The 128061-nt window shown below is 37.5% G+C and overlaps 5 protein-coding genes and 1 long non-coding RNA gene across 18 annotated transcripts; 3 read left to right on the forward strand and 3 right to left on the reverse strand.

Annotated features, from left to right (window-relative positions):
• Positions 1-26730: 26730 nt before the first annotated feature.
• Positions 26731-60842, reverse strand: LONRF2 (LON peptidase N-terminal domain and ring finger 2). Of its 2 annotated transcripts, none has more exons than XM_026666791.2 (12): positions 59825-60842; positions 42617-42735; positions 41980-42102; positions 41143-41304; positions 40162-40381; positions 39461-39560; positions 38361-38475; positions 37436-37557; positions 35406-35564; positions 34700-34862; positions 31566-31715; positions 26731-29610 (listed from the first exon to the last, which is right to left on the reverse strand). In XM_026666791.2, exons 1-12 carry the CDS (start codon positions 60594-60596, stop codon positions 29452-29454), a joined length of 2364 nt encoding a protein of 787 aa, XP_026522576.2. In that variant the 5' UTR covers positions 60597-60842; the 3' UTR covers positions 26731-29451. The 2 variants fall into 2 exon arrangements, with proteins under 2 accessions (XP_026522576.2, XP_087823288.1); XM_087967162.1 differs by lacking the exon at positions 59825-60842 and adding an exon at positions 43435-43456.
• Positions 60833-92666, forward strand: LOC148130551 (uncharacterized). Of its 3 annotated transcripts, XR_015749877.1 has the most exons (3): positions 60963-61102; positions 80369-80466; positions 92554-92666. It is a non-coding gene; the product is annotated as an uncharacterized LOC148130551 (long non-coding RNA). The 3 variants fall into 3 exon arrangements; XR_015749878.1 differs by lacking the exons at positions 80369-80466; positions 92554-92666 and adding an exon at positions 61333-62763 and having other exon boundaries at positions 60833-61102; XR_015749879.1 differs by lacking the exons at positions 80369-80466; positions 92554-92666 and adding an exon at positions 61333-62763 and having other exon boundaries at positions 60872-61183.
• Positions 74941-90615, reverse strand: CHST10 (carbohydrate sulfotransferase 10). Of its 4 annotated transcripts, XM_087967164.1 has the most exons (7): positions 89991-90615; positions 85777-85839; positions 84160-84359; positions 83613-83710; positions 82162-82396; positions 80353-80458; positions 74941-78092 (listed from the first exon to the last, which is right to left on the reverse strand). In XM_087967164.1, exons 3-7 carry the CDS (start codon positions 84257-84259, stop codon positions 77555-77557), a joined length of 1077 nt encoding a protein of 358 aa, XP_087823290.1. In that variant the 5' UTR covers positions 84260-84359; positions 85777-85839; positions 89991-90615; the 3' UTR covers positions 74941-77554. The 4 variants fall into 4 exon arrangements, with proteins under 4 accessions (XP_087823290.1, XP_026522577.1, XP_026522580.1 ...); XM_026666792.2 differs by lacking the exon at positions 85777-85839 and having other exon boundaries at positions 84160-84295; XM_026666795.2 differs by lacking the exon at positions 85777-85839 and having other exon boundaries at positions 84160-84298.
• Positions 92667-93541: 875 nt separating the features above from the next.
• Positions 93542-102177, forward strand: NMS (neuromedin S). Of its 6 annotated transcripts, none has more exons than XM_087967166.1 (11): positions 93548-93738; positions 94662-94717; positions 94996-95046; positions 96042-96101; positions 96193-96219; positions 96308-96361; positions 97314-97388; positions 98181-98216; positions 99690-99753; positions 100951-101000; positions 102041-102177. In XM_087967166.1, the coding sequence occupies exons 1-10, from the start codon at positions 93663-93665 to the stop codon at positions 100953-100955; spliced, it is 504 nt and encodes a 167-aa protein (XP_087823292.1). In that variant the 5' UTR covers positions 93548-93662; the 3' UTR covers positions 100956-101000; positions 102041-102177. The 6 variants fall into 6 exon arrangements, with proteins under 6 accessions (XP_087823295.1, XP_087823296.1, XP_087823294.1 ...); XM_087967165.1 differs by having other exon boundaries at positions 93552-93738; positions 99690-99731; XM_087967169.1 differs by lacking the exon at positions 97314-97388 and having other exon boundaries at positions 93542-93738.
• A 3160-nt stretch (positions 102178-105337) lies between these two features.
• LOC113411581 (histone H2A type 1-like) lies at positions 105338-108466 on the reverse strand. 2 transcript variants are annotated; one of them, XM_087967171.1, is made up of 2 exons: positions 108414-108466; positions 105338-106438 (listed from the first exon to the last, which is right to left on the reverse strand). In XM_087967171.1, exon 2 carries the CDS (start codon positions 106429-106431, stop codon positions 106018-106020), a length of 414 nt encoding a protein of 137 aa, XP_087823297.1. In that variant the 5' UTR covers positions 106432-106438; positions 108414-108466; the 3' UTR covers positions 105338-106017. The 2 variants fall into 2 exon arrangements, with proteins under 2 accessions (XP_087823297.1, XP_026522500.1); XM_026666715.2 differs by lacking the exon at positions 108414-108466 and adding an exon at positions 107280-107404 and having other exon boundaries at positions 105911-106438.
• A 24-nt stretch (positions 108467-108490) lies between these two features.
• PDCL3 (phosducin like 3) lies at positions 108491-123279 on the forward strand. The gene is made up of 6 exons (XM_026666790.2): positions 108491-108657; positions 113588-113720; positions 116701-116791; positions 119494-119637; positions 120320-120528; positions 122044-123279. Exons 1-6 carry the CDS (start codon positions 108652-108654, stop codon positions 122187-122189), a joined length of 729 nt encoding a protein of 242 aa, XP_026522575.2. The 5' UTR covers positions 108491-108651; the 3' UTR covers positions 122190-123279.
• The last annotated feature ends 4782 nt before the right edge of the window (positions 123280-128061 follow it).

The following is a 128061-nucleotide window of genomic DNA, read 5'->3' on the forward strand; positions in this document are numbered from 1 at the left end:
TAACAGTTGACACAATAATCAATCAATCAATCAAAACGAACAACTTTATTACTGAAAACGGGAAGTGGCGTGTATTTAGTTTTATAGCCATATATAGTAAAATGTGTTATTAATTATATTCTTCTTTTTGGTGACTTACTTAATGGATTATTACAGTACTCTGAAATTATTAGTATTAGCTGAATTTCACATACATCTAGTGCATAAACAAACAGACCGTATTCTTGGTCATCTTTGTTTTCTCTACATTTCATATATTCACAATATGGAAATATATAAATTGATGTTTGATGTGTTGGAAGAAATATCCTTCTAGGTTCAGTTCCAAGTGGGGAAAAAGACACTGGAAACATGGAGGCTGTTTGGAAAGATGGTTTAATGGTGGACAGGGCCACATGGCTTGGAGCTCCAAAGTGAAAAGGACGACCACATGCTTCAAGATGTTGGGTGAAGCAAAAGAAGGGACAAGAAGATGAGAGACCCTTAGTTTTAAGGCTCCACCTTAGTGTTTCCTGTTCCTGTGTAAGAAATGTGTGCCATTGGCTGTCAGACTCCCAGGGATGGGGGTCCTACTAACTAAAATATACAGAGAAGAGCAAACAGGATGGTTAGGGGACTGGAAGCTAAAACATACAATGAACGGTTGCAGGAACTGGGCTTGGCTAGTCTAGTGAAGAGAAGGACCAGGGGAGACATGATAGCGGTCTTCCAATATTTGAGGGGCTGCCACAGGGAGTAAGGGGTCAATCTATTTTCTAAAGCTCCTATAGGCCAGACAAGAAATAATGGATGGAAACTGAACAAGGAGAGATTTAACCTGGAAATAAGGAGAAACTTTCTGACAGTGAGAACAATCAACCAATGGAACAGCTTGCCCTTGGAAGTTGTGGAAGCACCATCACTTGAGACTTTCAAGAAGAGATTGAACTCCCATTTGTCAGAAATGGTGTAGGGTCTCCCACTTGGGTGGGATAGATTAGTGGACCTATAAGGTCCCTTCCAACTCTGTTATCTGTTAACTTTGTAGACTTTGTCTGGACCACATGGCTTCACCTGAGTGCTGGCTGATGCAATTTTCCCAGGCCATGTCGTGAGATGAGTGGAGAGCTTTGTTATGTAGAATACTCTGGCCCTGGCCTTAGCCCACCCATTAACAAGGTGGGGGTGAGCTTCAGCTTCTGAGGTGAGTTTCTACTTCTCTTTTTAGGGGAAATATTCTGCCTTTTTAGTATATCCTAAAATATTTCATTTTCCTAGGAGTGGGATGGATTTTAACTTCCAACAGATGTAATATAACCTACCCCATTTTACATTTTCCTGGAAAAGCATAAATACACTGCTCAAAAAAATAAAGGGAACACAAAAATAAGACATCCTAGATCTGAATGAATGAAATATTCTTATTAAATACTTTGTTCATTGCACAGTTGAATGTGCTGACAACACAATCACACCAAAATTATCAATGGAAATCAAATTTAGCAACCCATGGAGGTCTGGATTTGGAGTTACACTCAAAATTAAAGTGGAAAAAAACACTACAGGCTGATGCAACTTTGATGTAATGTCCTTAAAACAAGTCAAAATGAGGCTCAGTAGTGTGTGTGGCCTCCACGTGCCTGTATGACCTCCCTACAATGCCTGGGCATGCTTCTGATGGGGTGGCGGATGGTCTCCTGAGGGATCTCCTCCCACACCTGGACTAAAGCATCCACCAACTCCTGGACAGTCTGTGGTGCAATGTGGCGTTGGTGGATGGAGCGAGACATGATCTCCCAGATATGCTCAATTGGATTCAGGTCTGGGGAACGGGCGGGCCAGTCCATAGCACCAATGCCTTCGTCTTGCAGGAATTGCTGACACACTCAAGCCACATGAGGTCTAGCATTGTCTTGCATTAGGAGGAACCGAGGGCCAACCTCACCAGCATATGGTGTCACAAGGGATCTCATCTTGGTACCTAATGGCAGTCAGGCTACCTCTGGCAAGCACATGGAGGGCTGTGCGGCCCCCTAAAGAAATGCCACCCCACACCATTACTGACGCACTGCCAAACCAGTCATGCTGGAGGATGTTGCAGGCAGCAGAATGTTCTCCATGGTGTCTCCAGACCCTGTCACGTCTGTCACATGTGCTCAGTGTGAACTTGCTTTCATCTGTGAAGAGCACAGGGCGCCAGTGGTGAATTTGCCAAACTTGGTGTTCTCTGGCAAATGCCAAACGTCCTGCACGGTGTTGGGCTGTAAGCACAACCCCCACCTGTGGACATCGGGCCCTCATACCACCCTCATGGAGTCTGTTTCTGACCGTTTGAGCAGCCACATGCACATTTGCGGCCTGCTGGAGGTCATTTTTCAGGGCTCTGGCCGTGCTCCTCCTGTCCCTCCTTGCACAAAGGTGGAGGTAGTGGTCCTGATGCTGGGTTGTTGCCCTCCTATGGCTTCCTCCACATCTCCTGATGTACTGGCCTGTCTCCTGGTAGCGCCTCCATGCTCTGGACACTACGCTGACAGACACAGCAAACCTTGCCACAGCTCACATTGATGTGCCATCCTGGATGAGCTGCACTACCTGAGCCACTTGTGTGGGTTGTAGACTCCGTCTCATGCTACCACTAGAGTGAAAGCACCGCCAGCATTCAAAAGTGACCAAACCATCAGCCAGAAAGCATAGGAAATGAGAAGTGGTCTGTGGTCACCACCTGCAGAACTACTCCTTTATTGGGGATGTCTTGCTAACTGCCTATGCTTTCTACCTGTTGTCTATTCCATTTGCACAACAGCATGTGAAATTGATTGTCAATCAGTGTTGCTACCTAAGTGGACAGTTTGATTTCACAGAAGTGTGATTGACTTGGAGTTACATTGTGTTGTTTAAGTGTTCCCTTTATTTTTTCAAGCAGTGTAGTATACAATAGCAAGAAATTTGCTACAATTCTGTAAATGTTATGTGTATCTGAAATAAATATATTTTCATGTTTGTTTTCCTCCAGTGGCTTATTGTTTAAAATAAATTGCTTAACTGCACTGAATTTACCTTTAAAAAAACAAAGTAGATGGGTAGCATATTGTTAGAGAATTATATATAACTTTCCTGTTATCTTAGATATTGCTTTCAGTTGCAGAGCACAATGTGGTTTATTAGGACCCTTTATACATATGCATTTTCTCAGAGATAGCCAGCTGTGCCACTGCCATGCCTTGTAAATCCTTTTAATTAAAATGTCTTCTTTCACAAAGGTCATAATTTGGGGGCTGGGGGAGGCGCAAGAGGAGAAATAGCTTACTTGGTCATGTTTTTATATGCAAGCTTTCTCCTGGCAAGTTTAAAACACCCTAAGAGCTTTTGTAGACAAATCATTAGAAAACAGATGAGACTCCAAATAAAAGTAATTGTGTTTTTTTAAAAAAAGGATTCTTTCTTGATTGGTCTTCAATTAAATATTCTGCTGTAGTTTAAATTCCAATTAAACTATTGCTAGTGATTACAGTGACCTCTTGTGGAGATTTTAAAACAGTGTTATTTTTACCTTTTGCTGGGAAGGGGGCTTCAAAATGAAAGCCAGTGTTTTTCAATTTGTTTTACACCTGGGCAAGGGAGTACTTTATTTTATACAGGTTATTTTTCAATCTTTACAAGTGAATTATGAATATATATGCATTTTTACTTCTAAATAACCCTGAAGTAGGGTTAACTGGCCTCATACAAATTAGATTAAAACACATACATACAATTCAAAAGCATGACTGTAAGAGACCTTGCAGCAAAATAGCGAAGTCCCATTAACCACTAATATATCACGGTTTCTAAAATATCTAAGAAAATAACAAAGTCTGTCCTTAGCACCTAATGGAATATAATATTAGCTTCCTTGTTAAGCTATTATTAAACACTCATTGCTGCTGAAAAATTTCTGTTCCATGTGGCTGTAAAGGAATTTGGAGCTGAAAGAATCACAGCCTTGATTTTGTTTAGCATAATATGGGACAAAAAAAACCCCACCTGGATAGGTTTTCAACCCTAAATTAGTAATTGTGATGACTGGGGCATTGCAGAAAAATAACAAAGTCACCAAAGTAGATAAATTCCCTTTAATGCCTCCAACATGATCCCCAATGTCCAGTTATCCTCGGCTGGAGATCAAACTCTTCCAAAAACAGTCTACAAAGGAAAGAAATGAGTCCAAACCCAAAGTAAAGATAATTAGAAATAAAAAAAAAACAACACAAACCAAGCTGAAGTAATTAACACGACAGGCCAGGATGATAAATTTCAGACTTCCAAAAGATAACACAGCACCCATAGTTGGGAGGATGCCAAAACCCAGATAAGCCTCGACAAAGATAACTCTTTGCTTCCAGAAACTTTGCCATGCGCAGTTTGCCCTTTTAAACAATCTTCCCAGCTGCAGCCCATGAAGGGGATCAGGGCCTTTTCCTCTCCCGTAAGCCACATTGCTCCCTTCTCCATTCCTTCCTGCATGCCTTAGGATGAAGAGGGGATGGCCCTGGGTCTTCCCTGAATGCCCAGCCAGACTGTGCCCTTCCCCCATTTCTTCCACAGCCACTGGCTCCACACTCCCACTCCCTGTCAGCTGGTCAATCTCCCCCTCAGAATCGGACTCCAACAAGGGAATGACAGTAATGGTACCAGATTTGTCTGTCTGTTTGTTTAAGTATAAAGGCCCCCTGAACCCAAATTACTCTGGTCAGCTTCTAGTTTAAAAAGCAGGGAATGAAACACAAAACCGAGAAAAAAGAATCATAAAATCCAGAACAAACATACAATATGACAAAAAAAACTGACATCTTTATTTATTTATTTTATTTATTTTTATTTATTTGTTTGATTTGCCAATTGTTTACAAGATAATAAGTATAAATGTATACATAGTTGTGAATACATGAAATGGTTACATATAAGAAAAATAAAAGAATAAGAGAAACAATAGGACAGGGACGGTAGGCACGTTGGTGCGCTTATGCACGCCCCCTACAGACCTCTTAGGAAAGGGGTGAGGTCAATAGTAGACAGTCTAAGGTTAAAGTTTTTGGGGTTTGGGAAGAAACTACAGAGTCGGGTAGAGTATTCCAGACATTGACCACTCTATTGCTGAAGTCGTATTTCCTGCAATCAAGTTTGGTGCGGTTTACTTTGAGTTTGTATCTATTGTGTGCTCTTGTGTTGTTATGGTTGAAGCTGAAGTATTCATTGACAGGTAGGACATTGCAATGTATGATTTTGTATACCATGCTTAAGTCAGACCGAAGACGGCGTAATTCAAGGTTTTCTAGTTCTAGAATTTCAAGTCTGGTGGCATAAGGTATTCTACAGCGAGTAGAGGAGTGGAGAACTCTTCTTGTGAAATATTTCTGGACTTTCTCAATTGTGCTAATATCAGATACGTAGTGTGGGTTCCAGACTGATGAACTGTATTCGAGTATTGGTCTAGCAAATGTTTTGTATGCTCTGGTTAGTAGTGTGATATTACCAGAGAAAAAGCTACGTAGGATTAGGTTAACAACTCTTAATGCCTTTTTGGCTATGTAGTTGCAGTGTGCTCTAGCACTTAGATCATTAGAGGTGAGTATTCCAAGGTCCTTTACAGAGCTTGGGTCATCAACAAGATCTTGACTATTCAGCTTGTATTTTATTTTCTGATTTTTTTGCCAATATGTAAGACAGAGCATTTATTTGTTGAGATTTGAAGTTGCCATTTGTTTGACCATTCGGATACATAGTCAAGATTTTTTGTAGGGTAGCAGTATTGTCTGTGGTATTGAACAGCTTTACATCATCAGCGAAGAGAACGCAATTGCTCTTAATATGATCACAGAGGTCGTTTATGTAGAGTATGAAGAGAGTTGGTCCTAGAACACTGCCTTGGGGAACACCACTATTGACAGGTACTGGATTTGATAGGACGCTCCCGATTTTGACCATTTGTTGTCTGTTTGACAGGAATGCTTCTATCCAGTTATTCAGTTGTCCAGAGATACCATAGGATTTTATTTTTAGGAGTAGTTTGTCGTGTACCACTGAATCAAAGGCTTTACAGAAGTCTATGTAGATTGCATCTATTGCTTTGCCCTGGTCGAGTTGTGTCGCCCATATGTTTTTGCAGTGTAAGAGTTGCAGATTACAGGATAGTTTTTTTCTGAAACCAAATTGTTTATTGGAGAGTAGGTTATTTGTCTCTAAGTGAAGGATGATGGATTGGTTAATAATTGATTCCATGACTTTACAGGTGACGCAGCATAAGGAGATTGGCCTGTAATTTTCAACTAGGCTTGGGTCTCCCTTTTTGAAGATGGGGATGGGCTTAATCCCCACCCTAGCCCCAAGCTTAAGAGAACAATCAGGTCTTCAAAGACTTTGAGAAATTCATCAAGGTGGGAGCCATATGGATCTCAGGGAGGCAGGTGGAGGCAGGTACTATATCAGAGAAAGCATGTTTTCTAGATCCTGATAGGTGAGCCTATTTAATCAAAGTGCACCGTACTCACTCTACATGATCTTGCTGAATAATTAGAAACTATTGAAGGTAAACAGTCCCTCAAATACCTGGATCTTATGGTATGAAGAGCTTTAAAAGTAATCTTGAAATACAGCCAGAAGCAAATTGGTAACAATGCAGCTTGCAGGATGGCAGGGACATATGGGCATACGACAGCATGCTCATCACTATTTGCACTGACAGATTGTGAACCAATAGTTCAATAGTTCTCAAGGACAGTCCCATGCAGAGTCCATTGCAGTAGTCCATTTGCAAGGTGACTAGGGCAAGAATGATTGTCTAGGCCTCCCAATTGAGGAATAGGCGTAACTGGTGCACCAGATAGGCACACCTGGTGCAGAGGCCTTCCTGGCCACAACAGCTACCCCTTTCTCAAGCAAGAGATGTGAATCCAGGATGATTCTCATGTACCCCATTCTCCAATGCAGAACTAAGACTAATGAAATCCAAAACTAAAGATGGAAAATATACGAGGCCGAATATCCACAGCCACTTGGTCTTGTCAAGATTGAGCCTGAACTTATTCTCCCCCTTTAGACTGAAATATTCTCCAGTTAATGAGAACGAAGATTAACAACACCTTGGGGTTGATGTGTACAACTGGGTGGCATCTGTATATTGATTATATCAGATTCTAAACCAATCAATGACTTCACTCAATGGTTTCATGTATCTATTGAACAGGAAATCAATATGAATAACACCACCAGTTTCTCAGAAAACCAGAACCTACAATATGCAAAGTCTAAATTCTGAATATCAATTGAAGTGAAGCTCTGTGATAATATCCATTGACTGAAACTCATTTCTTTTCATAATTATAAACTTATGTTTCATCATTGTTACAATACTCAATACTCTGAAGAAATTCCTTGCTTGCATTCTTGTAACATGACAAGAATAGCCAGCAATTTCAACACTTGAAGCTTTTATATCTATTGCCATCATGTGAAAAACCCATCTTGCACTAATCCCAAAATTGAAGAATATCAACAATATGTCCTGCACATTCCTATAAAATGACAAACTTGACAGCAATTCAAAGTAAAATCATGTTCTGCAGCCTACAGTAATACTTGGGGTAGCCAAGTTCTCTATAATAGCCACAGTGGCCTCATGTTCCAATTTTGCAACTTCTAGGTCGTTACTGAAACCCAGCTGCCAGATTTCAGTAATATGATATTTATTTATTATATTTATAAAAACTAAATCATGTTAACACACTTGAACCACAGACCCATATATTTCAAAAACAAAAAGCTTGGCTGAAAATTTTAGCACAGTTCCATCTGGTGACCTATTCATTAATTTATATTTACACAAACAATTTTAGCAACTTCCTCTTACACATTTAACCTTCCTGTTGACTTTAGATCCAGCACAGATCTATCTGGCATTAACCATGATAGATCTATGCAAATACAGCAGAAAACTCAACAATCTTTTTCAAATAAATACAAACTCATTTTCAAAGGTCCCAGAAACTGATTGAGAGCATGGCCTCTCATATGGCTTCTTGGAGGGTCCAGAGGTGATGTGAGACAAACCCCAATCTCACACATTTCTGCAGCAGTGGTGGGATTAAAAAAAAATTTACTACCAGTTCTGTGGGCATGGCTTGATGCGTGTGGCTTGGTGGGCGTGGCAGGGGAAGGATACTGCAAAATCCCCATTCCCTCCCCACTTCACTAACCTGTTTCCAGCTCCATTCTTCTGTGCAGGGCAACAAAGGAAGACTCAGCCAATCAGATGAGACTCGGGAGACAAGAGAATAGATAGGGGCGGGGCCAGTCAGAGGTGGTATTTGCCAGTTCTCTGAACTACTCAAAATTTCTGCTACTGGTCCTCCATAACTGGTCAGAACCTGCTGAATGTGCAGCCTCCAAAAATATCATGAAAATGAGGCAGGCTGATGAGAATTAGGTCTTGATAAACTCTAGCATGTCACCCAAAATGTTGTTGCATGTCACCTTTGACATGCATAGCATAATTCACTGTCACTGCTCTAGATCCATCTTCTTCAGACATGTGCCTTCTGACCTGTAAAGTCTGTAATCCTCCATTAATAGCTGGTTTAAACTCACAGGATTGTATCCATTTACATCTGGAGGAAACTGAAAGACTCTCCTAGACAATCATTAAAGAAGAATTGTCTGACTATCACCTATTGAAGCTTCTTATCCAAGAAAGAAATATTTGCAGATAGCCACTAATTGCTGTTATCCATTGCACAAAGTGTCATATTGTGACACCAAGACTTAGCCAGCCAATAGTTTGGCTTAAAATTCTCGGTCACGAAGGCAAAGGTCAGTGAGAAATTTGGTTTGCTAACAGGTAGATACCTAACATCCAGGTTGTATAACTCAGAAGATAAATCATGACTTGCTATGCATTAAGTGTAAGGAATGAATAAGAACGTGTGGGAACTTTCCTAATACAGTATGCCAAACCTGAGGTATAAATGTGTCATTATTTAGAAAAGATCCTTATTAGACAAACATTTATTGAAACACATACAAAATTTATTACGAAATATTTTATAGGCCTTGACAGAGCAGAAGAGAAATTGCCATTAAAGGCTGACAGGGAGTGTAAATCACATTTAAGTCTGATTTAATAAATATAAATCACAAAGATGGCAGGAAAAAGAGAGCAAGACAAGGCTACTAATAGTCGAGAATGTAATTAGGATCTAAGCTTTTGTAATAGGAGCACAGAAACAAGGCTAGAGAAAGGAAGAAGAAAACAAGAGGTTCAGGAAATAAAATATTGAGAAAATATCATATAAAAAAGGAAGAACTGGAGATAATAAATGGAAGAGAAGGAAGTAGATCAGAGCAAGGAATGGAGTCATATAAAAGATGCTTGTACAGAAATTTGGAGGAAGATAAAATAATATGCTATTGGTATGAAGCAATTAGGCAAGCAAACACACTTTGAAGAAAGAAGAACTGAGTAACCCAAGTATACCATGAAGTAGATTTTTCCTACAATTTTATTTATTTATTTGTTTGTCAAACATGTACAAGATAACAAGTATAGGTATGAACATGAACAAAGGAACTAAATACACATAAATGGGGACAGTGAGACAGGGACGGTAAGCACGCTGGTGTGCTTATGCACTCCCCCTTTAAGGACCTCTTAAGAATGGGGTGAGGTCCATGGTAGACAGTTTGAGATTGAAGCTGTGAGGGTTTGAGGCTGTAACAATGGAATCGGGTTATTTATTTTCCACAGGAAATAAAACTGTGGCTCACCAATATTGGTAAACTACAACTCCTAGTACCCCTAAACATTGCCTATGCTGGCTTGAAATATATTATCATGCATTGTACTAGAAACATAGTCCATTTTATAATACAAGCTTATGGAACCTCTGGATAGCAGATACCAGCCATGTTTGGAGTTCTGGTGATTACCGACTCCATTTCAGCTTCAGACAGTTTTAACTTTAATATTATTACTTGTTAATATTAATATTATGTCACTGCTTTAAAGAGGGAAGAAAAAACAAAGAGATTGTATTGTGTAGCTGTTTTCATCATTTGTGATTTTGCAGTTCTAATTATTTGTTGCCATTTGTCCACTGGCATTACTGAGATTTTAAAAAACATTTTTGTTATTTTTCCATAAGAATATATGTAAAAACTGTTTGGAAGACCTGAAAGGTCATGTTAAGGACAGATCTGTAGGGAGAAAATCTGTGTGGTCACTAAAAATTGATGGCATATATTTTTTTTAAAAAGGGGGGGTAAAAAGGCCTTGCACTGCAGGATGGTGATGTGGCAATATTGAGTCATTTGAGAGAGATGGGAAGCTCTATAAAACATACATAAATAAAATATATTTGAAAGGAGATCCTAAATAAGCCTTTCTCCAAATTGATGGTATATTGGGGACCACAAACCCCATTGCACACCCCACATGAAGCCTGAAGATACTTGAAGCCCAATATTACTAAACAGAATTACAAAATCCCGTAAGACACCAAATTCTGCAATTTTCTGCTGCCATCTAATGGTTCTTTGAGAGAACCAGTTTGATGCAGTGGTTTAAGGCATCAGGCTAGAAATAGGATACTATGAATTATAGTCCTGGCTTAGGTACAAATCCAGCTGGTAACCTTGGACTAGTCATTTTCTCTCAGCCCTAGGAAAGAGGCCATGGCAAACCCCATCTGAAAAACCTTGCCAAGAGTAGTGCAGGAATTTGTCCAGGCAGTGACTGAGAAACAGACAATATAGAACTGAAGAAAAGAAAAAGGTTCTTCAGAGTTTTGCAGTCTATACCTGGCAATCCAGAGTGCGAAAAAGGATGCACACCAATATGAAGAACGCCAAGTCACCGTCTCATGTCTCCAAGGAAAAATTTGGTATCTCTGCTTAAGATACACTCATTTTACTATGTTCTACCTTGAACACACATTGGGATAGGCCAGGGTTTCTCAACCTTAGCAACTTTAAGACGTGAGAAATTCCTCCCAGAATTTCGCAGCCAGCAGAGCATTCTGGAATTGGACTTCACACTTAAAGTGGCTGAGATTGGGAACACTGGCATAAATTCATAAGTGAACAGTAACAATATTTTTCTTTATATTTAAAAACATCCTGGTTATTTACATGCCAATTTTTTTTACAGCACTAAAACAAAGAGCTGTAATTTATTTGCGCTCTCACCTCAAAATCCCCTCCTAGTATTTTTGAAAACTGGACAACACGATATAGAAATTTGGTGGAACTCTTGAACTGCCATATGTTGAATGTTTTAATTCCTCAACACGAGTGCTCCTCATGTTGAACAGATTAGATATTTATGATATATTTTATCCACAGCACATCTAAAAACTGCAGCTATTCACTTGTGGCTTCCAGCTCCCACTTTAATTATCGTGCACCTTTTTTTCTGCAAAGCCTCCAACTGGATCTACTGCCTCTGTAACCTACTGATGCTGAGGGCGCCCCAATTCCAGATTGAGACGGTGGAATTTTAGTGGATACTAGGAAAGGTTGAAGAGAAGCATGGAGAAAGTAAATAGATTTAAAAAAAAAAAACCCACACAAAAGTCTCTCTTCCCGAGGCAAGAGTGAAGCAACAAGACGTCCTTAGCTAACCCCCAGGAGAAAGTCCGAGGCGCCTTCCTGCATTTGAGGGCTCCCAAGGTGTCTTTGTTGTGCTCCTTAATGCGGGCGGGCTCGCTCGCTGCGCGTCAGACGTGAGCGGGGAGCTCGTGTTCTAGGAACCTCTCCAGCCTCCCTACGTGAGAGAAAACAGGCGGCCTCGCGAGCAGGGACAGATGACTCATGCTCCAAGTCAGCGAGGCCTCCTTAACTCTTTCCCGCCAGCAGGAATGACAGTGCCGCTCAGGCGGGAGACAAAGTGCGGAGGCCGAGGGAGGACGCCACCACCGCCGCCGCAAGACGGGGGTGGGTGGGAATCTCTCTCTTGCGCCCTTCCTGGCCTCTAAGTTTGGTTTGGAAAAACGCTCCCGGCGAGCTGCCAACGAGGCACCTGTCGCGGTAACATGAGTCGCTAGGCTAGAGCACAATAGCCCGCTCGCAGGTCCTGCTGTTAAGAGGCGGGAGATAACAAGGGCAACTCTTTGCTGGTTGTGATTAATGGTTCTTGGGACTGAATTGCCAAGCAGAGGAAAAGGCGCCCTTGGAGTTTTCGGCCTCAGGGCTTGAGGCCCTTTGTTGGAGGGAGAGAGTTTCTCCTACGCTGCGCTGGGGATAAAACGCGTTCTTGCGAGTTCTGGGGTAAGCCTGTTCAGAAGCAGCGCGTCGGTTTGTGAGGTAGACTCCGCTAAAGTTTTCTCACAAAGGACGATGGGAGTTGCAAGTCAGCAAAGAGGGCGGGTTTCACATCCTTGTTGGAACGATAAAGGTTGTGTCAAAATTGAGTCACTATACAATGAGATGTCCCCTCTTTTCCTTATTTTCATGGTCACAATACAAATGTGCAGCAAACACCATCACGTAAGCGAAGCATTTATTTCTCATCGGCTTCCCCAGTCTGCTGGTTTAGAAAGATGTATGTGCCTTTGGGACAGTTTTTGAATCCTGGCGGGACTAGATCCTGCCTGGTCTTTTGGCAAGTTTTTCGAAGTGGTTTACCGTTGCCTCTTGCTAAGGCTGAGAGAGAGCGTGACTGGCCCAAAGTTACCCAGCTGGCTTTGATCCTAAGACAATCACAATGTCCCATTTCTAACCTGATATCTTATCCTCCACACCGAATTAGCCCTCCTTGAGATACGTGGGAATATAAATTTCCACAATTTAATGCAACTGGAGGTCTTGACACTGAGAGGCTGCCATTAAAAATATTTTTTATTCCTTGCAACACATATTGGAAATAAATTTTGGGAATATCCACAGATGGGCAACACAGGTAATACATATGCATGCATCCTGATCAGACCTTCATTATTACACTTAAATACACGAACATGTACATAGACACCCTTTTCCCTGGGAAGAAAGTATAAATTCCCAGAAATGGAACATGTTTGTTACACACTGTTGATAAAGAGGATTGGGAGAATTCCAGAAGGAATGTTTTGCATGCTTTCCTTTATAGTACCCAGTTCTACATCTATTGTTTGATAGCAATCTGGTGTTTATAGATTAAAATATGTCAATGAATATGTTGGGGTATTGTTAAAGGAATTGATTTATTGGTACATGACAATTTGTGAACTTCAACTTGCAGACTCAATTTTCTTTCAGGTTTATGATAACAAGTGAAACCTATTTCTATCTCCTGATCTCACAATACATGAGAACATTAAAAAAATAAACCCAATTATTTAAAATTTCTGTTTAAATATAAAGGTTATTTTAAATTCTTGGCTGTGCAAAATATGGATGTTAAACTAGTGATACCTTTTGGCAGGGGAAACATATGTTCTCAGCTATATAAAGGTTGGCAGAACTTTGTAGGTAATGTAGTTTGACCACCTACTATCCTGATCTAACCTTGGTTACTTGCACTGAAAATATATAAATATATAGCCATACTTAACTGAATTGAAAGTGGTTCTGATTTTAAAAGGAGCTAGTGTTCTTCTTTTAATTTTTCAGTCCAGAGAACAAGAGAAGAACCTTCTGATCAACATCCAATGTCGTAAATCCTTCTCTTAAATTAGCATAATTTTCTGATGCTTGTGAAAAGAGGACTGATTACCATTCCAAACCTACTTAATTCCAGAACATTATTACAATAGGTGGTTGTGCAATCATCCAGTGGCTACTTGGACATTAATTTATCTTTTGCAGATTAATGGTAGCCAAATAATTTTAATTTGATTGAAGACATATACAAACTTCATGATATGGTGCTGAAAAACACCATCACTATTCTGATTACTTGGGAATGACACCTACAGTATAATATTGTTGCCTATGGACTTACTCCATCTTCTTGGAATGTGTTAAAATTTCCCTACTCCTTTCTATCATGGATGTCGTCATGAAGAAAGTAAGGGAGACACACAAATGACAAAATGTGCTTTGCAATTCAATACCCTGTGACTTACATATGTCCTTATATACTTCAAGATAAAACATGAAAGGCTACGATTTGCATTAATAGGTCATGACTCATGTTTTGTCACTTTAATCACTGTGATTTGTATCAAATGCCTATATTCAGCATAGATACATTTTCATCATGGAGACATTTTGAGTTGCTATATTCTGATGGAACAAAACTCAAAATCATACGTGTGTTCCAAAACTAAAACTATTTTGTTCCCAACCCAGGAAACAATGCTATTGGAACAAGACTATGGTCTCTTTGTTTTCACCCCAAAGCCAAAGAGTAGTTGGATAGCAGTCCATGCTACTACTAGCCAGCTAAATTGAAGAAAAAAAAAAGAAATAGGTCAAAGGATTTTAAAAATGTAATAACATTAAAACAGATTCAGATTGGAAACAATGAGAATGCAGCTTTACTCCAATTTCTGGAAAATTATTTTAATAAATTATGTTGTTAGTTCCCTGTCTTTTCTCATTTTAATAGGGAAGTTTTTTTTCCATTTTTTAAATAGAGTTGCTGATTCAATAGAGTACCGTGCAAAAGAATTATTCTTTGTAATAATTCTATGATTTAACAATACCCCTGTTCTGACCATTAAAAATTCAGGCTTGAAGATAAGCAAGCCCAGACATGCAAATTTATTTCTACGAGGTTTTCCTTATGGCTTTATATTTATTAAGAATTTCAGAAAAAGACAAATCTACAGAAAAGGATAGATAAGAAAGAAAAAAGAAAAACTAAAGTTATAAAACTTCCAACCTTCTTTTCAATAGATAATTGCAATCTTATAATCTCTCTTGGGATATATGGGGTATCCAGAGAGGGATATATAACCTCTGGTGGAAGGGTCTGCAATGGTCTTCATAGGGCTGTTATTCATCTTTGATTCCCAGTGGCATTCAGTCTCATCTGTGGCACCAAGTAGCTGTAACATGCACAAGCAAACACATCCTGGTAAACTATCTCAGCAGATGGGTCACACCAAGTGATGGTAGCTGATAGATCTTTGACTCTTGGTGAAATGAAAATTTCACCATGTGAAGTTCTGGCCATGGCAGATTAAGCATAACAGCCTGATCAATAGTCAAGAAGAAATCCCCAGCATGTGTTGTAGTGTGCTAAGAACATCCTGGTTATCTACTGCAGCAGGAATGGTCACCTGTCATAATGATTTTCCATACCACTGGATTAAGTTCTCTTCTGCTGAAGGAATGGTTGTTCCACCTAAACTCCATCATGCACAGGTTTCTGTTGTGCAATTCATCTTTATCTACAACTCATCTGCAAATCATCTCAGTCTAAATCCAATTAGTTGAGTCCTGTAGTGATGGGGGAGTGGAAAAGCAATGGCGACTGGCAATTTTAGACACAAACCTGCACTTGGGTGGTCTTTGACCAATGGTCATTTGTCTCAGTGCCCAGGGTGTCCTGCAGAATCCTGAATAACTAGACAGCCCTTCTTGAACTCCAAAATCAGAAAGACCAATCAGGCACTGGAGGGGCTGAGTACTAGAGTAGTCAATAAATACAACATCTGTATCTCCACAAAACTGAAAAATCTACTGATCTGTGATTATCCCTTCTGGACTCTTATCAAAGGCACATCAGACAACTGGAGAAATTTTACATGTGGCCTCTGTGTTTCATACTCAGCATTCTTTGGGAAGACTGTCTCCAACCTGGAAGTCTTGGATTGTATGGAGTCCACCAACATTGAGTCCTTGATTATAAGAGCTGAGATCGAAATGTGTGGGATAAGTCACCAAAATGGATGACTGTCATATACCTCAAAAGTTACTCCATGAACTGGAATCTGTGTAGAGATCTTGAAGTCAATCATGAAATCATGTGAAATACTGAGAAGGAAATGCAATGCCATTGTGACATCCAGCCAAGGCAACCAGAAGCTGCAGCTGCTGACAGAACCCACTGGTGAGTCCTATGCTATAAGGCCTCCCCAGCTTTGAAGAGCAGTGCTCCAAATATTGATAGAAAACCATGAACCGTGTCATAGTATAACACTACAATTACCACAACAATGGATTTTCAGTTCCCCCATTGAGCTAGACTCTGCACTTCCAGAATGGAACTGCAGAGCCACTACAAGTCTGCAAATGAACTACACAACAGTGTGTCTTCTTCAAACCTGAAGAAGTTTGAAGAAGACATATAATTCTCACTGCTTCTTAGATGTTATACAAATCCCTTCAACCCTTAATTTAGTCCACATTTTTTATCATCAGACCTATAAAATGTCTTATCTTTTTTTCTTTCAGCAAAAAGTCCATATAATGTTTCTAGTCTTAGAGAAAAGTTTTTCCCTCTGATCAAATAGTCTGTGAGTTCTAACATTTTCATAATTCAATCCTCCAAAGTGCGAATGTCATGAGTCTTTTTTCATTGAGCATACAATAGTCATGCTGCAGTTACAATATAGAAAATTAATCAGTCACAAGTCTTTTCTAGTTCATTGCTCATAAGACCCAATTTAAAAAGTTCTAGTTTCTTCATGGTATTTATATTTAAATCCTAAAGGTTCCTATGAGGTTTCCTTTATGTTTTTAAAAAATCCTACCATTCTGCTTACTCAACAAAATTAAGCAACTATATTGGTTTTTCCTGTGTTGATTTTGGTTGTAGTTTTTTTTTTTATTCAGAGAGGTGGCTGTTGCCTGCAAAAAAGGAAAGATATTACCCATACACAAAAGCTCAATAAACCAGTCAAACTATTATACTTGTCTGCATTTTCAAATGAGCCTTCTAAAGCGCATCATCAACAGGAAAGAAGACCATGCACTGAATGCAAACACACATCAGAACTGAAATAACAAATAACATTGTACAAATATATTTGCATTTGTAAAACTTCAACAGTATTGACAATATTAATGTGTAAAACACAGTAGGTTACAGCTATTTGCTTTCAAAATAAAATGCACTTGTCAACCTACATGGTTATTCAACTTGAACTGTAACCTACTTATCCATTACAATTCTGATTAATGTTGGATACTTGACTGTGTGTATATTAGATGAACACATACCAAACAACTTTTAATGATTGAGTAGTATTTAAATTCTTGATATTTTCATATCCCCAAAGAGAGATACTCTGTTGTTATTTGTGTTGCACTCCATACACTGTCATCTGTCAAAAATGCACATGAGATCCTTCTCTGAATGTTCAAATTCACATTTGAATGGTACTAACCTTGATATGTTAGCCATATCACTGAAGCCTTCCAAACACAATATCCATTTTAATTGTTATTTTAATATTTTGCCAATAAATATGCTTTGATATGACTTTTGACAAAGGAAGTAGCCTAAAATCAGTTAAATGATTTCAGGTTCTCTGCGTTGAGAATCTTATTGGTTAAGGAACCTTGTGCGATGTAGAATCAATGACTTGGAGGATACTAGGTTAGAGAAGGCTAGGCTGCTTTTAATTTCTCTATATTTCATAAAACGCATCTACCATAAAACACATATTCCCTCTTGCTTTTACAGTTATGTACATGGATTTGTTTATTAATTAAATGTATATAGCTATCCATCTAACCATAAAACAAACAAACAAGAAACAAAAGTAAAACTAATACACAAAGGCCGTGACGGCGAACCTATGGCACACATGCCAGAAGTGGCACACAGACCCACTTCTGTCGGCATGCAAGAGATCGCCCAGAAGAGCCCCACTGCGCATGTGTGTGTGCTCCCCACCCAACAGCTGATTATCGGATATCTGGTGTGCATGCGCTGGGGGCAGGGGTGCGCGGGAGATGTGCGCGCATGCGCAAAGATGCATGGTGCATGTGGGGAGCATCGTACGCAAATTGGGTCTTAGTTCCTTTTATGCATCTGATAGGTAATAATTGAATTGTGAAAAACAAAAACACTGAGTTTGAGAGGAAAGACCTGAAACACATTGGCCTTTTGATTAAAGAAGTGACAAAGGATTGTAATTTCTATTTCTAAGGGTGCTCAGGACACAGTACATAATGTCTCTAATTTAAAACCAGAATTTTTTTAAAAACCTGTACTAATTTTAATAATACTAAGTCAAATTATATTGAGAGAAGAAAGTAATCATTTAAAATATAATGTAGCTCTTAGAAAGATTATACATGACCAGCCTTCAGCTTTATCTCTTCAGAAAAAAATAGATACTATTAAATCTATGAAAGCATGAAAAACTGGTTCTGAGGGTTATCCTATTGAGTGGCATGAGTCACACACTGACTTTTTTTTTTTAACTCCTATGTTGTTTGTCACTTGTAATAATGCTTAAAAATGTTTTGCTAACTTACTTTATGGAGTGTTATATAATGTGATTTTGAAGGCTTATAGAAGAATTTGATTTTGTAAGCTGTATTCTAATTTTCTCAATATTAAAAGATTGATAACCCTGGCATGGACCCTACATATGACATTACCTTTGATTATCCATCCATGTAGTTTGGCTGCATGAAAAGCCTTAAATATTGATTAATATTTTTATATAAAGTCAGAGAAACTGGAATAGTAGCAGCTTCATTAAACATAGGAGAGGTATTTGATACAGTGCGGTTGATATTTTTAGAGTCATCTTCATGACTCTATGATGATGATTTTTGTTCCTTTTGTATAACTGGATTACAATGTGGTGTTCTAACATGTATTTATATTCTAAGTCATAATTATTTATAGGTTGACCCAATGTATCACAATTCTGGACAGCTTACAAAAATAAGTAGAAATATAGTTAATAGATATCATGAAGGTAGCGCCCAATAAAAATAAACACAATTAAAAAGTAAAACACCACACAAAAGGCCATCACCCTTTCTAAATCAATGCCTAGAGGATCAGTCAGGTCTTCACAAATCACTTAAATAAGGCCACAGTGGGGCCATACAAATCTCTGGTGTATGTTGTTCCAGAGTGCAGGTGCCATGATAGTGAAGGCCTGCTTGCAGGTGTCATTACTTAATCAATGGGACCTGGAGCATGACAACTCTCTTACAATTTATGAGACAATCAAAAACTACAGGAGACAGCAGTACTTCAAATGATCAGGTCATACATAGATGAAGGGCTTTATAGATGATACCCAGAATCTTCCAATTGCTCCCAAAAGCCTATGAGTAACCAGTGCAAGTCATGAATCAGAGGTGTCACATGAGAATCCACAACATGGTCATAATGGCCTATGCAACATTCAGAACCAGCAGTGTCTTCTAGGGCAACCCTGTACAGAGAATTGCAATAATCAAGATTGAATATCTCCAGGATTATTACAAATTATTTCTTATTAAAATCCTATCAAAATATCTCATGGAACTTCACAAGATGTCCTTTTATCTCTTTAATATTGAAATCTGTCCCGTCTTATGAGACAATTAAGACATTCTAGCATAAACCCCGCTGGAATTTGAAATCAATTTAACAAATGATTATTTGACATGTCAATGATCTAATGAAGATTATGAATGCACTGCACCAAAGTTGATATAGTTCAGCAGTTTGGAAAACTACAGGTAGTCTTCAACTTACAACAGTTCGATTATGGACTGTTCAAAGTTAGAATGGAACCGAGAAAAGTGACTTATGACTGTTTTTCACACGACTGTTATAGCATTCCCATGGTCACGTGATTAAATTTCAGATGCTTGAAACTAACTTGTATTTATGATTGCAGTATCCCATGGTCATGTGATTATCTTTTGGGACCTTCTGACAAGCAAAGTTAATGGGAAAGCCAGATTCACATAACTGTGTTATTAACATCTGCAGTGATTCACAACAATTGTGGCAAGAAAGCTCATAAAATGGGTCACAACTCACTTAACTCCTGTCTTGCTTAGCAACAGATATTTTGGGCTCAGTTGTGGTCATAAGTCAAGAACTACCTGTATTCGCTTACTCAGTTGCAGTAAATCTCATATATATTCTTTACTGCAATGAAAGTAAAAGTACAAATTTGAACTTTATTTTTTTTAAAAAATTGACTTTAAAATAACACACTGGAAAAATAATGTCAGGAACATTCTTCATTTGTAGTGATAAATATTTCAACACCAGGCCGGTGGTGATATAATTATCCTGGAACCTGGTTGGGATGACCACCAGGCAGCGGGAATTGCTGGAAATTATATTTCGATTGCATAATTTGTTCCAAACCCATTAACAACATATAAAACTCCTAAATGACCCATCAGCATTTAAATTCAGTTTGGATGATGATTCAGCATTCTGTGACATATTGTATGAAAGTATACTATGATAAAAAAGAATCCACTAATGAAAATTAACATGCTTTAAAGTGCTTTATATAAAATTGTATAAAACCTATACATACTGTAGCTTAAAAATTAAGTTCCAGTTAAGAAAAATAATAAGTATCAATAGATTGTGCTATGAAATGCTGCCTAATATATTCATCCAACAATGTTAAAATTACAGGTGTTCCTTGAGTTATGACCAGAAGTTATGACAGACCACCCCAAAAGTTACTTTCAACCCAGTTTTGTAGTTCCAATGGCTGCCCCCAATGGACATTTGATTACATTTCGGGCAATTGGCCGGCATTTATGGCCATTCACTGCATTCTGAGATCATGAGGCTATGGTTAACAATGTGTTTGCTAAAATGTGGCATTTACTTCGTTTCTGGCAAAAGTGCTTCATCCTGAACAATGTGTTCACTAATACTATGTTGTTTCCTTAACGAACGCTGCAAATAAAGGTCATAAAATTCTGTCAGTCACGTGATGACTGGCTCTTATTCCTTTTCATTGAAAATGAACTGCAGCATGAATCAAAGAGCAGAAATCTGCTGATTATCAGCTTATCGGAACCCCAAACAGCACAACTTATTGGCAGGCTCAATCATGGTCAAAAACTACAGAACCACCTGTAGTTTTGGTTAGACTTGTGTGGAGATAAAATGTGACAGACTATTAAAATATGTGTAACTAGTAGCAAATAAATTCTTTAGAGATTAGACAGCAGGAAGTATTTTAGGCTGAAAATACTTCTACTTTTTTAAAAATGTGAAACAGCAAAAAGTAGTGAAAAGAAAGGCTTGTTAACATTTTCTCCTCCTCCTGGAAGGCAAGAAAAGAGTTGGGAAGAGGTAGTGCAATTCTGAAGAGAAAATGCCTGGAAATCAGATACATAAGAAGCTATTCCTATTGTTACTAATCTCAGATAATGCCTTCTACATTAATATACATGTGCAAACAGCATTCAACCAATGAAGAAAATAATAGACTAATATTGGATGTAGCTAAATTTCAATGACTTGAAAAAATAAGGCTATACAGGTGAAACTCAAAAAATTAGAATATCGTGCAAAAGTTCATTTATTTCAGAAATGCAACTTAAAAGGTGAAACTAATATATGAGATAGACATTACATGCAAAGCAAGATAGTTCAAACCTTGATGTGTCATAATTGAGATGATTATTTATTTGTTGTTTATTTTCATTTATTTATTTGTCAATTGCTTACAAGATAATAGGTATAAGTAAAAACATAGTTATGAATACATGGATACATATAAGAAAAATAAAAAAAAATAAAAGAAACAATAGGACAGGGATGGTAGGCATGTTGGTGCGCTTATGCACACCCCCTACAGAATTCTTAGGAAAGGGGTGAGGTCAATAGTAGACAGTCTAAGGTTAAAGTTTTTGGGGTTTGGGGAAGAAACCCGAGTCAGGTAGAGTATTCCAGACATTGACCATTCTGTTGCTGAAGTCGTATTTCCTACAATCAAGTTTGGTGTGATTAACCTTGAGTTTGTATCTATTGTTTGCTCTTGTGTTGTTATGGTTGAAGCTGAAGTATTCATTGACAGGTAGGACATTGCAATGCATGATTTTATATACTATACTTAGATCGGACCAAAGGCGGCGTAGTTCTAGGTTTTCTAGGTCTAGAATTTCAAGTCTGGTGGCATAAGGTATTGTGCTATGAGTAGAGGAGTGGAGAACTCTTCTTGTGAAATATTTCTGGACTTTCTCAACTGTGTTAATATCAGATACATAATGTGGGTTCCAGACTGATGAGCTGTATTCGAGTATTGGTCTAGAAAATATTTTGTATGCTCTAGTTATTAGTGTAATATTACCAGAGAAAAAGCTATGTAAGATTAGGTTAACAACTCTTAATGCCTTTTTGGCTATGTAGTTACAGTGGGCTCTAGCACTTAGATCATTAGAGATGAGTACTCCAAGATCCTTGACAGAGTTTGGATCAACAAGGTCTTGACTATTCAGCCTGTATTTTATTTTCTGATTTTTTTTGCCAATATGGACAGAGCATTTATTTGTTGAGATTTGAAGTTGCCATTTGTTTGACCATTCTGATACATAGTCAAAGTCTTTTTGAAGGGTAGCAGTATTGTCTGTGGTGTTGAATAGCTGTACATCATCAGCGAAGAGAACGCAGTTGCTCTTAATATGATCACAGAGGTCATTTATGTAGAGTTTGAAAAGAGTTGGTCCTAGAACACTGCCTTGGGGGACACCACTGTTGACAGGTACAGAATTTGATAGGACGTTCCCAATTTTGACCATTTGTTGTCTGTTTGACAGGAATACTTCTATCCAGTTATGCAGGTGTCCACAGATACCATAAGATTTTAGTTTTAGGAGCAGTTTGTCGTGTACCACTGAATCAAAGGCTTTACAGAAGTCTATGTAGATTGCATCTATTGCTTTGCTCTGATCGAGTTGTGTAGTCCATATGTTTTTGCAGTGTAAGAGTTGCAGATTACATGACAGTTTTTTCCTGAAACCAAATTGTTTATTAGAGAGTAGGTTGTTTGTTTCTAAGTGGAGGATGATGGATTGGTTAATAATTGATTCCATGACTTTACAGGTGATGCAGCATAAAGAGATTGGCCTGTAATTTTCAACTAGGCTGGGGTCTCCTTTTTGAAGATAGGGATGACCGTGGCTTGTGACCATAGTTTGGGCAAGGAACTGGTCCTGAAAGATTTTTCAAAGATTATGCTTAGAGGTTCTGCTATGGCAGTGGATAGCTTTTTTAAGAAGTAGGCACATATTCCGTCCGGTCCAATAGATAGAGATGGTTTTAGATTGCATAGTGCTTTTCAACATTGTCTTCTGTAAAATCGATATGTATTAGATCATTGTAGTTGTCTATGGTTCAACTAGGAAATACTGGGCATGATCCGTTGCTGTTTACAAATACTGAGCCAAAGAATGTGTTAAAGAGGTTGGCTTTAATAGTGTCGTCGTTGCAGTCTTTACCATTAGGTCCTTACAGGGGTGGGATGGACCTTGAGTCTTTTAGTTTGTTGTTTACAAAATTGTAGAAAGCGCAGGTGGAATTGGTGTGTAGGTTTTCTTCTTGTTTAATGTGATAATTGGTGCATTCAGTCTTTATCTGGTGGCATAAATTTTTGTATCGGCTTTTGAAGTTGGCAACGTTACCAGATTTGTTTTTCCGCCAAAGTGATTTCTTTTTGGATTGAAGCTTCCTTATTGTTATGGGTAATTTGTTTTTTCTGGTTTTGGGAGTTGTTATTGGTACATATAGTTTGATGACTCTTTTGACTTCAAGTAAAAATATGTTGTAATGGTCTTCTACAGTATTGCATCCAGTGAATAGAAATTGCCAATCAAGGGATGAGAGATCGTTGTTTATAAGATCATAGTTGCCTTTTTTGAAGTTATAATTGGGGATTCCATCATTGTGATGATTTTTGTGTGGACGTATGTTGAGACAAAAGTCAATCATGTTGTGGTCACTGTTGGAAAAGGGTTCTTTAATTTGTACTCCATAAATTGAATTCAAACTATTGCAAAAGATGAGATCGAGGCAGTTGTTAAGTCTAGTGTTGTTGGTTACTGGTTGTTCTAGTCCCAGATTTGTTACTGCATTGTAGAAGGTTGCATGTGTGGGTTCAGTTGTACATTCGTTAAGGGTCCAGTTAATATGAGGTAGATTGAAGTCACCAAGAAAGATAAAAGTGTGTGGGTAGGATGCTGCCCATGTTAGTAGTGTATTTAGCTTGTTTGCATGTTCGATGTCATAATCAGGGGCTCTGTAACATAGTAAGAACTGAAATGTGATATTTAAGGACAGTTCACAGACGATGGTCTCAGAAATAGCAAGCTCCTGGGTAACTTGGATGTTTTTTAGATGTAGGGACTTTTTATAGAAGATAGCAACACCACCTCCTCTACGGATTTCATGATCTGATTGGTAAACATGATAGTCTATTACTGTGGTAATGGAGTCAGGGAGAGATGCGTTGAGCCATGTTTCACAGACAAATATAATGTATTTAGTATTTAGTAAGAGGAGAAATTCAGGTATTTTATTTACAAGGCTTCTTGCATTGAGTAGCTTGCATTTAAGGCCAGTTGTGGTTGGAATAGAGGTAGTTAGGGGTGTGCGTGCCTAGTTTTGAGTGATGTTGGATTGGATGGGGTGGGGTTGGATGGGATTATGGCTTACAGCTCATGAAAACCCCAAATCCACAATCTCAGAAAATTAGAATATTACATGCAATCAATAAAACAAGGATTGTACATAGAACAATATCGGACATCTGAAAAGTATAAGCATGCATATGTACTCAGTAGTTGGTTTGGGCCCCTTTTGCAGCAATGACTGCCTCAATGTGGCGTGGCATGGAAGCTATCAGCCTGTGGCACTGCTGAGGTGTTATGGAAGACCAGGATGCTTCAATAGCGGCCTTCAGCTCTTCTGCATTGTTCAGTCTCATGTCTCTCATCTTTCTCTTGGCACTGCCCCATAGATTCTCTATGGGGTTCAGGTCAGGCGAGTTTGCTGGCCAATCAAGCACAGTAATCCCATGGTCATTGAACCAGGTTTTGGTGCTTTTGGCAGTGTGGGCAGGTGCCAAGTCCTGCTGGAAAATGAAGTCAGCATCCCCATAAAGCTCGTCTGCGGAAGGAAGCATGAAGTGCTCAAAAAATCTCCTGGTAGATGGCTGTGTTGACCCTGGACTTAATGAAGCACAGTGGACCAACACCAGATGACATGGCTCCCCAAATCAATACAGACTGTGGAAACTTCACACTGGACTTCAAGCATCTCGCCTCTCCATTCTTCCTCCAGACTCTGGGTCGTTGGTTTCCAAATGAGATGCAAAAGTTGCTCCCAGCAGAAAAGAGGACCATTGAGCAACAGACCAGTTCTTTTTTTCTTTAGCCCAAGTAAGACGCTTCTGACGTTGTTTGTTGTTCAGGAGCGGCTTGACAAGAGGAATACGACATTTGAAGCCCATGTCCAGGATCCGTCTGTATGTAGTGGCTCTTGATGCACTGACTCCAGCCTCAGTCCACTCCTTGTGAACGTCCCCAACATTTTTGAATGGCCTTTTCCTGACAATCCTCTCCAGGCTGCGGTCATCCCTGCTGCTTGTGCACCTTTTTCTTCCACACTTTTCCCTTCCACATAACTTTCTATTAATGTGCTTTGATTCAGCACTTTGGGAACATCCAACTTCTTTTGCAATTACCTTTTGAGGCTTTCCCTCCTTATGGAGGGTATTAATGATGGTTTTCTGTACAACTGTCAGGTCAGCAGTCTTTCCCATGATTGTGCTTCCTACTGAACCAGACTGAGAGACCATTTAAAGGCTCAGGAACCCTTTGCAGGTGTTATGGCTTAATTAGCTGATTAGAGTGGGACACTTTGAGCTTAGAATATTGAACCTTTTCACAATATTCTAATTTTCAGAGATTGTGGATTTGGGGGTTTCATGAGCTGTAAGCCATAATCATCTCAATTATGACACATCACGGCTTGAACTATCTTGCTTTGTATGTAATGAGTCTATCTCATATATTAGGTTCACCTTTTAAGTTGCATTACTGAAATAAATGAACTTTTGTACGATATTCTAATTTTTCCAAGTTTCACCTGTAGTTTTTTTCAAGAGATGTATGCAATATTTGATTTGGATAAAACTGCTCATGGTTTATAGTTAGAAAAACTAAATACGACAATGGCAAACAGAAATTATTTATTTGAAATGTCACTTAAATACATTTTCCCATGGATATTCCAAATATACACAAAAAAAACATTGCAGCAATTTTTTTAAAAAAAATTTGGTTTTATGCAACGAAGTGCCAAACATAGCTGTAACACATACCTGACTTTTGTTTTACTAAGTATAAAAAGTAAGGAATAATATTTACACATGTACAATGATCTACACTTATCCACATACACACTTCAACTAGTTTCAAAACATGAATATATTTGTTTCAAGTTTTATCTACATTAAATATTTTTAAAAAACTGGTCATGAGTGCCAGATTTTGTTTTTATGGTGCTTTGTTAGTACAATCATTCTAGTGCTGCAAAATTAAGGCGCTACCCAATACCAGACAAGGCACTGTATGACTAGTGCATACAGTTTTCTGAACAAATCTTATTCCTTTTCATTGAAAATGAACTGCAGCATGAATCAAAGAGCAGAAAACTGCTGATCATCAGCTTATCGGAATCCCAAAGCACCCTTAGCAACTGAAAGGAAAAAAGGATATTTGAAAACAGCAGATAAAGGCCACTGTAGCAAATATTTCATGAATGGTGAAATAATTTAAAATGGTTTAAGCTTCACCTATTGTTTAGAAGCAGACCTATTATGGATTTCAGGTTTGTGTGTGTGTGTGTGCTTTACAGGAGTGGCTGGGGTGCCTTTGCAGCCCTATTATACTCAATAAAATGATGTTCTGAATATTAATCTGCAAAGCATTTGGACGATGAGGACACTGCAATCCTCAGTCCTCTGTCAATTGCCAGATTGATCAGCCTAAGAGAAGGAACATAAAAGTTTTGGCTTTTACCGTATACATATGTCAATATTCCAGCCGAGGTGACCAAGTTCTGATGGCTGAAAGGCTCATCAGTCTGGCTTTTGATTTTAAAGCGCAAAAGTACCATGCTGAAGACTCTCATAAAATTCCTCATCCAAAAGATTCAGAGGGGAATCTCAGGGATAGTATATAGGATTCTGCCTCAAAAATGGGAAGTGCCAAAACAGTATCTTAGGAACAGAAACTAGAAAAGGGAAAGAGAAAACCAAGAGGTGAACCCAAATCTTGCCAGAGACAGTCCAAGCAATCACAGCTAAAACTACTGTGAAAAATAATGAAAGAGGTCCAAGTTCCCTGCATAAAAATACTGAAGTTTCTTTTGAAAAACCTTTCTTGATAAAACTTGGAAGCTTTTAGTCTAGTGAATGAACAGGAAGACAGCTGTGTTGAAGGAAAGTGTGATAGCACCCAGGGAATGGACAGAAAGAGAACGGAGTGAGAACCTCCTTCTCTCGCTTTAATGTTGAAACAGGTAATCACGCTTGACTGATGACCACCTGGAGAAATTCATGTGGTATTCCTGGCATGATACTGAAGTGGCTTGCCATGGTCTCCTTCTGGCATGCTTTTTTTAAAAAAAATTTCCTGGTCTCACATACAGCTTTAGAGATGCCAGATGATTTCCCATCCAAGTAGTAATGAGAACTGACTTTGTTTAGTATTCAAGATTAACCAAGGTCAGCCAGGACCAGGTGCATACTTTTAAAAAATACTTGAAAGAGAATCTACAAACTCTGGTAAAGAAATTAGAACTTGCAGGAAGGCTATGGCAGAAATTATTAGAGCTTCATTTGCAAGTTGCAGAGTTAACAATTGAAAGAGCAGTCACAGGTCAATACTTAACTACAAAAGGTGAATTCCAAGAAGAAGCAAGTACAGTACATTCAAGCTGTGTTGATCAGTCTTAGGAAACTGCTATCTGGTCAAGATTTTTTAGACAATCTTCTAATCCCACATAATTATAGCACTTAGTAAAATCAGTCTTTTTAATGATTAGACTTTTTGTATATGAAATTTCTGCTTTTTTCAAAAGAGCACATGCTGTTCCTAATTCATAAAGGAGGCACTTTTGAAATATTTTGGTATGTCATTATTTTCTTGCCAGATTAATTTTTTTTTTACAACCGGTATTTTTAGCCTGCTGTGTCTTTGCACTATGTTCTAAAACCAGAACTAATATTATTTTCATGTCCTGTTCGTTTGTTTCTGGAAATTCAGAGATCCCAGCAGTTTGAATTAGCAATACTGATTTGCTGTTTCATGTTTACAACTGAACTGCTAAACTATTTCCAATAATTTGACAATTTAAAAAAAGTTAACCACATACACGAAGACATCAAAATAAACATATATTTACATCTGATTTAAACTTGCATTGAAATTTGCAGTACAGGATTCCATTTGTGTCTCCTTTCATGTCAGCAAGAACTTCAAGCACGAACAGTATTCGGTACATAACAAGTAATATTAAGGTTTTGGTTTTCAAAAGTATATGTAATTATGTTTTCTTAGAAGAACCTATTAGGCTGGTATGGCAGTTGTGAGTAAAGATGGTTTTTACTTAAGTGTTACTTCCAGACAAAACTAGAAGGATAAAATTGAAATGGTGATTCGATTTTTCAACAGCCTTTAGTAAGATAATCGCTGAAGAGCTTGAAATTAACAGTGTAGATATACACTAAATATGCTGGCCATGATCCAGCCACGGAGCTTCGCAGTCTCAAGTATTTAATGGCAGAAGAAGCTTTCCCTAAGACAAAAATAAGTCCATTATGAGGCTATTAGTTCCATGTCCCAACTACAAGGCTTTCCACAGATAACTCCTCACTGTAGAATCCTGATGTCATTCTGAAGGGAGGAGGGTTTGGGAAGGAAGAATGACTCAATCTTCTTAGATATATTATTAAACAGTTTTCTCAATACATACAGCATGCAAATTACAAACACAAGGAATTGGCCTATAACCAGCCACAAAGCTGTTCATCAGATACTCTTTTGGACAATATTGTTTGGAAGTGGAACTTTTTTCCTACCAATCCTATTTACTCCTGATATTTCTGTCCACATGTTGCAGATAAAAAGTTGCTTTTGATGTTTTTTTCCGGAGGAACGTTTGAGAATTTCTTTTTAACTGGCTATCACAAGGACAATTCTGACAATATATAATCTCAGTTTCTAATCCACTATTTCAAGTCTATTTCTACAAAGAAATAAAAATGTCAATTGGGGATTTGTAGACATTTTAGTACTTCTGACTTCGTTGTCTCATTATGAGTAGATGGCAATTATGTACTCAGTTGATGCCTGCAACTTCTGTACGCTCTGTTGTGGCATAACTTCCAAGAGGCTCAGATTATTCCAGGACAAGAGGCACAGAATACTTAATTAACTATTGGGTCCAGCAAGTGCAAAGAAGAATGAATGCTTAAATGAGCAGAGGGAAGAACTGTTCAGTTACCAACTGTTTTCTTAGCATTAGAAACTAGTTGTTTTCAATGTATCTTCATAAATAAGACTATGTCATCTAGGTCTTTTGCGGGTCACAAATATTAATACGCGGCGAATGGCAATGAGGCGGTCTTTAAGTGAAGTCATGGCAAGAATGGCCAATTGGGCTCTGTTCTCTAGTGGTAATACTGCCAACAGCCACCAGTACCAAGCTGGACCACTGGGATTACTCTGTAAAGAAAATATTAATAAATTAACTGTTTTTAGTAACATAACTCAAGCAGATAGAACACCATTTGATAGCTGTAAGAAAATCTAAGAAGACAACATTCTGTGCCATTCACAGAATGCAGAAACTGAAAATAGTTCTTGGTCACCCACAATGTAGTGAACCTACAGCTCTCCAGATACTGCTGATCTATTGCTTTCAGCCAGGGGAATGCAGAAAATTGCAGTCCAGCAAGATCTAGAGTCATAGGTTTCCTTCCTATTTTATGTAGTAAGACTGTCCTCCAACATTATTGTCATTATCTTGATATTTCGCAATTACAGAAAAATACCAGCCTAAAAACAATAGAATAAAGACAGATGACAACCAAACTCTAAACTGCTTTTTCTGGCTCCCACATAGTCCAGTGAATGATGTGTGCCAAAATTCAATGGCAAACCATCAAGCATTATGAACATAATTTCCTGCAGATTTGCAGTATGAAAACTTGAGGTTTCAGAAACATTAATCAACCTTGAAGTGACTAAATCCCCCATGGAATTAAAAACCCTGAAACACAATCACCCTGTTTATCTGAAAGCACATAATTGTTCTCCTCCTGGAACTCTTGGGCAAAAAAATAGGCAGCCCCTACCTCAAAAGCAATTTTTTACCCATGATTTTGGGCATGATGAAAATTTCAAAAGGGATTTAAAGGGCACAGAAATACAACAAATTTACAGAAACAAATGAGGAAGAAACACAACATTAAAGCAAGTTCTATATTACTATTTTTGCAGAATTGCCTTATTGGTTTTAAGGGAGTAATTATATTATGTACTGTAACATAAGCATATGACTCATAGTCTAAGAAAAGGTAAATGCAACCAAGGAAACAATCTAAAATGTTAATATATAATTTGTCTACATGCTGCTGTAAAAACAAGTCTATGTGAGCAAAATGAAATGGAACTGTGGTTCCAGTAGGGAATACAGGGCATCTTACAGTAGCCCAAAATACAATCTTAAAAACAAAAATGTAATTGGATTAATGCAACTGGGATCAAATTTTTTAAATTTAAAAGTAAACGAGAACAGGGCATTTTTTAAATAGCCACCAAAATATTTTCAGGAGTTGCGTGTGTTTGAAAACCAAATTATGGATTCCTACCAGCAGAGTTTTACAATAATTGTTTTTTTTTAATTATCATACTCTCATTATTGGATTTTGACCTGTAAAGGGGTTAAACTCTTGAGATTTATTCATGGTGCCCACTTGAGGTAACTCCGCAAACTGCTTGCTAGTGGCTGTCTTTAATTACCTATATAATTTTATTAACAGTTTGAAAAACTATATTAAATATAATTTTATATATTTAATATATTTAAATTAATATAGACCATGGAAGAAAAAAAGAAAGAAATCACAGCTAAAAGTGTAAGATAGAAAAAGTAAATGAAAAATAGAAGAGAAAGAAAATAGGTAAGAAGAAGTGATTTCTGATCTTCTTTATAGCAGTTTTAAGTACAATTATAAACATACCTATATTTCCACACACACACACACACAAAATCAGAGCAGAGAAGAGAGGAAAGGAGGGAAGGCAAGGCACTGGGAGAATGGAGGTAAATGAACAGGCTGATAGAATAAGGCATATTGGAATGTCAGGGAAGAGACTGGAGATACAGGTGGGCGCAGGGGTACAGGTGAACTACTAGCTTATGCCACAATGAAGTGTTAACAGAAGTGAACAAATGGTAGGGAAGGAGACGAAAGACAGGGACAAATCAGATATTCAGAGTTGCATTTTTCAACTTCATATCCTCTGTATTTTCACACAATTTATGAACATTTTAGCTTCACAGATTTTAACTTAAGCACTTACTTTATGTGAATTGTTTGCATATATTATTCACTGTGGTTATTTATTGTTGTACCCCATTCATTTTTAGCACTGATATACCATTGCGTATTTACCTGCGGCTCACGTTCTTTCCCTGGCATTGGTCCAAAATGGTTTAAAATTTGTGCTTTCATATTGTCTTTAAGACAAGTAAACCAGGACACAGCTTGATCGTAAACGGAATCGTGAATGCGGACCAGCTCTTCATACTCTGCTCCTTCAGCCTAATTTGAGTTATGAAAATGGGTTTAAATAAATGCATGTTATGAACAGGATAACAAAATCAAATACCATTTTAAAAAGTTTAGTTACTTTTAAATATCCTAAACAGGCAACTTTTTAAAAATCACCTGTCTTTTGAATCAGCCCAAAATTCCAAGACAGCATCACAGATAACTTCGAGTGTTCAGTATTCAATAGGATAATCGTGAAAATTGGGTTACTAGCTGATTACTAGGGCTGTTTGCCAATTCATCACTTAGTGGATTGTTTTCTGTTCACAATCAATGATGAAGATTGATGTGGAAAAGTACAGAACATGGGAACTGATATTTTTTAGTACAGATATAAAAACTATTTGCAGATTTTTTAATACATATGAATTATTTGAATATTTGAATCACATTTGTGAAATGGCAGTAAAATGCTAATTCTAGATTGTACCATTGTTCATCTAAAATGCCAATCCATTTAACTTCAACTTTCATGAGTAAGGGAGAGCCAGTTCATTATGTATTTCTCTTTAGAGCTGCTTTACATTACACTCTTAGAGAAACCAATCATACAAATAGGATTAAAAGCCACTGACCAAAGCATGCTTAAGAAACATGTGATCTGATAGAGCTTGCTAATACCTTTGCATCAGTTTAAAGAAGAGAATTGGTGCTACACATTAGAAGATCTGCTATAATTTGCAAGCAGATTAGAAAATGGCATTCCTAACATTTTCTGCTAAAAATCTCCCATCTGTGTAAAAATATATACACTGTTCAAAAAAATAAAAACACTTAAACAACACAATGTAACTCCAAGTCAATCACACTTCTGTGAAATCAAACTGTCCACTTAGGTAGCAACACTGACTGACAATCAATTTCACATGCTGTTGTGCAAATGGAGTAGACAACAGGTGGAAAGCATAGGCAGATAGCAAGACATCCCCAATAAAGGAGTGATTCTGCAGGTGGTGACCACAGACCACTTCTCAGTTCCTATGCTTTCTGGTTGATGGTTTGGTCACTTTTGAATGCTGGCGGTGCTTTCACTCTAGTGGTAGCATGAGACAGAGTCTGCAACCCACACAAGTGGCTCAGGTAGTGCAGCTCATCCAGGATGACACATCAATGTGAGCTGTGGCAAGGTTTGCTGTGTCTGTCAGTGTAGTGTCCAGAGCATGGAGGCGCTACCAGGAGACAGGCCAGTACATCAGGAGACGTGGAGGAGGCCGTAGGAGGGCAACAACCCAGCATCAGGACCGCTACCTCCGCCTTTGTGCAAGGAGGGACAGGCGGAACACTGCCAGAGCCCTGCAAAATGACCTCCAGCGGGCCACAAATGTGCATGTGGCTGCTCAAACGGTCAGAAAAAGACTCCATGAGGGTGGTATGAGGGCCCGACGTCCACATTTTGGGGTTGTGCTTACAGCCCAACACCATGCAGGACGTTTGGCACTTGCCAGAGAACACCAAGATTGGCAAATTCGCCACTGGCACCCTGTGCTCTTCACAGATGAAAGCAGGTTCACACTGAGCACATGTGACAAATGTGACAGGTTTGGAGACGCCGTGGGGAATGTTCTGCTGCCTGCAACATCCTCCAGCATGACCGGTTTGGCAGTGGGTCAGTAATGGTGTGGGATGGCATTTCTTTAGGGGGCCGCACAGCCCTCCATGTGCTTGCCAGAGGTAGCCTGACTGCCATTAGGTACCGAGATGAGATCCTCAGACCCCTCGTGAGACCATATGCTGGTGCGGTTGGCCCTGGGTTCCTCCTAATGCACGAAAATGCTAGAACTCATGTGGCTGGAGTGTGTCAGCAGTTCCTGCAAGATGAAGGCATTGATGCTATGGACTGGCCCACCCGTTCCCCAGACCTGAATCCAACTGAGCACATCTGGGACATCATATCTCACTCCATCCACCAATGCCACGTTGCACCACAGACTCTCCAGGGGTTGGGGGATGCTTTAGTCCAGGTGTGGGAGGAGATCCCTCAGACCATCCGCCACCTCATCAGGAGCATGCCCAGGCGTTGTAGGGAGGTCATACAGACACGTGGAGGCCACACACACTACTGGGCCTCATTTTGACTTGTTTTAAGGACATTACATCAAAGTTGGATCAGCCTGTAATGTTTTTTTCCACGTTAATTCTGAGTGTAACTCCAAATCCAGACCTCCATGGGTTGCTAAATTTGATTTTCATTTATAATTTTTGTGTGATTGTGTTGTCAGCACATTCAACTTCATGATTGGTTTCTCTAAGAGTGTAATGTAAAGCAGCTCTAAAGAGAAATACATAATGAACTGGCTCTCCCTTACTCATGAAAGTTGAAGTTAAATGGATTGGCATTTTAGATGAACAATGGTACAATCTAGAATTAGCATTTTACTGCCATTTCACAAATGTGATTCAAATATTCAAATAATTCATATGTATTAAAAAATCTGCAGATAGTTTTTATATATGTACTAAAAAATATCAGTTCCCATGTTCTGTACTTTTCCACATCAATCTTCATCATTGATTGTGAACAGAAAACAATCCACTAAGTGATGAATTGGCAAACAGCCCTAGTAATCAGCTAGTAACCCAATTTTCACGATTATGAACAAAGTATTTAATAAGAATATTTCATTCATTCAGATCTAGGATGTCTTATTTTTGTGTTCCCTTTATTTTTTTGAGCAGTGTATAAACAGAAAGTAATTTGGATGGAACACCTGTTTTTCATATTCCTATTTTCCTTTAGACCATGCTTCTGTAATGCCATTTCCTTATTTAAAACCCTACCCTGGAAAAGGGGGCAACTGAACAACTGCCCAGTAATCTTGTAAATCTCCTCAGGAATATACTGTATTTCGAAATACAGAATATACAAAAGCCAGCCATAAATTAGATTATGAGCTGTCCTGTAATTTAGAAGATGGCTCACAAAACTTTTTTTTCAATAGATGAGGTAACAAAAAATCACTACACTAAAAAGTTACCTTTTTGTCTTCCAAATATTCAATGTTTGCCGTATTATATCCATCTCGCTGACCATGGCTTAAGACCCTAAAACGTCGAACACCAACTGTATCAACAACTGAACGCCCATCAGGGAAAAACTTCACATCCCTGATCTCCAACATGCAGCCGTAATCTGCAAATCTGAAGGGACAAAGCCATGTTAAGGCTGTGATTCTAAATATATTTTAGGAAGCAGCCTTACAGATTCTCCGTAGCCTGTCTAAATATATTTGGAATGAAGTTGTAAAAAGGAATTACTAGGCCCAATGTTGTAAGAGGAGGTACAAAGGCTTCCAGGATTATTGCTTGTTCCAGTTCTGTAAAAAGCTATAGATTATCTGTCCCAATCTAATAACCCTCAAATGAGCTGGATTTCAATTCTGATTAAATCCCCACCAGAAGAACATGGGAAGCAAATGTCTACATAAATTGGGAAGCCTGTCTAGACGGTCAGATATTTTCCCTAAACACTATGCACTTCTCCCAAATAGAAAGTTTACGCTGAGATTGTTACTGATCAGCCAACTGCTAGATCTTGTATATTCCCCAACACTGGACAAGAAAAAACAGCCGCCATTTTCCTGATGAGACCAGTTTCCCATATCTGATGGACATAAGCCCTTCTACCATTTTTGCACACAGAAATGCAGTATTTTATAAAGGAGTTCTAAATCCTTAGCTTACCCTTTCAGTTCATCAGTTAAACACATGCCGAATTGTTTAGTGCCTGTTTCCATGCATCTTCTTATCATTAATCGATAACGGGGCTCAAAGACATGAAGAGGACAAGGAATGGTAGGGAAAGCCATGGTACATACAAAAATGGGAACATCTTTATTTAGACTGCAAGAAAAGGAAGATTTACTTTTATGGTTATGCAGGTCGAAATCTGTTAAAACAAATAATTGAAATCCATGTTTGAAACTACTTATCAAATAAGCTTCATTGAATTAGTGTTTTCACTCAGCTTTCCTGAATCTCTCGTTACTAACAAATACAAGACAAGACTATCTAAACATAGCAAAGACCATGCTCAGCTAAAATATTTCAAACTGTACATTACATGCTTAAGGCAAAAGGCTATCATATATGTGTGTGTGTGTGTGTGTTTGTGTGTGTGTTTTCTTAAGTTTTCGCGGGTACTTACATGTATGGTATTCAGCTTTGTTCAGGTATTTTCCCACGTCATTATAGTTGTGCTTTTAAAGTTGTAGCAACGTTTCAGCAGAATCTCATCTGCCATCATCAGGTGACGAACACCATACAGAAGCCTGATGATGGCAGATGAGATTCTGCCGAAACGTTGCTACAACTTTAAAAGCACAACTATAATGACGTGGGAAAATACCTGAACAAAGCTGAATACCATATATGTATGTATGTATGTATGTATGTATACACACACACACACACACACACACGAGAGAGAGAACTTGGCAAAATTTTGTGACTAGTGGGCAAATTGGAAACTTAGAACATGCTACAGTTCTCATAAAACTGGTATCATTGCTTGTGGGAAAATTGATGTTTCATTCTATAGCATGCCTGCTTGTTACATAATTATTTTTTCAAAAAACTACACAACTAAAATCAGGTGTAGCAAGAAACACATCTGACTGTATACATACAGGGGACAAAATGGGATTCTCAATAAAATGAACAACAATCTGGTCCTATAAGAACTCGGTTCTATCAATTTTATTCTTTTAAAAAGGCTTTCTTTGTACAAGATAACCAGCAGTTACATATAATCTTGCATATTTATCCTCCAAACCAGGGGTTCCCAATCCCCGGTTCAAAACCAGGCTGTACCAGTGATAGGCAAGCACGCATGAGAAGCTCCACTTGCACAAGCGGAGGGCACTTGAGTGGACAGTGTTTGTGCTTGCACAAGAAGCTCTACTCGTGTGAGTGGAGGGCACACACATGCAAAACTTCGTTTGTGCAAATGGAACTTTATGCACGAGCACTCTCCGCTTGTGCAACTGGAGCTTTGCGCACAAGTACAAACACTCTCTACTCAAGCACTCTCTGCTCATGCAAGTGGAGCTTTGGACACTCACACAAACGCTCTCTGCTCACATGCAAAGCTCCATTTGAGCAAAGAATGCGTGCATGCCTGCTACTTGCACCAGAGCTGTGCATGCACGCATGGGCCTGCCACTCACACTCCCTGCCTGCTCCAGCTGGGCCACCAAGGTGGAAAGGTTGTGGACTGTTTGTCCAAACAATAACTTTATCTGTTACAGAAACTTATTATGCGGTCCTCCAGTTTTTGGAGCAAATGTCAGAATATACTTATGGCATTTCTGTAAAAGTCTCATTCAGAGACTTTTGCTTCAACTTGATTATGTTCCAATTCATGTGCAGAGCACATATATCCATGATCCACACATGTATATTGATTATATAAAGGGGATTAAGACTGCTACCTTTTCATAAAGGCTAAGCAAAGTTTGTGCCAAACAAAAACTTGGTTTCCAAATGTTAATAAGGTGCTGGTTTCCTAATCAAACTTTCTATGAAAATGAAAAAGTAAGAACTGACACATTAATGTAAAAATGTCTTTTCACATATACCATACCAGCATGCTAAAATAAAATATTTTTTGTCTGAAGATCAGAGAATTATAAATATTATGAAAATATAAACAAATTATTTAATCAACCCACTTAATTTTACTAATATTCTCTTTGTAAATGAAGATAACTTACTTTGATAATTCCTTCATTTCTTCTTCATAAACCTTTTTCCTTTCAGATAATTCTTCTGGAAAGTAGCGAACTATTAATTCTTCAGTAAGGATAGTCTTTTTGTAAGTTCGACTTGCCAAAAACTATAAAGGGAATTCAAGACTCCACGTTATTCAGTTCTAGCTATTCTACTATTTAGTAATTAAAGTGGCCTGGAGAAGAGAATGGTAAAGTATATGTTTTTATGTTCTAACACCTTAGAATGGAATCAGGAATTTGCACAGAATACTACAGTCAGACACTTAAAACCACAACTACTAAATCACTACCTTAATTAGCAATTTCCTGGTTATGGTTTTAAGTGGCTATAATAAGAACTTAAGAGTGGCCATTTAATTATTCTACACTGCTTCTTCAGAAAATAACTCTGAAATATATTGCAGTATTTCCCATCCTTGGACACTTGAAGATATGTAGACTTCAACTCCTGGAATTCTCTAGCTGGCTAGGGAATTCTGGGAATTGGAAGTTCACACATCAAATGCCCAAGGTTGAGAAATACTGTTATATATTAAGGTGATGCAAAAGAAAGCTACTTTTTTCCTTCTTGTTTGGCAAGACAAGTCAAACATCACACATATTTAAATACTACCTATCTGTATTAGGGTGAGTCACATTTTTTCCTTCCCTCTTCATTTCAGGACATCAGAATTGGCAGGGTTGTAATTTTCATGTGGAACTTTTATTTTCAAGCATTAAATGGGGTAACTGAACTTTTGTACTGCACCCTTTAGGAAAAAAAAACACACCCTGAAGCCCTCTCCGAAAATCAGGTCAGTTCTCCCCTTTTTGGAGATGGTTTAAGGGGGTAAATGGGCCCTTAAAGGTTCAAGAAACACAAGCCTTTCATTTAAGCAGCTTCTGGAAATGGATGGGGAAGACTTACATCTGAGAGCTTTTCTTTACAAAGCGGACAGTGAGGATTATGATCCAAACAACGTTCAAGGCATTTGAGGCAGAACGTATGTCCACAAGGAGTAGTGACAGGCTCATAGAATAACCTGAACAAGACATGAAAATAACAATTTCATATATCCATTCATCTGCATATCTTGAACGAGTGTGTGAAATATTTTACATTGAAACTGTCGTGAATTCTAAATTCTGCACTGTTTATTATTATTATTTCAGCAATAATACTTGATTTAACTTGATTTAAAAGCATTTTGCACAAGAGCACAGATTTTGCATAATACCACATGTACATAATTGCTGTTGAAATATACAGTATGGTGTATTATCATGCATCCACCACACAATTAGCCCATTCTTTCTAAAGAAGAGCTTATTTCTGAAGTTATGACATAGAACTCTTTCATTCACTTTCAAAAACTGTTTCTGAGCACAATTATGGAGGAGAAATGATGAAATCTTACTATAAAATTAATGAGCTGAAAATATATTAATCATTTCTTATTTAATAAGTTAGCATACTGTGTATCTGTTCAGTACTTACAGCAGCTTCCATTACAATTTAACAGAATTATAAAATGTTCATCAAGCAAAAATTTTTAACATAATGCACCGAGAAATAATTATCAAAATCAAGTATCAATAACAATATCAAAAGCAACATAAAATATGAACAGCACAGAAGCTTATTTTGCTGTAATTTGATGGATTCACACACACACACAAACATGCACACACACGTATGTAATTTCCGTGCAAAATAATGGACATTTGCTTTTTCTGGAATGGAATTGTTTGGTTGTTTTCCATCTAAGTATTAAGCTAGATAAACAGTGCCTGTAAGAAAATTACAGTATCAAAATTATATGACTGTAATGTGTCGTCACATGGATACTGTGACTTATACACTTATGTCATGATGTCTGACATAAGAACATAAATCACGGCATTTGTGTGATGATAAATCCAGCTTCAGTCTACTTATGCTTCTAAGTTCACAGACGTAAGATACACGCAAGTGCTGCTGAAATTTAAATCCTATGGAATAAGACATTTTGTGCAGCTTGTTAATACCTCATACAAAGGGAACACTCAAAGTCAGATGCATCCATGAGATTTGTAGGAATCTCTTTTATGGGAAGAGAAGCTGAGTTTCCACAAGTAGCATCTCCATCTTAAAATAAAAAAGAACATTTGAAATAAATAAATATGATCCTTTTCTGAATGACCTCATTAGATAATTCAAAATATCAAAAAAGGAAGAGGAGAATGTACCAAAAACTAACAATTTCTAGTAAGTTCTAAAATTATCAGACAGGAACATAGGACTGAACACTGCATTTCTAAAGAATTAAAATGAGTACAAATTATCAATTCAACTTTTGTTCTGAAAAATTGAAAGAGAGATTCCAGACATGCAACTGGAAAGGTTCATCTTATTCTATGGTGAAAAAATACCACAACTATTCCCTTGTATAAGAAATCTGCTATTTAGAGCAAAGACAACCCGGACCACACCTTGTGTATTTTGTTCAATTTGATTAATATTTTTGCATTGCAAATTCCAGTTTTTTATATTCTAGTCTATCTAATCATTATAACTTGTTTTATTCTTTACAATTGCAAGTATAACTAATGTCACATTATATTCATTTTCATTTAATGTAAAGTTATAACATATTGTTATTACTGATTGTTGAAATGATTTTTTTTTTTATTTCCCAAAATACTGAGCAAATTAACTTATTCAGTTTAGTTAAGCGACTGCAACAGACCTTTTCTATGGATTTTGCTAGGGACATCCAGATTCTGTAAGTCTTCCCCATCAGTAGAAAATTTTCTTTTCAAGTTTGCACTGGGTAGGCTGGATAGGACTTTCCCTAATGTTTTCTTGTTCTCTTCAAAGTAGAAATCATGATGGGAAATTGAAGAATTAATACAGCGATAGACATCATTCTCTTGGGAAGGATTTCTTGTTAACCTCAACATGGTCTCCTAAAATAAATACATTTGTTTATATATAAATACATAAAGACAAAAATGTGTCTTCTATAGACATATCTTTGTTGATCATAGTCATGATTGAGAATTAACAGTTTGGCAACCTGTTATATGACTTCTGCTGGGACTGCTTCTGTCAACTCTATTATTTATATATAACAAATAATAATAAATAATATGGACTTGACTATATGGATATTTTAGAATCAGCTGCTCAGGTAAAGCTTTCTCTGCATACTTTACTTGAACACAAAAGGATGTATTGTATTTTAATACAGGTTTTTTAGAATTATCAACATAAAGCATAGTTACCAAGTATGTACTTAAATTAGGAGTTATGACGGCCGAGGAGGTACTCACTTCAAAACCCACCAAAACCTTAAATGTTGTCAAACATCCATGAGATTTCAGAAATGTATAATATAGGGAGAAGGCAGACTAGCTTCCATGGTTGCAACTAGAACCTACTGCCCATAGCTAATGTTTGCTTTTAAAAATAACTCTCCAAATATGCAAATTTTAACTTATATTGAATCATAATCATTTTTATATAATACATCCACTTTGGTAATTTTAATATTTTTAGTTTCCATTCCATTCTACTCCATTATTAATCAGTTTTCTTTGGGAAGCTATAATGTCCTTCCCAAACTAAACTAAAACCAAAATAAATAACTGTACATTTCTGAATATAATGCTGAATATAATGCCATATATAATACCCTGAATAAAGAACAGACTCATGTGTAAAGTACCTTTGAGCTCTCTGCTACTGGCCCATCTTCACTAGAAGACTGTGTATTTATGCTACTTAGAAATGCAGGTTTCAATCTTGTGTAAGAGGTCCGATTACAAAAAGGTGTTGTTAAACTATCAGGAACATTTTCAAATGCTGGAAAAAACATCTCACACATTATCTAGATTAAAAAAAATAGAAATATCATAAAATTCAGCTCATACAAATTATCTGTTTCCTATTTCATTTACTTGTCCAGAATTCTGCATTCATATGCAATCATGTGCCAAACTGTTATCTTCTCTTCTATCCCACTAAGAAAAATGAAAACAAGACCACTAAATGTAGGATCATTTCAAATGTCATGATACTTCCTAGTTGGAAGTTCATTCATGGTTGAATGATGTTGAAGCCTGACAGATGCAGATTATGAGTATCTAATTCACTGGCTACTTTATTTGCTTATTTATTTTTTATCATGCCTTTATTATTTTTATGAATCACTCATAAATGGGATGGGGTGAGTTGAGAAAAAGTGACTGACTCAAAGTCAACCAGCCACCAGTTAGAATAAATTATATTAATTATAATTTTCATGCTACTGTGTTAAATATTGTTTTGATATTTTAAGAAATCACCCTAATGTTTTGTTTACCCAATACCTTTGATTTTCATTTAGCCAATCACTGGCTTCCAGTGAGCAAAAAGCAGAATAAAAAAACTGAATAATCAAACAATTAATGCTTCACTTACAACTTCTATTTTACATGGGTCAGATTACATAGCAGTACAGGCTAAAAACTAAGTACATAAAAGCGTCATGCTTTGCTTATAGATTAAAAGTATAATATTATACCTTTTGGGCTTCCATCTTCATTGAGTTCCACTCAGGATTTAAGGCAACACAATAAAGAAATTCCTTCAATGCTTCTTCAATCCTTCCTAATCCAGAAAGAGCTTGTGCTTTGACATAATGACCCTGCATGCAGAGAAAGAAAGAAGGGAGGGAGGAGATAAGGAGTTTAAGCTTTGTGATTTCAAGAAATATTGGCTAAAGTGCCTTTACCTCTTTCGGGCAAGATGGTATTTCAAAACAGAACAGAAAACGAACATAAAAAACAAAAGTGCAAAGGGAAACAATGATGGGTGCACATTTTAATTCCACATGATACGTTTAAGTGTGGGAAATGCGTCTAAGTCAAACAACTAGGCCTTGCACACTTAAAAAAATAGAGAAGGGAATAACAAGTAATACTGCAATTATTTTGAATATTATTTCATGTCTCTTACATATATTTAGAGACGGTATGTATACCTAAAGAATTGAGAGCAGCTATTAAAAAGCCAGTATTGTGTAATGGTTAAGGCACCAAGCTAGAAACCCTCATTGAAGAGATTTAAATTATACATGAGAAACAATTCCAGGTTTCTTATATGCAAAGAGATATTTTGATTTTTTTTCTTAACTGCCAACTTACAAACAGATACTGTACCTTAGGCCAATGGGGTTTATTCTGACATAGTATTTCTGCGTCATTAAGAGCTTTTTGATAATTCTTCATAGCTGTACAAAGTTCTGCCCGTTGTGCTATTAACCAACATTTACAAGAAGCTGGAATACAAGAAGAAAATGTGTAAATGACGACTTTCTGAAATAGTAATTAACTAAATATTAGCCACTCATTCTTTTGTAACAAAAATTTCTTCAAATGAAGTAATATGAACAAATGTGCAATATGAAAAGTATGTTGCTAAAATTGTACTCGACTGAGGAAAAACAGCCCACAAAATTTAAATCCATAACACGTGTACGATAATATAAATATAACCAGTGCAATACAATCTGGTTATGTGGTGCTTTCGGTTTAAGGCCAAAAAGGAATGTTGGAGCACAGAACATGAATACATATTGACCTGCAATTTCTTAAACCAAATGACTTTTTTGTCGGGGTGCCATGGCGATTGTAGGAGGAAATAGCCACATAATCTAGGAAAATATGTGGCTATTTTATAAGTTGCACACAAATGCCACATTCAAATCCTTGTAGCTCCAAAGAGCTTTTTTTGCTTTCAAATATAAAGCAGTTTCTTGTTTTCTAGTATACTACATTTAAAAAAAATAACTAGTTCATTACTTCCCAACACATTCAGGCATACAGCAGTTTCCAGCATTATTCATAAGAGGTACTTCAAACTTGCAGGAATCAGCCTTTCCTTTTTTCAGTCTTTAAAAGCAACTGATCTAAAATGTTTAAAAAATAATGAACAATGAAGCTGGAAAAACAAATTATTAAGCCAAGGATGCTGTTACTGGGAATGCTGAAATAATGCCATATCCAGGAGTCTTAGTATGTTGTTCTTGAAATACAAGGAAAGCATGATCTACATCTAGGAAAGAGTTTTGTATCAGACGTCCCTGCTTTCAGCCTCTCCATTTCAGCTATGTTTTACCATCTTCCAATTCAGTAATGCCCTCATTTAAGAAGGACCCTCTGGGATCTTAACTAACCTGCAAAACAATGCAAATAATGGCCTACATATTATGACATCAATGACATCACAAGCCACTTAGAAAACTAAAAGAATGAGAACATCTTAAGCTGTTAGTAATACATCCATGATAGAAGTGATAAAAGCCTTCTCCAATTATAAATCATTTCCATTTCATTTAGTACAGGAAGTTAAGTCCAGAGTGTGACTTATTTCATGAGGCATTGAGTCCAGTTCTTGTTTATCAAAGAAATTCTGGATTTTTCAAAATAAATGTTGGCATCTTTTATCAAAATGAAAACAACTGGATCTATGCACTGTATGAATGATAGTTCTCAATCTTAACAGCTGATATAACTTCTGTCTGGTTATGAGTCAAGCAAACTCATGCCTATTCATGTATCATGTATCCACCCTTATTTATATATCCTTACTCATGAAGTCTTCTGTTGTAGTAGCATTCCATCAATTCTAGGTTCTCTAATCTTTTTATATATGGTTTGTTCCAGTAGCCCACTTGTTGTCAGATTGTCCTGCTTCCCCCAAATCTGACATGAACCTGTTAATCTGGGTGAAGTCCAAGCTGGCATGACTCTGCTAGTTCATGTCACTTTTACATTTGACATAGGCAAGTGAAACATTAGGGGAACTTTGTCCAAGGACTCTTACTGGTTAGATAAGTACCAGCCAGGATGTTAATCCTGGTTTTGCATATCAAAGGCAGTGCTTTAACCACTACAATATATATACCACACACACACAAAATCAAGTAGAAATTCTTCACCTGAAATATGTTCTTGTGGTTAAGCTACATTGGGAATTTATTAATCAGACAGGACACACACACACTTTTGTAATTTGAGAAAGTTTATCTACCAACCAACAGTTATGTTATGCTTCTTTCAAAGTTTATTCATCCTAGCCCATACCTGTGGGCATTATGTTAATTCTTTACTGAGATAAAAGATAAATGACTAATATAAAAATATAAAAAAATATAAAAAAGACAGGAATAATTTCATTATTTTCAACATTAATTTAAATGCTTGATATTTAAACAAATATTATGAGATCATGCTCTAGCAAAGTAGTTACAATCTCACTTATGCAACACAATCAGCAGGGTGGAGCTAAAACAAGCTGTCACATACAGGCAATTCTTGAGGTACAACCACAATTGAGACTAGAGTTTTGGTTACTAACCAAGATGGGTAAGTGAGTCACATCCAATTTTACAACCTATTTGTCATGATTGAATCATTGTAGTTAAGGGAATCATGTGGTTTTTAAATTATTATGGCTTCCCCCACTGACTTTGCTTGTTGGAAGTCAGCTGGGAAGATTGCAAATGGTGACCCCATGACTCCAGGAGGCTGCAACCATTGTAAATACGTGTTGATTGTCAGATACCCGAATTTTTATCATGGGGATACTGTGAAGGTTTTAAGTGAGAGGAACAGTTATAAGTCACTTTTTGAGTGTTGTAACTTCAAATGGTCACTAAACAAATGGTTATATAAGTGAAGGCCTACCTGCAATTGTAATGTTTTGTCGCACCAAATACCCCAATGCGGACCTTTCCCAAGATCTGACTACTTCCTATTAAACCATATGGGGAAATAATACTAATCTTGGATAGGAGACCACCAGGAACCCCAGAGTTATATCTGGACATTAAAAAATAATAATATAAAAATTATTGTGGATGAAAGCAACAGCAAACACCACCACCAAGAAAACTACTAAGCTTGTGCCTGAATTGACCAGGAGCTGATGATGACATAAATATCATATTATCTTTACTTTCAGCCTTTAATAGTTGAGGTCAATTTAAATTAGTCTTCCTCAACCTGCTAGCCTCTGGTTGGGCAGATTGAAGATGATGGTAATTGAACAGCATCAAATTGGGGAAAGTTGATTTAAAGCCTATGCCTAAAAGTTTGTTTAATAATACATACTGTTAATGCTAATGGAAATCAATAAAATATGCGTAGTGAACATTAATATTAAATTGTGTCAATAATGCAACCTCAGCTCAACCAATATGGTTAGAAATATTTATATCCTGGATTTCCATTAATGTTGACAATGGCTCAAAAAAATTTTTTTTTTAAAAGTCTAACTGACGAGAAGCAAAGTTCTCAACCATTCTTGCTGAATATTGAAAATATGAGCTGGATACTGTTAATTGTCTCAACTCTACATCTCTCAGAAACACTTTCGAGTCAGAGTTAAGAGATCATAAGTTTAGTTCAGTAAAGAAACCATCAAGAAAGAAGGAATTCTGAGGTAAAAGTACTGTGAAAGCACAGTTCCTATGCATAACTTATTTTAGTTTATATAAAGAACAGGACTTAACTGTACTGAGAAAATGAAATAGTGTGTGTAATACAGACAAAGTGAAGCTTTTTTGTGTAAAAGGGGTGCCCATTCTTCTTGAATGTCTATTAAATAAATTACAATATACCATCCCCACTGCTTTATGTAATTCATGTAATGATGTTTATGTAATTCTTGTACTATAATTATGTTTATGTAATTCATGCAATGATATTATATAATTCATGTAGTGATGATGAAAATTTGGACAATTTTTTTTCACAAAAATGAAAATTTACACAAAAGTTGCCATCAAGTCACTCACAAAACAATATATTGCAAATGAAAGAAATTGACACAAGTAAGGTACATCTAGTGGGATTATTAAATTGATTTTAAGATTTTAAATCTAGATTAAGATGTTCATTTCTGGGAGCGTGGATGTCCAGACAGTAATTTGTCTGTTGCCCGATAGATAGTTTTGCTATGTTACTATTAACATAATAACCCTCACTAGCATATTCTGTTGACCTAATTTGAGATTCCGATGATTGGGTTTAGTTCTTCTCTTCACTTGGATGTCCTCCCAGCCTTGATTCTTGTAAAATAATTATTTTTTGTACCTGGTTACTGTGAATAGAAATGCTGGAGAGCACTTCACAATTTAAAAAGGCAATCTTACGAGGTTCTATTCAGAGGCTCCCCAGAATCTAATGTGACTTGGAGCCACTTATCTTTCTCTGAAGGCTATACATAGACTTTTTGTTCATCCTTTTTTGACTGGCTGGTCTATGGAATCAGGAAATTAAAATCTGAGAGAATTATGATAGTGGTGGTAATGGAGGTAAAATCCTTGTAATATTGCTACCTTCCTTCCCACTGGTTCCTTCTTTCCAGTATGCCAATGGTAAATATTCCAATTACAATGTACTAAAAAGGTGGATACAGAGTCAGTGGCTCCCTTTTTCTAAAGCTCTGTGGTCAGAATACTGCATGCCTGGACATATAGAATTTGGGGGGGGGGGGACAAGTAGGGAACAGAAATATGGCTGTTCCCTCCCCCCATATTTCAGCACATCCCCATTAGCAATAACTCACAATGTAAGACCCTAATTAGGTATATTAAAATGATTGGAAATATATTAAAATGATTGGAAAAGGAGTCATCATAACAAAAAATTAAATTGCTTCACAAAATATGAGCTACTGACAGTCTCTAGGTAACTAGACACCCACTGCATGATACTTTCTACTGCATTTCTTCTAACTATAAAAACCAATTTCAGAGAAACAAATGTGATGCTTTTGGAAAGGAAAAGGATAATTGCTTCCTTTCTAAGTGATGCACCATTTCATTTCAAATATATTTCTTATGCCCCTGGTCATGGCCAGCTAGTTTAATTTTTAAACTCTGTTTGAAAAGAAGAACCAATAAATTCTAAACTGGCTGCTGTGGTTAAGTGAATTATTTGTACTAGGTGGACAAATAATATAGTCTTCCACAAATTAGCGCCATCCAGATGCATTAGGACTTGAGGCACGTCGGCTAAGAGCTGCGCACTGAATTTGCATATCTAGAAGGTATCAGGAAGGCTGAAACAGCTTATTAAATCTAACCCCAAAGTAAGATAAGACATATTTACTAGGCCAAAGGATGTGACTTGGAGTAAGGTAAGACATATTACTAGGTCAAAGGATACAACATTCCTATGTGGGACACCTTGTCAAAGCCTTACTAACACTATTTATATAGAGTGCATAAAAGCAAACAAAGGAAGAAAAACAAAATTATGTAAGTATAAACTTCCAGGTTGTATTTTAATCAAGTCTTTAGATTAAAAAGAAGGGGGGGGGAAAGAAGATGGAGCTGGCTTGGTCACAATTATGGAATTCAAACAACTCACTCTCTGGTCATGGTCTTTTTGTCCCTCTCCCAACAAAAAACACTGTTCATTCCATGGGGAAAGAGAGATTGTGGGGCTGCATTGCAAATCAATTGCCCTCCTACTTTGCTCATAACTGTGAGGCAGAAACTGGGTCCAGGTTTGCAAGAATGAACAGTAGAGTGAGATAAACAGACACACACACACAGCCGCCTCCATGACAAGGAGCAAAAGCTATTTCCTTTCTCATGGATACATTTTCAGCTCTGGGGTTTCAATCATGCTAAAAAATTAAGAAAAACTTAAAATTATGGTATCTCTGGACAACTGAATAACTGATAGAAGCATTCCTGGCAAACAGACAACAAATGTATCTGATATTAGCACAATTGAGAAAGTCCAGAAATATTTCACAAGAAGAGTTCTCCACTCCTCTACTCGTTGTAGAATACCTTATGCCACCAGACTTGAAATTCTAGAACTAGAAAACCTTGAATTACGCCGTCTTCGGTCTGATTTAAGCATGGTATATAAAATCATACATTGCAATGTCCTACCTGTCAGTGAATACTTCAGCTTCAACCATAACAACACAAGAGCACACAATAGATACAAACTCAAAGTTAACCGCACCAAACTTGATTGCAGGAAATACGACTTCAGCAATAGAGTGGTCAATGTCTGGAATACTCTACCCGACTCTGTAGTTTCTTCCCAAACCCCAAAAACTTTAACCTTAGACTGTCTACTATTGACCTCACCCCTTTCCTAAGAGGTCTGTAGGGGCGTGCATAAAGCGCACCAACGTGCCTACCGTCCCTGTCCTATTGTTTCTCTTATTCTTCTTTTATTTTTCTTATATGTACCCATTTCATGTATTCACAACTATGTATACACTTATACTTATTATCTTGTAAACAATTGGCAAATCAAATAAATAAAATAAAGATGCCAACAGTGTGGGCAATGATCATGGGGGGTGGGGGAAAGACTTGGGCTTACTCCTACGGGATCTGACAACTCAACACCTGAGCATCTCCCCTGCCATGGTAATCTTTGTAAAAAGTTCAGCCACAATTTATTGATGAAACTACTTTCTAGAAAAACAAGGAACCTTTTTGCTGGTATGATTTGAGAAAGAGAAAGATGAAAAGGTTTGCTAATTGTTGTTTTCTTGTTACTGTTGTTTCCTGGGCTTATTATGTCACTCTGCTTTGGGGCCAAAATGCTGTCTTCTTTCCTTTTTTAAGGGAATGGTTGTGCTTGTGTATTTATAATTTACAGGAGAGAATTGTGTCTGCATTATCTGTTTTTTTTTTAAGGGAAAGAATAATTCTTTTCTTAGATTAGATTTCTTAGATTTTCTTAGATTATCCCACATCTATGAGTACCTTTACCAAAGATTACTAATGGATAATTTTAAACTTACAGCTGATGGCAGAAAAATATAAACAAATAAACACATTTTATTGGTCATCCATCTTATTATAGGGTAACCTTGCGTGGCTTACAGTTAAAACAAAAAGTTAAAATCAGACTTTAAAACCAAGGACACATGGGGAGGGGTGACCTTATATGAACAACTCAAGAAGTTTATAGGTTATTGAGAGTATCAAAAGTCACAATGAAAGCTTATGTTTTATTTACTAGGCAATCCTATACATACCCCCTCAAAAATATTTCTAATAAATACAATGAGAAATATTCTCAGGGAAGTAGGTATCTTCTCTTTTCTCTACTTTGGTGTGATTCAACTATAACAGGAATACAATTCGCATAATTATTTCCTTATACTGACTGGGAAAGAGTTGGTTATAAATTTCAGCATTAATGCTCTTTTCAGATTTATAAGCCTTCATATACACAATGAAGTAGTTACCACAAAAAATTGGACACCTACTAAAAGATACTTCAGAGACTTGTCTTGAGAAAAAAGGGTAAAGCAAGGTGATTTATACTTAAGATAATTTAATTAAGTAACTGGAGTAGACAGAGATACCCCACTACTAAATCTCTATGCTTTGAAAGAGAGAAGAAAAAGCAGAAGTAATGTAGCCTTCTCAAAAGTGCCCCATTTAGCAGATTTTATGTCCAGTATGTCTAGACAGGTTTGACTCAGCTGATTTCAGCAGCTTTGGGAAAAATGAGGAAACTGCCTCCTTAGAGCCATGGAAGAATCAGGCCACTGAAATGGTAATTTCTGGATTCAGGAGAGCAGAAGGAAACATGGTACTGTAGCCTAAGAAGAAAATGGTACTGATACTATTGAAACAACATGGGATAAAGACCAGGAAATAAAGACCAGGAAATGCTAGGCTCTAGAGTAGTCAAAAAATTTCCTGGAAGAAGACAGTGGCAAGCCATTTCTCTACTAAAAAATAAAAAGTGGAAATCTAGAGGAAAAGATATTGGTTGGATTCAGAATTGAGACTTCTTTATGCTATTAGTACGCTAAGAGAATACAACCATACATACCTATTGTCCTGTCAGGACTTAAGAGAGCCATTTTATGTGAGGTATTGTCTGCTATACTCTACGTTGTTAATTGACTTTTGTTGTTTTTACCATTACAGGTAGTCCTCAACTTACAACAGTTCATTTAATAACCAAAGTTAAAATGGCACTGAAAAAAGTGACTTATGACAAATTTTCACACTTACAACCTTTGTAGATCCCCCATGATCATGTGATCAAAATTCAGATGCCTGGCAACTGGTTCATACTTATGACTGTTGCTGTGTCCCAAGGTCATATAAGGTTTTGACAAGCAAAATCAATGGTGAAGCCAGATTCACTTATCAACTGCAGTGATTCACTTAACAACTATGGCAAGAAAGGTTGTAAAATGGGGCAAATTTCACTTAACAAATGTATGACTTAACAACAGAAATTGTGGGCTCAACTGAGGTCATAAATTTAGGACTACCTATATATCACTAGCAAAATTGTTTCCGCGTAATGTCCTATAAGACAATGACTATATAGGGAGACTTCCCTGCACATGTTAACAGACTTAAAGAGCATTATCAGAAAGTTGTAAATAAACAAATGCTGAGAAAATCTATTATCTATTTTTACCACTTACCATTTTTACCACAATTTTAAAATAATGTTATGTACCTCTTGTATTGACCCTGGAAGGAAACTTATTATCTCTTAAAAACACAAACCTCTTACTAGTTTGTGATGATGAAATAAAAACTCACTAGCAATGCAGTTCCTAGCCAGAATTTATATACAGTATTATATTTCAAATATTCCTCAATTTTTAATTTTGTAATTCTGAAATATTAGCCCTAACAATACAGAAGATGAAAAATGTGGTTTCCCTCATAGTAAATACATTAGAGAAATAAAATCTGAATCAAGCACTTTCAATTCTACATGCTTAATCACTATTTTGCCACAACACAACTCTTGCACACAACTCAAAAACATGAATTCTTATTTGGAAAGAGAAAAAAGAAAAGCTAGTTTTGCTAATGATAGTTTTTAAACTATTTGACTATGTGACCCATGTATGTACCTATTTTTAAATATTTAAATATAGCAGTTCTCATATGGGAACTATACTTGATTTATTGAGTGTGGATTTCTCACATAGCAACCAATAAAATGGCATCCAAAATGAAAAAATATCTATATGCACAACAGCCGACAAAACCAAGCAAGATTTAGCTCAGTTTTCAAAATTTGGGGGAGGGGATGATTTGAAATTAATATTGAAAATTACCTAATCTTATTTTTAAATGATCAACAGATATTGATCAGACAATAAATAAAAAATAACTCATTCAAATACCTTCCCTGAAAGAATTCAAGATGAAAAGAATGCAATTTTCATTGTCCTCTACTCATTTTGATACTCTAGTATTGTTTTTAGTTTAATGTGAGTAACATAAAGGAAAGCTGTAGTAAATGTCAATCCCTAAGTAGCTCAGACATTGAGTCTCTTAAAGCAAACTGGGTAAAGAGGAGAAAACCTATGAGAAGAGCGTTACCGGTGTTTGCAACAGGAATGCCTGCTGGGAGACACAATCAAGGTCCAAATTACACAAAGCTGTTTAGGAATTCAATAGCTAGTAGGGGTCCTATTTATAGCAATGTGGGTAGAAAAACATCTTTAAAAAGTACTCAGCTACTTCTTTAGTGCTATCAGACAATCCCATCCATTCACACAATTTCTGAAAGGCATGCCAGTTACAACAGCAGGAATGTCCTAGTAGAACAGAGATTCTCTTATTGTACAGATAACTTACAACCATTCATTAAACAACTATTTGAAATTACAACCGTACTGTAGGGACTTACAACCCCTGCCTAAAATTTTAATCCTTGCAGCACCCTGTGGTCATGTGATCAAAGTTTGGGTGATTAACAATGTGCCCACCCTTACAACTACAGGAGTGTTGCAATCCCCACTCCCCCACTTGGGCCAAGAGACCTTTGCTGGCAAGTTTTACTGGTATATGGAAACTTGCTGTGGACCATAAAGCGTCGGCTGGCGGGCTTCCTACCTCCATTCCCAAGACCCTTCTCCTTCCCACCACAGATGGAAGACCTCAGCTGACTAGGCCCAGTGGCATGCAGACCTTCTCCCTCCCTACCTCCTCCCCCTCCCACACTACCAAGAGGCCTGGCCTTCTTTTTGCCTCACCTTGCCAAATCCATTTTGCCTTTCCCTTTGCCTGCTGCTGCTGACAGGTGTGCCCAACTGATACAAAGCTCAGTTAGAAAGCTAGCAAAAAACAATCTTCCTCAAAGCTAGAGAGGCAATCTTTCTCAAGGCTGTACAGGAAAGTCAGTTCGTGAAGTGGGCTTTGAACGTTGGGTCTTCTAGTATCAAAGTTTTTTCACCTCTGGTCCTGCTTGGTGCACAATGAGGGTCCTTTTGGACTCACGGCTCCTGCTGGAAGAGGAGGTGGTAGCCATGGCAAAGAGGGTCTTTGCACATCTTCAAGTTGTATACCAACTTTTATTATTACCTTTATTGTCAGAGTACATGTGTACAATGAGATTGGCTGACCCTCCCTTCGTGCACCCCCCAACACAACTCACAGTGAGGAAAGAAGCCCCTAACCCAGTCCCAATCTTATTATACTATGTGACCTTGTTGCACAACCAGCCGGCCCCGCAAGTCTATCATACTATGTTGACATGAAGAAGTCATGTCAACATAGTTCAGAAGTCTGACAGCCCATGGGTAGAAACTGTTCTTCAGCCTGTTGGTGCAGCTGGCTATGCTTCTATATCTCCTACCTGAGGGAAAAAAAGAAGAGGAACAGAAAAAGGGAGGCCCGCCCCCCCCCCCCCCCCCTCACTCTTCTAAGGCAGTGAGTCCTAGCGATGTCATCTAGTGCAGGGGTCCCCAACCACCGGGCCGCGGACCAGTACCGGTCCGTGGATCACTTTGTACCGGGCCGCAAAGAATTTTTTTTAAAAAAATGGCGGCTTTCTTCGCCGGTGAATGCTGCTGGGATCAGGGATCAAGGACACAAATGAAAGAAGGGGAGGGAGGAAGCAACCGAAGCCTGTCCTGCTCTCCGGCTCAGCGGCTTCGGTTTCCTCCCGCCTCGTTCCTCTCTCAGTCAGCTCTCTCGCTCCTCCACCAGCCCAGGAAGAAACTGCTTCAAAGAAGCCGGCAGGGTGGCTTTCCTGTCGGCGCAGCTCCCGGCGCCGTTCACCCCACCCCGCCGCCAATCAATCCAGGTTCAATACAGTGCTCCGTTCTACCTGCCTGCCGCTTCGTTTCTGGTTGTTTGGAGCAGCTTCGGCTGAGAATAATAACTATTCGCCTCTTTTCTCAGCCGAAGCTGCTCCAAACAACCAGAAACGAAGGCAGGCAGGCAGAACGGAGCACTGGATTGGGGTGGGCGGGTGTGTGTGTGTGAACGGGCGCTTCGGAGGAGCTGCGCTGACAGGAAAAGCCACCCTGCCGGCTTCTTTGAAGCAGTTTCTTCCTGGGCTAGTGGAGGAGCGAGAGAGCGACTGAGAGAGGAACGAGGCAGACACCTGAGGGATGAGGCTGAGGGAGGCAGGGCCGAGAGGCGGGCTTCTCAGTCGTCCTGCAGGGACTTGTCCTGCAGCCGCGAGACAGCCGCGGGCCGCCGCGCCCAGCGCTCAGTTTTGAAGGCACTCCTCAGCCAGGCGCAGTTCCTGAATCTGCAGCTGAAACCCTCCGTTTTAAATGTCCCAATAGAAGAGAATATCTGTCGCTCAGGGTTGCAATGAGGAGGCATTGGCGCTCCTGAACTTGGTGGTTTGCTGGCAGACGTTATTACCCGACTAGGTAACAACATCAGATGTTACCTAGTCAGGTAATGAAACGCCTGCAAGCAAACCACCAAACTTGATTCCTTCCCCGGTCCTTGAAAAAGTGTTTCTGCGTGAAACTGGTCCCTGGTACAAAAAGGTTGGGGATCACTGATCTAGTGGTATCAGGGAACAACCCACAATGTTTTCTACTGTGCTCAAACTGCGCCCATTCTAGGACCAGCAAACTCTGTTCACTGTACTTGTTATTTCCCATTTGGACTATTGCAATATGCTTCACATGGGCTGCCTTGAGTGCTTGGAAGCTTCTACTGGTACAAAATGCAGCTGCCTGGGTTATAAATGGTGTTGGCTATAGCATTGCTTCAGGGGCTGCATTGGTTGCCAATGTGTTTCTGGGCGCAATTCAATGTGCTCTTTATCACTGTTTAAAGTCTTTTATGTCTTGAGCCAGGTTAGTCTTCTCCAGTTATTTCTACCTGTCTAATCTAATCTGGCAAGATGGGCATTCTTCAGGTCCCATTGGCCAGTGAATATTGGCTGATAGGGACCAAGATACATGCCTTCTGTCATAGTCCTTGCCATCTGGAACAGTCTCCCTCCAGAGATTAGGATGGTCCCAACCCTGATAGCCTTTTCAAAGGAATTCAAGACTTGTCTATGTACCCAGGCCTGAGGTCCCCAGTGTGTGAAGGGCCCAATTTCCTAATTTATGTTGACACTGATGGATTATAATATCTATTGGCTGCTAATTGAATTTAATTCCTCTTTTGTATTGTCTAAATTGTCTTTATGATTGTATGCTGCCCAGTGTTACTGGTTAGAGGTAGATGGCTATACAAATTGAATTAATTAATTAATTCATTAGTTAATTAAAGCTCTTCTCCTGTAACCGTAAAGGCTGATTTTCAAATGCATCCAACTTTATTTGCAGTCATCTGACCTCCACATCCTTCTTTGGTAAATACAGTACATGTACAGCTATAGTAATACAGCTATGCCAACATTCAGGAATTATTACTTACCCTAGGACATTGTTTAACTATAAAGCTCTGCTAACCCCTATACTCATAAGTAATCCTAGCTTTGCTTCTGCATAATGCATACGAAACCATACTCCTTACCCAGAGTCTGGATAAAAGGTTTTTTTACCTTCTGAACAAAGAAAAATTTCAAGTGTAATTGTTATCTGACTTTAGCTGGCTCTTGCTTACTCTGTATATTTGGTACATAAGCCTGAAAAGGTTAGAAACTTTGGATAAAATCATTAATAAATAAATCATTCTGGATGTTTCACCAGCAGAGGTCAAAGGTAACGGTCCTGCAATGAATCTATTTTGTCTCAAAGCAGCAGTACCAACATATTTTACATATGGCTGTTTTCATCATAAACCGGAAAAGGCTTTTCTAGAAATGCTGCAGGATGAGTCATAAACTGCAAGGCAGTAAAGCATTTCACAGTTGATAACTTGATACAGAGTGATTAATTCAGGCTTTGTTTTCTATTGGATCCCATTTATTAGACCTCATGCTTTCCAATGTAAAAAGTACAGACACTCTAGAATGTAGATAAAACCTGTCGTAAATTATGTGCATTTCCACATATCCTCTACCTTAGGTACACAAAGTAGCTGTAATCACATTTAAACAAAAGTTAGGTAATGTCGTGTGGCAAGATTGACTTTCTCTGACACATTCTTATGTTGTTGTTTTTTAAAAAAACAGATCTGTGGCATGTTTAACAACAAACATTATAAATAAGTTTAAATACATTATTAATTGAATGGATTAAATTTTTGTGCGAGACAGTTAGGTTTGCTCTTGAAGCTTACATTTAAATCACTTAGACATCTGATTAAAACTATATTCTATCAAATGCTCTGCAAGATCTCTTCTGTGCAAATATTTATTTCTAGCTTATTTAGTATTTTAAAAGAAATCCTTGCCATTGACAATGAGCTCCATTTGTAATTCTAAGTCTATTTTTGTTCATCTAAGAAGTAGATTTTGTTAAAGAAGATTTTGAGTTTATATCAGATACCTGGTAGCCTAAAATTGGGACAGGAAGTATCAACAAGTCACTGCTTCACTATGAAGCAGGCAGCTGCATCTGTGCTTTTCTTTAACTCAAAATGAAGTACCGGGATCGAAACCTGAAACTTTCTCTCTCCCATATATATAAGTAAAAAGAAAAATCCACTGACAGATCTGAGCAGTCTTCATGAGTTATTTGAAAGCATAGCTTCACAAATCTAAACATAAGGACAACTATAATAAGAGGGGAAATCCAACCAACACATTATAATCCCAACTAAGAAAAGATGCTATGTAACAACAACAACATATGTCTTGGCAGCAGCAACCTTGTCAGCAAGACCTGGTAAAGTAGCAACTGGAGGGGATCAAGAGGCCAACATGACATGATTGCAAGAAAGGAGATGATCTGAAATATAAATTGCACTGAAAGGCAATGACAAAGATAAATTCCTATCACCCAATTCTAGAGTTCTGTGGGGTTGTAGAGTGGGGTGTCGGCAAAATAAGTTTTTAAAAAAGTCAAGATGGCAGCTACACCAATACAATCAAAGCTCTCCTTAGCTTGAGAGAACTGTCCTGGACAATCAGTGACCAAACTGCAGCGCTCTCCTGGCACAGGAAGCATGTGTTTCTTTCTAGAAGAACTTACAGAGTTTCTGGGATGGCCATGTTTGGTATAAATTCTATAATCCTGCCTAGCCATCTCTGGTAATATATGTTAGGAATACTAGGATGAGAAAAACAAAGCAAAGAATTAGGACTGGTTTCACATCTGGCTGAGTTCAGCTGAAACTTAGTTCTATGGTAACATTTTGGAAAAAAAACTTTTTAGCAACTTTATTTTTCTTGTATCACAAGCATCTAATCACTTAAATTGTTCAAAATCCATACTTTTTGCAAGTAAGATATAAAACCACTGAAATCAAGTGATCATATCTTTCAGAATTATATTTTTGTTTACCTAACATTTCACTTTTAAAAGTGTTCATTGGTAATTGTACGCTTATCAGAGTGTTGCCAAAACAGTTTTTAAGTTTCAGAATGACCTATTAGTCATAAAATCACCCTAACTTGAGTTTATGGTTTTCAAGATAAATATAAGTATCTTTCATCAAAAAGGGGCACCCTCATTGTGTATTTGGAAAAAGGGAGGAAATAAGATAATTTCATAGGTTGTAGCATTTTAACTAAGTTTTCCCCTCAAAGTTTGTCCATATATTTCTTATCAAATTACAAAACTGAAAAATCTAACATTGTTCTAAATGTTTTCTAATATGACTGTGAAAAAGCTTTTTATTAGCAATGTTAGAGGGAAAATATAAAATAATTATACTATGTTGCCTATTAAATTTATAAAGATAATTTTGATGTTCATGTTACAGAGATATAAACTTTTCTCGGGGTGGACAACATAAGTCATGAAACACCTTGTTTTCGAAAATGCCCATGTGTTCTACAATGGCATTATTTGGAAACTAATGGAAAATAACAGTTCAATTAAAGTACATTTTGGTCTATTGGGAAGAGCAAAAACAGCAGACAGAAAAAATGAGCACGCCTCCTTCCATGTAAGACTCTTCCCTAGTCTATTAGGTTAGCCAGGGAAAGCTCAGTTAGAAGAACATGTCAGGAAACTAATAGTGTTTTTCTCTACTTGAATTTCAATGGTTAGATTGACCTGTAAAATTTAGAGTAGTAACTAGATGATTGTATAAGAAGCATACATCAAATTTCATAAGCAGCATTCAACACCAAACATTCAAAATGTCTGTATTTTGCAGTATAGACTATATTATTATGCTTCTTCTCTTTCTTATTGTGTTGCAATGATGATGATGCAAATTATTTGATTTTTGTCAGCTGCAATTCTGTACTCATTATTTCTACTCTTGAATTATCTGAACTGAATTTGTAATTAAATATACTGGCCTGTTCCATATAATAAAAATGTTGACATATACTATTGCAACCAAATTGTAAGAAATGTCGAGGAAATTCTTAGATGTTTTGGTCTGAATTAAGAGGACTGGCAATGAAGTTATGTCTTAACACAGGGACATACACATTTTAAAGCAGGCATTTCCTACCTGCTGGTGCCCAGATATTTCTGACTGTAATTCCCATGATCTTCACTAGCATGATTGTTCATCTAGGGATGAAAGTGGTTGACTGTAATGTATCTGGAGAATATCTGTTGACAGAATGCTGTTTTAGGAATTCTGCCCCAAAGGAAAAGAACCAAGCACCATCTGCAGCAAACTGCAATGGTAATAAAATGATTAACACAGCACACCATAATGATATCATAAAACATATGCCATCCTTACATCCTTGCACTCAATATCCGATGCTTGTAAGTAAGTTGTGGCACTTATGTAATGATGTCATTGTGCATGTTTCATAATTCCCTCCCCCCCATACCCATACTTATGGCATTCATTTCCAGCTACTTCTATGACTAGCGGAAACACAGATAATGAAAATCAGATTGGCTATTATTAGTTGGCAGGAAAAAGATGTTAGGTAAAAAGCTGTCCTGATTAATAAGTGCTGTTTCAGATGTACTAAATCATTCCCAAGTTTCCAATATATAAACTTTTCCACTGTGCTATTTCACTAAGATTCTCACAACAGTACTAAAATTATGCTTTATATAATAGACAAATATACAAATAGAATTTTTTCTTACTTACATTTAATTCACACATCAGACCCAGAATATCTTGCTGCCATTTACGCCAAGAAATTTAACAACTCACACAAGATTTAAGATTTCAGCTTAATTATCACACAATTTCATGTCTGTTTTGGAGAAGTACATTCCTTACACTATATTTAACAAGGAATTATTTTGCAGCTGCAATCATCAAACTAAAGAGAGTTGTTTGCATAACTAGGAAAATCTTTGGCTGTTTCTATGATGTAGTATGTGGAAGAATGCAAATCATTTTATGCTGGCTCTTATGATATTCAGAAAATGTAATTAAAAAGGATCACATTTACCCCTCCTCTTCTTCCAATTTTTAAAAACAATACTACCAATATCATTGAATTGTGAAATCTGATAGAATGAATCAACTTCTCATGTGACATTTTCAGATCTGTGTGACACTTCTAAGCAGGACTGCACTACAAATGTATTTATCTGATGGCTTCCCTTTTGTAATACAATTCATCGTACAAGCCTTGTATTGCAGGAAAAGTGATCTAAACTAAGTTCTTTTAGGTTACAGCAGTTAACACAGAGAGGGACGCACATAATAGTCAACAGTGCACAGAGAGAGATGCACAGAACAGTATAGAATAGTTCTAAGAAATGGTTATATCTGAAACATAACATCAAAATGCAGACTCTCAAAGCAGACCAGCAGAACAACTTTGCAAGTGTGGTGTATGCCTTTTAATTGCCTAAGAAGATATAATACCTCACACTGGGAGACTGATTACAGTGGAGTTTCCTTCCCCACTAACCTGTTTCCTAGCTAAGAGCAAACATGCAATAATACAAGTCGACCTATTTTTTCACCACCCCCTCCTCTTCCGTTCTTTGTGGGCCCAAAAAGTGGGTTTATGACTGTTACAGCACTGAGGTTTTAAATGTCACGCTAGTCTTTTCTAAAATTGGCTTGTTCCCGGCGACTGAAGGAAATCAGCAAGGCGACTACGATGTAAATGGGGGCGAGGCGAACGGGCACTCACCGAGTTCAAGGGCCTGGTTGTACTTCTCCAAAGCGGCCGCCAGATCCTGCTTCTCCCGCAAGGCATCCCCTTCGGCGCACAGCCGGCGCGCTCTGTTCTCGGCCGGGAACCATTTCTCCAGCAAACTGCCCAGCACCACGTTGACGCGGAGGCCGGCGGGGGCTTGGCCGGCCGCGCTGGGGGCCGCGGAAGAGGCACAGGCGGAGACGGGACGCCGGGCAACGCAGCGGACACACTGCTCGCCGCCGCTCCTGGCGCAACGCTTGCAGTGGGTGTGCCCGCAGTGCAGAGTCACCGGCTCGTGGAGGAGACGCAGGCACGAAGGGCAGCAAAGAGGCTCCGGAGGGCGGCAGCAAGCGGGGTCCCCCAGCGGGTCAGCCGCCTCGGGGGCGCCGCCGCTCCCAGGGCCCTGCCAGGGAGGCAGCCGCAGCTCCTTGTCGCGGACGAGGAGGGCGAAACTCTCGGTCAGCTCGCGTAACTCCTCGGGACGCAAGCGGGCCAATCTAGCGGCGACGCTGTACGAGTCCAACGCTTCGGCCATGCGCCCCGCGCGGGCCAGCGCATCCCCGTGGCGGAGGCACAGGCCCCGCTCGGGCTGCGGCAGCTCAGCCAGCTGCGAGCTCAGGATTTCGGCCGCCAGCGCGAACTGCCCGCCTCGGAAAGCCTCCTCGGCCACTTGCAGCATCTCCGGGCAGGGACCTCCGCCCGACAGGGCCTGGGGATGGTGGGGATACTGTTGCGCCGGCTGCCCGGCGGCCGGCCCCAGCTCCATTGTCGCCGCCAAGAAGCCAAGTGGGTGTGGCGGTGGCGGCGGCGGCGGGGTGCTGCGGCTGCTATGGCTCCATGCTCGAACTCAGGCTCCGCGAAGGCAGGCGGCGCGGGGAATCGTCCCAGCGTAGCCTTCCATCGCCCCCGGCCCAGCCCGGCTTCTGACCCTCGCGCTAGAGGGCCGGGCGACTCAGGAGCGCCGCCAGCCCTGCTTCGGGCGGTCCCCGGCGGTGGAGACGGCAGCGGGGTCAGGGGGAGGAGAATCGGACGGCGCGCGCTCCCTCCCTGGAGCCACCCGAGCGGGCTACCGCGACTATTTCTGGGCTCGGGCGCTTATGCAACTCCGAGCCGTTGTATAACTCATCCTCCCCGGCGGAGGGCAGCACCGCCCTCCTGAGCCCGCCCAGTCTCCAGCCTGGTGAGCAGGGCGCACATGGCCGCCGCAGCGCACGTGCGTGGCCGGAGAGAGGTCGGCCCGCCGTCCGGAGGCTTCCTGAAAAGGAAGCGCAGGTAACCCAATGGCTCCTTTCTGGCCGGCCTTCCTGTTCCTTCACCCGTAGGGCGGCTCAGGGTGATCTTTCGCCGAGTTGGGTAGATGACATCTATTTAGAAAGAGCTCCACGGGGCGGTCTCAGTTACCCAGTGCTTTTAGAACTTCCTTTTCAACCATTGGGTGTAAATCTGGCGTATTTTGATAGACACGTTTTATGTAGCTTGCTTTTTCTTTTTCTTTTTTTCAGAAAACACGGGTATTAGCGGCGAACTTGTTCCGCCTTCTTTTGCAAACGTCCGAGGGAAGCGAAAGCAACTTTCGCAGCAACGTTATCAGGCACAGCGGGCTACCTGCTGTCTGTTTTTCGGATCGGAGCGGGGTCCGTTCAATTTTCATAAAAAGTGAACCTAATGAAGGATGAAATCCTCCCTCCCGAACCATTCAACATGCTGGCTTACTTCTAATCTAGATTACTTTCTAGCAGTAATCTGAACAAAAGATGACCATTTGTGAGAGCTCACACAATGTGTTAAGTACATCACTGTGGCCTGGTTTGCTTGAATCATAAATCATAGCATGCAAATACACTGACTTCACTAAAGTCAAGATATTCTAATTTATTAACTTAATGCCTAATTTTTTTGCTTTTTTCAAAAGAATGGCTTGCATTGTATTCACAGAGAAAGACTACATAAGTATTCTATCATTCTTATGCAAGAACTTATTGCCCCCCTCAGTATCAAAACGATATTTGATTTTTTAATATTTGTTATAAACATTAGTGTTGAATAGTAGCTTCCAAAATGAGACATGATGCTTGCATTGATCAAGATGCAAGGTTATCAATGTAATCCTCCCACTTTTTTCATGTATTTTCTTACAATGTAAATTGACTAGGCTGAGATAGTTAAACTTGATGCATTTGACAAGTATGATTAATAATCTGGAATAATGAAAGTGGTAGTGTAAAACAGAGGACCTAGCATGCTTACCTCTGCCGGACAGAAAAATTCATCAGCTTCAGGGAAATGTTTTTATGATTATACATATCAATTCAAGTTCTTACATAGTACCGACAGAATTTGAGCAGTGTGAGCCTCTGCTTATAGTTTGAATGAATCTCTTATAATAATCAGAAATTGTGATCCCATTGAGAAACACATTTTAACTAGGTTAGAATTCCTGGGAAACTGGAAGAGGGCTTTTTTTGACTCCATTTGCACACTTTTTAAATGTTGTAATGCGGGGTTTTCCAATCTTGGAAACTTTTTAAGATACCTGAAGTTCAACATGGAAAATTCCCCAGCCAGCATGGCTCACTGGAGAATGCTGTTAAATTTAAAGTCCCCAAGTCCTTGGTAAAAGACAAATTGCTTTTGGCAAAGTTCCCTGCACAGATGCAATCACAATTTCATCCATCTTTGTTTTAAATACAGAGCACTTTCTTATCTAGAATGTGAATTTGCATTGAAAAGTGATCTTCAGATTGTTTTTAATAAACAATGTATTTTATCATTTATCCACTCAAACATTTTCACCAAGGCACAAAGAATTTCATTGTGAAACTAATAAAATTGAGCTTTAGGTACATTTAGCAATACAGTTCTCAAGACATAATAAAAAAGTTATCCAGACTTTCTAAGATAGATAAAGAATAAATTCATGTGTTTCACATTAACAGTTAATTGATTCAAATATGCAGTCATTTCCAACCATTTATGATCGTATTTTTCGGACTAAAAGACGCACCGGGTCATAAGATGCACCTAAGTTTAGAGGAGGAAAACAAGAAAAAAATAGTTTTTTGCCTCCACACGTCCCGTTTTTGCCCTCCCCAGCATCTACAAGCACTCCTCAGGCTAAAAACAGGCCCATTTTTGGCCTTCTGAGGCCTCCATGCATCCCGTTTTTAGCCTGCAAAGTGCTTCTGGATGTCGGGGGCAGCAAAAATGGGACGTGCGGAGGGTTTGAGAGGCCAAAAACAGGCCTGTATTCATTCTATAAGACGCACAGACATTTCCACCCACTTTTGGTGGCGGTGGGGAGTGTGTCTTACAGTCTGAAAAATATGGTATATTATTGCTGTTAAATTACATTTGACCTGTACAACCATATATATTTATTCACAACTTTGGACGATGAAGATACCTGGCAAAACATCTCTGGGACCGGAATTTTTCATATATTATCAGTACTACCAAATTAATTTTGTATTATAATTAATTTAATAGACAACTGCCTAATTGGTTAGAATGGTTAGACAATTCTGTTTTAATAAGAATTGTTTATTGGAGACATCTAGTGGTGAATCCAAATAATAAATACAGGACTGTAGTTTTTAGACTAAAATGTGGAAACATAGTTTTAATCTGAGTTGGAACAAAAACATATAATGGAATAATGGAAGCTCTTCATATATTTTATTGCAGTAGCTATACTGCAGCATCAAAATCTAGAATGGTATTAATTTTGTGTTATGGTGGATACTAAAATGTGATATTGCTTGGATTATTTGTCTTATCAAAAGCTGACTACTGTATTCTCTGCTAAAGTAAGCTTTGAACCAGGGACTTTGAACTATAGTGCATGCACCTGTCCATTCCGGTCCATTGAAATTCCATTTTAGATATTCTTTCTTATATCTTCCATTCATGATTTTATTTTGAGGAGGGAAGGTTTATTTGTTTGACAATGCAATTTAATACAGCATCACAGTCATCTGTTCTCAAGACCTGTTTTTTGATATTTTAATATTTAGGTTGCTTTGTGGGTAATCCCTTCTACAGTTCAGTGAACCATACTTAAGACGCTTAGGTAAGTGGGCTCCTACCTAACCAGCAGTTTGTGAGGGAATATGAGGAGACTGCAAAGAGCCATATGATTGACTTGATTTGATGATCCTATGAATTGATCATATGATGGACAATTTGACAACACTGATATAGAGACCTGTGAAGAGACAGATATTTATGACAATTGCTATTTTCCAAGGTCATGTTATTTATAACCTTTTGCGACCTTCTGACAAGCAAAGTCAATGGGGAAGCCAGATTCATTTAACAACTGGGTTACTAATTTATCAACTGCAATGATTCACTTAACTGGTAACAAACTTCATAAAATGGGGCAAAACCCACTTAACAAATATCTCACTTAACAACAAATTTTGGGCTCAGTTCTGATCATAAGTCAAGGACTACCTATATTTTACTTTGCTGTGAGAATGCTTTTCACTGCACCCAAGACAACAGAATTGCACTGGCCATGATATACTGAAATTTCATTTAATGTTTTTTTTACTGATTCTACCTTCCACCCAGGGGTGATATTCTACTGGTTCAGCCCAACCGGTAGCTCCAAGGATCATCTGTGAGCGAACTAGTTAACTCTGACAGTCAGCTGCTGGACCCGCCCACCCCGGCTCTATACTGACCTTTGTTTCCTGGTTTTAAAGCTCAGTTGCTTTGCACGGCACAACGGATTGCCGAACATCAGCTGTTTAACAGACAGGGAGAGTGCAGGATTGCAAGAGAAGGTCAGTAGGAAACCCTTTGCACACGTGCGCGCAGCAAGCCACACCCACCAAACTGGTGGTAAAAAAATTAGAATCCCACCACTGCTTCCACCATCTGTTATTGGAATGGTTGCACATTTTCTTTATTGAAAAGGCAACTGAGAAAGTTCTAGGTGTGCAAGGAGTGCTGGTCTGGGCATTAATTTCCTCAACAACTTTTTATTTTTTCAAAACATCTCATCAAATAGTCTTCTGAGCCCTAAATAACCCCCACTGCCATTTTAAAAAAGGCTGTACTTCATTCAGTGTAAGGCTGTAGAAAACAGCAACAAATTAAGATACTTTGATAGTATTTCTCAGGAGACTAAGAAGAACAAGATGTATCCTCCCCACTAACCTTTACTATGTGCATATTTTATTTGAAATTTCCATTACATCAATACTTTTGAAGTAGTTCATTCATGTCCTTCATGACACTTTTATTAAATGTGATACGTAACCCTAAGCCAAACAAATGAACCATTTAACAGTGAAAACATGGGCTTTTGAATTCAGGTCATTAGAAAGATAGTGGATAGTTGAAGTTGGGCAGGCAGTTTTGCTTCTGTGCTTGGAATTGAATTTTAATTACCTGTCATGTTTCTTGCATCACGAATGCAAAACAGTGGCAACATGCATTGTTGATCTGCCTTCCCAAATGGCTTAGGCAACACCTGTCTTCCTGAAGCCGAATAGCTGTGTGGGCATCTAGTTGGAAGATGCTGCACTTATGACTAAATTGCTTGTTTGTCTCTTAAGTGACTTGTTTGCCTACTCTGCAAAAGTAAACACGTTGTAATTAGTCAACAAGTAATGCAATCCCAGGACACTCCTACAGGTAGCAAATCACTGTGAATCCAAAATGTTGTTTTTTTAATAAATGGAATGAAGTACTTTTCCCTTTTTTGATTTACATGTTGGGTTGCAGTAGTGATTTTTTAAATTTAATATATTTTAGCTCAAAATATGAACCATGAAGTATTGACTTTTAACATTCAGCATAATTTGAAGACAAATATCACAACAGTGTAAGTTTCACTTGCTTCAAGAGAAGGCAAGGTTTTTTTTTAATCGACCAAGAGTTACTGGTATTTGAAATGGAGAGCTGATGGTAAAAAACCACAAGGATCAAGGGTCAGAAAAGAGACCCTTGAAAAGAGAATTTGTTCAATTTGGAGTTATTTTTAGCATTACTGTGTTCAAGACTTAACACACTTATTATATTTAGTTTTCTGTATATAATTAATGAGTAATCATGCCATTATGGCTATTTTATGTACTTTTTGAATAACCCAGAAGTGGCGGGCAACCAACAGCTGCCCATCTCTGATTTACCAGGTGATGATAGAGCCATAAGGGCGAACCTATGGCATGCGTGCCAGACGTGGCATGCAGAGCCACTTCTGCTGGCACATGAGAAGTCGCCCGGAAGAGCCCCACTGTGCATGAGTGCATGCTGCCCACCCGACAACTGGTTGTCGGGTATCTCGTGTGCATGCACAGGGGCAGGAGACGTGCACACATGCACAGACGCATGGGAGGTGCGGAGGGGTCTCGCATGTGCAGAGATGGTGCATGGGGGGTTACATGCATATGTGCATGGAGCATGGGGGGCACATGCATTGCCTTCTGGGTGCTGGCACATGAGCGCACGCACAATTTTCGGCACAGGAGCCCAAAAAGGTTAGCCACCACTGTGATAGATGACAACAGAGACCACTTTTAGTTGATAATGACTAGAATGCGTACTGGGCAAAAATTGCTAAGAAACATCTAGTTATGGGGACTATGAAGTAAATGCTTATAAATTATAGCCAAACCTGTTTGCCTTGTGAGAGCATACATAGATGTGATATCAATGATTTTTATTGGAAAGGTAATTTTTAATAAGACCGGAGGGGCCCACTGAGAAAGCAATATTTCACTTGGAGCTTCTCTTCCCACACAAAAATATGTGAGAAGTACATTTGTAAAGAGAGCAGGAGTTCCTTAGATTCCGATGTAGCTGTCTTTATGAAAACAGAAAATATTTCAATATAAGTGGATAATTTAGTTTGGTTTTGTTGTTAGTAGCTGAATATCAGAAATTGCTTCAAGTAATTGAGAGCTATCTATTTATAATGGAATCTACCCTAATCGCCCTCTGGTTATCACTGTGGCCAAAATGACAGTATTGTCACTGTGCTGCATCCTTTTCTGAGAACAAAGAAGAGACTTCCTGTAAATTACAATATACTTAAGGATGTCTGAGTCAGCTACAATTGCTACAGTTCTGAAGCTAACAATTATAATGCATTAATGTTGTGTGCCTTAAGGCTAGTCTACTTGTTAAAATATAGGGTACCTTCCCATAGGCAAAGCTAGGCAGGTGTGACAAGATAGGCAAGCAGGGTGGAGAAATAGGGCAGAAGACAGAATAACAAAACAAGAAGGTGCCAGACTTTTGCTATTATGAAATCAATAATTCCATTTTGGGAAACCAAAGTCATGAAATAGATTGTACCAGATTCCACACTGTATTACATAAAGTAAAGATAGTACCAGGGGTGGGATTCTACCAGTTCGCACCTATTCGCTAGAACCGGTTGTTAAGCAGTTCAGAGAACCGGCTGTTAGAAGAAATTACTGGCCTAATCCTGTAAGGAAGGCAGGAAGGAAACATTCTGGTGTTGCTTACAGAAACTGCCTCTCTGTTAACCCTTATTACATTCTTGGCAGGACTAGACTTCCTGTCTCAGGAACTTCTCTGGAGTTTTTTTCCCCTCCTTTGCTGGTACTTTGCTTGCGTGGAGTGACCATTCAAAGTTACAATGGCACTGAAAAAGTGACTTAAGATCATTTTTCACACTACAACTGTTGCAGCATCCCCACAGTCTTGAGAGGCCAGGCGAGGAGATGCGTGCCTTGATGTGAGGGATATTGAGTTGGCCACGCCCAGCCAATAACATGCCCACCAAGCCATGTCCACCCAGTCACATGACCACCAAGTCACGCCCATCACCTAAGCCACGCCCACAGAACTGGTTGTTAAAAAATTTGAATCCCACCCCTGGATAGTATTTAAAGCCTAAAATTCTATGTTTAGCTGTCTAGTCTGTATGTCATACCAGTAGAAAGAGGTAATGAAAGAGGCAGTTTTGCAGAGTAAGAAAAAGTCAATGACAAGTAGTCTTGGGAAATCTGATTCATTTAAATGGGACAGAAAAAGTCATGAAATCAACTGTTCATATTTAAAATTGAGTGTTAAATTCACTTAATAACAATCTTAATTAGCAACAAAAATTTTGGTCCCAATTATGATAAGTTGAAGATTATCTATAACCGTGATGGCAAACCTATGGCACGCGTGTCACAAGTGGCATGTTGAGCTATTTGTGCCGGCACGCAAGCCGCAGGCAAACTTACCTCACTGTGCATGTGCGTGCCTCACAGCGCATGTGCGTGCCTCACAGCAGATTTTCAGCTGGCTTGAGGCCTTTTTCAGCCTCCCAGGCTTGAGGAAAGCCTCTGCAACCTGAAAAATAGGCCTGTTTCGTCACTTCCTGTATTTCCAGAAATACCGGAAATGACAAAATGGGCCTAATTTTTCAGGCTGCAGAGGCTTTCCTCAAGCCTGGGAGGCTGAAAAAGGCTTTAAACAGGCTGAAAATCAGCTGAGAGGCACAGTGCAGGTAAGGGGTGTGGGGCAGTGGTGAGATTCAATTTTTTTTTACTATCGGTTCTGTGGGTGTGGCTTGGTGGGCGTAGCAGGGGAAGGATACTGTAAAATCTGCAGTCAGAGGTAGTATTTGCCGGTTCTCCAATCTACTCAAAATTTCCAGTTTCTCCAGAACTGGTCAGAACCTGCTGTATAGCACCTCTTGGGCGGGGGATTGCATGCGCATGCGCATGGGGAATGGAGGGCACACACATTCCCTTCTGGGTGCTGGCACACGAGCGCACATGCCCAAGTGCGCGCACAGTTTTTGGCATAGGAGCCCAAAAAGGTTAGCCTATAATGAGGTCCAACAGTTCTTACCAAATGCGCAGTTCTGCATGGTACCAGTATTCCCTGGTTGAATTTATCTTTGTTATGTTGCAATCAACTTTGCAAGGATCTCAAAAATACTTGGCTCCTAGGGTATATTGTATGTCAGTTGCTGATTCTACTTTTGATCACCCATGGCAGCAGGATTGGCATAATTAAATGACATAAGAAGTGCTATCAAAGGCAATAGGCCCAGAACTCTGGAATTGGGATGATATTACTTGTGCTCCTGTTCCACCAATATCTGTCATAATTTAACTAAACAAGTTTGCTCATCTATAAAAGGATTAACTTTTAAATTAATTAGAATTAGAATTCTTTATTGGCCAAGTGTGATTGGACACACAAGGAATTTGTCTTGGTGCAAATGCTTTCAGTATACATAAAAGAAAAGATACATTCATCAATAGTCAAGAATCATAAGGTACAACACTTAATTAATAGTCATAGGGTACAATAAGCAATCAAATCATACTAGGAAACAGTCAATATAAATCGTAAGGATACAAGCAACAAAGTTACAGTCATACAGTCACAAGTGGGAGGGGGTGGGTGATAAATATTCAGTTTATCTTGGAGTAGTCATTTCATTTTGCTTAGATAATTTTAACCTGTGAGAACTAGCATAGCTTCCATTTGTGTTTACCCTGTAGATAGAAGCATGACTCATATATACTGAAGAATTGTTTTTTCTTAATATGATGCTGTCATTTAGAATTTCTTTTCACTTCCTTAAAGCCAAAACGTGATCTCTTGCTCACACGCTGCTGTTCAGTTTGGAAGGCTAATTTGGATTCGACTCACAGCAATTTCACTTGTCGAAGATATCCATCAGATGCAGCAGTTAATTTTGGTGATTCGTCAACATATATAGCATTGGGCAATTGTCCAATGATGCATTCTAACTGGCAGTGTGCTATAGGCAAAAACAGATTGATTTTTCCTATCCCTGCTGATTTGAAGGAACACTTCTTCAGCTACTAACTGCCTTATATACCATTCTATGAGAAATAAACAGACAAAGGAGGCTAATTAAAGTATTTTTGGCTATACTCATCATTTTGCAATTCTTCAGAAATGTCAAGAAAATTGTTTCTTGTATTGCCCATTAGAGTTAGATTTGGTTAACATCCATATAATCCAGTGATTTTCAATATACAGAATACTGTTTTAAAATACTTTACTGTAGTTAATAATTCAAACAGAAAAATATTTTCCATGATGAACACTAGACTTTTTATTTGTACACTACTCAGAGTCCCTCTGTATCTAAATCTGATAAGTAAACACACTACTTTTTTAGCTTTCTAAAAAATATATTAGTACCAAACTTACAATAGCAGAGATTAATTTTGCTACTCGCTTCAACTTATTACAAAGATGTGTTTAAAGAAATATCATATGGGTTTAAAAGCTATGGATCTTGGGCCAGCAAGCTATGGATCTTCCTTCCTGAATTTCACTTCAGTTGATCAGCTGTTGAGAAGAATGCCTTTACCTTCAGTGGAACTTTTAAGGAAGATCATGTATATGTTATAGAGAAGGATCTCAAAGTTCCTAGTTTGATAATATTCAGGTCTAGCTGGTATTATATCTCCTGGTTTGTTTTTTACTTTTGGGATTTGGGGATCTAAATTCTGTGCTATTACACATTGTTCTTATTCCTACTTTGGGCTCTTGAGATTGGTAGTGTTATAATCTACATGCCATAAATTTGCAATTGGCATTTCAGAGCATTCTAGACAAAAATGTTGCCATGAGGATTGGGTCTGGTATTATCAAGTGGTATTGTAGTGAGTTCTACTTTTATCAAGGGACTGAAAAAATATTTACATCGTACACATAACAGTATGAAGTGGCATTATTAATACAAAAAGACAGTTAAGGGGAGAAAAATGATTGAAAAAGAGTCTTGAGACTGGAATCTGGAAGGTTTCTGCTAAATGTTATGTGTTCAGGATAAACAGATACCCTGTATTTTCTTTTGAAGAAAGAACAAATAAGACTAGTGGAATAATCCTAATTCTTTTAGGTTCAGCTTGTGCCTCTAGGAAATATGTATCTTTAAATGTTGCGGCTACCTCATAGCTAGGAAAACAATATTTGGGCAAAATGGGAGATAATTGTTCCTTACAGTTCTCATCTCTCCGGGGGGGGGGGGGTAGTGTACTACCATCTACTGCCTTTCTACCGGCATTTGCATATCTTCATATTTCTCCTCCTCTTTTCTCATGTTTAATGGACTTTCTGTCAATAGCTTTCTCTTGTTTTCCATTTCTGCAGTAATCCTCTTATAGGCAACCTTACCCACAGCTTCTCATTTCAATATTCTACCATTTTTTCATACCTTCCATTAGCATAATTCTGGAAACTTCTGTTGCATTCCATAGCACTCTTTTTATTGTGTTTCCAGCAGTTTCCACATCATCTTTAACATTCTTTTTTTCATTCATTCTCTTGGGAGTATCTTGTACTTTGTCACATAAGACATAATTTCTCTTCTTGTAGTCTACTTTTTTCACTTTTTCTTTTCCCCGAAGTCCTACTTTTGACACTACTCAGTCTTTCTCTCAGAACTTACTCATCCTTGTATTGATCAGCGCTTTCCTGTTTCCTCATAACAGATCAACAAGCTTTTAGATTTATGCTGTCGTTAAATAAATGGACGTGCTTAAAGTTCATATTTGAAACAGACCTTCAACAAATGTGATATTTTACAAAGTCATTATTCATTCTTGAATCTCTAAATGATCAAGACTTTTTTAAAAAATCTTCCATTAATTCTCATCCAATCGTTCATATCATTTAACAAAATATTTTTTTTCCTCTGAACCACGTTCATTTAGAATACGGACAGTGTTACTCCAAACCCATCCCTAATTCTTCCTTTATCACTATTCACTGGATTATAACATGCAGCAGATAGATTCCTATTTTTGTATACGACAACAACTGAGATGACACATTGTTCTTTCTGACGTAAATGTTAGCCTTTTCATTTAAAATTAATTTTACAATTTCAGTTCCTAGCATTTACTCATTAACTCCACAAGATCAGATCACCTTCAAGCAGATATTTATCTGATGCTTTACCTTTAGTAATACAATTCATCACAGAAGCCTGTGTTTAAGGTTCCACAAATATTGTTTTCCCTTGCCCAGCATGATGAGTTTGAGACTTTGACATAACATTTGTATCAGTATAATAAAGTTGTAAATTGAATTATCGGTTTTAGTGGTGTTTGTGTCACAGAGTATTGTCTGTTGACAGTAAGGAAAAAAATGGTCAATCATTTTGAGCAGTATTCCATAAGCAAAACTAAAGTCCCATTTAACTTCAGCTAGCATGGTAGCACATGCTAATTAGAATCTCTAACATAACACAAATACTAGTCGAAGTACAAAACGCCAAATCCATCTGCAAAATTTATTTTTAAAAATGTAGCATCCTTAGATTGTTAAAATAACTTAGTAAGCAAATCCATAAAACAACTCTCAATGGGTTTATATTTTATGAGCTGACATGCAGATTGTAGTCGAGTTATGATTGTAATGAAGCCTGCCCATTGTGCAAGTGGTCATGGCCATTAAGCAAGATGACCTCATTTAATGATCCCCATTAGTGGTGGAATTCAAATTTTCTGTGGGCGTAGCAGGAGAAGGATACTGTAAAATCTCCAGTCAGAGGTGGTATTTGCCGGTTCTCCGAAGTACTCAAAATTTCTACCGGTCAGAACTGGTCAGAACCTGCTGAATACCACCTTTGATCCCCACCCTCTTGCTCTCCCTGATGCACCAATTAAACAAATGCATGGGTTTTTAAGCAGAACACAGGGCGCCTAAGGAGTGCCTGCTCCAAACCTTCCAAGGCTTCAGCCAGGGGTGGGATTCCAATTTTTTAACAACCGGTTCTGTGGGCATGGCTTAGTTGGTGGATGTGGCTTGGTGGTCATGTGACTGGGTGGACATGGCTTGGTGGGCATGTTATTGGCTGTGCATGGCCAACTCAATATCCCTCACATCGAGGCACGCATCTCCTTGCCTGACCTCTCAAGACTGTGGGGATGTTGCAACAGTCGTAAATGTGAAAAATGATCTTAAAGTCACTTTTTCAGTGCCATCGTAACTTTGAATGGTCACTCCACACAAGCAAACTACCAGCAAAGGAGGGGGGAAAAACTCCAGAGAAGTTCCTGAGACAGGAAGTCTAGTCCTGCCAAGAATGTAATAAGGGTTAACGGAGAGGCAGTTTCTGTAAGCAACACCAGAATGTTTCCTTCCTGCCTTCCTTACAGGATTAGGCCAGTAATTTCTTCTAACAATCGGTTCTCCGAACTGCTTAGAATGCTAACAACTGGTTCTAGCGAATAGGTGCGAACTGGTAGAATCCCACCCCTGGCTTCAGCCACCCTGAGGCATCCCATGCTCCACTTCTCTCTCCTTGAGGTCCTTGTAGTCCTTCTCAGCCAGTGACCTAGGGGAGATTGGCTGGAGCTTAAACCTTCCAGTGACAAAAAAGAGATCAGGCCATCTAAAGCTTGCAAGCCTCCTGGTTTTCTTCCCATTCAGGGACTTGCAGGTCTTTGCCTGCTCCAGCACTTAACAGCACCCAACGTACATTTCTATTTTTTGCAGCTTCTTAGAGAAGTGCCTGGCCCAATACAAGATCAGCTTTCTTACATCCTTTTGGCAGATCAGATGTTATTCTCCTGAGCCTGTAGGGGGCTCCCTTTTTGAAGAGGCTCCACAAACTTCACAAAGGGAGCCTCCTTAAAAAAATGAGCCATGTCCAGGATTCCGAAAATAGCACTTGTTTTAGAATAGCCTGAATTGCAAACTCCAGCTGGCCTGATCTTCTTAGTCACTGGGAAGGAACAAAGTGAGAAGCTTTCAAGATCCAGCTGATTCACATGTACTAGTCTGCCTGATCTTTGGATGGATGAGTGGATGCAGAGACCCAGAGTGGGGGGCTGCAGAGTCCTTGAAGTCAGTCATAAGGGCAGATGACAGGTTGCTGAAGCAGCCATAACTTTGAAACTGAGTCATAAGTAGCTTTTGGGGGTCTGTGTCATAATTTGAAATAATGGCTAAATAATAAGCCAAGGGCAACCTGTATAGCATAATCCTATATAGCAAGGGTGTCAAACTCAAGGCCCGTAAACCAGATCCGTCCCATAAGTGTTTAGATATGGGGGCCACCCTGGAAACAGCAAAGGACCAGTCTGCAGTGCAGTCTGCCTGTGAAAATGGAGCTCGTGCATGGCCCTCCTGAGCTCTGTTTTTGCCGGCAGAGACACCGTGGGCCAGTCCTTCGCTGTTTCCAGGGCAGCCCCAAGGGCCAGAGCTAAGCACCCCCAGGCTGGATCCAGCCTGCGGGCCTTGAGTTTGACACCCCTGCTATAGAATGAGCAAGCTCTGATTTTCTAAAATTTACTGAATTTAGTTTCCAGCAACCTCAAAAACGTGGCACTTTTGGGGGACTTTTGGTGAGCTACATTTGAAGTGTCATGTATTGCCCATTGGTTTAGTATTAATATGTAGATTGCAAAGAAATTCAGTGGCTATGAATCAGCTATTAGGGTTTTTTAACCATAAAGTTATTTAGGACACCTGTTCCAACCCTAATTGGTCCAACCTATTAAATCACCTAGGAAAAAACTACTACTTCCCACTGGGAACTAGAGAGAGTTGAAACAAGGAGGTGCTGCTTTTCAGTAATCCCTGTAATCTTCTAGAACATTTTCCCTGTAGATATCAGATAGGTTATATCCCAGAGTCCCTTTTTTAAGATTTTGATGGAGCTGCTCCAGAGAACATTTTAAGCTGTTTGAAACCATACTTTTCTTCTTTTTAAAAAGTTTGCTTAATCTTCATTTTAAATTAGTTTCTAAGTATTGATGGATGAATTCATTGTAGCGGGATACAAATATAATAAAAATAATAATAAAATAGAACATAAATCTGAACTGGTCAAGTGGATAGTCTTTAAAAGTTGAACATTTAGGAATACATAAAATTAGCTAAATGTCATTGAATGAGGGCTCTGCTCAGATATATATTTAAGAGACATGCTGATTTTTAAGAAAAAGTGGGAAAAACAAAACCAAGAATTGATTTCATTTACTGAATGTGAAGTGATGTCATAGAGTGACAAGGGATGTCATCCATGCACCAACTGTGACCTACATCCTTCTCATTTTTGAGGCAGAGAAATATGCTATTTTGAGTTTCCCGCATCTTTTATGAGGTAAAAAAAACCACCACAAAAAAACATATTTGCAGAATAAATACAATCACCTGTATTTTATTTCATATTTATTTTGAGAACAGAGAAATGGCTCAATATATTTTGGGCAATTAGAAGAAAGGGAGATTCACTTTTTTATTAGAACTCATTTTTAAGGCCTTAATTTACTATACATTTCTAATATTACACTTTAATTCAGCAGAGAAGTAACTTTGATCAGGTCGTTAATCCTGAAATAAACATTTTCTCCTACCACTTCATATAAAAATAAATTTAATCTTACCATGTCAGATCTTATTAATATTCTTTCTTTAGAAAGACAAATATTTAAGTTTTGTTGTTTTTTTCTTGCTAATAGTCAGGACAGCTTCATATAGAATAATTTTATAGAGGGATTACTTGTGTAAAGGAAAGCTGTAAGTACATACACAGGTAGCAGTATGCGCACATAACAATTTAATATGTAATTTTCCTACACAGAACAGGTATCTGTCAGGAAAAAGTCTACATAAAAAATATCCCATAATTCACAGTACATAAATGTAAACCATTCTACACATTACAAAGTAAAAATAGCAGTAATCTATGTGGGGGTTATATTTTATATGCTTTCTCTAATCACAAAGGAAGAGCTAATTTATTGTGATTAAAGGCACCAGGCTAGAAATCAGGACTGTGAGTTCTAATCCTACCTTTGGCAACTCTTAGCCCTAAGATGACAAAGGCAAATCACTCCTGAAAATTGTTGCCAAAGACTTCTCCATCTAATCAGCAGGAGTCCAGACTAATTTGAAGGCACAAAAAAAGCCAAAAAAGTTATGATGCTGTTTTCTCCAGATTTGCTACAGTTGAGATGGTAAGATTGTAAAACAGAACCATTTCTTAACAAATACTGTCTACAGGCCCAGGTATTCCACCTCACCAAAAGGTGGAAGGACTTGGGAGAGTACTTACTGTATACCTTATTTACATGCAGGGGAGTAGAAAGGACCAAACGGTTGTACAAAACCACTCCTGCTCATCCAGTTACATTTTGAATTCTACTACCTTTGTTTCTATATTGTGTAGAATGGCTCAGTTTTTAGGAATCTTTCCGAAATTAGCCCTCACTAGCATGGTCTTTATTTCACAGAAAGGAATAGTTTTGGCACTGATTTTTTTTTTAAAGTTTACAAATACAAAAGTTCTTGAGAATTATAGTCAGTTTAATAGATTTTCTCTTCATTTCTACCATTCTAGCCAAGGTCATTAAGACCTTATTACAGCATATAAAGTATTGCTTCAAATTTACTTCTTTTGATGTACTGCTAACTAAAATTTAACTGGTTTGTTCCTCCTGAAAACCCAAGGGAACAAAGGCATCAACTCTTAAGATTTTATTGCTGGTGAACTTAAAAGTTTTCTTCATCCAACAGAAATAACACACACATATTAAGCTTTTACAATCCTGGGCATTTACATTTTATATTAATATTTCCATTGTTATGCACCCAGGCGTTAATATTTTGGATTAAGCTGGCTGTTTATTCATTGATAATTTTATAAGGCAAATTCTGCTATGAATGTTTGAAAAAAAAAACTCATTTGGAAAAATTGAGTGTTTTGGGAGGAGGGATAATTTCTTAATTTTATGAACCTGAATTAACCAAACCCAGTGGCCAGTTGTGAAAACTCCACATAAATTATTGAGCATAGGGACAGAATTATGCCTCATTATGAATATGATGGTACATGTTTATACCAATAGGCACCAGCTTCTCAATTTTGTAATCTGTTTTATAATATCAAGATTTGAGAGATCAAAAATGACTTACATATTACACATGAAATAAATATACCTTATGGCAGCTTGCTGTCTCATCTATATGTATGATTATTTCTTAAACTAAGAAATCCCCAAAATAAGATGCTAGGTTCAATAGAACATTGATCTCATTCACTTTATAATAGCACCACTGGGGGTAGGATTAGCAGATCATAGCAAAATGCATAGACTTAATGATCCTGGTAAATTACAGTCAATACTGTACTGGTATTTATTTAAGTTACAAAACAAATGAAGTGTTCTCTAAAATTTCCTCAATGGGATCCATAGCTTGTCTTGCAAAAAAAAAAAATTCACCTCATAATAACTCAGTTTACAAATAAAAATTTGTGAAACTGTTATTTCCTGAATGAATAACAGTAAGCAACCATCATAAGACTACAGCAAAAGGACTTTCAGATTGATTCCATGGTAGGATCTAGAATCTTTTCCTTAAGTTATACAATACTTACTAATCTGTTTGGCCTCCATAGATTTGTAAGATCATTGATATAAGTGTTATTTCCTGCCCTTTTTAAATGTTTTGTTTCGTATTCATATCAAGTTTCTTTACAGATTACTGGACCGTTCATTCTCTACTAGCTAAGGAAAAAAGAATGTCTGACATTTACTATCTTAGTCATTTTTGCACTGCTTTATCGCAGTGTCATGTAATGCTTTTTTTAGTGACTAATTGGCAGTCCTTTGTTGCTCCTATTGCAAATATTCAACAAATGCAAAGAACATTTGGAAAAATCTAGAAACATTGCAATGAGCCTGTTACACAGTATACGTTTACAGTTAAGATTTAGATTAATTTGTCCAGAATTTCCAGATACTAGTTTAATAGAAAATCTGGTTCTTGATAGCCAAAAAGATTAAAATCTCCTTCAAAGTGGGCATAAAGGCGTCTTATGTCTCTCTTGCTTATGCCTGAAAAATAGCGTTCCACTTTTGTTTTGTTATATATCGTTATGCCTGGAGGAATTGTAGGATAAGATACCAGATGGTCAATTCCTGCTTCCTTTAAGATGTATGGTGCATCTTCCTCCAAAGTTTCATGATGTCCAATTACGCTATATGTTATTTCACAGGGGGCACATAGTTCAACATAGGTTACCCAATGAATTATGTGATCTCCAAATTGTATATCTAACCATCGATGATTTGGATCACCTAGGTAGCGCACGAAGTCCTCAAACTGCAGTCCTTTAGTCTCAGTGCGATTCTTTCTATATTTTCGAATAATTCCAGGAGCAATTTCATGTCTATACCAAGGTTCAAATCTAGGATTGTGGACAAATTTATCTTTAAATGCAGAAATAAGCCTCTCAAAAGGATCTCTTACGATGAGGAACTTGAAATACAGTTTCAATCTAAATGGAAAACATAAGCAAAAATAATTGTGGGTAATATTTTTAAATTTACTGAAAATTCATAGTATATAACCATGTTGATTTCTTCTCTTATTGACTATAGTAGCAAATGATACGCAAGTGAGATATCACATGGTGGACTTTTACGAACAGGTTAAATGTATTTGTTAGGGAAATTTTAAAATAATATATTTATTTTGATGTTAAGCATTTTTGTACACTATTCAGCTGAGAAATCTGCAAAACTTTGATTGCTTCCAGTTACATTCATCTAATGACAGGATAGTATTATAGAACAGATGGTCCTCCCTTAATGATATAATTGGGATTGGCAACTCATGGCCATGTTAACTTAATAAGCACAGTGGCAGCAATTCCAGTTGCTATCATTAGGTGACTCCCATGTGGTTGCAGCATCCTGCAGCCATTTGCAACCTCCTGCCAGCTTCTCCATTGACTTTCCTTGGTGGAAGTTAGCAACGAAAGTCACAAATACTGTGTTCATTGTAATTGAAAGCTGGTTGCCAAGTGCTCCAATCATGATCACATGACCTTGGGACACTGTGATGACCAGAAGTATGATGAACAGTTGTAAATCCCTTTGTTCATCATTACTGTAACTTTGAATGGTCACTGAAAAAAAGACTATTGTAATTGGTTCCCAGACTGATAAAAACTGCTAACTTCTCCATTTTAAGAAAATGATCTACCTCCTTGCAGGATTACAGGCAGGCTCCTAGGAAGAAGATTAAGGAGTTTGTGTCTATCATGCAGGGATCTATTGGTACTAAATGCAGAATGTTGAAATTCTTACAACACTATCTTTTTCTTCTCAATAAATCTTGTTAAAGAGAGCTTCTTAAGAATATTGTTTGGAAAGAATCAAGACACTGTTTGGCCACTTTTACGCAATGGCCAAAGAACCTGATAGGAATCTGTCAGCAGGATTTACTCATTGTTGTATGTCTTGTAAATCTGTTCCAAGAAGTGCACACAATCAACTACTATCACTGAACAGAAATTGGTTCACTTAATGTGGAATGCAGCTGCTAAAATACTTGGCTATTTTGAAAAAATAGCAAAATATAAAGATAGAGATGCAATGAAATCAAATTGTACAAATAGAGTCCTTAAAATACTATTTTTAAGAGATGACAATGTCAACATATTTTTTTCTTCTAGTCCTGATTATAGGACTATACAGGTAGTCCTTGCTTAACAACTGTGTCATTTGGTGACTATTTACAATTATGACAGCGATGAAGTAACTTTATGATCAATCCTCTCATTTATGATCTTGCTTTCAACTGTAACTAAACAAAGATTTCCTGTACTCAAATTATTTTTTCACAGTTATACCTTATTTTTAAAGATGGAAATGCTATCAAGGACACTTATGAATACCATTTACTATCAATATTAAGAATTTTTTTTAAATGAAGTAATAACTGTAACCATCATTCCAACCCATGTTTTCATAGAACTATTGCTTATAAAGGTCTCTGTGTTTTTGTGTATAGGGAGAGGCAGTTCCATTTTTGCTTCCACATGATTTCTTAGAAATCCCAAAGCAGTACTTTACAGCTATACTCTCTCTTCTAAAGCCAAGATGCAAAATGTAAAAATAATAAAAAGACGATTTTATAGCATACTGGTCTTTACTACAATGTTAATGTTTTTTACAGTATATAACTATGAGCCCATACAGCCAAAACACCAGTCAAAGCTATAATACAGGTAGTCCTCAACTTACAACAGTTCATTTAGTGACTGTTCAAAGTTACAACAGCACTGAAAAAAGTGACATGATCATTTTTCACATTTATGACATTTGCAGAATTCTCATGGTCACGGGATTTACATTCAGATGCTTGACAACTGGTCTATGACAGTTGCAGTGTCCTGGGATCATATGATCCCTTTTGCAACCTTCTGACAAGCAAAGTCAATGGGGAAGCCAGATTCGCTTAATAAGCCTGTTACTAACTTAACAACTGCAGTGGTTCACTTAATAACTGTGGCAAGAAAAGTTGTAAAATAGGATAAATTTCTCACTTAACATAAATTCTGGGCTCAATTGTGGTTGTAGGTCAAGGATTACCTGTACAACCTTTTCTGATTATTGCCTCTATTTAAGAGTCTATGGGAGTGGGCAGCTATAATACATTTAAATAAATAATCATAAACTCTGCACAAATGATCAAAAATGAGATTTTCATAATGGAAATAATTTTCAAAGACACATTAAAATACTACTTACCTTTTTTTAATTTCAGAATCACTGAAGGAAGATAAGCGTGGAAGACCATTCTTCTCATGGTCATGCACAATGTTTTCAGGGATCTCATCAATGGAAGGAAAAGCTCCTAAGGAAGTAAGTTAGAAATTGCTCTTACAATGGTACTTTTCAGTCCATTCCCATTGTGATCTACACTAGTGGCTGTCATGATTATTTATTTATGAGGTAAAAAGGTAAAGACAAATCAGGCTTCATGGAAATGACCATCAAGGTAAAGACAAATCAGGCTTCATGGAAATGACCATCAAGTAGTTTGCTGCTACATATTTATGGAATACTTTTCTACTTTCCAGTCCAGTCTCCACGTCCTGATATTGCTATTAAGTTTCTCATCTTCCTATAATCCAGACCTGAACCCCAAAATTTTCTCTTTAAAAAATGGAAAGCTCAATGGTTTTCATCACAACTACACGTGTCCATGTAACAGCACATTGTGACAATCTAGGATTTCTATTCAAAGACTCCTGGAATCTGCATATTGGTATAATCCCTTTCAGTTGTCAGCATTCTATGTCTGGAAGATATTTTATCCCAAAGTCTGACCAGTTGCAGAATCTGGACAGCTGGTTCCAAACAGCTGGTTCCAAAAATACAGTGAGTCAATCGTACTATTTTTTTTTAGATATAGGCAGAAAGCCAGATTCCTAATACTGACATGTGATTAGCCAATTCCCTAATTTCATACTATCCACAGAGTTATGTGCAACTCCATTACAGCCTTATGCCTGAAAAGTATATATAAGCATACAGGTAGTTCAGCAAGTTTGGCCTGTCCTTAAGCCAAAATCCAATATTGTAGAAATCTGTTCGTACGCTAGGACTTTCTTTTTCTTTACTTGTAATAATAGATCTGTCATAGTCCTATTTGGTCCAAAGGATCTCCAACTTTTATGAAAGACTGAGTGGACTCTATTTAATGGGTCCAATGCCAGAAAGAATTCCATCAATAGAAGACCTTAATTACAATATTTTAATCATAGTCTCCAAAGTCAAATTTTTCAAAGCAATATTGTCTTTCACATAATATCCACATGGAATTGAGCTGATTTTATAATGTAGTAGAATTGAACCCATTTCACTTCCTTTGTTTTCTATTAAAATTAAAGGTGCTACTTAAATAAATTACAATTATTACTCTGTTTTATAGTAGTTTCTTGGTGTTTGTTATTTTTACAAACTATTTTATTTTTTATTATAATTTTCCCTGAACTAAATGTTACCAATAATTCAAAATGAATTCAATGATGTGATAAGAGATAAAGCATTATCTGTTCCTTCAAAGATTAGGTTGTCAGACACCCATCTATATCTCTGTCTGTCTGAAGTAGATGTGGTGCTAATGCTGATGTGGATTAAAATAACATTGAACATTCTACCAAAGAACCTGTACATATTTCCTAAAGATGGTGTTAGGTTCAAATAATAAACTTAATTGCTCAATTCTAAAAAAATGGATATACATATTTAAACTATTGATTTGTATTAATTCTAGCCATAGAAACCATAATTTTCCACTAGAAATTAAAATATGGAAATATGTTGCAAACATTTTTGTAATCATCCTTTTCTTCCTTCCTTATCTCCAAGCTGCATTTTGATCAAATTTTATGCTGTAAAGAATCCTGGAGATCTTGAGAGCTTTAAATAAAACCTTTACATTTAAGGTAACTGTGATACCTTATTTGTCTCACTTTAAAAGGTTAGAAATTTTTGAAACCTTTCTTTCTCTAAGTAAACATACATTTGAGACTTTGAAAGTTAACTAAATACCATTTAAAACAATCAAGACTTTCTTCCACTGAGTATTGCCAACTTTTGGAGTTTGACAGAAGAGGATCTTGTGCTTGTCACATACAAAAATTCGATCCAAAACAAACTTGGAAACAGTAGTATGGGTGAGGTTTTTCAGAGATGCATCTTGGCAGACATTCCTGAGTAGTTCAAGCCTCTCCATATGGACCAGGCCTTCGTGTACAAGGTCTTCAGATAGACCTTTTCCTATTGTCTTAATATAAAAGGGGATTGGGATGGCAGAAGAGAAGAACAAAAATTATTTTGCATTTCAAGGTTCAACTCATACAAGAGTTGAGCATTACAAACATATACAGGTAGTCCTTGACTTACATCCATTTGTTTAGTGACCCTTCAAATTTACAGCAGCATTGAAAAAAGTGACTTAGGACCGTTTTCACATGACCTTTGTAGCATCCCATGGTCATGTGATTTAAACTTCAGGCTCTTGGCAACTGGCAGTTGCCATGTCCCAGGGTCATGTGATCAGCTTTTGTGACCATCTGACAAGCAAAGATAATTAGGAAGTCAGATTAATTTAACAACTGTTACTAACTTAATCAAAGCAGTAATTCACTTAACTGTAGCAAGAAAAGTCGCAAAATGGGGCAAAATTCACTTAACAACTGTCTTGCTTAGAAATTTTAGGCTCAATTGTGGTTTTAAGTTGAGGAATACCTGTACAAGGTTTCTAAAAGTCAGTATTTCAGTATTACTGTCTTTTGAAATAACTGCTTCGGTCAAGCTGATGCAAAGTAGTTTGATTTCATCAGTAAGGAAACAAAATAAAAATTTAGAAATTAAATGAATTTACAAATAAATAGGGAACACAAACCAAACAATATTCTAAATGTGGACTAAAATGAATATTTTTTTCTGCACCGTAAAGAAAAAGGAAGATGATTTTTACTTTACTGATTAAAAATAAAATGCAAAAATGTTGCAAACTGGTAGTTTTTAAATTTTTCAATTTAAATGAAAAACTGAAGTACAATTTAGAAACTTTTAGAACTTCTAAATGTGTTCTAAAAGCTGCTACAAAAAGTGGTACTCCAGATTGTTAGAATCTGTTATGTTCAACAGATTCCCAGTTAAGCATGCTTAGAAATGTATCCCCAATTATATACAAAAACATAAAATATTGTGTTTTAAAATATGAACATAACCCAATAATGTAACAAAGTTTTAATTCATAAAACAATACAAAAATAGTTTTTAAAATTAAAACTCCTCAATTCCTGGACAATAAAGCAAGGAAAAATTGCATTTGAACAGAAGGCAGTACAGATGGCTACAGTGATGCTTTGCTCATAAATCTCTATAGTATTTGGTTGACTGGTTTTAGGAACCAGTTATAGTCTAACACAATGAAATATGACATAGAGAACCATACCATTTATTTAACCTTTCAACCTGTCCCTTTTATATACCTGAAACTGTCCAGGCAGCCTCTTCTCTTTTGTTACGTGACCTCTTCCTACTTCAGTGATAGTTGTTGGTATTACTGGCTCTTGCTTGGCACCATGAACTAGATGAAGAAAACAGAAAGCAAACTTTTTTTCATACTGCATAAAATATTTTTATTGATCACAACTATATAATTATAATTAAATTAAACTTCAAATCAGGCTGTAATTCAAGATTTTAAATAGAATACCAATTATTTAAAAAACAAATCTCATGATTTTGAAAACCTTTGTCAAACTCGATTATCATTGAGAGCCGCATCAGGGTTGTGTTTGACTTTGGAGATCCAGGGTGGGCGTGGCCAACTTGATCTGCATTAACTATTTCACTGTTGCAACTAACAGGCAAGCTGTTTCATCTTTTAGGCTTATTTTGAAGTCAACATAATGAAAATATGAATGGGTAGGGGAAAAAACTAGATGATCTGTTTAATTTCTCTCACACTGTTTTGGACACAAAAATTGTTCAGCGATTACTTGCATTAATAAGAATAAAGTTGAATCAACTTACCATCAGGATCTTTGAAGGTCAATGTGATGAACTTGCTAGCAACCATGAACATGAATATTACCCAAAAGCATGCAGCTAACAGCAGCCACCGGTGGTGCATGATGTCAGATATGAGCCATGTAACTTCTGTTAGTTTCTGCTTTTTAAAAGCCACAAAAATAAATTAATGCATACCGTTTTGTTCATTTTATGATCGGTCTCTACAATACAAAAAACAGAATCTCTCTCAAATACAGAATACACTAGTAAGGGGTCTAACAGCACAGCCTTTAAAGTTTAAACTACATATGGTGTTTGTCTTCGTGTTCTACTATTATTTTTGCTGAAAAGAAATGCATTTAAGTTGCCCTAAATTTCAGTATGTTCTCATCTAGGCACATGGAGAATTAAACAAAAGTTCCTATATAACAAAGCAAAGTTTGAATGCAAAAAAAAAAGCAGCTTAGAGATTTTAATTTATTTTTGAAATGATAGAAGAAAAATGAGGTTCCCCTTCATTGTTATTAAGTTTACTACGTAACCATTCAGATTTAGCAATATTATTTGCCATCCTGAACTACTTGAGTAGGTTAATTTTAAAAATGAGAATTTGTAACAATGCTGGAGAAAGAGAGACTTTAGCAATAATATCAAAGGTTATAGAATTAAGACTTCAAGAGCTCAGAAAGCAAACGTAGTTGGTCAGGCATCTTGAGGTTAAAAAAAATCCCTATACTTATTTTTGTAATTTTCTCAAAATTAAAAAGTAATTTTGCAATTAATTTCAAAACTTTCTTCCATTATCAGGTAATTTTGTAAATACATACAGATGTGCTGTGTTTCTAGGAAGGAATCAATCTTCTTTTGAATAAATCAGTTTTTAATGAGCCCTATCAACACTGCTGTTTGCTCCATGCTCATTCACAACAGATTTGTAAAAGACAACAGCACATAATTTAATTGCCAGAATTAAGAAGCCCAATTACCATGCAAGCATATATTACTTGGAATAAGCTCAATGGGACTCTGCTCAGCATGCCTCCTCTGCCAACACAGGTAGGGTGGGGTGCATACATTACATTGTCCTCAGCCCAAGACAAAATTAAGTACTAGGTATGTATTTTATTAATGATTTGGCCTAATTGTGCATATGAATCTTATAAAATAATCACCATTATTTTATTATCTGCTGATATTAATTACAAGGGCAAGAAAAAGAGAGTTGAAATTTATGTATAGGTAGTCCTTATATTTCGATCACAATTGAGCCCAAAATTTCTGTTGTTAAGTGAGACATTTGTTAAGTTAGTTTTATCCCTTTTTATGACTTTTCTTGCCACAGTTGTTCACTGTGAATCAGTTGCAGTTGGTAAGTTAGTAACCCGTTGTTATCTGGTTTCCCCATTGACTTCGCTTGTCAGAAGGTCGCAAAAGGTAATCACATGACCTTCGGATACAGCAATGGTCGTAAGTATGGGGCAGTTGCCAAGCATCTAAATTTTGATCATATAATCATGGGGGTGCTACAAAGGTTGTAACTGTGAAAAACGGTCCTAAGTCACTTTTTTCAGTGCTGTTGTAACTTTGAACAGTTACTATCAATTGAGGACTACCTGTACTGTTTTTCTTTGTTCTGACCTGGAAAGCAACTTATCTGAATGACAATTCCTCCTCCAAACACTTTTTTCTTCAAACAGCAGCCTGAAACAAGATTAATTGGTTTCTTCCCCTCAAAATAAATTTTATAGGCCTCTGAAACTATCAAAGGGTAAATTCTAAGTTCATGTTTATTTTCTAGCTTCTGTTAATATATAGGTAGTCCGTGACTTATGACCAATTGTTTAGCAATTGTTGGAAGTCACAACATCCCCCCCAAAGATACTTATGATCCCATTCCAAATTTCTGTTAGCTGGTCACATGATAATATTTTGGATGACTATCAACAATAATATTTACAGCCATTTCAAACACTATGTGGTCATGATTGCAATTTACAATGTTTTTGCCTAAAACCATCATTTGCTTCCAGTTTTCAGCAAAAATTCCTCATAACAATAGGTTTTACACAATGATTGGTATTTGGTTCATGTCCGTTGCAAAAAAAGGTCATTTGGGTTTGTCACGTAACTCATGCTATAACTTTCATGGCTTATGATCGTTAATTGGCAGCCTTCACTATAGACATAAGTCAAGGAAAAAGACTCTAAAGATCAAATTGTATTTTTATATGGAAGCAAGTATTTTGATGCAAAGGAAGACGTTCTCCTTCACAACAGAATCTCCTGCTCCTCTCATATTCTAGGGACTGATTCAACAAAAATCAATACACTCTCTTCTCCTGCTTTACAGCATCAGGAAATTCCCATAAGGCTCATAGCTCAGCAGTCTTGATACCAGATTTTGACAAATGCCTAAATCTATGGGTCTAGCCATCAATCAAAATTTCCTTAGCCCACATTTGGGAGCAAAACTGGCGGACATTTCTTCCTGCCAGATAGTGAGGTTTTCAGGAGATGTGGAAAATAAATGCAAACAAATCTGTCAATCACTTTTCCTAACTTGTCCTACAGTAAACCCCCATTCATTTGAAATAGGCAGTATATAAATTTGATTAATTTATTAAGAAATAACTGAAACAGTACTCATGAGGGCTATGGAACATATATAGGCCCCGAAGAAAATGCTGTTACACACTCATGAGAAACCTAATAAGTTATAAGTGAGGAATTGGGAGAAGACTTAGTACCTATGCATATTATTACATAGTATGTTCTTACAGCACTACAGTTATTGTATTTTTATTTTTGTATGAAATTTATTTTTCATGTGAGTCACCGATTCATTATTAATTTCCCCAGAATGCAAAGTATATTTAATAAATACCATTTTGTTCTTGAAAACAACTTATTTGGTGTCATTTTGCTAAATATTTTTTTCATTACAATTAGTACAGGCAGTGTGATTTTTAAGGACAAATGATAAAATAGTGTTTGTGATAGATTTTGGATGCAAAATGCATTAAGAAATCAATGAAAAAACCACCAATGTGGCTTTGACTGTGCAATTAGCCTTTGGAACGTGCAATGTCTTATCACAAAAAGTTTTTCCAGTTGTTTTTTTTTTAACCAACCAATTTTTGGACAAAACTGCCATTTAATTTATTTCATAGATAATTGGATTGTGCAATCAAAATAACATGAAACACTAATATTAATAGAAATATTAATATTGTACTCTTACTTCAATCACAACTAACAAAGCTCTGAATTTCCTAGCAAATAAGCAAAGAAAAATTGGTAGACATTAATTTTTTCAAGGTATTTTCACTCAGAATCAAGTAATGCTGTTATTTTTGTCTCTGTGTCAAGGTCAAGTTGAATGTGTTAGAAAGTTAGATTAATGCTATATATTGAGCAAAAGAACAAGAGATTGTGGCATTTCAAAATAACACCTTTACTACAGTATATGCATATATACACCAGTGTTTTGGGACAAACTTTCAGACATTTGATCATTTGAACTGTTCTCTTAGACAATAACATTTCTTAGTATAAAGGACTGTACAAAATATTTAGTTATCATCTAGTGGAGCGAAAACCCTACAGAAAAATGAGAAACACATGTTAACAAATATGCTGCCAATTGCCTATTTTTCTTATCATTGGAAAGAACTTATTTACAGAACTTACTGATCTACTGGGCTAACTCCAAGAAGAGTGTAACTACCTAATGTAATCAGATAACAAAATAACTAGAAAGATTCCTATGAAATTATGAGTTGCAAGTAAAACTTTACCAGAATTCCAATCTCTTGACCAAAAGGCAAACTTCCTAAAAACCAATAGTGAAGTGCCTCATCCAAATTGGAGTGGCGATATAAGTATTCCAGAGGAGGGAGCAGTGTCTGAAAAGGAACATTTCTGTGGTTCCTGATAGTGATAATCTCTAATCATGGGGATGTTTAACTAGTTCATTCTACTGAAATCTTATGGGGTGGACAGGAAGAAAGCAGCTTAAATCAGGAATGGCTTTAAATATGACAATCGGCACTCTGAATTGTACCCAGCAGCTCACTGTCATTTTGTGCATTCCTCAGAATTGTTATGTGGTTGGCTTGAGGTACACCATCAGCATCTGAGCTGCTGCAATCTGGACCAGCTGTAGCTTTTAATGCTCTTCAAGGCAGATCCATGGTTACTGTGTTGAACCAGTTCAATTGAGAGGTGACAAGGCACAAGTGACACACAGTAATGGCTGCCTTCCCAGGCTATTGCTGCTTAAGATGGAGTTACTATATATAAAGGCTCTCTTTCCCACAGCTGCCACCTGCTCTGCGAGATCTTCAAATTGTGAACATCTAGGAAGCACAACCCTGTTCAGAGTAGTTTCATGTGGAACAGGAACAAGGAGCATATAAAGTCCTGCAGTGATCATCAATGGAAGGGTCCATGACTCAATCTCTTCCCCCACAACTGCCTCTATCCCTCAGGAATGAGAACTATGTAATATAGCGCTCCCCATTCCTAATGCTTGGAGAATATCAGAATGATAACAAGAAGGTACTGAAAGCTGCTGGAATCAAGTAGGATCAGTAGGATCACTTTCCTGTCACACCAGAAATCATTGATAAGGAGAACAATTCCTTTTCTATGCTGAACCAAAAGTGAAATGGGTCCAGATAATCTGCTTCTCCAGGGATCTCAAGTTCAGGGCAAAAACTTGCTGTACAACCTTGCCCCAAAAGGGGAAGCTGGTGATTAGATAATAATTATCCAGTATATTGGAGTTGAGTGATGGCTTCCTGAAGAGGCTTACTACCCCTCTTTTAAAGAAAATGTTTAGAAAAGGATAGATTTACTACCATTCTGATTCAGCTTTCAGTTATCTACCTGGAGGCATTTATTAACTAGGAGAGAGTTGCAGATATAGGGGGCTGAGCTGATACAAGTAAAAAAGGGCAGTCCTTGTTTACTGCCTTAATTAGAGACCATTCAAAATTACAATGGTGTAAAAAAAAAACTGCAGCTCTGTGACCAATTCTCACAATGTCACTATGTTCCAATCACATGATTATCATTTGTGTGCTTCCCAGGTAGCTTGTGACAAGCAAACTTAACCGAGTGGAAGTAAAAGTATAAGTTGCTAGTTGCAATTGTGGTCTCTAAGCAAGATTTACCTGTACTACAGACTTCATCTTCTCTGGACCCACCTAGTTGGCATCAAGCTGACCAATTTGAGCACTTCACAGCAATTGTATTTCATTAACCAATTGTTTAAGCTGTAATTTCCCAATATTGAATATGCTCTTTTTCACAATTCTAGGATATTGAGTGTGGGAAACTGAAACTTCCTTTCCTGCCAGTTTTGGGCTTCAGGACATACGTAAAGCATTTGTACAAAAGGACAAATCTGATTGTTAACTATCAGTCTTATTTATTTGGTTAGCTTATGGTTCAATATAATGTGCACATCCAGAAAATGGATCAATTCAATCGATAAAAACTTGGTTTGTCAATAGTTTACATTTCAACTGCATATTTAGGCAATGACATTTATGTCATTATTATAGCAAGTTTCTTGAATTCTTTAAATTCAAGAATCAGTTGCATTCTCTGAACCACAAAGGTTTTCATCTAATATGTTGCTTAAACCCAGACCACGTGGACAGTTGGTGGTATTACGGGAATTCAGAAAACTAGGTTGAGAAAGCAGTGATTGAGTCCACAGTAAGCGTGTGACGCAAAGACACCGATGTTGGTGTTAACTGCCTGCTCCCAGGCGACTTAACCTCTCATTATACCCGCCACCCGCTCCCTCCGCTGCATACGGAGCTTGAGAAGCCAGTACTTACTCGTGTCAACCGAACCAATCGCTTTGGGGTCCAAGAGGAATCATTTATTGGCCGAAGGCCAGCGCTTCTGGAAAGAGGCCTTCGTGCAACGCGCCTCTCTTGGGTTACATCGCAGCTGGGCTCCTGTCGCCGCCGGGGATCGCGTGCTGAAAAGCCTCTTTCCCGGGCCGCAGTTGCTCAGCAACGCAGCGCCGCGTCCGCCTCGCGCATTGTGCGCGTCGACTTTTTCCAGGGCCGCCCCGATAGTTTTATCGGCCGAGCCACCGAAAGAGCCTCACTTCAGCCGACCAGAGGGACAGCCAAGGTAGGCTGCATCGCCCTTGGCTCGGCTCGCCTCGCCTCCGCGGCTTCCAGCAGCAACAAGGCCACCCGCCCGGGTGCTCCCTTTAGCGCCGGTTGCCTGGCCGCGCTGAAACGCCACCAACCACTGCCTCCATTTCCTCACTGCCTCCAAACTAGCTCCGTGGCACCCTCGTCTGCGCTGCCTCCCGGGGCAGGCAGGCTGGCCTCTGAGGAGGCAGGGAAGGAAGAGAAAAGCGGGAGGAGGGAGAAGGCGGCCGTCAACCAGATGGGGCTCCCGGCGGGAGGAGGGAAACGTCTTGGGGAGCTGCGCTGACTCAGCCTCGAAAGGGCGGGCGGAGCAAAGTGGAAAACCCAGCACCCTATTCAGTGGAAACTCGGAAGGAAGAGAGCTTATTCAAATACTGTATCGCCATCTGGACGGAGGCAGGCTGGAGACAAATATCACTTAAACGGCGGTTTCGTTTGGTACTGAAGCGAAGGCTGACCAATAACAGCTTTCCTCATAAATGGCGCTTATTACGCGCCTCAAGAGTGATTCCTGCAGGCTTTTAGTATAGAAGCCTGGAATTGTGTTGCGTTTAGTTAACCACAATCTTGCGGCTTCTGTATCGGGCCTATAGTTTGATATCCGTTTCATTGTGGACCCTACCGTAACTTATGTTTTGAAAGCTGAGCTGGAAAGTTATGATCCACTCCCATCTCGGTTAGCTGAGGTGTACACAGTACCTGTTTTTTCAGCATTGACAGATGCTAGACACAAAAAAATGATTTGGGAGGAAAGTTTAAATTTGTTTCCCATTCACGTATATAACTGATGGTTTGGGATAATTCCAGTTTAAAGATTGCAGGTGATTTTCTATTTTTGGAGAATCTTAATGGAAAAGGGTTTTGATAGCTAAGTCAGTTATTGTTACTAATTGTTCAATGGGTGCATTAATCTGCCAAACAGCCAACAACTAAGTAATTCTTCACAATTTGGAGCTGTTATGTTAGCAACTTAGAAAACCCCAAAATTAATAAGTTATTGGAAAATGTTTTTAAGATTCTAAACCTCAGGTTATTTTTATAAACAATGTCTTTTTAAATAAACAATTAGCAATTGTTAGCAATTTCCAAGAGCTTTGCAATAAAGAATACAGATATCTTAATAAAAGAAGATAGAAAAAATAAAATAAAACGTATGTATGTGTATACATACATGTTCATTCATTAATTGTTCTTGGCAGTTACATATACAATTCTAATCAAACTACTCCAAGATTTCATCACAATTTCCTTCTTTCTGTAACCTTTCTAATCATCAAAGCCATAAGTCACAACATCATTTTCTTTCTTATGCAAAATGTCCATATGTCAATAGTGACCTTTCTCTAAGCAAAAAGTCAGTTTGCCTATCAGCAAATTCTGTCAATTTCACCAATTCATCCACAATAATAATATGAAATATTTCTATCTTTATGCATGGTTAATAGACTAAGATAAGATTCCACCTCCGCCCCGTGTGCATGTCACTTCCTTCCAATCTTGTTAGTTTTAAAACTATTATAGTGTCAATATTAATTTAAAATTTTAATATTTTAGCTTGTTCTTATGATTATAAGCAACTTAGAAAACCCTAAGAAGATGGGTGGCATATAAGTCTGAACCATTACCTTATTGCATGGGCAAATTAACAAAGAGATCATTATTTGGAGTCTACCAAGTAGCACGAAGCATGATTCTTATCTATATGGCACTAAAATGTCTGCCTGTCTGGTTGTAACCTTCAATTAGCATCCCAACACAAAAATATTTGAATCAAAGTACTTCAGATCTGCTAATATAAAGAATGGGCATAAAATATGGGATTCCTTACTCCTGTGTAATTGAAATTTCAAGGATCTTTACATCAGATGTATTCACAAAAGTCTGGCTGTTGCAGCATTGCCACAGTTAGCCATAGTAACGTAATTGTCATTTCTGACATTCCCTGAAAGCTTCCCACAAAGTCATTGGGGAAGCTGGCAGAAGTGAGAAGTCAACTCCTTCTACCACTGCTTTTTTGCCCATCCATAGTCATTCTATTTCTTTAAGTCTAAAGATTAAACTATTAAAAGAATCGAGTTGTCAAATTTAATGTACTTTTTAATTTATTTATTAAATGTATATGCTTCCCATTTCACTAGTAGAACTCCATATGTCCAATTCCATATCAATGAGATATACCTGTTGAATTACAAATAAAATAACTTGCTTCCTTTTTGCTTTTTTAACATACAAGCCATAGTGGCACAGTGATTAGAATGCAGCACTGCAGCCTACTTCTGCTGACTGCAGTTTGGCAGTTCGATTCTCACTGGCTCAAGGTTGACTCAGCCTTCCATCCTTCCGAGGTCAGTAAAATGAGGACTCAGATTGCTGGAGGCAATATGCTGACTCTGTAAATTGCTGAGAGAGGGCTGTAAAACACCCTATTGCTATATACTATATCAGAGGTCTCCAAACTTGGCAACTTTAAGACTTGTGGGCTTCAACTCCACAAGTCTTAAAGTTGCCAAGTTTGGGGACTCTTATACTGATAAAACCCTTAGTAACCTTAAAGTAGAATTAATAACAGGTTTTAAAAACACTGTATTTCTCTATTGATATGAATTTCAGAATGAATCATCTATTAAAATTTATTGTTTATTTTATGTTTATTTTGTCTGTTTATTGTCTAAGACTAATTCTAATATTCAGATTGTTTCTAAATTAAAGATATAGCTAAAAGGACAATGTAACTGATTTATATTGTCCTCCCCCTCTTTATTCCTTTCAAGATCTTTAACTGAAATAAAATCATGTCTAGGTATGTGTGTGTCTACGTGAGAAGATTATCCAACCAATCCTGGGTTAGATTCATAATTATTTATATTTAGTTGAGAACCATTGAAATAATTGGAACTTTATTACTACCAATATAGAAACTAATTTCAGTGTCTGTTGGAAGTATGATTAAGTCTGTATCCAATTTTCCTGCTAGGACTGTTTATTTCAGCCACACTATTTCACCAGAAATTTTTTGAGGCATTTCCCTTTCTCACCTGGCTATGTCCTAGTCCCCCTAGCCTCTCTGTTCTTTTAAAGAACTTTCATTCTGTGTATAAAGATCTAACTAATTGGTAGACTTGCTGAGAATTGATGGGAGGAAACTTTGCCTCTTAAATAAAGACACAGCATGAAGCTTAATGAGAAAATGAGGATACTGTGAGGCACTGATTGGTTCTTTCTTCAGTGTTGCAAATAAAAATGCCTCTCGAGTTTAGACTAGGCATAGAAAGGTTAGTAGCAACTTGGCTGCTTTGTGAACTTTAATTGGTGATACAGAAAAGTTTGGGTTTGATTTGGTGGATGAAAATGAAACAGTCATTTCGTCCTTTCCCTTTGTTCTTTGTAATCTGCTTTTGCACAGGACAATTCAGTTCCGGTAAGAATCATTCTTACTCCATAATTATTTAAGATGTTTGTGCCCCAATTCTATGAGTGATTTACTGTACAAATTAAAACCACTTTGTAGATATCCTGTCTGTGTATGGTGTGTTTCTTGTTTCTATAAACTTTAGAAGTCAAAGACCTAAAATGGAATTCTTGTTTTAAGAACTTTACCATAAGAAATACAACTCTTGTGCTGAATAAATGAAATAGTGATTTTCCTTGATTCATATTTAGCACTTTTAGTATTTTTCAGTCAATGGATTAAGCATGATTAACAGGCTTTGCATTTCCTCCTTTTCTTTGCACAAATTCAGTGCAAGTGAACTGTCACATTCTTAGTTGGCTAATGGAGGGGGGGGGGAGAGAGAGAGACAAAGAGAGAGACAGAGACAGAGACAGAGAGATATTCTAAACTTTGGCTGCAGACTTCCTATAACTTTCTATATTTCTGAGTTATCCAAGATTCTGAATAGAACATGACAGCCATTTCCTTTTCTATGGAGAACTTTGTAGATAAAAGTTTTGGTTGAAACAATTCATGAAAATTAATTAATTAAAATCAAATCACAAGTAACTCTTTAAAGTCAGTATGCATTCATATGTGAGGATGTATTCTCTTTTTCTTGTTCCTTCTCAGTTACATAATATTGGCTTATTTCTGTATTCCCAATATAAAGGTTTTTGTTCTTTTACAATTGAGGATGAGAGTTAATTGCAGAATGAACTTTTTAAATGCTAAATTCAAATCTAAAGTTATAGGAAAGGAAGTGATATGATTCTCTTATCAGAGGATTTTGTTTGATCTATTACATAAAAGTTTTTTTCAGGAGTGTATGCATTTTCTTTATGTTAATTCAGATTAAATCAGTCATGCTTTACTACATCAAATGCTTATCTATTATTTCACTTTAACAGGATTTCCTCAGACTTTTGCCAGCTATGTGGATGAATCAAATGTTCCTAAAAATGAGGTACATAACATTTAACATATTTTCTATGTATCTGCTAGAAAAATATAAATAATAATACTTCCCTGGAAAATATAAAATCTACTGAAGTTATAGAAGAAAGACCATATACAGTAGTGTTTGTTGTATGCAAATGCATGTAAATAAATGAATTGTTATAGGAGCAAAATATACAAATGTGGACTGCATATATGAACTAATGTTTGAGCTTGTAAATATCAATATTTTGTACATATTTTTAAATTGATTAGAAGTTTCTCTTTTTTCTGCTTTTGCTCTAGCAATTGGCACTTTGTTTTAGTCAGTGGACAGAACTGTTTGAACAACCTCAGGTAAAAATGTGTAATTAGTAGAACTATAGAGTAATCATCAATGTTGTAGATGCTTCAAAAATGTGTACATATTCACCCATATATTTTATTTTATTTTTCTAAAAACCTCTTTCAAGCAAATAATTCATGTAAATTTGTCCTTCTCTAATACTGAAAATTAAGCTCTTGTTTTTTCTTAAGCAATTTTCAGTAAAATTGCTGTATTTCACAACATATCCATACACATATAATTAGTTCATATTAACTAACTACACTTCCCAGCCTATCTACTATTTGGATATGGATATATATATATCTAATCAAATAACATGGTTGGAACCACAACTCCACATAAAAGAAGCAGTGTGAAAATAACAACATAAGGAATAATCTAACATTTAGTCTTAGTGTCTGTGAGTATAAAAAGTAATTTTATATTTAAAAGTATTTATTAAAAGTTTTTGATTTACTTTCAACTCTTCTTTGATTCTCTTTGGCTACTTTATAGATCATACATCTGTAAAGTGATCTGTTGTAAACCTTTATATTCTGCTAGTATGTTTTAACATTCCAGTCTATTTTTATAGTGATCATGCCATAGGTGAGAAATGAATAATTAATGTGTTTCACATTTTGAACTGTTGCTTCATAAAACTTTTTTATAATGTTATGTTCATAAGTGATGCAATAAATGTAGAAAATGGCAAATATTTACTAATAAGCAGCTGTGAGAATTATCAAAAATAATATAAATGTTTAGTATTTTACTACTCTTATTAATATATTAATTTAGCACTCATGTCATTACAATTAGTTTAAAAGTTATTTGTATTATTTTTTAAAGCTTACATCTATAATAATATATCATAATCATCCTGAAGAACTCTCACTTCATCAGTTTGGACAATAATTCTCAAAATTTCTAGCTATCATGGATGGATGGTAGTATTTCAGGGAAAATTGAGGCCAAATAATATCAACAGCAGAATTATTTTTGAAATACATTTTCCCTCCAGATTTCCAGTGCATTTTTGGATTTTTGTAACTCCATGTTTGACAGCCTGCAGATAGATGAGGTAAGGTGATTGTTCTTCTTGCAACGGTATCATAATATTTTGTTGGTAATAGTTATTATTAATCTAATATGACCATAATTGTCCTTCTTAGGAAAATAATCAGGAATTGTATAAAAGAGTGAGTATTATTAGTTTTTAAATAGAATTGATATGCATAATATTTTAATTGAAACTATAAGATACTAAAATAGCTCTTTTTTATTCAGTTTTTATTTCACTACTCTAGAGCTCGAGACCCAACATATCCACTTAAAACTGAGGTTAGTACTTTAACATATTCATTTGTTATACATTTTTAATATACAAAAGAGTAGACAAACGTATGTAAAATAACACATATCTCTTCAGTGTATTTATAATTTCTTTAAGCAACATGTCAATAAAGCAAAATGAAAAGGATCTTCCATGGATATTTTTAAAGAGAGGGCAAATTACCATACAGAATGGGTATTGTGACATTGCAATGCAAACTCTTTGTCCTTTTAATCCAAGTTTTGGTGTTGTCTGTGGGTAAGCAAAGGAAAGGGCTTTTCTTGTGATGGCAGAATGCATTTTTCATTATTTTGATGAACGCTTGGTATGCTGCAGATGCTTGATGTCTTCTGTAATGTATATTCTAATTTCAGGATTTTAAACAAAATCAAAGCATTAGTTTCATGAGCCAAATGGATTTCGGATTACAAACAATGGCATAAATTTCTCCTTATCAAAAGCTTTCTGTAATATAATATGCAAAACAAAGCCCCTTGCCTCCTGTTCAAGAAGTTCTTTAGATTCTCCTTCTCGATGATTCATAATTGTATCCATATACATTCAATATTATCAGTCACTACCTATATCATATTCTTTTATTATTGACATATCATTAATATGTCAATAATAAAAGATTGCTGGTGACAAGAGAAGCAATAGAGACTTACCTTACGTAAATTTTCAAGTGGTTCAGCTAAAGGCAGAGCAAATGTGGGTGAGATAGATAGAAACAAAGCACAAAAAAGGCATCCAGACTTGAAATAATATGCAACTTTATCCTCAGGTGGGCTCAAAATTATCCGCATGCAACTCTTGTCCCAGTCAGACCTCTAAAAGTCTCCAATTTATGGATGATTACATTAGAAATATTCATGCATCAAACCAGTTAGTTGGTATCTAGATTTTAGATACTACTTATTCTAATAGCTAAAGTAGCATTCACAATATTTTTTGTTATAGTCATTTCCTCTACATCCTTTAATGAACCTTGCTCCAAAGCTGTCGGACAGAAGAAAGAAAAGATTCCTTAATCCAGTATGCATTCAGATATTCCATATTATTTTGCGTCTTAATTTACATTTCAACCTTTTTAAAGTCATTGTGTCAAGTGATCAGCTTGTGAGCAATTACTAAAAAAAATACTATTCCCCTTCCCTTCTTTTCTCTGATATTTTTCTTTCTACATTCCATCCTTTCTGTCTTAATCAGTCTTTCTCATATTGCACTTTGCTGTTTATTTAAACTCAGTCACAACAATAAATGTAGATACTCCTGTTATGAATAGTGGGCAACTCTTGATACTGGTTGTATCTTCATGCTTTTGGCTTCAAATCCAAATATTGCCCATATTCTATTCTGTTTGTTGGCACAGGAGCATAATACCCTGTATTAACATGATATAATGGAATATATATCTAAAGTGAATTGTAATGATTATCAACTGGCAACCAGTTCAATAAATAAAAATGATTAATTATAACTTGTGGCTGGGTTAAAATTCAGTAAATAATAAAAAAGAGAGAAATAGGGCAAAAGTCCTAGCACAAATAAAAAGTATAAAATATGACTGCTATTGAGATTTTTATTATGTTCAGGAGCATGTCTGTTTTATTTTGGTTTAAGTGGCCATAGCATGTTTTCTGTCTGTAGCATAGACTTTTATTTCCAATAAATTAAAGATGTTTATTATTCTCTGTTTCAAACATCGCCATTTTTGGTTTTTTGAATGCTCTTTGTTTAATACAGTACAATGGAACAATCTACTAACAACTATTAACAGGATACAAATTGGGGGCATTTAGCTAATGAAATTCACATGTCTTGCAGGAATTGCAAATTGCTGCAGCAGAATTCATGAAAAAGGTAATGTTAAAAATGCAGATCTTACCCTTATATATGAATATTACTGCCAATTCCCAACCTTTTGATGGGGATTTGGAGTGATTGATCACAATCAGCAAATTAAAGATACAGATGCCAGGAACCATGCTTTGTATTGCATGTGAGACCTCTAAATCTTATACCATCTATTATATCTCACAGCCCATTGGTTTGTGTGCATATACTATGGCCTTGGGCTATTAGGTGAAGACTTGCAGCTCTAAAATGTCTGTACAACTTTCACCTCCTCTGAACTATTTGTAATTTTAAATATGTCAGAGAGAAAAATATTAGCTAAATAGGGAGCAATTATATTAAGTACGGTATTAACTTAGTTTTTGTTCTCATTCTAGATATATACATGTGTGGGTGTACATATATATTATTTATTAATCAAATCAGTATAGCCACTAATCTCACAGAAAATTACTCTGGATGTCCCACAACAATCAGATAAAAGCCACAAATATAAAAGTAAGACATAAAAAAATTAAAAATCTACATCAATTAATAAATAATATAATACAAATATACAAACTCCTAAGCCAAGAAAAAATAAAAATAGTCACTTCAACAATGGAGCCATCTAAGCAAATTTCCCATTCCTAACATAACCAGACCTAACATGATCAGGTCTTGAGGGCCTTCTGGAATATCAAAAGAGAACTAATCTAATTTTGGAAGAATAGTCCATTAAAATGAGCACCATGGCAGAGATGGCACATCTCCTGGGACCCACAAAATGTAAATCCCTAGCTGATGGTAACTGCGGCATTCTTTCTCTGACTGTTCTAATAGGACAAGCTGAACTAACTGGGGAGATGTAGTCTGTCAGATAGCCCAGCCCATGCCATGAAGAGCTTTAAAGGTTAAATCAAGCACCTTCAATAGGACCCGGAACCAAACTGGCAACCAATGCAATGTAATATGCACTGTTCTAGGAGCACCCATAACTGTGGCTACTGTGAAGCTATGAATTCTTGAGCCACCTCATACTCCATTCCTTGGGAAGGCAAATTAAGTCCCACAGAATCATAAGTCTGAGGAATTCCACTGCCAACCCAGAAATGGAGTCAAAGAAATCAGGCATGGAATTTGTTATGCAGCAGGCAGTTTGGTACAACAGCAACATTGCCAACGAATTGCCAGAGCCTTGCTTAAAGAACGGGAGCTCACAATCAGGGACCTGTAGGGCAGGGCCTCTGAAAGCCATAAGAGAATCCCTGATGGCAATCACCACAACCATCTGGGCAAATTTCAAAAAGAGCATTTCATTTTGGAGAGAGAAGGGAGGGGGAATGGAGGGAAGGAGGGAGAGGGAGGGAGGGTAGGAGAAAGAGACAGAGAGAGATGACTTACAACTTCATGTTTTTGTCACACACAGAACTGTTGAGAACTGTTCATTTATATTGAGTTTTGAAGTATTTTATTAAATTTCTCTTATTTATTTTACAGGATGGTTTGGATGATTTAGGACGATCCTTATTTCTTTTCAGGGTATTAATTTTTCCATTTCCTTGTAAGAAGAAACTTCATTTGATTTACAGCTATTTTGTTATTTAAAAAATGGAGATCAGATTTATAGGTTATAACAAGCCTTTATAAACCCTACACAAATGAATTTCTGTTCCCCAAAATTAAAAAGCTAGGATAGTATACTAATTAAAAGCTTAATGAGGAATAAAATAGCCTAATAAAACCAATTAAAATATTTCTGTGCATAATAGCAAAATATAATTAAGTTTAGTAGTCTCTGTTGAGGTAATTCCCCTTTAGGAAAATGAGCGCATACAGGGCGACGTATAGAGAGTAGTGTTTGAATAATACACACACAGTACACAGATACACTGTACAGTAAATGTAGGTTTTTACTTCCAGAAAGTTTAAGCAAAGTTCAAGATAAGCAGTCCAAAATCATTCACAGGTAAATCAGTCAGTTTTTTCAATCCAGGGATAATTCAATAACAAAGTCCAGTGTCAAAAACAGTTCAGTAACAAACTTACATCAAATCCAGAAATAGCAGTCAATTAGGAAAAATGGAGGAACGGCAACTCTTTCCAACAGAAGGAAACAGAGATACACTCACACTCTCTTCTGAGACTCAGACCAAGACAAACCAGGTTTCTGGCTCCATCTTATGACCATTTGAGAAACCACACCTAATTACAGTTTTGCATTTTCTTAAAGATACAGTTTTAAAATGTTTATCCTGGTTTATATATTTCTAACCCAAATAGCTGTTAGGTGACTCATATTCCTAACAGTCTCTCCTTTGAACTTGACTGAGGAAGAAGTCAAAATCAAGCTATTACATTGTACTAGCTCAGTCCTAATATTGCATTCTCATTACTTCAGTGGAATCAAAGATGTTGAGATGGGCAGGAAGTATGCAATAGGATAGTGAAGGAGGGATTAATTGAAGCATAGGCCCATCTTTCTTACTAATTTGGCAGTTTAATTCTCACTGGCTAACTCAGCCTTCCAGCCTACCAAGATTGGTAAAATGAGGACCCAAATTGTTGGGGACAATATGCTGACTTTGTAAACTGCTTAGAAAGGGCTGTAAAGCCCTGTGAAGTGGTATATAAGTCTATGTGTTATTGATATTGCTAATTACCTAGTGCCTAATTTTATTGCAAACTTAGTACAAAGGTTTTTTCCCACTGGTATCTCGTAAGGAATACTATCAAGCACCATCTTATTATTCATTTTCAGCCTAGAAATGGCAGAACTGTTGATACAGATGACAAATAGGCCACTAGAAGGTGATTTTTATTTATTTATAAGAATAATATTTATTTATATAGTAACACATTTTCTGTCCTTAGAAATGTCATAAGATTATGATAACAAATTGTTATGTATTTATTTAATCCTTGTAGCATTTTCATGGGCCATTATATTTGTCCTGCATTAATCATCTTTAATAGCATCATCTGTAGGATCTATATGATCATACATATTAAGGCAGTTCCTACCTATAAAGGTATTATTCATGTTGCTTATGTCTGTCTTATTCATCAGGAAGAGCTGTAGGCATTGCTATGCTTCTCTTTGCTTTAGCTAACAGTGCAACATGCTGCCTTTGTTACACTTCACAACATTCATTCATTCATTCCTCAATGGATAACTCTACACTCATAATCTTTTATTGAGTTTGTGTTTTGTAATGTGTACTTACTACTGAGTAGCTTTAGTCTGTAGAAAACAGGGTTTCTAAAAGCTCCTATGCCTTATGGTAGCTACAAATGCTGCATTGATATGTTATCAAGTCATCAGGAGTTGAGCTTCATTTGAAGAAAGCCCTATTTACTTTATTGATGTTAAATTATTATTTTCTTCCTAAAACTAATTGTTGGAAACATGGACCGTTTCCAAAAGCAATATAGGATAAATGTGGCTCAAGGTTTAGGGGTTTTCAAATCCCTCATTTATTAGAGATTACTTGTTTGAGCTATAAACTATTTCACATAAAATATTTATGCCTATTATATATTATTAACCCTTATTTTTTTGTAGTAATATGTCTACTAGAACAGTCATAAAATTAAATGACTGAATTACTGGTTTCAATCCCAAATAACATTAAAAAATAATATGGTTTGATTTCAGCTTAGCTTTATGATTCCCAGGCTAATCTCTCCTTCATATGCATGTCACAATCTTTAATACAAATTAATACTTCATCAGAAATTCCCACAGTAAATAATGGTACTTTTTGATATGGAAGTGTGTTTGGATCACATTTTAAGTCCTTCTATTCCTCTAAAGACTGAACATATTTTAAAATGTATTTTTTTTTCAGATTTCTACAGAAGATATATCCATGTTTGCCTGACTTGCTCCGTTACTTTATACTATGAAAACAGATGTATGTCTATGAATATTAAGGAAAATTGTTCTGTATCATGTGAAGTCACATACAATAAATTTGTTTGAAACATTTGTGTAAGTGCTCATAGACAATCTTTTCACCTTCTCTTCATTTCCAAATTAATGATTATAAAGATTTGCATATGACCTATACAACAAATTACTCAGAACTAAAACTCAAATTTAAAGTTGGCTAACCCGAATAATATGAAATTTAGAAGATAGAAGTGAATAAAAATGGATATTCACTGTGTTACAATCCAATTTATCATGCTTTTTCCATTTTAAGTTCTAATTTAATGGCAAAAGCTATCACATTAAAGTAATGAGATTGCTTAAAAGGAAATTTGCATTCTTCTTTGAAGACATTAATTTAGGTTGCACAAAAATGCTATTGAATACAAAATAATTACATAGTTTCTCTTTAATGCAGTCTGGAGATACATACAAGGTGCTTCAGAACAGACAGGCAAGCAAATCTCCTAATTATATAGGTTATAATTGTTTGGCTAGAGGTTAAGCTCTTTTTCTCCTCCTGAGGAAACAGATTACTCTAAAAAGAAATAAAGAAAACCAAGCATTAGGGACATACAGGTAGATGAATCATGGAAAGATAAAAGTCAGTAAAATTGTGCTTAGGAGTGCTTAGGACTTTAGAATAAAATGAGCAGGAAAAGGGACCTTGGCTTGGCGATCTTCTGGTCCAGCCCCCTGCTCCAGCAGGATAACTATACAATTTCAGATAAGTGACTGTCTACTAAGACTCTTCTTAAAAACATCCAGTGATGGAGTGCCCATGATTTCTGGAGGCAAGCAGTTCTATTGATTAATTGTCCTCACTGTTAGGAAGTTTCTCCTTAATTCTAGGTTGCTTCTCTCTTTGGTTAGTTTCCAACCATTCTTTCTTGTCCTGTGGTGCTTTGAAGAATAATTTGACCTCCTCTTTGTGGCAGACCCTCAAATACTGGAATACTGCTAATGTCACCCCTAATTCTTTTTTTCTTTAGACTAACCAAATCCAAATCCTGGAGCCGTTCTTCTGACCGCACGATGTTGCACATTTCATATAAATGAATTTTTTTTTTCTTGTAAGACAGAAAATATTGTAGACTCTGCCAAGATTATATATAAAATTAGTGTCTTTCTGCCTAGGTTGAAATAACGCAGAGCTGGGACTACACATTAAAACATAGAACATACATAGAATAATGGGATAGGAACAGACATTGGAAATCTTCTAGTGACTAGAATCTAGTCTAATCCTCTGTTCAAGCAGGAGATCCTATAATTCTGGACAAATGGCTGTCGAATTTCTTGTTGAAAAGCTTCAGTGATGGAGCACACACAACTTCCAGAGGCAAGCTGTTCCACTGATTGTTCTCATTGCCAGGAAATTTCATTTCACTTCTAAATTGGACCATTCTTTAATGAGCATCCATGCTTTACTTCATTCAATGTACATTTTGTATAGTACAGAGAAATAAGAACTAAGTTCATATTTAACACAACATTCTTATATAACTATGTTTACCTATCTTTTCAGATGTAACTGATTCCTGAAAACAGATTCCCTCTGCCTCACTCCCCCTTCCCCATCTTCCATCAACCTGGAGATTCCAGGAAGTTCATTCTGAGGCCATTAAATATAGGTAGTCCTCAACATACGACAATTGTGCCCAGAATTTATGTTGCTAAGTGAAACATTTATTAAGGGGGTTTTGTCCCATTTTACGACCTTTCTTGCCATAGTTGTTAAATGAATCATTGCAGTTGTTAAGTTAGTAACACAGTTAAGCAACTTTGGCTTCCCCATTGACCTTGCTTGTCAGAAGATTGTAAAAAGTTATCATGACCTCAGGACACTGTCACCGTCATAAATATGAGTCAGTTGCCAAACTTTTGAATTTTAATCACGCGACCAAGCGGATGCTGCAATGGTTATAAGTATGAAAAAGGGTCATGTCATTTTTTCAGTGATGTTGTAACTTTGAACGGACACTAAATGAACAATTGTATGCTGAGGACTAAGTGTAGCCAGAACTCCAAAAAAATTTCCAGTCTTGTGTGGCAGCAGGTTGATATTGACAACAAGGCAACAAAGGTTTAATTTTCAAGGGCTGGAAAAAGTATCCTGTTTAAAGTGGTGAGGAAGTACAATTTTAGGTTAACCAAAGAACGACATTTTGTTAAAAATACTAAACCAAAAATGGAAAATAAAATTTAGCATGAGTATCAAATATTATATTAGTTTCAACTGACAGGTCACAAAAAGTTTTGGAAGTTCCAGAATTTACTTGCAAGAAACTTCAAGCTAGGTAATCCATATGCAATGGAAAATACTCCTTTTATATTTTTCTCCACTATATATATATTGAAGTTGTATGGGCATACATACAGCTGTTTCAACTTCCCTTGGGATGATGCTATAGGGCATTGTATGCCAAGACTAGACACCAGGACAGTCCTTCATGCCATCACTCTGCTGAACATGCAGCTGACCAAATGCAGCGGCTATTTTGGTCTAATGTATAACCCAGTATTATTATTTATCCCTTTTATTGGTTGTACACTTAGTACTATTATATTCTATTGTTGTGCAAGTATACTGAGTGCTTCTGTATCAGACACAAATTCCTTGTGGGTCTAACAATACTTGATCAAATAAATAAAGTATGAAGTAAAGTTTAAACCTTACAAACTATATATTTGGGAACTATATGTCATTGGAGTGAACATGTTTAAAATTGTATTAGGAATCTAACATATTAACACTATAATTAATTTCCAAACTATGGCAGCAGTGTCATCAAATGTTACTTGGAGTTCAGTAATATTCTGAAAGCACTCAATATCTATAGAATACATATACACATTCACCATCAATCCAACATTACTAAAATCTTCACTTCTGCATGCTTGCTCATTGACTGATAGATGCAGCTAGCTCTAGTTCAAAGAAGTATCTGGAAATAGGAAGCTGGCCTATGTTGTGAAAGTTCACTTAATACCAAGCCATGGTTTGATTAAAAAAAACAAGGGATGGACTCACACAACAAACTTAACCAGAACCAAGCAAACCATATTATGGATTTGCACAATTTGAAATTATTAATCCATCTAAACCAGCATTGTTGATAACTCTTATCAATGGATTCCAGAGATCCAACTTGGGAGCTTTGCCACGAAAAGCCTGTTCTCTGCTTTTGAGTTATAAACTTTTTTGGTCACATTTGCAAGTAAGGTATATTTTTAATTATGAAGTCATTATATAAAGGGTTTGTATTAGATTAAACCAACAATCAAGAAGAATTTTTATCAATTCAATGACAAACATGTCTGAGATGAGGAACTCATCTAAAGGTACGTGAAGTAAAAGCTAAATAGCATCATAAAAACTAAGACTATAAATGCAAGGAAGAATATAACTACAGTTCTATTTCACAATTCCTTATTGCAAGTAAGTAACTTGAAAGATCCGATATGGGGGCAAAACCTTGGTGAATATCAAAATGGTTTTGCAAATACCAATCATTTTACTTACTATTGAAAAAACAGGAATAAAACCACTTAAGTTGTGAGGTTGAAGAATTACATATCTGAGGATAGCCAGCCTGAGGATAGCCAGGTTAACATAAGACATCATCTATGCTTTCTGCAACAAGATTCATACAACACTATAAATGATGATCACTAATACTTAGTCTGTACAGAAATAGAGAGGTATGCACCACTAATTCTCCACCCCATTCAGGACTAAAAGCCATTTATATTAGAGCTAGGTGGACATTGTTCCTCTTGTGAGGCCCATATATAATTGGGGGATAACCAGTGGAAACTGCTACAAACGGAACCAATTTCAGTCTTTCCCTTTTAACAAGTCTGTTCTTGCAAGATAAGATGCAGAATGTGTCAGAATTCCTGGGACTGATTATCCCCTCTGGCTTCTTTAAACTGTGATGTTTTCTTAGGAAGAAGAAGGGCGTGGATGTTGGGGATAACTCCTCCTTCAGGAATGGTCACATTTGTAAACAACTTGTTCAACTCTTCATCATTCCTTATTGCCAGCTGGATATGGCGTGGTCCAATCCGCTTCTTCTTGTTCTGATGAGCAGCATTCCCAGCTAATTCCATGACCTCTGCAGTCAGATATTCCAAGACGGAGGCCAGGTACACTGAGGCTCCTGCACTTATTCTTTCAGCATAATGGCCCTTTCTGAGGTACCGGTGAATTCGGGACACAGCAAACTGCAAGCCAGCTTTTTTAGTCTTGGAGATTTTGGCAGGCTGTGCTGGCTTTGGATGTTTCTTACCACGCCCAGACATTCTGGTCCTATAAACAAAGATGACTTTTCTTCATTACTTCAATTTAACTCTGCAATTTAACAAACCCTAATAGACTATTCTGCTAACAAACTTAAGCACTAGCCATTAAACATGAATTACATGAGTAAGATTTGGATACACATCCCTGTTATTTCTATATAAGACTGTTAAAGAAGTACTACATTTAAAACAGCACTTCCATCTTTCTATTGAAAAATAATCAAGATAAATGGAACAACTTTGCTATTGATGTTATCAGGTTCACTCAGTTTGGAAAAATCTGCAAATATTTTCAGAATAACATTAAAGGCCTCAACTGCAGTATAACAAGAATAAATTATTAAGATTTAACTTTAATCCAGCAACTACAGTACAATTTTACAGTGGAACCATTACATAGTCTAGGAATTTGCTTTGTAGTTATTTCTGTATAAAACTATGAAATCTCTTGGTTCCATCATCATTATCCACAACACAGTTTATTTGATATTGGCTGTGTTTGTGTATTCCCAGCAGATTGTATTTAATTATGGTTTATTGAATAAACCACCATTTGGCGCAGTGTATTAAATGGGATACTAAAAAGCAGCAGGTTTCTTTGTATAGTATAAAATATTTAGTTTAGTCTGCTAATTAGTTAGCTGCTACAGAACAGGTTAAATGTTTCTGGCCAATATTGCAACATTTTAAATAAAACATTATCTAGTCCTATTTTTTTAAAAAAATCAACATTCTCTATAATATAAAGCTAACTATACAATATTCTTATTTTATCAGGTAATGTCAGGTAAGCCAAAACCAGGTTTAGTATTTATAACTTTAAAAAAAAACTCTCCAAAATTACTCACTTCTTATATTACTCTCTGTCTTTAGACAGCCAAATACTTTCTTCTTGCTTGAGGCAGATACTGCCTCTTTTTAAACACCTCTATTTATAATTAGTGTGGATTTAAGCAGCTGCATCTACTTCACTATTAATACTAATTTTAATTAAGCTGATTTTTCCTTGGCAACAAAACTACAACCCCACCCCCCTTACAATAGAAAACTTTTTATGGTTAGCAGGATGTTTACCACAATTATTTTCTTTTGAAAATTAATTTCTAGATTAAAGCTGAATTTAAACAATACACTAAACTACAAATTAACAAACTCATTTTAGGTTAACATGAATGAAAACTAATCTATATGTTTTCTTGCTTAGTAAATTATGCAAATCCAGAAAACTGGATTTATTGGGAACCTATGGATAAGGGTTCTTTCCAAATTTGGCTACTGGGAAACTGTACCTTAATATTAAGTATATAGAAACCATCTCCTTTCATGAACAGGGTAAATTTTTCCTTAAAAAGGCAATTTTGAGTCATTTATTGCTAATATAGTGTCATAAGGTACGTTTCCATTAAGACCTGATTTTCTCTTAGGTGACGGGAGTAAAATGTAAGCTGAGTAGACACACAGACACGACAAGGTATTAGCCAAAAGATCAATGCACAGTAAACTTAAGTAAGGTATTTGAGCATCAGTATTGTAAATCCCTGATTTCAATGAGTCACTCTCTGTTTATTTTATTGATCTCTGAGTAGATAGACGTTTTTGGCTGATCTTGCAGAGCTATCAGAATTCCCTGAATTACACCCCAGGGAATTCTGAGAGTTGAAGTTCACATATCTTCAAGTTGCCATCTTGAAGCCTGAGAAATACAATGCTAAATTGAACCACCCATGATATGTAAACATTCAAAAAACTCTGGTCATGGAGGCCTGGAATCTTGCAGCCCAGAAGTCTTAGGTTCTCCACATTATAAGATAAGCAAGCTTTGGATATTGGAAATTTTAAAAAATCCCACTTCCTGAAAGAAAACAATGGTAAACTACACTGCTCAAAAAAATAAGTCCACTAATCTTAAAGTTGGCAAGTTTGGAGACCCCTGATTTAGTGCCTCGTAAAAGCAGCTCCTCCGACTGCAACCCCCCCTCCACCTCCTTTCTGCATCGCAGCCTAAGCGCTGCCAGACGCCACCCCAGGCAAGGAAAAATGCCCGGATCAACCCTAATAAGGAGACGTCAGGACGGACAGTGGGCGGGTTAGTTGCGTGTGTGCAACGCCTGCTTGGGTTCGTCCCACTGATCCGCCGGGACACGCGTGGGGTGCCCGCCTCGATTCGCCGCGATTTGGGCCTTTCAGTGGCAGCAATAGCAGCAAGACCTTCCCTCCAAAATGCAGGTTAGCCCAATTAGACCGTGTTGTCTCCAAGAAGACCGTGTTATCTCCCGTGCTTGCCTGCCTGCCTGCCTGCCTAATAGGGGCGGGATTTCGAGAGAGGGTTAGCCGCCGGGGAGGCGAGAATCCGGAAGAATGGCTGGCTTAGCTGGATTTGTGCTTCGTGGGTGGGTCGATTTAGCGTTGTATTTCTCGGGCTTGGCAGCCTGGAGATGTGTGAAACTTAAGCGCTCGTAATTCGCCCAGCCTGAGGGAATTCTGGGAATTGAAGTCCACATCTTTACAAATAGCCAAGCTTGAGAAACCCTGGAGCAAACTACACGTGGTGGTGACTCTTCCGCCTGTGTTTCTTTTTCGCTTGCTGAGTGTTCGTTCAGCGCATGCTCCGAGACCGCTTTTCCGGGTACTGTGGATGAGTGAATAGAATAGAATAGAATAGAATAGAATAGAATAGAATTCTTTATTGGCCAAGTGTGATTGCACACACAAGGAATTTGTCTTTGGTGCATATGCTCTCTGTATGCATAAAAGAAAAGATAGATTCGTCAAGAATCATCATGTATCAGAGTGGTCAATGTCTGGAATACTCTACCTGACTCTGTGGTTTCTTCCCCAAACCCCAAAAACTTTAACCTTAAACTGTCTACTATTGACCTCACCCCTTTCCTAAGAGGTCTGTAGGCACCGACCGTGCCTACCGTCCCAGTCCTATTGTTTCTTTTTATTTTTCTTATATGTATCCATTTCATTTATTCATAACTATGTTTATACTTATACCTGTTACCTTATAATTGCTTGACAAATAAATAAATAAATAATAAAAATAGGGTACAATAAGCAATCAAATCATAGTAGTATGGAAAGGGAATTTCAGAAAGGCAATGGTGTCACAAAAACAGGAAAAGCCCAAGGGGAACATCAGGTCAGCCAGAAAACAAACTTACATAGGAAAAGGAATCAAATAAAAAGTGTTAAAGAATCCCTACAGACAAAAGCCTAAGTAATTAAGAAAACTAGACAAATAGGAAAAGGAAACAAAAGATAATTTAGAAAACCCTTACAAACACAGGACATACCAATAAGCAAAACAAACAGACAAAAGACACAAAATATAAATTACAAAAGGGACAGACAGGAGATTGCCACAGAACAAATATGAAAAACTATCTTAAACCTAAAAGAGATTACAGAAAACCAATAATACAATCTGGCCACCCCACGGAGTTTGCCCTCCGGCGGAAATAAAGACAAACTCAAACAGGATTTGAAACATTAGGCACAAATACAAACACTCACACAAAATCAACTTACAAAGGGAGAAAAGGGTATAAAAAACCAGGGACTTACCATAAGAAGCTAGCTAGCCCAGGAACGCAGACTTCTTGCTGTTCTCCGCCTTCCTGAAAAATAAAAAGATCCAGCTTTCAAGCAGTTGTCCGTATCCTTGCGCCGGAGCTCTCCCAGCGGGAAAATCGAATCCTTGAAAGAAAGGCGTTTTGACACCTTTCAACCACTAGGAAACTTGTAAGGATACAAGCGACATAGTTACAGTCATACAGTCACAAGTGGGAGGGGATGGGTGATAAGGAGTGATGAGAAGATTAACAGTAATAGTAGGGCAGACTTTGTAAATAGTTGAACAGTGTTGAAGAAATTATTTGTTTAGCAGAGTGATGGGGTTCGGGGGGGAAACTCCTCTTGTGTCTAGTTGTCCTGGTGTGCAGTGCTCTATAGCAGGGGTCCCCAACCACCGGGTCCGTGGAACAAATCCTACCGGGCCGCTGGTTTGCTGGGTGCCGCCATCTTGTTTTGATGAAAAAGTGCTTCCGGTGAGCTTTTCGGGGTGAAAGCTCACCGGAAGCACTTTTTCATCAAACAAGATGTGGCGCGCTTCGATGAAGCTTTTCCGGGTAGAAAGCCATTTCTACCCGGAAAGCTACTGAAACGCTATGCCATCTTTTTTGATGAAAAAGTGCTTCCGGTGAGCTCACCGGAGGCTTTTCATCAAAAACAAGATGGCGGCGGCTGATGCCGGTGGGCCGCGGCATAAAAAAGGTTGGGGACCACTGCTCTATAGCATCATTTTGAGGGAAGGAGTTGAAACAGTTTGTGTCCGGGATGTGAGGGGTCTGTACAGAAGTTAAAGTATGTATTTAAGAGTGTGAGAGGATTGATGATGTTAGCTAGTTTGGATAATGAAACGTCTGCAAGCAAGCAGCCAAGCTCAGAGGGCACCAAGGACCCTTCATTTCAACCTGAGCTACAAACACTCTCCTTTCTTAGTGTATATTCTTAGGACTATCCTAAGTTCTTGCAATAATTGCTCCCGTGTTTGGAGGAGTAGAAAAAATAAAGCCGGGCTTTGTTTTCGTTTAACTGTTTTCCTGGTGTAAATGATAGGGAAGGGAAAAGCTGAAAATTGTAGCCAGACTGTAGATTGCTTGACTAGAGAAGATGGATTGGGTGCCTGAACCCACAAACACCAGTGTCCTCTCAGGGTAATGTAATTTTAATCCGACATAATGACTTTAAAGCTGCAAAGTATAATTAGTAAAATTATGACAATTTAAAGCAGGTCTGTTAAACTGGTGGCCCACGGGCCGGATGTGTCACACGCCAGCCACGCTCAACCTGACTCGACAAAGGCAAACAAAAGTCACGTTATGTCACATGATGTGATCGAGTTTGACACCTGTGCTTTAAAGAAAAGAGGATAGCAACAGAACTTCCCCCACTATTCCTAGTACTGTTTCTTAATACCGTAAGATAAATTATTTATTATTTAGCAACTTTATATAGCCGCCCACCTCACAAATTGACTTTGGGCAGCATACAACAAAACAGATAGTTAAAACAAGTATTAATAACAAGTAAACACAAGTAAACATAAGTAGAAGTTAGACTGTGGGAAAATGACTTAACACTTTATCTGCCTACATAATAAAACTTGGGAAGGAAACTTGGAAGGAGACATGAGACCTTTCAGCAAAGTGCTGCTCAGCCATTCAGAGGCTGGTGTTTTTTCACATTTTTATTGGTTTATCAAAATATAAAATGCAAAGAAAAGCAGAAAACTAGGGGGGAAGCGAAGGAAAGAAAATATGGAGTAGAGGGGGAAAAAGAAAGAAAAAGACATTGACTTCCATCTCTCTTTAGCACAGTAGAAGATAATTACAACTGTTTACTTTTACACACTAGTACCGTATATACTAGTCGTTTCTGTAGCAAAAACCTATCTAATCAGCAAAAATAAAATCCAAGTTGTATTTTTCCCATTGTAAGCACAATATCCAGAAGCAATTTCCAAATAGAAAGAAAATTAAATATATTATCTCCTTTGGATGAAGGAATCAATTTAATCATCTCTGTTCTCCATGCAGAACTTATGAGCAGCTCTCTTGACATTTGCGTTTATTCTTGCATCCCAGAATCTTTTGTTATAATACATTTGATTGTAATTGAAAGTCCAAGAAAGGTTTATTTAATGTCAATTCTTATAAGCCAAAGTACAGCTCTTGTTGCGGCTTAGTGTTTTGCTCAGTCATAAAAGGATGTCCCAGAATTGATTTGTTCTTTTTCTTTTTTGTGTGTTTTCATAGAGTCCTTACTTCCAGTATTATCACTTGAATTTTACTTTATTGAATTTGGCCTGTCAAGAAGGAGAGCATGTGTTAATTTTCTGCTGGTCTCTTGACTCCATAAGAAACACCATGAAGTGATTATACTATTTGATTTCCATCTGTTCCATGCTTAATGCATTTTTTAGCCTCTACTATGATTTTACTGGCATAATGATGGTGTAGTATAGTTGCTTACATTGCTGTGTCTTTATTTTCTTCCATATGCAAATGTTTAGATGTTATTGAAATTGGTTGAAAAATATTGCTGTTTTTATATCTTAATTTGTACTATATTTTTACTGGTTTTAGCTATTGGTTGCTTTTCCATGGTTTTTTTATTTACCTTTTTTGTCTTATGGAAGCAGACTTGGATGTTTACGGAAAAAAAAGTCCCTCTGGCAGGACTTGAAATTCAGTATACACCAGAGATGTTTCTATTAGGAATAATGTAGGGGAATGTAAACAAAGTTGGAACTTATTTAATTATATGCATAATTACGGCAGCAAGAATAACATTTGCCCAAAACTGGAAGGCAAGAGAGATTCCAAGTAAAGATGCCTTGATTGGGAAAATATTACAATGCGCCGAATTAGATCGACTTACACTTGAATTGAACTAGATGAACTAGAATATTATTTAGTTTAGTTTAGTTTAGTTTAGTTTATTGTCATTGCACCTTGTACAACGAAATCAAACACCATCTTCAGTGCACATCATGACCATGAAAATAAACACAAACACACATCCTTTACCCTTCACACATTGAACCGAAAACCCCCGACACTGCACCAACACTGCACTATACAGTATAAAATATGGAACAAATTCTATAAATGGAGGGATATGAAAGGATGTTCATAGATTTAAAATAAATAGAGAAGTGTTAAAAAGGAATATAAAGATAATTGGAAAAATGATACACAAAAATGTATATAAATGTATTAACTTTTTTCTTTCTTTATTTCTAACTGTCAAAAGATTGGACAGAAATGTATGTCAAAGAAGAAACACCACATTCATTGTTTTTTAATGTTTATATCTAATAAAAATTTTTTTTAAAGTCCTTCTGGGTTCAACTGAATTGTCTCCCTTAAAATAGGATTAGCTTAAATATTTCATTAACCATGCACTGTATCTGTACAGACATGCAAATTGGGTTGTAGACATGAGGTTTGGTATTCTTGCCAGCAATCCACCATGTTTTTCAAAGGAATCTTCAAATTCTGCAGTAAAGTTGATACAGTCTTAATATGTAGGGAGTCAGAATAAGGTTCTCTGTTGGTGATGGTGCTCTTATCATTTTATGTTCTAGGATCCTAATGCTGATACAGAATGGAATGACATCTTGCGTAAAAAAGGCATCCTTCCTCCCAAAGAAAAGCTGAAAGAACAAGAACAGGCGGAAGAAGAAAGGGAGCAGCAGATCCTCCAGCAACAATCAGTTGGCAAGCAGTCTTGTTTAGTATGCTGAATTAATATGAAAGTCCTATTATCCAGTTTTTTGGGGTTATTTTTCACCTCAAAATATAGGCGCCTTCTCACTGCAAACAAGGGTCTCTGTAACTTCATTGAGCCTTGTGTAAGGCTCATTTTGAGTTTTGGATATCTTGGGTGAAAAGGTTTCAAAATTAATTCTTGTACTTGAAAAGTAAGGATCAGGACTATCTGTGGAGATTCTCAGTCATCTAGGCCTTGATTGCCCCAAAGGTGCTTTTTCAAGAGGCAACTGGACTTTCTGGTTTTTCTTTGAAGACGTTTCACTTCTCATCCAAGAAGCTTCTGTCCATCCTTCCATTCCCCACCATCCAGCCAGAGCTGAAGAAGTTTCTTGGATGAGAAGCGAAACATTTTCAAAGAAAAACCAGAAAGTTCAGTTGCCTCTTGAAAAAGCACCTTTGGGATAAGGACCAGGAGAAATATTCAGAACTGTTTGTGTTTCTGATGACTGGTTAAACTCAGTGAATTTCCAACTGCTGTTTACACTATAGGCTGGGATTTAATTCTCAGGACATGTAACTGATAGACTTTGATCTACAGTACATATATAATTTTAATGAAATACAGGTAATCCTCAATTTATGACTGTAATTAAGGCCAAAATTACAGTGGTAAGTCATGCTGGTTGTTAAACAGGTCAACATGTAAATCATGCCTGATTTTACATCCTTTTTTGTAATGGTTGTTAAGTGAATACCACAGTTTTTAAGAGAATGCTACAGTCGTTAAATCAATCCATTTTCCACAATTAACCTTTTTTTCTGGAAATAGGAAGTAAATGCCAGTTTTGGGCCAAAAAGGGCAATTTGACTTTGGAAACAACCATAAATGGAGACCAGCTGCTGAGTGGCCAAAATAGGATCACATGACCAGGCGGGTGATTATTGGAACTTCAAATCCAGATCATACCTAGTCTTGGGGAGGTTTGTTAGAACTTCAAATGGTTGCTAAGCATTTGTAAATGTTGTAAATTGAAGAGTACCTGTATAAAATTAGCAGTGAAGGCACCCTCATTGCATAAATTATTTTTATATACTTCTGGTCTTTTTTTTTAGTAAGACATTTAGCAACTACTGTAGATTATGATTTGTTTTTAGTTCAAATCGAACAGCTCTTGAGAACTACCCTATAGATTGTAGAAAGTCAGAGAAACTTTGATTGAGAGCTACAAACTACATATGTATATCATTCTGCATTGGTTTCTAAAAGTCATAGCAATCATAAAAACATGCCCCTAGGTCAACAGTAATGAATAATCTAGAATTCCAGAGATTCTCTTAGTTGAAAAGGACTTGCTTGCTTACTCATTCATTTGTTCATTCATTCATTCATGCGTGCATGCATTCAATTTATATGCAACCCATCTCACTCTTGGAGCAACTCTGGGAGGCTTACAAAATGATAAAAATATAAATATAACAATTACAATTAATAAGAATTAAATAGAGAATATAAACCAAGGGGATGGATAGCACAGGGATGTAGTCTTCTCTCTTGCCTCATCATCTACCACCCTTATAGAGTGCCCCCTCTATAATGAATTTCCAAGCTTGGCCTGTTTCAAACCAAGGAGAGTAACATTTACGAAATCTGCCTTAGATCAACTAATATAACTGGTATGGTTGTTCATGAGACTGGAGAGATGGCCTTAGCATGTGATCAGCAGTAAGAATATTGTTTTTGAATCCATTTGCTTGATTCATGGGGTGCTCTTTTCAGAGTTAAAAATTCTTTTGTTGAGCAAGATTGTGCCCCTTGGCAAGATTTAAAATTGCCTTTCTTATTATACGTCATTTAGAAAATAAGCAGATGATTGCTGCCTAAAATAAGAATTGGCTCAGTAGGAGCAGTAGCAAATGAATACTCCCAGCAAGTTAGTTGCAGGAACCCAGTTAATGGGATGGCATCATTCTGAGGGCAATAACAATTAGGTTCAAGTCTGTGTAGAAGTGATTCACTTTTCATTTGCAACAAGTTTGTTACAGACATGAACGTGTAATGGAGAGAGCTGTGCCTAATTTAACAAACCATCATTTTCACAGCATGATCTGCACCAGGTTTCCCAGCCTTAGCCATTTTAAAATGTGTGGACATCAATTCCCAGAATTCCCAAAACAAGTCCATAGGTCTTAAAGTTGCCAAGGTTAGAAAACCCTGCTCTGCACTATCCTACTGCAAAGTTTCTTCATGAGATTCACCTATAAGCTCAATAAGCTCACTTGGAAGGATCTTGAAGTTGACCTTCTGTTGCTGCCCTAGTTTTTGGACCGCCTCCCTTGCACAGATAAGGAATCTCGCACAACTATTAACATTTTAAAAAGCTTTTAATTCATTTTTGGTTATTTAAACTATTGGTTAATATAATAATACTGTCTTTTATTGGATTCAGTTGGTGGCTTTGACTTATACCTAGTTTAAATAATATTAGAAAGATAAGAGTGAAATAAATACATAAGATGAGACGAAGTACAGTATGTCCACTCCTACTTCCTGGACCCGTGCTAAATCAGAACTCTAGATGGTATGAACTCTAAAGTGCATTCAATAACAGAGAAATAAAATTTTCCTTTAGGGCTTTTTGCAGAGGTTGAAAGAGCAACAGATGGTACGGGAAAAATGCAAGATTATGCTGGCTAAGGGACAAGATTTGGTTCTCTACATGTGTTAGCTGCCTGAGACTTATTAAAAACTCACAAAGAGGACTGTATTTTTTTTTGCCAACACAAAGATGTACAGAGCAAAATTTTTGTCGACATAACATGCAAGCTGTCTTTAAATGGCTTCTATTCATAAAATTTGCATGATTCAAATTCAACTGAGATCTTTGTGTGTAATTCTGTATTGTCTGCGGTCTGAAATTTGTCCTTTGTAAGAGTTACCAACCTCTCTTTTTTTTTTACTGGTGACTCTGTATTTCTTCCATATCAGTTAAGACCTATGAAGATATGACTCTGGAGGAACTTGAAGAAAATGAAGATGAATTCAATGAGGAGGATGAACGTGCTATAGAAATGTACAGGTGAGAATATTTTGTTGAATGTGCCATAAATATAGTTGTAATTGGAAATTATTGTTGATGTTATAAGGCAGTGGTGGCTAACCTTTTTTGGCTCCCGTGCCAATAATTGCGCACTTGCTTGCTTGCGCACGCTTGTATGCCAGCACCCAGAAGGCAGTGCATGCGCATGCACGTGCCCCCTCGTGCACTGCACGTTTGCACATGCATGTGTGACTCACATGCTGTGCATCTGCGCATGCATGCACGATTCCCGCCTCGTGCACCGTGCGTCTTTGCACATGCACTCACAATTCCCTCTTGCACTGCACATCTGCGGATGTGCGCATTGTCCCCTGGCACGCAGCGCATCCCTGCGCACGCGCACGTGTCTCCTGTGCACCCCCCTCTGCCCCTGCACATGCGCGTCAGCTGTCGGGTGGCAGCGCGCGCATGCATGCGCAGTGTGGCTCTTCCGGGCGACCTCTCGCGTGCCGGGGGAAATGGCTCTGCATGCTACTTCCGGCATGTGTGGCATAGGTTTGCCAACATAATTATAAGGTATGGTAAAGAATTCCGTTTTAGCCAGGTCAAGCCTTCCTCTATAACTGATAACCATTTATATATAGGTAGTCCTTATTTTCAGACTGTCCCAAAGCAATTACAACAATAATGAAAAAGTAAGTGTGGAAACAATCCTTGGAATATAATCTTTGAGGATCTGTAAAGCAAAGCAAAGCTAAAATTGCATCGTAAGTACAGTTGTGGATTCACTTAGCAACTGCCTCAATTGACCAAGTTGCCAGTATGAATTATTGCTAAATGAATATGTACAAATTCACAGAAATAGGGCCTGCATAAGTGTAGTTTAGCAGTGAGATCACTGGCACTCAGGTCTGTACAAAGCATTTGAAAAAAGAATGCTTGGCAATATATAGGATTGTGTGTAAACAGCTTGTTTCAAATTCCTGAAACAGCCACATCTTTTGCAAGGATTGTGGGTTGCTTTGGAAATTGTTCCTACCGTCTCTATGTGCACTGAGCAAAATAGCTGTGCATACATATGCCAATGTGTCATAGCATATGATAACAGATAAGTAGAGAACTCATATCAAATTAATGGGTATTAATATAAGAATGAAGATATGTATGATTCAGTAAAAACAAATTACATGCATTACTCAAAAATTACGGTACTTTATATTGTAGTTAAACCAGTGAAACCCATAAAAAGCAACAGGTATCTTGCATGTGCAATAAATCTTCAGGTCACTTTGACAGTGCTTGACACAAATGTTCTTATAAGAGACAAAATGAATGTTACAGTGAAGTTTTAAAAATATTTGCTCTATAAAAATGCATTTGAAGCTTCTGCCTCTAAATCAATACTATGATATTGGCATTCACTCAAGAAGAAACCTAACCCCAGTAAATATGTTATGTAGCCAACATCATCTGGGAAATTATATTTCCAAATAAGTAATTGAAATGTTATCATTAAAACAAGAATTAGATAAATTAGAGGGTATTGTAGTAGTGTCCTTGGGTATAAGCCTCTTTTAGCAGTTTACTTACAAGTGCAAGTAAGTGAAATGAGATAAATGTTTGCCTGTGCAGTTCATAAATCTTTTAGCTGGACCAGTACAAGTACCAGTTTTTTTAGCGCTTCAAAGCACTTGCTCAATTTTTTTAAAGGGCCCAGGCTTGTCTACAATTGCCAATATTATATAATGTATATAATATATATTTTATAGTTTAATAGTGGAATGACAAGAAAGGTCAGATATCTAGGACAGCCTGTGTCAAAGTGAACAATACACGACTGGCATAGAAAACAACTTCCTCACTCTTACAATCTGTAAGATCTGATCTTTCTCTTTTACAGTTTGGGGTTACTGAATCTAAATTATGATATTTAGACAGTTTCAGTCTAGATCCAAAATTAGTCAAGTTGGCGATGAAGACTGCCCTGAATCTGGGGACAAGGGGCACCTGTAGTTTTATTTGCATCATTTTCCTTAATCTGGAGGGTAGTTTTAAATATCCTTTTTTCCATTCTCTACTACCCTTAATATCTATCTATGCCTTGTTTTAATCTCTCAAAAAATATGTATTCTAATTTTCATCTCCCTTATATTTTGATGTATAAAGGGAAGAACCATAGTTCATGACATAATGTGAGTGGTAAGCCTGATTACTGGGGTTTGTTTAAACATCCACTGTAAAAGCAAACCATAGTTTCAGAGGATAAATGAACTACTGGTAGTTATAAACAAATTGTTATCTTTTAAATACTTGCTTGTAATATTGGGATATAAGCATTGCCCCACATCCATTAAAATTGACAACGCTGGGCGTAGCTTGGTGGGTGTGGCAGGGGAAGGATACTGTAAAATCTCCAGTTAGAGGTGGTATTTGCCAGTTCTCCAAACTACAGAAAATTTCCGCTACCGGTTCTCCAGAATTGGTCAGAACCTGCTGAATACCACCTCTGCGTTTATTGCAATGTTACATATTAGATTTCCTGCTAAATATGGCCTGAACAAAGAATGATCACTCTGGCTAGAAATTCTGGGATTAGCAGCCCCAGACATCTGAAGGACCCCGATTGGAGAAAGCTGGCTCTGTTCTGAATAACTAAACATTTTTCTATAAAGAGAAAATTATATATGTATGTATGTATGTATGTATGTATAAATTTCTTTTCTTGATTCTATATTGTGCAGGCAGCAGAGAATAGCTGAATGGAAAGTGTCTCAAGCAAAGAATACATTTGGACAAGTTTTGGAGATCTCGGGACAGGATTATATTCAGGAAATTACAAAAGCTGGCAAAAATATCTGGGTGATACTGCATCTTTACAAGCAAGGGTAAGCAAGCATTTCAAGGCTTTTTGTCTTCCTGGATAATTTTTCTCCGGTAGATCTGATCATTTGCTTCAGTATGGCAATCATGCTGCTAACTGCTGTCCAAGGAGAGGCATTAAAAGTATAATTTCCCCTTTTATGCCTAATTCAGTTGCAAGTCAAAGAGGTTGCAGTAGAGCTTTCTGCTTATCATTGTAATAGTCTTAACTGTGTGGAAATGAGGATAGTTTCCTATTGACCTGAGAGATCCTCTGTTGACCTGAGAGATCCTCTTCCCTTCAGTATACAAGTAATTCTCAACTTACAACCATTCATATAGTTACCATTCGGAATTACAATGGCATTGAAAAATGTGTTTTTTTAATTTATTTTTAATTTAATTTATTATTTATTCACATTATCCCTGTCACAGTGTCTCTTGGTCACGTGATCAAAATTAGTTTGTTTGGCAACTGCCATGTATTCATAATGGCAAAAAAGCTTGTAAAATCAGGTATGACTCACTTAACCTCCTTGTTTAGCAACAGAAATTCTGGTCCCAATTGTGGTTGTAAGTTGAGGACTACTTTAATAAGCAGTTTAGTGAAACTTGTACATACAGTACCTACAAGTCATGAATATTGTCCATTATAGACATTGGTTTTCTTTTGCATATGGGTCTTTGTTCTTCTTTCTTCAAATTTAGTATTCCCCTCTGTTCCTTGATAAACCAACACTTAAGTGGACTTGCCAAGAAGTTCCAGGATGTCAAATTTGTCAAAGCTATTTCTACAACTTGCATACCCAACTATCCTGATAGAAACCTCCCCACAATCTTTGTCTACCTGGAAGGTGACATCAAGGCCCAGTTTATTGGGCCACTGGTATTTGGAAGCATGAATTTGACAAGAGATGGTGAGTATCTATTTCGCAAGAAACAGAATACTTTTCTGCACAGAAAATTGGTTAAGGTAGTCTGACATCAAACTTCAGTGTATTCTTATTTTCCTTCCTTAAATAATCTCCATATCAAAAAGTTAAGGATGCAAAAAGAAATCTCTTAAGTAATAGAGATTTTGGTTTTTTTGAGATAGTGGTCCTCCCTTCCTTCTGCTTTACCAGTTATTGTATATGTGTTCTTATATTTCCTATCAATTGAAGCTGTGCTGAACTGGCGTGAATAAATGCTTAACTAGTTTTTAAAATTGATTGAGTTTAATCTTAAATAATAAAAAATGTTCCTTTTCTCAGAAGCTCAGATTGCATCAGCATAGTAGGCAAGGCTTGTTATATTTGGCACATCTTGGCAATTGTGTCCTTGTGCTTTTTTGTAGGAGGAAAACTGACTATTAACATCAGTCCTTTTCTAGTACATGTTAGATAAACTGTATTATACAAGCAAAATGAACATACGTTTCTAGCATTGAAATAGGAATGAGTGCTTCCCCCTTAATGTTATCTACTTCATTTTGTTATTGTATCCCCCCCCAGTTGTTTAGTCACTTTAATCATCATATCTGTAGAACTACCCTGTTTCTCCAACAATACGGCCTCCCCCAATAGGAAGTCCCAGCATGTTTTATAGGCATGAAATGAAATTAAATCCCTCCCCCCAAATTAAGGCCTATATTAAAACATGCGAAATGGGGGGGGAATGGGGGGGGGGCTTGCCGTTAGGAAGTACTTTTGTTGCACACCCGGATATGGTGCTGCCTGCGTTGACCCCGATACGAAGTGCCCCACCAACGCCGAGGTCAACATCCAAGCCATCGCCGCCCACCCGCCCGAAGATGCAAGGGGGGGGAATTAAGTCACCCCCCAAAAAGACGGCCTAGCCATTTTTGGGGGGCTCAAAAAAAAAAAAAAGACCCGGCCTTATTATATGAGAAACACGGTAGTCTGAGTAGAAAATCCAGATCATGCTAATCTTCCTTTTAAGCTAACATAAATGAGATTGACTGATTAGGTTGCCCACAGAGTTAACAGTATGATATCTGATTAACTTGTACTATTGACTTGCTTCCATTTCTGGGATGTAAGCCAGTGTGAACATGTGCAATAAAAACCTGCTGCTACATGGAAGATGTCTGTTTTGTTGCTGTAAAGAAATAAGCAGGGAATTGGGTGTTTATGTCTTTGAGCTCTACAAAAGATGCCAAACAGTAGTCGCAGTTCCAAATAAATTACAAACAAGATAAAGGAAGTGAGATGAAGTGTCCATTCTTGGCTAGCTGTAGCATGCCAGTTAATGTCCCAAAGGCTGCTTCAAGGAGTTTGTGTAGAACTTAAGCACTATAGTAAAAGTGAAAAAGAAAACAACAGATGGAATTGTTCAGAGGGAGAAGGAACACGGTGATACTTTATTCTTTCCAACTTCACAAGGCATTCACAATGTGTCATTTCTCCCTGTTGTTTATCTCTTACATTTAGAATTAGAATGGAAAATTTCTGAGTCAGGTGCCATTAAGACAGACCTGGAAGAAAACCCCAGGAAACAAATTCAAGACCAGCTGATGACGTCCATCAAGTGCTCTGTTCCAACAAAGAGAGAAGAAAGTGACTCAGAGGAGGATTAAGGCCTCATGCGCAGCTCTTTGCTGTGCCCAATTACTCAGAATTACTCTTCAATGAAACCAGAGGATTTATTGCTATAAAATCATGTGTTTTTATTTCAGCCTAACGAATATCAGTGGCGGTATTCTTTCTTGAAAAAGAAACTTTCATTATTCATACAGGAATAAAGTAAAAGCAATTTTTAAAGTTGACATGCCATTGAAATCACTTGTGATGGACATTTTACTTACAAATGTGGTATATGCTCTTACCACTAACTGTGGTGTACTCTCCCCTGTGTTGCAGTGTCACTTTAGGACTTGATAAAAATTGTATGATAAATTTTGGAAGTGCTAGATTGATGGCTGCAGGCCTGTATTGATCAGATTAACCTAACCTGTAGTAGGTTAATATTAACACAAAATTATCTAAATCAGTGGGTTTGTCTGCATATTTGTTTAAAAATCTTGAAATCAGATCAAGTACAGGTAGCCCTCAACTTACCACTATTCATTTAGTGACTGTTTGAAATTGCAACGGCACTGAAAAAACTTATGACTTATGACTAGTTTTCACATGACCGTTGTAGCATCTCCAGGTCAGGTGATCAAAATTGGGGCACTTGGCAACGCATTTATTTATGAGAGTTGCACTGTCCCAGGGCCATGTAATCAATATTTGTAAAGTTCCCAGCTGGCTTCTCACGAGCAAAGTCAATGGGATAAACTAGATTCACTTAACAACCATATGATTCACTTAACAGCTATCAACATTCTTAGCTGAATTATTGTTGTAAGTAGAGAACTATCTGTAAAGGAAATACAGAACAATTTGGAATAAAAATTGAGTCTGTTCTTCCTCTCTTGTATTCATGAGTTTGACTTAATTTATAACTACTGTAACTATACTTGGGTCATTAAAAATGCAATGAATTTATATTGTAGAATGCATTATCTCTTCAACGTTTGGATATTTAAGTTATAGTGGTCAAAAGAAATGTGCAGAAAACATTGGCTTGGATGATTTCAGACTAGAAGTTCAATAATATGAATATTCACTGTTGCACTTTTGTAAACAATCTTGAATTTACATTATCTATAAATTTTAAGTGTATTTTTTTTTGTTTATTGGTAAAACAAACATACTGAGTTATTTAAATCCTGTCTCCTATACTGAAAGAGCTTACTTACACTTTGTATACCGGTAGAAAAAAACCAGGGGAGACACGATAGCAGTTCCAATATTTGAAGGGCTGCCATAAAGAGGACGGGTGTGTGTGTGTCAACCTATTTCCCAAAGCACCCGAAGGCAGGACAAGAAGCAATGGATGAAAACTAATCAAAGAGAGATTCAACCTAAAAGTAAGGAGAAATTTCCTAGCAGAACAATCAACCAGCGAACTCCTTGTCTTTAGAAGTTGTGGGTGCTCCATCACTGGAGGTTTTTAAGAGGAGACTGAACAGTATTTAAGAGGAGACCGACTGTCTGAAACGGTGTAGGGCTTGACCAGGGGGTTGGACTGGAATACCTGCAAGGTCCCTTCCAACTCTGATATTCTTTGTCCTAAACCTCAAGAATTAATTACTCGCTGATAACATACACGTTGTATCCAACAGACATCAGCTTAAATGCATGTGTTCAGTTTACAGATTCATCATATTTTTCATTTTTTGCTTGAAACTTGGTTGGATTTCAAACTGCTTGATCTGGGCTAATCAACAGATTTTATAATACCTTGAATAACAAAGATATAACCAAGATTGCACAAATCCCTCTGTGAAAAAGACTTGGTTCAGCCCTCTCTGATCTCAAATGGACAGTTAAATAGAGCAAAACAATTAATTTGGACAACATTATTTCAGCCTTATAATGTAGTGGCTAGCAAGTATGTTATCGGAAATCCCTGTGTAGGGCTGGTTAGGGATCAAATTTTAACTTACATTCTCAGCCTATATCCCAGATTCATTGCTTAACGAATACTTTCACAACCCATTGTAGAGTCAGAAGAAAAGTTGTAGATTTGGAACTGTTTTATATATAGATTCTGAGTCAAGGCCTGAAGGTTGTGGGAATCTGGATAGGGAAGAACAGAGTCAAACTCAACCTTAGCAATTCCAAGTGGATTGTAATCATGACCACCTCATCTGGAGGTCCATCTTATTTGTAAATGGGATCCAGACAATCAAGTGCATAATTTGCGCCCCCGCCCCCCCATGGATGAACAAGTCCTAACTGAACAGCAGATGGCTGCCATTTATTGGAGGACCTTGAATCCAGATTTCCACAAATCTGCACATTCCTGGCTTAGGACGTCCTACCCATTGTCACCCACAACTTGATAACCTCTCATCTGGGTTATTGCAATTCACTTTTGGTGGTGCATTTGAAGAACACTTGGAAGCTATAGTTGGTCCAGATTGCAGGAATATAGGTGTCCATGTAATACTACTACTTCACAAGTTGGCCTGGTCACTAATTTATTTCCAGGTGATTTCAAGCTATTGGTTATTACAATATAATGTCCTTCAAGACACGGAGTGGTTATTTCCTGGACCTATTTCTGATTATCTCTGCCCATCCATAGGATATAACAACTGCACACTCTAGGTCCCTGTCCCTTAAGGTATGTCATCATCTGAGATTTGTTACCCTGAGTTATCTATCTGAATCATGTCTAGATCTGGCTGGGGAATTCTGGGAGTTGAAGTCTATCCATCTTAAGTTGTCAAGGTTGAAAAATACTGCTCCAGAGAGTGACTACTGTATGTAAATTAACTAAATAATAAAACCCTTTGAGTGTTCAGTTTAATATTAGCACAGATTTTCAGTACTTGTATGTTGCAGTTATGAACATGAGAACGTTCCTCTGCATTAGACTAGATTCCTCTAATTCAGATTCCTAATCCAGGAATTCTTAATCCAGATGTTTATGTGTATGTACCACCACACATATGGCAGGTTCTGAGGAACCAGTTCAATGGGAAGAATAGATTTACACCAGAGCTGGTATTCAGCAGGTTCTGACCAATTCTTGAGAACCGATAGCGGAAATTTTGAGTAGTTTGGAGAACCGGCAAATACCACCTCTGGCTGGAGATTTTACAGTATCCTTCCCATGCCACACCCACCAAGCCACGCCCATAGAACCGGTAGTAAAAACATTTGAATCCCACCACTGATTTACACCATCAACATGTATGCCTTGTTAGCCATCAAATACCTGGTATAGTGAGCTGTATTGGTTAGACTCTCCCAAAATGTGAAATCTACCACAGAAAGTAATGGAGAATACAAGGCTATGATCCTGTGGGATTTCCAAATCCAGAAGGAAAAGCAGTTATTGGCCAATTGTGATATTGGACATTGTAGTAATAGACAAGGGTTAGAAGATAGCAGTGGTACCAAGTGACAGCATGATCAGGAAGAAGTATGAAAAGCTGGAGAAGTTCTAGGGCCTGAAGGAAGATCTAGAGGATGTGGAATGTAAAGACCAAGGTGGTCCCAGTGGTGGTAGGAGCACTCATGAGCTGGGAGAGTGGCCCCAACAAATCCCAGGAATAGAGCTCTGTCCAGAAGAGAGTGCAGTGCTAGGAACAGCTAAGATCCTACAAGAACCCTCAAACTCCCGGGCCTTGGTAGAGGACTTGACACTGAGAGAAACATAAACCACCCATTGTGTATGTGTGCCTGTGTGCGTGTCCATCGAATACATGACAGTTAAAACATTTCACCTGTCTCATGTGAAAAGGCTTTTGAATTATCTCTGGCCATAGTGAAGAAATATTGAAGAAATTAGGCATGCCTGAAGATGGCACTATTTACCACGGAAAGTCCATTGTCCTCTTGAAACAATCCTGGGAATATTTATTAGATAATAGACTTTCTGCAGTTGCCAAGTTGGCATACAGTAGTGACAGGCAATGACTAGTCTCTATTCTGTGTCTGTTGCTTATGCTCCAAGCAATCACCCATTACTTTCTCTCCAATGTAATGAATAACAAAGCTTAATGGATTCTGTATACCCTTGGATGGTGTTGGAATAACGAGGAATATACTATAATGCTAGAGAGAGTTAAGGCCTACTTATGTGTGTCTCATTTTTTGGCTGGGTTTGTGTGAGATGAAAGTAACATTGTGGGGACATAGCAGAAAATGAGTTGGTAGGCCATATTTGTGTCATGGTTAAGTGCAAATGGGCAAAGATATAAATAGTTAACATATCTGACATTAATTTTCAGCAGTTCATGATTCAGGATTTTTAAAAAGTTGTATATCAGAAAATTCAGTGCTCAGTAATGAGTATTGTTCAGGATGCTTTGCAATGTGATTAGGAAGTACCCATGAATGTAAGATTCAGCTTATAAACTGATAATGATATCAAATTTTAAATTGTCTCATATTTAAAACATGAATATGAATTTAGGGAGAGACTTAGGAATCATTTTTCTTAGAATATTTTTATAGAATTTTTAATGATCCCTTAACTCTTTTTGAACTCTTAGACCTCTTATTTATATAGAACATTAATTTTTTTTGTTCAGCCAGTGTAGCACTTGACTTTGCAAATAGTTGGCTTTCTTCCCAAAGGTTTAATTAGAGACTTTGCTCACTGAGGCTGATAGCTATTCAGACAGGGATGGATTTTCTCATAGGGACACCATGAAGTGTATGATTGGCAGAAGAACACTACATTTTTTTCTAGCAAAATAGGAGGAGCAAAGTGTCACATTTTTCATACTGGCCATGGCCCTGATCGGAGTTGGATTTTCCTAACATTTAAAAGGGGGAAATGAAATCCTATGATACAGGTCTGCAATTCCAATTGCAAGCCATGACAGTTGTTAAGGGGGGTCATCACATGACCATGGTTAACTTTCACAGCAGTCATGAAGCAAACCTCACATTCAGTGAACCAACAGGTTTTTGTTTTTGTTTTTGCCAGAAAGCAGAAGTAAACTGTTTCCAGCAAAAATAAATTGTGATTACATAACTGTGGGAAAACTAAAAGCAGCCAAAAACACAGGCTATTTGAAAGCACCCAAAATGCAGCCTTGTGATCTTATGGGGAGGGGTGGCCATAGAAACTCCCTGGATGATTTTGGGTCAATAATTCTTCCTCATTTCCAACTCCTTCCCCTGCTTTTGAGAGTAAATAAGAGTAAGAACACTATGTATATTGCCTTATCCTGAATGAAATGCAAGATAGAAGATACATGAATGAGAGAAGAGAGAGAGAGAGAGAGAGAAAGTCAGACAGATAGATGGACACAGACAGAATAAATCTTCTAGGTTTGTAGTAAATTGCTTGAGGCCCCATGGGGCCTTCTGCAAAAATATTTTGGCTATAGATATTTGTAGTAATGGCTACCTGCTTTATTCAGATTTTAATTCTTTCGTGGCAGAAAAAAGAGGGTATCACAAATGGAAAAGTGGACTTGTGAGAAGGAAAATGAGTCCATGACCTTTGTGTCTTATCCTACTCGTGGCTTGCAAGGAATCGTTCTGGGTCGACTAAAAACGACTAAAATGTGCAAAGAATTTCAGCGGCCTTTTGACAGGATAGCACAGATCAAAGAGTAATAATTCTAACCTTCACAATAATAAGAAGAAATTGAATAAATGTTGGGTAATTGATAAAAGCTATGCTTGACAGAATGAGGGAGAAATGTGCATAAATACAGAGAGCAACATTGGAAAATCCATAACAATAGCGGTGTTTTTCAGAAACAGACTAGGTATCCTGAAGAATTTGCAATCCGATCAATTGTTTGGCAGTCAGTTAAGTATTTGTACAGGTAGTCCTTGACTTATGGCCAGAATTGAGCCCAAAATGTATGTTGTTAAGTGAAACATTTGTTAAGTGAGTTTTGTCCCATTTTATGACCTTGCTTGCCA

Source organism: Notechis scutatus, chromosome 5, assembly GCF_049901735.1.
Source record: "Notechis scutatus isolate UNSWTSFEM ecotype Mainland chromosome 5, rNotScu1.2, whole genome shotgun sequence".
Classification (NCBI taxonomy): Eukaryota; Metazoa; Chordata; class Lepidosauria; order Squamata; family Elapidae; genus Notechis; species Notechis scutatus.

What these genes read in the sequence shown, in the direction of transcription:
- LONRF2 (XM_026666791.2), bottom strand. Translation starts at nt 60,596, where the DNA reads ATGGAGCTGGGGCCGGCCGCCGGGCAGCCGGCGCAACAGTATCCCCAC. An exon ending in TAGCAAAATCCATAGAAAAG is followed by an intron (nt 39,561 to 40,161) that starts GTCTGTTGCAGT and finishes TTTTATTTTAAG; the next exon opens with ATGGAGATGCTACTTGTGGA. An exon ending in AATATTTGGAAGACAAAAAG is followed by an intron (nt 31,716 to 34,699) that starts GTAACTTTTTAG and finishes AACTCAAATTAG; the next exon opens with GCTGAAGGAGCAGAGTATGA.
- CHST10 (XM_026666792.2), bottom strand. Translation starts at nt 84,259, where the DNA reads ATGCACCACCGGTGGCTGCTGTTAGCTGCATGCTTTTGGGTAATATTC. An exon ending in GGCTGCCTGGACAGTTTCAG is followed by an intron (nt 82,397 to 83,612) that starts GTATATAAAAGG and finishes TTTTATATTAAG; the next exon opens with ACAATAGGAAAAGGTCTATC. An exon ending in AGTCTTGATTGTTTTAAATG is followed by an intron (nt 80,459 to 82,161) that starts GTATTTAGTTAA and finishes TTACTTCCTTAG; the next exon opens with GAGCTTTTCCTTCCATTGAT.
- NMS (XM_087967165.1), top strand. Translation starts at nt 93,663, where the DNA reads ATGAAAATGAAACAGTCATTTCGTCCTTTCCCTTTGTTCTTTGTAATC. An exon ending in ACAGCCTGCAGATAGATGAG is followed by an intron (nt 96,102 to 96,192) that starts GTAAGGTGATTG and finishes TGTCCTTCTTAG; the next exon opens with GAAAATAATCAGGAATTGTA. An exon ending in AGAAAAGATTCCTTAATCCA is followed by an intron (nt 97,389 to 98,180) that starts GTATGCATTCAG and finishes CATGTCTTGCAG; the next exon opens with GAATTGCAAATTGCTGCAGC.
- LOC113411581 (XM_087967171.1), bottom strand. Translation starts at nt 106,431, where the DNA reads ATGTCTGGGCGTGGTAAGAAACATCCAAAGCCAGCACAGCCTGCCAAA.
- PDCL3 (XM_026666790.2), top strand. An exon ending in CGTGCTATAGAAATGTACAG is followed by an intron (nt 116,792 to 119,493) that starts GTGAGAATATTT and finishes TATATTGTGCAG; the next exon opens with GCAGCAGAGAATAGCTGAAT. An exon ending in CTGCATCTTTACAAGCAAGG is followed by an intron (nt 119,638 to 120,319) that starts GTAAGCAAGCAT and finishes CTTCAAATTTAG; the next exon opens with TATTCCCCTCTGTTCCTTGA.